At 44.9% G+C, this 138,527-nt stretch overlaps 2 protein-coding genes across 7 annotated transcripts; both read right to left on the bottom strand.

Annotated features, from left to right (window-relative positions):
• Positions 1-57,778: 57,778 nt before the first annotated feature.
• Positions 57,779-85,485, bottom strand: IL10RB (interleukin 10 receptor subunit beta). Of its 3 annotated transcripts, XM_043892858.1 has the most exons (7): positions 85,290-85,482; positions 82,734-82,857; positions 78,415-78,572; positions 76,737-76,903; positions 72,153-72,300; positions 64,354-64,514; positions 57,779-58,195 (listed from the first exon to the last, which is right to left on the bottom strand). In XM_043892858.1, exons 1-7 carry the CDS (start codon positions 85,336-85,338, stop codon positions 58,046-58,048), a joined length of 957 nt encoding a protein of 318 aa, XP_043748793.1. In that variant the 5' UTR covers positions 85,339-85,482; the 3' UTR covers positions 57,779-58,045. The 3 variants fall into 3 exon arrangements, with proteins under 3 accessions (XP_043748793.1, XP_043748795.1, XP_043748794.1); XM_043892860.1 differs by lacking the exons at positions 57,779-58,195; positions 64,354-64,514 and adding an exon at positions 70,294-71,994 and having other exon boundaries at positions 85,290-85,485; XM_043892859.1 differs by lacking the exons at positions 57,779-58,195; positions 64,354-64,514 and adding an exon at positions 70,294-72,018 and having other exon boundaries at positions 85,290-85,485.
• Positions 85,486-87,722: 2,237 nt separating this feature from the next.
• Positions 87,723-121,680, bottom strand: IFNAR2 (interferon alpha and beta receptor subunit 2). 4 transcript variants are annotated; one of them, XM_043892796.1, is made up of 9 exons: positions 121,425-121,680; positions 110,598-110,689; positions 107,113-107,154; positions 105,391-105,514; positions 103,488-103,660; positions 101,198-101,355; positions 99,593-99,761; positions 93,966-94,096; positions 87,723-89,258 (listed from the first exon to the last, which is right to left on the bottom strand). In XM_043892796.1, exons 2-9 carry the CDS (start codon positions 110,650-110,652, stop codon positions 88,530-88,532), a joined length of 1,581 nt encoding a protein of 526 aa, XP_043748731.1. In that variant the 5' UTR covers positions 110,653-110,689; positions 121,425-121,680; the 3' UTR covers positions 87,723-88,529. The 4 variants fall into 4 exon arrangements, with proteins under 4 accessions (XP_043748731.1, XP_043748732.1, XP_043748733.1 ...); XM_043892797.1 differs by lacking the exon at positions 107,113-107,154; XM_043892799.1 differs by lacking the exon at positions 93,966-94,096 and having other exon boundaries at positions 89,115-89,258.
• Between the last annotated feature and the right edge of the window lie 16,847 nt (positions 121,681-138,527).

Below are 138,527 nucleotides of genomic sequence, written 5' to 3' on the forward strand. Positions count from 1 at the left end.
GGCATGAAGTAGCTGAAATTAGAGTATTAGGATGGTGGAAGATAAAGGAAGGGGTAGTTAGAAGGGCCATGGGTGGGGTTCCTTTTGTAGGGAGATGCTAAGAACTATGAACTGTAAGGTAGAGGACACAGGGTGGGGAACAGAAATCTGCATTTGGGAGCCTCTTCTTAGAGTACTGGAGCTTCCCAGATGGCGCTAGTGGTAAAGAACCTGCCTGCCAACATAAGAGATGTAAGAGACACAGGTTTGATCCCTGGGTTGGGAAGATCCCGTGGAGGAGGGCATGGCAAGCTACTCCACTATTCTTGCCTGGAGAATTCCATGGACAGAGGAGCCTGGCGGGGTTAGAGTACTAGCTTTGTGAATCCAGGTGGCAGCTGTGCCCATGCATGTCAGCGTGGGGCCTTCCCTAATGCTACAGCGTCTATTTGGCATGAGAGATAAGCTACAGGACTCATCCAAGAGGCAAAGGGGTATCCTGTAATGCCTGTAGCAATTCCATTGATTTCATGGCAGCATGATGAAAAGGTCTGTCAAGAGGAGGTAAGCCAACAGCTGGAGGTGTAGCCACAGTCTATCTGGAGGCTGCCAGAGAAGTAGCAAAAGGCTTGCTGGTGAGGAGCTGGAAACTGGAAAGGCATGATGGGTGTTAAGAGGCCCTGCAGATATTAGGGTAAACTGAGATGTGGGCAATGAGACAATGCCTGCAGACTCCAGCTGCTGAACAGATTCAGAAGTGACAGGTGGAGAGAAGACCTTTGAGTGGATGGGAGAAAGTCTCACCAGTGTCAATTAAGAAATCCAATTAGGAGCCTCTATTTTAAGCTTAATGGTAGGCTTTTGGGATTGAACTGAGGATCAGCTGACACTGTCATTTGAGGGAATTTTTGTCCCTCAGGAGGAGAAAAATGAACCTGGGAGTACTGAGGCCTAGAGGGGTCTCAAACCTTCCTTCTTAAGTGCAGGACAATTTCTCTTCCAGTGTTTGGATTTCTTACAATATCTGCAATTCTCTGGAGGCAAATAGAAAGATCTCTGAGCAGTCTTGGAGTTGCTCTTAGAGTCATGCTTTTGTTTTTCTGGAGATTCCAGTTGCAAAGCAAGAACTGTTTCTTTTATTAATAACTCTTTTTTCCCCTGCAGCATTTATTCCTGGAGACTATTTTCAAAGAATTGGCTGCAGCTTCCATTATTAGCTTAGCAGTTTCCCAGACAAACCAATCATACCATTTTTTTTAGTGCCATGTGCTTTTTTTGTTTTTTTAAAAATATATTTTATTTATTTATTTGTTTGGCTGTGCTGGGTCTTAGATGTGGCATGCGGGATCTGCTATCTTCTTGGAGGCTTGTGTGATCTTTAGTTGTGGCATGTGAACCCTTAGTTGCAGAGTTCTCATTCCCTGACCAGGAATGGAACCTGGGCCCCCTGCATTGAGAAGGTGGCGTCTTAGCCAAAGGACCACCAGGGAAGTCCCTGGCCACACTATTTTTAATTTGCTTTTAATAATAGGTAAAAAATTTCCCACTAAAGCAGACATGAGGAGATTCCTGTATTCTAGGGCTTTCAGGTTCAGTGCTATGTGCCTTTGAAAAGTCTGTATAAAACATTTAACAAATGCTTTTGGATGCTCTCCATTCTTCTGAGTGTATAATTCCACCTCAGCCCAAGTAATTCTGGGGGAAAGGCCTCTATTATTGCTTGAACAGCAGACTTATGGGTCCTATGCATGTGTTCTGGCCTGTAGTTCTTCTTCCTTCTGACAAATGACACAACAGATAGAGACAAGGGAAAACAGTGACCATCTGGGAGGAAGGGATCAATGTAAAGCAAGAATACTCATTTACCAAATGGTGAAGGCTCTATGTCATAAGGAACTGGCTCCAAAACTTACCTCCTGCAAATCTAAACAGAAGAGAGAAAAGGGACTCCCACCACTTTCCCTTTAGCCAGGCCTTGTAGGCAGAGACCTGGGTGTGTGTGTGTTAGTTGCTCAGTCATATCTGACTCTTTGTGATCCCATAGGCTGTAGCCCACCAGGCTCCTCTGTCCATGGAATTCTCCAGGCAAGAATACTGGAGTGGGTTGCCATTTCCTCCCTCAGGGTATCTTCCCAACCCAGGAATTGAACCCAGGTCTCCTGCCTTTTGGGCAGATTCTTTACCCTCTGAGCCACTTAGCTGGTCTTTGTTATGTGTCCCAGGATTTCTCAGCTGTAGCCGTCTTAGGGTGGCAGCCTGGCCAGTCTCCTGGCTGGCTTACCAACTGTCAGAGAGGAGGAAACGACCTCTTGAGTTCTCGCAGGTGGATCATTATGAAATCGACAGACAGGTTAACAGGAGAAGAGAAACAAACGTTAATTCATGCACATGGAGTTCTCAGGGAAATGCACCCTAAGAAGTGGCCAAAGCAGGCATCTTCTGTACTTTTTCAATTAAGAAATAATAAATCTCTGAGGAATAACAGGACAAAGAAACTTAGTTTTAGGTGCTTAGTGACAAATCTGAACAGAATTTGGGCTTGGGTAGTAAATTAAGGAAATAACAAGGTTGGTTTGTATAGGTTTCTTGGATTCCCTGTCTTCTGAATTCCCTATCTCTCCTGATAAAGGTATCCTCCATCTGCTTTTCACATGGGAGACTTATTTCCTGCTTTCAAGGGGTCAGAGGAGGGTCAGTTTTTTCCTTGCATTGGCTACTTCTCTTTTGGCTCAGGGGAGCATCTCAGTCTGCTATTCTGAAGGATCACATAGCCCCAAAGATCAAAACTTCTTTGTCTAACCTCATCTGGGTTGAAATTGAAAACCTTCTGCCCTCACTGCAAATCTCTGCCCCACTGCTTTCCATTTTCAACAGATGTCCCACCCAACTCCTACCTTCTTGGAAAATTCAAGCAAGCAACAGATCAGACTGCAGTTTCTCACAACCAAAATCTCACACACACCTGAAACTGCAGCCCTTCTTTCTCTCTCTCTCTCTCTCTAAGTACTTTATTAAGTTGAGAGGTTTAATTTTTAGACTGAAGGCTTTGGAGATCATCTGAAAGGGGTTCTTCAAAAGGAGAAATAACTTGCTCCAACTTTCTACGTGGAAACATTCTGGCAGCAGGGTGGAGAGTGAGTTAGAATAGTGGGAGAATGAAAGGTTTCTTAAAGTATGACTGCATGCATTCTTTTGGACCACGGTCTTCTTCAGATATATGCCCAGGAGTGGGATTGCAGGATCATATGGTAGCTGTATTTGTGGTTTCTTAAGGGACCTCCATACTGCTCTCCATGTGTAACAACCTAAACGGGAATACAATTTGAAAAAGAATGGATACGTGTGTGTGTGTGTGTGTAACTAACTGAGTCATTTTGCTGTACGCCTGAAACTATCACAACATTGTTAAAAAGCTGAAAGATTTATAGGATCTGAAGAGAAACCAGAGTGTGTAGCTATCACAACATTGTAAGTCAGCTATGTGCCAATATAAAATAAAGAGTTAAAAAAATATAGTTACAGTGAGGCTGGAATGAAAGGGTTGGCCTCTAAAGGCAGGACTGGAGTCATGGATAAGGGAAAGAGCTAGTGAATATCATGGAGTAGCATCTATCTTTTGCTAATTAGCTGTCGAAGAGGTTGTAGTTGAGGATGATGGAAGAAATGTTCACATATGGAGGAATATGGAAGTCATTCTAGCTTACACATGATTTAACTTTATGATAATCAGAACAGCTTGTTTTGTGGCCTATTAAACATGCATTGTACACCTGCTTTAACCATTAAGGAAAAGAATGCATTTAAAACTCAATATGGAGTAGTTGTAGTTCAAGCATTGAAAATGGAACTGGGTAGTTCCTGTGGATGTGGTTTCAGACATGTTCCAGCATTACTGGGAACTTGAATTTTCTTAACTTGAAGATACCATCAGACCATTCTCAAAACAATTATCTGCCAGCAGCTGCCAGCTGGAGCCTTCTGGTCTCAAGTTCTTCTCTTGTAACTAGGCAACTGTTTCAGACCCCAGCCAATCCTTGCTTGACAAGCACCCATACTTCTTGCCAGTTTCAATTATAATTCTTGACAAACTTATATAATTTTGTGGGTTTTGCCTTTATAAGCTTCCCCTATCTTATCATCCAGCAGAGCACAATTCAAGTGCTTCTAGAATCTGTATCTCCCAGGCTATAGTCTTTAGTTTGGCTCAAATAAAACTATTTTCTATTCCAATTATAGATTGTTTATTGATTGTTTCTGTCAACAAGGATGACTCCTAAGTTTCCACCTTGATGAATGACTTGATGGCGAGCCCATAACCAAGACATAAAATAGAAAAGGAATAAAGAAAAAGGTGGAAAACTGCGGGGAGCGGCCTGAACCAAAAGGCTGACTCTGGGAGCTGCCTTGATCCTCAAGGGTCTGTTCGCAGACATAGCTCTCTGTCCCGCCACCCCTCTCTGGAATTTATTATCTAAGTTAAATCTTAACAGAACATTAGCAAGCCTTGAATGCACACATGACGCAGATGGATAAGCCTTTCACGACCACCCTTAAGATAAACGGGATGACCTTCTTATCCCTTGACGTTATCAGAGAGTTCTGGTGATTGTTATCTCAAAGTGATGTTTATGGAAAAATATTCTCTTCTTAAGATTCTCCTCTTGGTTTAGTATAAATGTAACCCTGAGAAATAAAGAATCATCGCTGACTGCAGCGATCCTCTCGACCCCATCTGGTCTGTGTCTTTATTTCTAAGCCTAAAGGAACGCGTCGTGTTGCTCGCTGAAATCTTCCGGCTGGCCCGGCAGAAAACATGAGTTTATGTTGAGACCTGTTAAAGCAGGTAATGGCTGTATATAGACGTCTGAGTTGGAAAAATGGATTTCATAGTCATCAACCTTATATTTTATTAAATGAGTCCATGCATGTGTATGAGGTCCCTAAGAGGGAATGTGCATAGAATGAGAATGACAGAAAACTGAGGAACATAGGCACGTAAAATCAGAAAGGAAAAGAAGAGTCTGCAAATGGTTCCCAGAAGGGCCATCCAGAGAAAAAAGAGAAACCAAGGGAGTGGCATAGTCTTTCTTTCTGTTTACTTATTTGTTAAATTTAAAAAAAAAATTGAGGTATATTTGATGTAGAATGTTATATGCTTCAGATGGACAATTTTCAAAAAAGTTTTATTGGAATGCAGTTGATTACCAACGTGTTAGTTTCAGGTGTACGGCAAAGTGATTCAGTTATACATAAACATATATTCATTCTTTTTCATATTCTTTTCCCATATAGGCTACCACAGAATATTGAGTAGGATTCCCTGTGCTGTACAGTGTCCTTGTTGGTTTTCTATCTTCTATATAGTAATGCGTGCACATTGATCCCAAGCTCCTGATTCACCCCTTCCTACCATGTCTCCATAAGTTTGTTTTCTACATCTGTAAGTCTTTCTGTTTTTGTAAATAAGTTCATTTGCATAATTTAAAAAAGTATACTTCACATATGAGCGATTTCATACAATATTTGTCTTCCTCTGACTTAGTTCACTTAGTGCGGTAATCTTTCGGTCCATCCACGTTACAGCAAATGGCATTATTTATTTATTTCTTATGGCCAAGTAATGTTCCATTGTATGTACATGCCACATCTTCTTTACCCATTCCTCTGTTGATGGACATTTAAACTGTTTTCATGTCTTAGCTATTGTAAACAGTGCTATTGAGACGAAATCCGAGTTCTTGTTTGAGGAGCTAAAGAATGGAATCCATGAACATGCAAACACTCACAGTAGCAAGTGAATAAGATTTATTAAAGAGGAGGAAAGTATAAAACTCTCAGCATAGACACTGAGAGGGGGTAAAGGGTCCCTCCATGGTGGGACTTAGAGCAGTTTTTATATCCTTCCTTAAATCACATTATTTCTAACCAATCAGTTTAAAGGTCAGGATACTTAATATCTTCTCTTGATCATTGGATTAAGTCACCACCCTTTTTCATGACCTCTGGCCATTTTACCATGGACCTGATGTATGGGCTTAAGGTTAATGATCACCAGTTGTTTTCCCTCAAGCATATGGAACAGAATTTAATTACTGCCCTTTCCTGGATCTGAGTGCTGATAATTTATCAGACTAAAGACACTTTCCAGGAATTCAGGAAAATGGAGCAGGATGCTTACTGAAAACAAGACTGAGGTCTCAGAGTTCTGCACTGACTGCCTAGTAATTTCTACCTCACTGTTATAAACATAGGGGCACATGAATCTTTTGGGATTATATTCAGTTCAGTTCAGTTGCTCAGTTGTGTCCCACTCTTTGCGACCCCATGGACTGTAGCACGCCAGGCCTCCCTGTCCGTCACCAACTCTTGAGCTTGCTCAAACTCATGTCCGTTGAGTCAGTGATGTCATCCAGCCATCTCATCCTCGGTTGTCCCCTTCTCCCCCTGCCTTCAGTCTTTCCCAACATCAGCCAAAATGTTTGTTCAGGTTTTTCCATAACATTAGTCTTAGTGAAAAATGAACTTTGTGACCAGCCCAATAGTTTTGTCTGGAAGTATACCCAGGAGTGGGATTGCTGGATCATATAATATTCTTATTTTTAGTTTTCTGAGGAAACCCATACTGTTTTCCATGCTGGCTGTACCAACTTAATCTCCACCAATACTGTAGGAAAATTCTCTTTTCTCCACATCTGCTCTAGCATTTTTCATTTGAAGAGCTTTAAATGATGGCCATTCTGACCGGTGTGAGGTGAAAAAACTCATTATAATTTCAATTTGCATTTTCCTAATATTAGCAACGTTGAGCATCTTTTCATGTCTGCACTGAGTATTAATCCAGCTTTATTTGCATGTATGGCCCAGAGACTAACTTGGATATGTTTTCAAGATTTATCTTTCTCAGATGAATTTAAATCAGGCTGAGTTTCTAGTAAGAAAAGTAAGAAATTTGGGGCTTATTTGAGAGGATGAGATGGTTAGATAGCATCACTGACTCAGTGGACATGAATTTGAACAAACTCCAGGAGATAGTGGAGGACAAAGGAGCCTAAAATGCTACCATCCATGAGGTCGCAGAGTCAGACACGACCTAACAACTGAACAACAGTGCCATGACTTCCGTTTTCTCTCTTTGACTCCTTCTCATCAACAATATAACATTCCCAAGTCTCTCCCATCCTCAAAAAGTATATGTTCATTACTCCCCCAGAAGTTGTTTTCTTTTCTGTCATTTACAGCCAAGTTTAGCTACCCATGAACAGTATGAAAAGGCAAAAAAATATGAAAGATGAATTCCCCAGATGGGTAGGTGCCCGATATGCTACGGGCATAAGCCAAAGTGAAAACAACGCCCAGTTATGGATGTGACTGGTGATAGAAGTAAAGTCTGATGCTGTAAAAAACAAAACTGCATAGAAATCTGGAATGATATGTCCATGAATCAAGGTAAATTGGAAGTGGTCAAACAGGAGATGGCAAGAGTGAATATCAACATTTTAGGGATCAGTGAGCTAAAATGGAATGGAATGGGTGAATTTAACTCAGATGACCATTATATCTACTATTGTAGGCAAGAATCACTTAGAAGAAATGGAGTAGCCCTCACAGGCAACAAAAAAGTCAGAAATAGAGTGCTTGGATGCAATCTCAAAAATGACAGAATGATCCCTGCTTGTTTTCAAGGCAAACCATTCAATATCACAGTAATCCAAGTATATGCCCCAACCACTAATGCTGAAGAAGCTGAAGTTGAATGGTTCTATGATGATTTACAAGGTCTTCTAGAACTAACACCCAAAAAAGATGTCATTTTCATCATAGGGGACTGGAATGCAAAAGTAGGAAGTCAAGAGACACTTGGAGTAACAGGAAAATTTGGCCTTGGAGTACCAAATGAAGCAGAGCAAAGGCTAACAGAGTTTTGCCAAGAGAACACACTGGTCATAGCAAACTCCCTCTTCCAACAATACAAAATATTCTACACATGGGTGTCACTAGATGGTCAATACTGAAGTCAGATTAATTGCATTATTTGCAACTGAAGATGGAGAAGCTCTGTAAAGCAAAAACAAGACTGGGAGCTGACTGTGGCTCAAATCATGAACTCCTTATTGCAAAATCCAGACTTATATTGAAGAAAGTAGGAAAAACCACTGGACCATCCAAGGATGACCTAAATCAAATTCCCTAAGATTATACAGTGGAAGTGACAGATACAAAGGATTAGATTTGATTGATAGAGTGCCTGAAAAACTATGGACAGAGGTTCGTGACACTGTACAGGAGGCAGGGATCAAGACCATCCCCAAGAAAAAGAAATGCAAAAAGGCAAAATGGTTGTCTGAGGAGGCCTTACAAATAGTTGAGAAAAGAAGAGAAGCTAAAGGCAAAGGAGAAAAGGAAAAATATACCCATTTGAATGCAGGGTTCCAAAGAATAGCAAGGAAAGATAAGAAAGCCTTCCTCAGTGATCAGTGCAAAGACGTAGAGGAAAACAATAGAATGTGAAAGACTAGAGATCTCTTCAAGAAAATTAGAGGTACCAAGGGAACATTTCATGCAAAGATGGGCACAATAAAGGACAGAAATGGTATGGACCTAACAGAAGAAGAAGATATTAAGAAGGAGTGGCAAGAATATACAGAAGAACTATACAAAAAAGTATCTTCATGACCCAGATAACCACAATGGTGTGATCACTCAGTCAGAGCCAGACATGCTGGAATGTGAAGTCAAGTGGGCCTTAGGAAGCACCACTATGAACAAAGCTGTTGGAGGTGATGGAATTCCAGTTGAGCTATTTCAAATCCTCAAAGCTCATGCTGTGAAAGTGCTGCACTCAATATGCCAGCAAATTTGGAAAACTCAGCCGTGGTCACAGGACTGGAAAAGGTCAGTTTTCATTCCAATCCCAAAGAAGGGCAATGTCAAAGAATGTTCAGACTACTGCACAATTACACTCATCTCACATGCAAGCTAAATGATGTTCAAAATTCTCCAAGCCAGGCTTCAACAGTATGTGAACTGAGAATTTCCAGATGTGCAAGCTGGATTTAGGAAAGGCAGAGGAACCAGAGATCAAATTGCCAGCATCCAATTGGATCATCAAAAAAAGCAAGAGAGTTCCAGAAAAACATCTATTTCTGCTTTATTGACTAAGCCAAAGCCTGTGACTGTGTGGATCACAACAAACTGTGGAAAATTCTTCAAAAGATGGGAATACCAGACTACCTTACCTGCTTCCTGAGAAATCTGTATGCAGGTCAAGAAGCAACAGTTAAAAGCAGGCATGGAACTATGGACTGGTTCCAAACTGGGAAAGGAGTATGTCAAGGCTGTATATTTTCACCCTGCTTGTTTAACATATATGCAAAGTACATCATGAGAAACGCTGAGCTGGATGAAGCACAAGGCAGAATCAAGATTGCTGGGAGAAATATCAATAACCTCAGATATGCAGATGACATCACACTTCTGGCAGAAAATGAAGAGGAATTGAATAGCTTCTTGATGAAAGTGAAAGAAGAGAGTAAAAAGGATGGCTTAAAACTCAGTGTTCAAAAACCAAAGATCATGGCATCCAATCCCATCGCAAATAGATGGGGAAACAATGGAAACAGTGACATACTTTGTTTTCTTGAACTCCAAAATCACTGCAGATGGTGACTGCAGCTATGAAATTAAAGGACGCTTACTCCTTGGAAGAAAAGTTATGACCAATCTAGATAGCATATTAAAAAGCAGAGACATTACTTTACCAACAAAGATCCATCTAGTCAAGGCTATGGTTTTTCCAGTATTCAAGTATGGATGTGAGAGTTGGACCATGAAGAAAGCTGAGTGCTGAAGAATTGATGCATTGTCTATCTTTCCCTGTTCCCTTCTTCTCAGGCCTCATTTCATTTCACATTCTTTTGCTGTTTCTTTCGTCCCTCTGGCCGCTCTCAAATCTCCATTGCAAACTCACACCACTGCTTTTTACTTAATATTAGTGTCCTCAACTGCTTTGTCCTGGGCCCTCTTTCTACTCATTTTAAATGACCTCCCCTCGTGATCTCTTCCCCCCCATGAGATTATTGACTGTCATATACATTGATAGCTCCCCAAATTGTCATCAGCTTTGATCTCTCTCCTGATTTCCAGATTTGATACCCAGCAGCATATCAGAACTATTTCTCAGTCATTCTGCGTCCCTTTTGAGTATTCTGCTTCCAGGTTAAAATCCTATGTGCGACTTTTCAGTCCAGACCACAGGCAAGAATATAGCTTTGCTTGGGTGAGGGTGGTGGGGAGCCTCAGTAAAAGGAAGCTGAGTTCCATACACCAGCCCCCCACCTCCAGCAAGCCTAGCTGAGTTCTTAGGCATATCTGCGTTCTAGGCATGTCTGTTCAGAGGTGTCAGCTGAGGTACTTTTGTCTACTTTTTTTGTTTGTTTGTTTGATTGATTTCGCTGTGCTGGGTCTTAGTTTCGACACACAGGATCTTTGACCTTTGTGTCGGTGTGCAGGTTCTTTAGTTACTGCACGTGGGGTCTTTTTAGTTGTGACATGCGTGATCTTTAGTTGCAGCACGGGAACTCTGAGTTGCGACATGTGGGATCTAGTTCCCTGACCAGGCATTGAAGCTGGGCCGCCTGCATTGGGAGCGTGGAGTCTTAGCCCCTGGACCACCAGGGAAGTCGCCTTTTCTCTGCTTTGATTCAATACCTTTTCTCTCCCAGACCTTCTCCCGCTCACCGACCTGCTTTGTTCAGGGGTCCTTGGCAGTGAGACATTCCTCCTGTTGGCGCTGTATCTGGGACTTCCCTGGTGGCTCAGATGGTAGAGAATCCGCCCGCTGTGCAGGAGACCTGGGTTCGATCCCTGGGTCGGGAACCTGGCTGGCCTGAGAACACAGGAGAGCCTCCACGGTGCCTCTTTGGCAGGCTCAATAGAATTAAATGAATTAAGGCTTGCTTGTTACTTTCAGTTTGGCTCTTGCCCTAATGGACTACCTGGACACTTTGATTGCTTGACATCATTCATTGGGCCCTTTCGATCTGAAAACTGTGTCTCTCTCTTCAGCGAAATAGAGTTTGTTGAGCTTCTAGATCTATGTGTGTTCATAGTTTTCGTCAAGACTGGGAAATTATTTGGCATGATTTTTTTCAAAGATTTTTTTTCTTTACTGCCCCCTCTTTCTAAACACACATGTATTAGCCGTGCCAGAGCGTACTGATATTCTTTTCACTTTTTTCCCCAATCTTCTCTCTCTCTCTCTCTCATTTTGGGTGATTTCTGTTGCTATGTCATCAAGTTCACCGATCTTTTTTTTTCTGCAGAGTCTAATCTGCTGTTAATGTTAATTTAGTATATTTTTCATCTCAGACACTGTATTTTTCATCATCAGGAGTCTGAATTTGTATAGCTCTCACATCTTGTTTTTTTAACATAAGAATGCTTCCTTCTTCCTTGAATGGTTTTAATGCTCCAACCTACTAACACTATTCATGCTTTTTTAAAAACTGATTTTCCTCCTCATCGTGGGTTATATTTTCCTGCTTCTTTGCATGCCTAGTCATTTTTGATCAGATGACATATATTGTAAATTTTATATTGTTTGGTGCTTGAAATTTCTGTGTTCCCATAAGTATGCTTGAGTTTTCTTCTGAGATGCAGTTAAGGCATTTTGGAAAAGCTGGGTTGTTTTGAGGCTTGGTTTTGTTAGGTGGGAGCGGGGAAGTGTTCGGTATGTCCTAAATTTGCCTGACTGCCTGAAGTCCCATGAGTCATCAGGTTTTCTGTTCTGGTGGGTGAACTATCCCTGCTCTGTGTGAGCCCTAGGTATTGACCTCACTGTTTCTTTGGGTGGGTCTTTCCATAGCCTCAAGTTTTCTGATAACACATGCTCTGATCAGTACTTAAGCAAACATTTGAGGGAGCCCCTTTGCAGATATCCGGAGCTTTTTCTCTGTTAGAATTCTCCTCCCTGTCATCCTGCCCTGTGAGATCTAGCTGCCTCAGTCTTTGTGGGCTCCTAGTTCCACCTCTTCAACCCACAGGGGCTTTGGGTTCCTATCCTCGTCTCTGTACTGATGCCTGGCAATTCTCTCTGGAAAATCAGCTTGGGCAATCACAGAGCTTATCTCAGTTGTTTCTCTCCTCTCAAGGATCGCTGTCCTCACTGTGTCTTGATAGATATCCAGAACCGGTAGTTTTTCAGCTACTTTCTCCTCTCCATTTTCTCTGTTTTCTTATTGTTAGGACATTTTACTTTCTTCATTGACCCTTGGTGTCTCTTAATCTGCTCATTCTGTCTTTTTAAAAAATTCTTTGTACTTCTGTGCTTGATTTTGGAGGACTTATTTGACTTCTAATGAAATTTTTATTTCTGCAATTGTGTGTTTAACTTTCAAAAGCACTTTATTATTCTGATTTTTTTTTTAAAGTAGCACCTTGTTCTTGTTTTATGGATCCACAAGCATCTCAAATCTTTTGAACTCGGGTTTTTGTGACATTCTTTTCTGTTCCGATAGTCTGTTTTGTCAAGAGTCAATTTGCTCTATTTGCTTATCTTTATACTTCTCTTTTATGCCACTAGCTTTTCTCATTGTCTGGTAATCTTTGGGAATATATTTAACTGGTCAAAAGTTGTTTTTTTTCCTTTCAAAATGCACTAAAAATGGTTCTTGAGCATCATAACTGATGTCTTATTGAATAGAGTACGTTGTGTCTGGGTTGGAGGTAATAAAAGGTTATGAATCCACAACAGTTGGCTCATCTCAGTGCAACTGCTGAGACCACAGAATTATGAAAGTGATTCATAAGGGAAGCCACTGAGAGCTATGTGTACCCACCTGTTTTTTATTTTGATCATTTGCAAAGCTTATTTTCTGCTTTAGGAATAAACTAAAATAGCACTCCATCCTAAGCAGGGACTGAGTCCTATTTTTCCATCTTAGAATTGGGGCCAGACATTATTTCCTGGCCTTGCATATGCCGATGCTGTTGGTAAAGCATGACCCTTCGGCATCCCTTTACCTGCCTGTGTATATCAGCCAGCATCTGCTAATGGCAAGAGCACCTATACCTTTGTTGGATTCAGCCTAGAAGTTGTCAGGAATGATGCGTGGGGGGTATAAATACCCCAGCTCCCTAACCCCTTAGACAGGATACTGCTGAAGAATGTGTGCTACATCATTTTCTTGAGCTTCTCCATGGCATTAAGATTTACTCATCCACTTTGAGAGCTGGTTTATTGGAAATCTTCATTTCCCTGTATCATGTTCTCACTGCTCTTGTCTTTTCACCTGTCAGGAAACTACATGCTCTCAATCATCACCTTAGGATCTTCTTCGGGGGGGAATCCAATTAAGATAGATCATAATGTGAACCAAAAGCTGACACCTTCTCCATTTCTACTTCTACCAAAAGCCCCACTCCTTTCTCTCTGGAGACTCATTAAGAGAGTTTGGTGAGGAGGGACAGATTTCTACTCTTGTGCTTCTGAGGGTGTATGTTGGAGAAGACTCTTGAGAGTCCCTTGGACTGCAAGGAGATCCAACCAGTCCATCCTAAAGGAGGTCAGTCCTGGGTGTTCGTTGGAAGGATTAATGCTGAAGCTGAAACTCCAGTACTTTGGCCACCTGATGTGAAGAGTTGACTCATTGGAAAAGACCCTGATGCTGGGAAAGATTGAAGGTGGGAGGAGAAGGGGATGACAGAGGATGAGATGGTTGGATGGCATCACCGACTGGATGGACATGGGTTTGAGCAAACTCCGGGAGTTGGTGATGGACAGGGAGACCTAGCGTGCTGCAATTCATAGGGTCGCAAAGAGTCGGACATGACTGAGCGACTGACCTGAACTGAACTGAACAGAAGGAAGAATGTCTGTGCTCAGAATGTGGCAGATCTGTCTCTAAGACTGTTAAACCACAAAGAACACAAACCTGCCAGACGGGCAGGGGAACAGACCTCAGCTGTCATAAAGAGTCTCTTCTGCTGATGCTGGTGTTTCACATCCACTTATCTCCACCACAATGGGTACTTTTTGAGTCCTGCAAAATAAGAAGTCACAACAATACAGAAATCTGCAAAGTTCATAATAAATTAATAATTGATGCATCACTTAAGGGAGAGGTCCTCCAACTTTTGTGTGCCTCAGAGTCACCCGAGGGCTTGTCAAAACACAGACTTAATTATAAGTCTCGCCCCTAGATCCAGTACTGTCGGGCTGGGACCAGAGAGTTTGCGTTTCTGATAGGTTTTTCAGGTGATTGCTGCTGTCCAACAAGCACACTTGGAGAATCATTGCTTTAAGAAATTTTGAGGCTCTTCCCAGCCTAGCTAAGGTGATTATATTTTTTTAGTCTCTATTGCTTTCATGGAATTTTCTAACACAATCTTTGTAGTTTTTCATGTGATTGTATTGTATTGGGTTGGGCAAAGAGTTTCCTTGTTTTTTTTTTTCCCTGTAAGATGTGATGGGAAATCTGAATGAACTTTTTGGCCAACCCAGCATCTAGTGGATTCAAAGTTTCTTATTAGGGACGATAGGATATACAGAATTTTCTACTATATCAGGCTAGCCTCTTCCACTAGCTGTTCTTTCGTCCCAGTAAAATATTAGCCTACTGCGTTGAATTTTAAATGCCATCAGAAATCTGTGACAATGAATATAGCCAAATATATTGCAAAGGCAATTCAGTTTCTGTCAAAGGTACAAAGTTTCCAATCTTTTAGGACACTCTTTACCTGCATAAAGTGATTGGCTTTGAAGGAAAAACTTTGATAGTCCTGAGTCTGAAGCATTTGTATTGTACTTCCCAGAATAAAGAACAAAAGTCCCCTAAGGAGTCTGTGGACTACAGTGTTTCCGGAAGGTGGAAAATTGGTACCAGGAATGGGGAGGAGAGAGGAAAGGGAAGACCTGTGCTGCAAGGCCTTGGCAAGTGTGGCCAGCAAACAGGAAGGCCACCAGCAGAGCTTAACTGTGCACTGTGGGAACCCAGATGGTCCAGCAGGTTGGAGAGGATGAGTAAGAGGAAAGGGACTAGGCAGCTCTGAGGAGGGAGGCGCAGAGCAAGGAACAGATGCTGGAGAGAGAAAAAAGTGGTCCTGGGAGTTGGGGTGGGAAACCAGAAGAACTCCCTGAGTTGGAAGCAGCAAGTAGCTGCTTGTAGCGTCACCAGTGTGACTTAAGCAGAAATTGTCTCTGAAGGGCCCTCATCAGGAAATAGGCTACAATTTTCTGTAATAAGAAACACTGTACGCTTCAACTGGTCTGTTGAAGAGCAAGATACAATAAAGGTTAGAGGCTATTTTATTTTTTTAAATGTTTCATTCTGTATTGCAGTAGGGCTGATTAATGATGTTGCGATAGTTTCAGGTGGACAGCAAAGGGACTCAGCCATGTGTACACGTGTATCCATTCTCCCACACCAACTCTTCTCAAGTTTATCAAGAGTTAAGATGAAAAAGGAAATGAGCCTTTCTGGAGAAATATAATGTATCTGATGACAAATACATGAGGTATGTTTGTTTTCGGAAATGGAATTTGCTTCAAATATGGTAAATACTTGTCATACTTAACCTACCGCTCTAATCTGTGCCCAAACTAACTGACCTGCTAAACCAGTGTTGTGTTATTTTAATTCTTCACTGTGGTCGAGATTCTTCCATTACTTAGAAAGCACTAAACTCCTGTCTTAGCTTTATCTTTACAGACCCCCTGCAAAAAACATTGCCTGAAACTGCCCAGATATTCATCAATGGGTGAATGAACAAATGCTGTGTATGTGTGTGTATATGAATATTATTCTTCACATTAAGTGAAAGAAGCCAGACATAAAAGGGCACATATTGTGTAACCCCACTTATACACATTTCAGTCAGAATAAGCCAATCTGTAGAGACAGAAAGCCGATTGGTGGTAGGTATGGGTGATGAAAGTGGTTTGGAGCTTGATATATCAGGGTGGTGATTGCTTCACACAGTGAATGTACTAAATGAAACTCAAGTGTACGCTTTCACAAGGTCAATTTTATGTTATGTGAATTTCACTTCAGTGGGGAGGAAAGAAAGAACATTGCCTGTGGTGCATCAGATTCAACTATAATGCTAAGCTTACTGTTTTAAGGGCTGGGGATCTAGCAGCGAACAAGACACACAGTCTCTGACCTCCCAGAGCCTGCAGTTTAATGTGGACACAAACAGCTCTGTGAACAAGTATTTGTTGAGCTGAACTGAAATAACGTAAAAGCTCCAGGAGGTGGTGATGGACAGGGAGGCCTGGCGTGCTACAGTCCATGGGGTCGCAAAGAGTCGGACATGACTGAGCGACTGAACTGAGCTGAAGGTCAAATGATGATGCCTGCTATGAGAAAGAAACAAGCAAGATAAGGGGCAGAGATAAGGAAGACCTCCCCAAAGAGGAGACATTGCTGAGAAATGCAAGGACACGAAGAGACGGCTGTGTAAACAGAGAATGTTCTGGGCATAAGGAGAAACATGTGTGAAGGCTCTGAGACATACGTGTGCTTGGCATGTCCCAGGCACAGCAAGGAGGATGAAGGAGCTGAAGTGCAGAGAAGGAGGCGTGCAGAAGAAAGGAACCAGACAAGTAATCTGTAGGGCCTGCAGGCTCTGGGGAGGGCTTGGGTTTTGTCTTGAGTGAGATGGATATTGTTCTAGAGATTTCAACAGAAGAATGAACTCGTGTCTCAAAAGGATCCCTCTGGTTTCTGTATGTTGATTACAGTTTTGAGTGGTGGGCTGGAGAAGAAGTAAAGAAACTTGTTGAGAGGGTCCTGTAGTAATCCAGGTGATTGGTTGAAGGAGGGCTGGTTGGGGTAGAAGCAATTATCGTGGACAGAACTGATGCACATTGCAGCAAAAAAAGGGAAAAACAAAAAAGCCTTTCCTGGTGGACCACTGGTCACTGGTTAAGATTCTACCTGCCGGTGCAGGGAACATGATTTCAATCCCTGGTCCGGGAAGATCCCACATGCCTCCAGGCAACTAAGCCCATGCATCATAGCTATTGAGCCTGTGCTCTGGAGTCACAATTACTGAGCCCATGTGCTGTAACTACTGAAAGGTGTAACTCCTGTGCACCCTAGAGCCTGTGCCCCCCAACAAGAGAAGCCATTATAAGGAGCCCAACAAGAGAAGTCACCTTAAGGAGAAGGCTGAGTACCACAACGAAGAGTAGCCCGCACTTGCTACAACATGAGAAAGCCCATGAGAGGCAACGAAGACCCTGCACAGCACCCTTCCCTCCTCCCAAAAAGCTACACATTGGACTAGTTTGGAGGTAAGCCATACAAGTCTTGGCGATGGATTGTATTTAAGAGTGAGAGACAACTAGAGGAGAAAAGGATGACTCCAACATTTTGGCCACGTCCTTGACTCTGTAAGTCTTTGGTTCTTCATATATAAAGCAAGGGGGATTTGACTAAGCCATGTCTAACACTCCTTCTAGCACCGAGAGCCCAAGATTCTAAGGAACACTAGCAATACACTAACAATACACAGAAATGGAAGGACCAAACCTCAGTTTACTCATCTGTGAAATGCACCCATCTGAGGCTGGTGGTGAGGAGCAAGTGAGGTCATAGATAACCCTAGCATACCCGGAGGGTCAACTACTAGCTGCCTTCCTTTTATTTTGAATAGCAAGAGTAAAAGTTTTATATTGGCACACATCTTCCTTTCTCTCGGGTATATCGCTAAAGGTGGAACTGCTGGGTCAAACGGTAATTCTGTTTAGGGAACAGCCGGACTCTTCTCTGAAGTGGCTGCACCGGTTTACAATCCTAACAGCAGGGAACAGGAGTTCTGATTTTTCCACATTCTTGCCAACACTTATTATTATCTGTCTTTTAAATTATGGCCATCCTATTGGATGTGAAGTGGTACCTCACTGTGGTTTGGATGGTATTGCTCTGATGGTTAATGATGTTGAGCAACTTTTCATGTGCATCTTGGCTATCTGTGTTTCTTCTTTGGAGGAATGTCTGTTCAGAATTTTTGCCCATGTTTAAATTGGATTATTTGTCTTTTTATTCCCTGTGAGGTTCTTGAAAGCCCCAGTGCTTCTACTTAGAACAACTTGTATAAGACCTCAGGTTAAAAAACTGGGCTCTGGAACTGGGCTCTGAAAGCCAACCCAGGACAGAATCAGCTGTGAACTTGGGAAAGGAGATTTTCAAGGTCACCTGACACTTACCTCCTTCTTGGCTTATAATGACATTGCACTTACCCAATTTAAAAATTTTAATGTCCTAGGGATTCTTGTATACTGATAAGAATGCACGTTAAATTATTTGTTTTTTAAAAGTTAACAATTATCTAAATAGTCACGTTCTCTCTAGATGATTATTATATCAAAAACATGAATTTCACAAACAAGAGTTCCCCAAACATTTCAACAGTGATCTTAATCAGTTAAACTATTCCAAATGAAAACTTGACAAAAATTATAAGCCAAATTATGAGATAGTATGCTGCTGCTCCTGCTTTAATTGCTAAATTTTGTGCAACTCTGCAACCTCTTGGACTGTAGCCCACTAGGCTTCTCTGTTCATGGGATTTCCCAGGCAAGAATACTGAAGTGGGTTGCCATCTCCTTTTCCGGGGGATCTTCCCAACCCAGGGATGGAACCTGGGTCTCCTGTGTTGGCAGGCTTTACTACTGAGTCACCAGGGAAGTCCCCATGAGATAGTATGACAGTTGCTCAGTCATGCCTGACTCTTTGCAACCCCATGGACTGTAGCCTGCCAGGCTCCTCTGTTCATCGAATTCTCCAGGCAAGATTACTGGAGTGGGTTGCCATTTCCTTCTCCAGGGGATCTTCCTGACCCAGGGATCCTGCATTGCAGGAGAGTCTTTACCATCTGAGCCACCAGGGAAGCCTACTATTAAGAGACATTTCTAAGTATAAAGACGGGTCAGCTTAAAAAGTATCAGTGGATACATGCTTGACTTTATCTTATAATCTATAAACAGTACATTAGAGATAGTATAAAATGCCTTAAATATTTTAAAAATCTGACATACATAAATGCAATGTGTACAAAATTTTCAATATACAGCACACATAACTTTGTTGCAAAAATGCCACTGTCATATATCTAAATTTTCACCTTTATTATCTCTGTTGTTATTCTTATTTTCCTTTTTAAAATTGGGGCATAGTTGCTTTACAGAGTTGTGCTAGTGTCTGCTGAACAACGAAGTGAATCAGCCACATGTATCCCTTGCCCCTCCCTCTTGGATCTCCTTCCCAGCCAACCCTCATCCCACCCATCTGGGCCACCACAGAGGACCAAGCTGAGCTCCCTTTTTCTCATTGCTTTTCTAGGGTACTGGAGCCCTCTACTTGCCCCTCCAGATCCACTCTCCCCCTGGTCTGCCCTGGGAGACACTTTGTATAAAATGCAGCCATGGAGTCCTTTACCTTATGACTCAGGTTGGGTCCCGCCAGGGGGAGGCATCGGCCGGAGATTGGAGGGTAGGGGACCCTGAAGTGGAATTCCTTCCTGGAGGGTCTCCGTGGGTTGGCTACAGACCCTGCTGCTGACCCCTTTACTCTTCTGGAATATGGTTCCTCCCATTCCCCTCCAGGCCTAGAGCTAGTAAGCTCTCCACCACCCTCATGTTATAGCATTCTTCCTGTTGGTTTCCCTTACCCCGTCCACCCCCCTACAGATAGTCCCTTCTTGTGATCCTCTTCAACTGCTCTGTTGGAGTGTGACGTCTCTTTCCTTTTAGACTCCTGATTGATAATCAGGTTACAATTTCAGTTGCCTAACTTGCAAAATTAGAGTGACCTTTGCTGACCAGTTAGGCTGATCAAAGCATTCATGTGTGCTAAGTCAATTCAGTCCTGTCCAACTCTTTGCAACCATATGGACCCTAGCCCACCAGGCTCCTCTGTCTGTGGGATTCTCCAGGCAAGAGTGGGTTGCTGTGCCCTCCTCCAGGGGATCTTCCTGACCCAGGGATTGAACCTGTGTCTCTTATGTCTCCTGCATTAGCAGGCAGGTTCTTTACCCTTAGTGCCACATAGGAAGCCCACGATGATCAATATAGCATTATCAGTTGATAGCTCAGAACCAGGGACAGGAGACTTGGATCTGCCATCCAAGAGAGGTGTCCAGGCAGAAGAGCCTCTTTATCTTTTTGCATGGACTTTGTTTATTACATGAGACCCTGCCCAGGTTACTGGCTCTAAATAGTTTCAGTTTGATTTTCTTTTAATGTCCTCAGTCTTGTAATTCCTTGGGAAACGATACTGTTTGAAGGTCTTATCTTGAAAGTAGAGGCTGATAATGGACTATGTCCTATTGCATAAGTCTTTATGATGTATCCAATAGAAGTCATTTTGCAATTGCTTGTTCCAAGAAGTGCCTGGTTAGGATTGACTAATTATGGTCAATTCAATGGACCTAGACAATGATATTTTTTTTAATTTTTAAAATTACAAAATTAAAAAAAAAATTTGTGCTATGATTAACATTAACAGGTTAACATTGTTAACTTGATTAACAATGTGATCCCTAGGTTGGGAAGATCCCCTGGAGAAGGGAATGGCTACCTACTCCAGTATTCTTGCTTGGAGAATTTCAAGAACAGAGGAGCCTGGTGGGATATAGTCCATGGGGTTGCAAAGAGTCGGACACGACTGAGCAACTAACCCTTGAACACTTGATAGCTGATTAACAATGTTGTGATAGTTTTAGGTGAACAGTGAAGGGACTCAGGCGAACATACATGTATCCATTTCCCCCCAAACTCCCCTCCCATCCAAGCCACCACATAAAGTTGAGCAGAGTTCCCTTTGCCTATACAGTAGGTCTTTGTTTCTTATGCATGTTAAATATAGCAGCCTGTGCATGTCCATTCCAAACTCCCTAAGAAGCCCTTTCCCCCATCCTTCCTCCCTGGTAACCATAAATTTGTTCTCTAAGTCTGTGAGTCTCTGTTGTGTGAGTTCATTTGTATCACTTCTTTTTAGACTCCACATGTAAGGGATAGACAATGATTTTTATTTCTCAGTAATCATTAAGACTGACAAGAAGAGGCCTTTCTACCTCTGGGTCTGCTCAGCACCTCAGGGGCACCTGAAGCCTGCAGGGCAGCGAGTACAGTCAAAATGACAGGGCCTTTTAGGGTAGCCTGCCTGGGGCAATTTCAGGCTTTCAAGAGAACAACCTTAGTGATGAGTCTCATTAGCTGCCTGGAGGTCAAGAACAGAAAGACCCCAAGATTCCACACTTGAGAACTTTCTGATACAAACTGTAAGGTGGGAGTAGGTGCAGCAGGACTTCTACTGCTTGGACTGTGAAAGCCAATTTGATATTTGAATTTCCCCACCTGTGGACATGGGCTCCTCAACTGGGTGCCTCTAAGTCACTTTCAGACACACTTTCTGCTACTTGCTGGATCATTTTCTCCCAGGACCGTTGTGGAAACAAGAAACACAGCAACAGGCCAGCATCACCCCCGGGAGGGCTCTTCTTCCAGCCCTTTTTCCATCTAATGAAACAAAGCTCCTGCTGTTTGCCCATTGTAGAGCCAGGCGCTTTGCAGACGGTCTGCTGCTGGTTTTCAAGTACACGTCCAACACTGCCCAGTTAGCCTGCTGCCTCGTTGAGTGAGTTCACTGTATCACTGTCCTGGAGAACCATTTCACATCTCCTTATTTCTCCCCCAAACTCCTCTGTTCCCTCCTTTAGCTGATGACATTTATTAGGAACGTAGGAGACGCCAGAGTTTCTGAATAGCCCTCCCCACTCCCCAGTCGGCTAGCCTGCCTGTGATGACCCATGTTGTCTTCTCTCTGTCCTGCCCAAGCCAGGACCAGGGCTCCGGGTCCTGCCACCCTCTCCTGTCCTTTCCAAGGGCATCCTCCCGGCTCCCATGGGTATCATCAGTGTTTGCATCCAGGGCTCAGCTGAGCTGGAGAGGGAGATCCTGGCTGCCAGGGATCAGAGTAGCTGATGAAGCAACAGCCCCGGACGAGAGTACCAGTGAGGTTTCCATCTCTCACGGCAACGGCATACACAGAGGCACCCCATTCCATATCCTCCCATGGAACATGCCCTGGTCCAGGTCAGATGGATCAGTGGGGGTTGTCTCGCTTCTGAGGGAGCCTGAATCAAAGGCTTCTGCAGTTTTGTGAACCTAGGCCTGGAGAGAGGGGAGGGTGACTGGGTGCAAGTCACAGTGGCCAACCGTGCCTCAAGGCTTTTTCCTCCTCCCTCATAAGGGGGCCTTAGCAGAGGCCCCTGAAGACCACAGATCAAGAGGCCTAGGCATGAAGGTGCCAGAGCTGCAAGCACAGTGTCAGAGTGTGGCCAGCCAGGGGCCCGAGTCCCAGCCTGAAGCTCCGGTCAGAGACTTCAGGCCTGGCTGTCACCAGTTCTCAGGCAGGGAAGGAGCTTCCCCCAGGTCCCGCCAATAAAGCCTTGTAATTGCCTATAGTTGGGGCTGAAAGTCACACAGCACGTTTTAGGGCAGGAGCTGGACTCCATGAGGCCACATGTGCCGTGGTGGTCCTGTCTACCGAGGCCATCCAACAGTCTACAATCGCGGTGGAATATCACTCATCCTAGGACCCCACCCCTGACTCTCTTACCCTCGTCCCGGTACTGACGCATTTCTCTGAGCCCTGAAGTCATACTTCTCAAAGGAGGTGCCTACACCTGTGGTCTCCACTTCCCCACACCCTCCCCTTCACTAAGCTCCTTGAAACCTAGATCTGAATCTCATCACTCCACCGGAGACGGGTCTTGTAAGGTTTCTGTGTTAGGCTGGCTTCCCTGGAAACAGACTGAACAGAAGGGGCCCGGAAGAGAAAGGCATCTGGAAATGATCTTGGGAACAACTTTCATAAAGGGTGAGGAATGGACGACTGGGCAGAGGGAGAAGCTGAACTCGGATTCGGTCACATCTCAGCCAAACCCTCAGGGAGCTCTGCTGTGCAGGGTTGTCTGGAGTCGAGGCAAGGACTGGATTTGCACTCCTGCTTGAAGCAGACATTGGACGTGGGCTGCCCCCAAGGGAGGTGGGAGCTTGCACAAAGCCCTTCCTTCAGCTCGTCTGTCCTATCAGAGGGACTGGGAGGCACCCCACCGTGTCCACCACATGGCCTCTGAGCCACTACATCTATTACACCTCCTGTCCTTATCTCACCCACTGTACCAGCTTTCAACACTGCTGACCAGTTCCTTCCTCAATTCCCAGAACACCACACTCTTGTGGGTTTTTTTCTTACTTGTTGACTGTTTCTGCTCAGGCCCTTTCATGAAGCTCCCTTTCTCCTCTTGGGCATTCCATTCTTCTGGTTCTTCTTCTCAAGTGTTCTTGTACCGTCTTATCTGTTTAAACAATACTACATCCTTGGGACTGCCCTGGGGGTCTAGTGGCCAGGACTCCATGCTCCCAATGCAGGGGGCCAATCCCTGGTCAGGGAACTAGGTCCCACATGCTGCAGCTAAGAGTTCACGTGCCACAACTAAGACCCAGCAGGCAAATTAAAAAAAAGAAAAAACAAACAGAAAAAAAATAGAAAAAACAAAACAGAATAGAAAACAACAACAAAAAACTATGTCTTTGATGCCAATGTTAATGTCTTTAGCCCAAAACTATTTCTGAACTTCTAGCTCTTACAACTAGCAACCGACCTGTCATCTTAACCTGATTATCTCACAGGCATCTCATACTCAGCATGGCCAGAACTGATGTCTTGGTTTCTCAGCTCACGCTATAGCTGCTCCTTCTCTGACTGACCTTTTCCATTGAGGAAAATGGCATCCCTTCTTTCCAGTTGTCCAGAGCTGGAAGCCTGGGATGTAGCCTAGATTTCTCCCTTTCAGTCGGTTGTTCCTGACTCCGAGAATCCCTCCACTGCTGTCTTGCCCCCACCTCCAGCAGACCCTGCCCTTATCTCTAGCCTGGCTGTAGTGAGGGCCTCCTGTTGCCTTTCCTACCCCGAGCCCTCCACTGGGCAGTCCCTGAGGGCAGCCCACAGAGTCTACTGTAGACTCAGGTGGAACCCCAGCTCCTCTGTGCTGGGCACAGGCTCTTTCCTGGATTCACATTTCCATCCTCCCTTCTTATCTGACCTCGGTCCCTGGAGCTCGTGGCTGCACCCTCTTGTATTTAAGGATGTGGAGTCCTGGAAGAGACCTGAGTGTGGTGTGTGGAGTTGCCTCCTCCTGATATCAGAGTGAACTTTGGTTCATTTCAAGAACATTCTTTGGAAGGAGGGCTTCCCTGGTGGCTCAGTGGTGTGGAATCTGCCTGCCAATGCAGGAAACATGGGCTCGATCCCTGGTCCAGGAAGATCACACGTGCCTTGGAACAGCTGAGCCTGTGCACCGCAACTGTTGGGCCTGTGCTCCAGAGCCTGGGAACCACAACTACGGAAGCGCATGTGCACCCTAGAGCCTCTGCTCTGCAACACGAGCAGCCACCGCAGTGAGAAGCCCGCACCCCGCAACTAGAGAGCAGCCCCTGCTCTCGCAACTAGAGAAAAGCCCACCCAGCCACAAAGACCCAGCCAGCCAAAAGTAAATAAATAAGATGACTTTTTTTAAAAAAGAGTATTTCATGGTGGGATTCACCTGCTTTTCCCAAAGGTAATCTGATTTTCATGGCTCAGTGCAAAAGGTGGGTCTGGGGTGCCCTTGGTAGGAAGGTACCAGAGGATGGTGGTCCTGGGCTGGTCTCTGCGCTGCACCACAGGAGAGAGTCTGACTACGGTCCCCTAGGGACCATGACAGCCCCCTGGGGAGCCTCCTTGCTGGCCTTTTCCTTTCTGTCTGGGACATTCCTGTGGTCAGCTTTTCTTGTTTCTCGCTGTGGCTCCTTGACAATTTATCACAGAGCTGCTGTTGGACATCACTGTTTTATCCTGTTCACCCAAGGAGTGAACAGCTGCACTCAAGTGGCACAATTTATCTTTTTTTAAGAGGGAAATACCACTGAGATCATCTCCACTTATACAGATAACACGGTTAGCAGTCAGAGGCTTGCCTTTTAGTTCGCCAAGAAAACCAAAGTCCACTCAGTGAACACCGAGGTTGTACACCAAACCACTCCTGGCCTGGCAGGTCCCTTTCCCAGGACAGCTTCTAAGAGGCACTTGAAGGATTGCAGGTGGCAGAGGATTTGCAAACTGTGTGTTCAGTTGCATTTGATTTCTCTGTGTTAGTAATTTGCCCTGCCACAGGGGCCTGGGGACAGCCACACATAGGCTGTCTCCTTCTTAAGGAATTTCTCCTCTTGACTGCCAAGTCCTGACTTCTGGAAATTCAAAGTAAGATGGCTTCTGATTACTGCTGCATTCACCAGAGTTCTCTGATAACGCCAGAATCTTGCAAAGGACAGGTGTTCTGGCTCTAGGAGATACCAAGGCCTCTATGTGTCTGTGGGTAATGCCAGCATGCATTAACCCATCCTTGGGTACTGCCAACCTCCCTCCACCCCCTTGGCAGTTTGCAGACTCATCTGCAGGTAATCTGTCATGAAATTAAAAGACGCTTACTCCTTGGAAGGAAAGTTATGACCAACCTAGACAGCATATTAAAAAGCAGAGACATTACTTTGCCAACAAAGGTCGGTCTAGTCAAGGCTATGGTTTTTCCAGTAGTTATGTATGGATGTGAGAGTTGGACTATAAAGAAAGCTGAGCGCTGAAGAATTGGTCCTTTTGAACTGTGGTGTTGGAGAAGACTCTTGAGAGTCCCTTGGACTGCAAGGAGATCCAACCAGTCCATCCTAAAGGAGATCAGTCCTGAGTGTACATTGGAAGGACTGATGTTGAAGCTGAAACTCCAGTACTTTGGCCACCTGATGCGAAGAACTGACTCATTTGAAAAGTCCCTGATGCTGGGCAAGATTGAAAGCAGGAGGAGAAGGGGACGACAGAGGATGAGATGGTTGGATGGCCTCACTGACTCAATGGACAAGAGGTTGGGTAAACTCCGGGAGTTGGTGATGGACAGAGAGGCCTGGCATGCAGCAGTCCATGGGGTCACAAAGAATCAGACATGACTGAGTGACTGAACTGAACTGAACTGAACTGAACTGCAGGTAACACACCCTTACTCCAAGTCTAAATGACAATCCAATGACTGGCTTTTTGACTCAAAGACATCCCCCAAATTCTCAACTTCCTCAGTTAAATGGGAGAAAGCAAACATTTATTGAGAGCCTTTAAATGATGAAATACAGTGATGAACAGGTTAGTCATTGCCACCAGTTGCCCTGATAATTAGAGCTCTGACTAAGCTCTATAATGGAGAAGGAAATGGCAACCCACTCCAGTACTCTTGCCTGGAAAATCCCATGGATGGAGAAGCCTGGTAGGCTACAGTCCATGGGATCACAAAGAGTCGGACACGACTGAGCGACTTCACTCACTCACTCACTCACTGGCAAGAATACGAGATGATTTAATAAGTTGTTGCTCAGTCTCTTAGTTGTGTCTGACTCTTTGAGACCCCAAGGACTGTAGCACACCAGGTTCCTCTGTCCTCCACTATCTCCCAGACTTTGCTCAAATTCATGTCCGTTAAGTTGGTGATGCTATCTAACCATCTCCGCATTTACCTTTTTCCCTTAAAGTCATTTCCCAATGTTCATTGATTCTTTTGAAAAATTGATGAACTTTAAAAAGTTGAAGTATAGTTGGTTTACAATGGTATGTTAATTTCTGCAGTATGAAATTTATGTTTAGAGCAGTAATAGATCCACATCAAAGCCGAGTGGAAAGGACCAAGTTCCTGTGTACCCTCTGACCCCACAGTTGCCCAGCGTCCCTCACTACCGACGTCCCACACCAGAGGGATCCATTTGAAACAATCGGTGAGCCTGCAAAGACGCAACATTATTACCCAAAGTTCATAGTTTACATTAGAGTTCACTCTCGGTATTGGGCACGTACAGGTTTTGGCAAATGTAGAGTGATAGGCATCCACCATCATCGTATCAGGTAGGATGGCTTCACTGCCCAAACCCTCTGGGCTCTGCTGTCCTCACGCCCTCCCCCAGCCCCCAGCCTCTGGCAACCACCAACCCATTTACTGTCTCCTTGGTTTTGTCTTTTCCAGAATGTCATATAGTTGGAATTATGCAGCCTGTAGCCTTTCAAACTGGCTTCTTTCACTAAGTAATATGTGGTTAAGTTTCCTCCACATCTTTTCATGGCTTGATGGCTCATTTCTTCAGTGCTGAATAAGATTTCATTGTCTGGTTTTGTTTGTTTGTCCTGTTTACCTACTGAAGGACATTTTATTTGCTTCTAGATTTGGGCAGTCCTGAATAAAGCTGCTATTAACATTGGGTGCACAGGGTCTTGTGTGGACGTAAGTTTTCAGCTCCTTTGGGTAAAAACCAAGGAGTGTGATTATTAGGTCATTGATTTTTAGTGATATTTCCCCTGTTCTAATCTCCACAGTTCCAGAAATTTCAACCTGGGAAAATGGATGGATCAAACACAATTGCTCCTCCTCCTTCCATCTCCTTTCTCTTCTTTCTCTCCTCGTTCCTGCCCTCTGCCTTCCCCCGACTCCTCTCCTTGTAGTTGGTTTGCCACTGTGCCCTGTTCCTTGGTCTGTAGCTGTTGGTTTGTTTTGGTCTCTGTATTTCAGCCCAAGGAGAAGGAATTTCATGAGAGCCAGGGTCAGGGAGCAGAGACCGCCAGAGAGGGGATACCCAGGTTCAAGAGCACCTCTGCACAGTGATGTATTCTCTCGATATACATTGAGCCAAGTTAAGTGCTGCAGGGAGAGAAAAGCTGTGATGGGGGAGGGGGGTTGGATGAAGGAGTTCTCTAAATATAGTATCTCACTCCCACTTCCCAGAATGGGATGTTCTCAGCTTCTCAATTTTTTTGAAGAGAATAAACCAGTGTGGGATTTGAAGAAGTGCAGCTGAGTGTGTGCAGGCTTCCCTGGTGGCTCAGTGGTAAAAAATCTACTGGCAAAGCAGGAGATGCGGGAAACACAAGTTCGATCCCTGGGTTGGGAAGCTCCCCTGGAGAGGGCATAGTAACCCACTCCAGTGTTCTTGCCTGGAGAATCCCATGGACAGAGGAGCCTGGCGGGCTACAATCCATGGGGTCACAAACTGAAGCCTCTGAGCATACACGCACACAGCTGACTGTGTAAAAGTTGGGAGGGGACTTGGAGGGACCAAAAACTGCTCGACACACCTCCACCTCCCCCATTTCCAACTTCGTCCTCTGGTCCTGCCTCCTGGGGCACTTGGCACATCTCTTTCCAGAGCCTTTCTGGGGGCTTCTCGCAGGCAGCCGCTTGCTTAGATACATGATTTCCAGGTTTTTCCAGTCTGCTAAGTGCTGTTCTTTTATTGAATTGTCAGGTTCCAAATACGTGTCAATATCTCTTGACCCTTCTTGCTCTTCTTCCACTATTGTACATGTGGGTTTCTGCTTTTTTATTCAGTTAATGTCACTTGGGTTGAAGTTTTCTGTACTTGGAGGCAGACTCGACACCTTAAGTCCTCAAGGTGGTTGTTTAGAAAATGATCCAGAATTAGAGTGGAGGTCTGTTTGCCCTCCTAGGGGAAGATTAGAGATAAATGGGTCCAGTGGGCTGAGTTTCATGACGAGGGGCTCAGGGCTTTCTATTGAATATGAAATTCTTGAGGGGAGTTTTACATTGTTATTCTTGCACAAACTCCCCATACTAGAAATCTCTTAAAAAAATATTTAGGGGCTTCCTTGGTGATCCAGTGGTTAAAAGTCTGCCTTGCAATGCAAGGGACACAGGTTTGATTCCTAGCTGGGGAAGATTCCGCATGCTGCGGGGCAACTGAGCCCAAGTGCCACAAGTACTAAAACCTGTGCTCTAGAGAGGCCACCGTGATGAGAAGCCTGTGCACCGCGAGGAAGAGTAGCCCCTTCTCACCACAGTTAGTGAGAGCCCACGCACAGGCAAAAACAAACATAGTTAAATAAATACTTTAAAAATAGTTATTTATTTGGCTGTGCTGGGTCTTAGTTGCGGCACGCGGGAGTTTTAGTTGTGGCATGTGGAGTCTAGCTCCCCGCATTGGGAGCTGGGAGTCTTAGACCTTGGGCAGCCAGGGAAGTCCCTAGGCATCACTTTTGATGGCCAGGTTTGTCTCTTTCAAATGGAGCAAAAACATCAAGGTACCTGTGAGGCAACTTGGCACCAAACAACTGACTCTTGTTTTAAAATTCAAGGTCCCCCCACTGGCTCTGAACTGGCCAGCAGACACTGCAAATAAGCTGTACATTGGACCTGGGCAAATCAGTTAACAGAGGCTTAAGTGGAGGGCAGAGAAGAGAGTGTCTGTGTATATGTGTAAAGAAAGACTGGAATCTTCCCCCACCCCTGCAGTATAATCATCACACACCTCTTATCTGCAGGGTATTGCAACAGAGGAGAAGCAGGGAACAGCAGTGATGAAGACAGTCTCTGGACTCAGGCTTGCCCAGTCTCAGTCCATTACCTGTTGGCTGTGGGACCTGGAGGACTTCCTGCGTCCCCTATCACTCCCTCCCTCCATTGTAGTCACACTGGCCCCCTTGCCCATCCTGGCTCAGCAAAAGGGAATACTTGCTGCTCCCTTTGATGCGAGTGCTCTTCCCCAGATAGCTGCAGCTCTTTTTCAAAAAAATTAATTCATTTATTTTAATTGGAGGCTAATTATTTTACAATATTGTGATGGTTTCTGCCCTACACTGACATGAATCAGCCACGGTGTACACGTGTCCCCCATCCCGGACCCACCCCCCCACCTTCCTCCCCATCCCATCCCTCCGGGTTGCCCCAGGGCACCGGCTTTCCCTGTCTCATGCATCGAACTTGGATTGGGCATCTATTTCACATATGGTAAAATACATGTTTCAATGCTATTCTCTCAAATCGTCCCACCTTCGCCTTCCGCTCTTGCGTCTTCACTGCCTTCAGGTCTCTTGTTCAGATGTCTTATCTTCACTGAGGCCGTCTGTGATCTCCCTCCTACCTCCCAGCATTCCTTATCCACAATCCTCAGTTTTATTCCCCCCCCAGAGCACTTCTTGCAACCTGCCATATGACTCATTTACGTGTCTGCCATTGCTGCTGCATTTCTCCAAAGAAACAGAACTCACAGGATGTGATATACACACACATACATCTATATACACACATGCATGTTTATGTGCATATACACACATGTATGTGTGTGTGTATATATATATATATAGTGCATATGTATTTTTATATGCGTATATGCTCAGTAAATAGCTGTCGGGTGGATGAATGAAACAAACCGTCACTCACTGAGATGAGGAGGAACTCGAGGCCTGGCATGGTGCATGGTCAGCGGGCTTGTGGCTGCGGTGGAAACACCAGGGGCCCATGTCAGTTATCTATGGCATACCGAGTAACCCCAATATAACAGCTTAAAACAACATTATGAGACTTCCCTGAAGGCCCAGTGGTTAAAATTCTGCCCTCCCAATGCAGGCGGCACGGGTTCCATTCCTGGCTGGAGAACGAAGATCCTGCATGCTGCACGGTAAGACCAAAAGCAAACAAACAAGCAGAAAGCAAAACCCTACTTTCTCAGTTCTGTGAGTCAGGAATCCAGGAAGAGCTTGGCTGGATCCTCAGTTCAGGGTCTCTCAATGTGCCAGCCAGGAAGAGGGTCCACTAGAGAACCCACTTTTCTTTGATTTACTTTATATTGAAGTATAGCTGATGTACAATATTATATATTATGTAAATTATTATATAATTATATAAAATGTATTTCATATAATTTAAAATTTTCTATTGAGATATAATCCATAAAATATATAATTATATATTAATTATATAAATGTATATATTATATAAACAATATTATTAATTATATACTATATAAATTACAAGTGTACAATACAATGATTCATAATTTTTAAAGGTTAGATGGCGCTTACAGTTATAAAATATTGGCTATATTCCCTCTGTGGTGGTGGTGGTTTAGTTGCTAAGTCGTGTCCCAGTCTTGCAGTCCCGTGGGTTGGGAACCTACCAGGCTCCTCTGTCCATGGAATTCTCCAGGCAAGAATACTGGAATGGGTTGCCATTTCCTTCTCCGGGTATCTTCCTGACCCAGGAATCAAACCCAGGTCTCCTACATTGCTGGCAGATTCTTTACCGACTGAGCTATAAGAGAAGCCCATATTCCCTGTGTAATACGGGAAAAGTCGACTTTTAAGATCACAGGTTGTTGGTGGAATTCAGTTTCTCTCAGTTCATTTGCTCGGTCGTGTCTGACTCTTTGTGACCCCATGAATCGCAGCACACTAGACCTCTCTGTCCATCACCAACTCCTGGAGTTTACCCAAACTCATGTCCATTGAGTTGGTGATGCCATCCAGCCATCTCATCCCCCGTCGTCCCCTTCTCCTCCTGCCCCCAATCCCTCCAAGCATCAGGATCTTTTCCAAGTCAACTCTTTGCATGAGGTGGCCAAAGTATTGGAGTTTCAGCTTCAGTATCAGTCCTTCCAATGAACACCCAGGACTGATTTCCTTTAGGATGGAGTGGTTGGATCTCCTTGCAGTCCAAGGGACTCTCAAGAGTCTTCTCCAACACCACAGTTCAAAAGCATCAATTCTTCAGCCCTCAGCTTTCTTCACCATCCAACTTTCACATCCATACCTGACCACTGGAAAAACCATAACCTTGACTAGACGGACATTGGTTTGCAAAGTAATGTCTCTGCTTTTTAATATGCTGTCTAGGTTGGTCATAACTTTCCTTCAAAGGAGTAAGCATCTTTTAATTTCATGGCTTCAGTCACCATCTGCAGTGATTTTGGAGCCCCCCAAAAATAAAGCCTGACACTGTTTCCACTGTCTCCCCATCTATTTCCCATGAAGTGATGGGACCAGAGGCCATGATCTTAGTTTTCTGAATGTTGAGCTTTAAGCCAACTTTTCACTCTCCTCTTTCACTATCATCAAGAGGCTTTTTAGTTCTTCTTCACTTTCTGCCAGAAGGGTGGTGTCATCTGCATATCTGAGGTTATTGATGTCTCTCCTGGCAATCTTGATTCCAGCTTGTGCTTCTTCCAGCCCAGCATTTCTCATGATATACTCTGCATATAAGTTAAATAAGCAGAGTGACAATATACAGCCTTGACGTACTCCTTTTCCTGTATGGAACCAGTCTGTTGGCCCATGTCCAGTTCTAACTGTTGCTTCCTGACCTGCATATAGGTTTCTCAAGAGGCAAGGCAGGTGGTCTGGTATTCCCATCTCTTTCAGAATTTTCCACAGTTTATTGTGATCCACACAGTCAAAGACTTTGGCATAGTCAATAAAGCAGAAATAGATGTTTTTCTGGAACTCTTTTGCTTTTTCAATGATCCAGTGGATGTTGACAATTTGATCTCTGGTTCCTCTGCCTTTTCTAAAACCAGCTTGAGCATCTGGAAGTTTACAGTTCATGTATTGCTGAAGCCTGGCTTGGAGAATTTTGATCATTACTTTACTAGCATGTGAGATGAGCGCAATTGTGCGGTAGTTCGAGCATTCTTCGGCATTGCCTTTCTTTGGGATTGGAATGAAAACTGACCTTTTCCAGTCCTGTGGCCACTGCAGAGTTTTCAAAATTTGCTGGCATATTGAGTGCAGCACTTTCACGCATCATCTTTCAGGATTTGAAATAGCTCAACTGGAATTCCATCACCTCCACTAGCTTTGTTCATAATGATGCTTTCTAAGGCCCACTTGACTTCACATTCCAGGATGTCTGGCTCTAGGTGAGTGATCACACCATCATGATTATCTGGGTTGTGAAGGTCTTTTTTGTACAGTTCTTCTGTGTATTCTTGCCACCTCTTCTTCATATCTTCTGCTTCTGTTATGTCCATACCATTTCTGTCCTTTATTGTGCCCATCTTTGCATGAAATGTTCCCTTGGTATCCCTGATTTTGTTGAAGAGATCTCTAGTCTTTTCCATTCTGTTGTTTTCCTCTATTTCTTTGCATTGATCTTTGAGGAAGGCTTTCTTCTCTCTCCTTGCTATTCTTTGGAACTCTGCATTCAAATGGGTATATTTTTCCTTTTCTCCTTTGCTTTTTGCTTCTCTTCTCTTCACAGCTATTTGTAAGGTCTCCTCAGACAACCATTTTGCCTATTTGCATTTCTTTTCTATGGGGATGGTCTTGATCCCTGTCTCCTGTACAGTGTCGTGAACCTCTGTCCATAGTTCATTAGGCACTCTGTCTATCAGATCTAGTCCCTTAAATCTATTTCTCACTTCCACTGTATAATCATAAGGGATTTGATTTAGGTCATACCTGAATGGTCTAGTGGTTTTCCCTACTTTCCTCAATTTAGGTCTGTATTTGGCAATAAGGAATTCATGATCTGAGCCACAGTCAGCTCCCAGTCTTGTTTTTGCTGACTGTATAGAGCTTCTCCATCTTTGGCTGCAAAGGATATAATCAATCTGATTTTGGTATTGACCATCTGGTGATGTCCATGTGTAGAATCTTCTCTTGTGTTGTTGGAAGAGGGTGTTTGCTAGGACCAGTGTGTTGTCTTGGCAAAACTCTATTAGCCTTTGCCCTGCTTCATTCTATACTCCAAGGCCAAATTTGCCTGTTATGCCAGGTGTTTCTTGACTTCCTACTTTTGCATTCCAGTCCCCTATAACGAAAAGGACATCTTTTTTGGGTGTTTGTTCTAAAAGGTCTTGTGGGTCTTCATAGAACTGTTCAACTTCAGCTTCTTCAGCATTACTGGTTGGGGCATACACTTGGATTACCGTGATATTGAATGGTTTGCCTTGGAAATGAACAGAGATCATTCTTCGTTTTTGAGATTGCATCCAAGTACTGCATTTCGGACTCTTTTGTTGACCATGATGGCTACTCCATTTCTTCTGAGGGATTCCTGCCCACAGTAGTAGATATAATGGTCATCTGAGTTAAATTCACCCATTCCAGTCCATTTTAGTTTGCTGATTCCTAGAATGTCGACATTCACTCTTGCCATCTCCTGTTTGACCACTTCCAATTTGCCTTGATTCATGGACCTAACATTCCAGGTTCCTATGCAATATTGCTCTTTACAGCATCAGACCTTGCTCCTATCAGCAGTCACATCCCCAACTGGGTGTTGTTTTTGCTTTGGCTCCATCCCTTCATTCTTTCTGGAGTTATTTCTCCACTGATCTCCAGTAGCATATTGGGCATCTACCTACCTGGGGAGTTCCTCTCCCACTATCCTATCATTTTGCCTTCTCATACTGTTCATGGGGTTCTCAAGGCAAGAATCCTGAAGTGGTTTGCCATTCCCTTCTCCAGTGGACCACATTCTGTCAGACCTCTCCACCATGACCTGTCCGTCTTGGGTGGCCCCACACGGCATGGCTTAGTTTCATTGAGTTAGACAAGGCTGTGGTCCTGTGATCAGATTGGCTAGTTTTCTGTGATTATGGTTTTAGTGTGTCTGCCCTCTGATGCCCTCTCGCAACACCTACCATCTTACTTGGGTTTCTCTTACCTTGGACGTGGGGTATCTCTTCACGGCTGCTCCAGCAAAGCAGTTTCTTTAGGACCATTTTTATCTCAGAGGGGCTTCGCTGGTGGCTCAGATGGTAAAGAACCTGCCTGAAATACAAGAGACCTGGGTTTGATCCCTGGGTTGGGAAGATCCCCTGGAGAAGGGCATGGCAGCCCACTGCAGTATTCTTGACTGGAGAATTCCATGGACAGAGGAGGCTGGTGAGCTACAGTCCATGTGGTCTCAAAGAGTTGGACATGAGTGAGCAACTAATATTTTCACTCTCATTATGTCAGAGAGACACAGTAAGTGGTCCTGAAGAGAGATTCTAGTTGCTGTCCAGGAGCTGAACCTGGGTGGCTTGGATGAAAAACCAAGAATCTTAGCTGCCAGACCACCAGGGACTAGAGGCTAGAAGCAAAATGGCCCTAGCTCTTGCCCCTGTTTGAAAGCAAGAATGTTTCAAGGAGGCAAAGACTGTAAAAACAGGTACAAAGTTTAGAGACAGCACTACATATGGGAGAGCACAAAGAGAAACCGTTTCCTTACTTAAGTCAGAAACAAGGCAGAACTACACCCCCGGAGAGAAAGGCTGTGGGTGTCTGGAACGAAGAACACTGGAGAGAGGAGGTTACACCGTTCATACAGGGTCAGAGCTTCCAGGTCTTCGTTTACCTTTGACCAATCATCTTGTTTCTTTTCCCACATCTGACTTGTCCTAAGGTCCTCCCCCATCTTCATGAGCATCTTTTCGCCAAGATGGATTCCAGTGCTGAGGCCTGTGGGAGGCTTGACATCACCTATTATGGGATGGCATCCCCTCCTTTTGGACCCCCCAGGAGCCTTCCTGTGTGTGTGCAGACAGGGAGGTTCTCCTTGACCTCAGGAATGGGTATCTTATCTCTGTGCTTTGGCAGAGCTCAGCTCTTGCCAGTAAACTTGTCCTTGGAGTGTCTAGGTGAGAACAAAGCTCCAGTTTTACTCTGTTTGACCAACACCAGCTGTCCAGTCCCGGGGCCCATCTACTTCCTACTGCACTTAAACCGAGGACCTCAATTCCTTACTGGTGAGTGGGGGTGGCCTCAGGTCCTCGCCGCATGGGCCCTTCCACCCTGGCAGCTTGCTTCCCCTAAGGAGGCGAGCTGAGCGCTTCCCTGGTGGTTCAGTGGATAAGAACCCGCCTGCCAAAGCAGGTGACACAGGTTCGATCCCTCATCCGGGAAGATTCCACATGCTGCGGGGCAACTAACTCCATGTGCCAAAAGTACTGAGCCTGCGCTCAAGAGCCAGGGAGCTGCAATACTTACGCTCATGCTCCACAACATAGAGTCTGTGCTCCACAACAAGGGAAGCCACTGCAATGAGAAGCCTGCATGCCTCAACAAGCAGCAGACCCCCCACTCCACCCCTGTGTTGCAACTAGAGAAAGCCACAGAAATAAATTTTTTTAAAAAGGGTGCAAGCTGAGAAGTCACTCGAGAGAGTCAGCCAGCAAGACAGGAACCACCATCATCTGTAACTTAAATACAGAAGCGGCATCCCTATGTTAGCTTCTGTCGAGTCACAGGTGCCATGCACGCTCAAGAAGAGTGGATTACGCAAAGGCGGGGATTCCTCTGAGGTGTGAGTACCAGGAGGTGGGGGATCAGCGGTGGCCATCCCAGAGTCTGCCTGTCACAGGTGGGTAAGAACACAGGCTCTGGAGCCAGACCACCCAGCTTCCCTTCCCTGCTGTATCACTTCTTTCCCAGGTGATCTTATGGACGTTACTTAGTCATACTGTGCTTGAGTCTCAACCTTTGAAAAATGAGGCAAACAATAGTATCCACTTCAGAGGGCTGTTGTGAGAATGAAATTAACATACGGAAGTGCTTGTTTATATAGCTGCACACAAGACTGGCTAACTCCTGCTTCATCCGGACGAGTACACAGTGCCGTCCTCAGAGGGAAAGATGTCTCGGCTGCCTTGGGTTTCCTGTTTTGGTAGAATTGCTCAATGCAGTCCAGAGCCTGTCCTGGCCCTGATTTGTCCTGCTCAGAGACTTTACTCTTGTAGCTGTAACCTTCTGGGCGTATTTCTAGTCACACACCCGGGGCAATCATCTAGCTCATCGAGTGCCAGCCTGTACGTTCCAGGCTGTTGAATGAAGAGCTCTGATGGTCATGGAAACTAAGGTGGTGTTCCCTGGTGGCGCAGAGGGTAAAGCCTCTGCCTGCAGTGCGGGAGACCTGGGTTCGATCCCTGGATGGGGAATATCTCCTGGAGAAGGAAATGGCAATCCACTCTGGTACTCTTGCCTGGAAAATCCCATGGATGGAGGAGCCTGGTAGCCACTGTCTATGGGGTCGCAAAGAGTCAGACAGGACTGAGCGACTTCACTCACTCACTCACTCACTTGGCTCAGATGTGAGGCGACCAGGAGACAGGAAGTGAACAGGACTCAGGGAGGAAAATCACATTGAGTCTTTGTTGCAGGAGGCAGACTTTTATGTTTTTTTCACCTGTTTTTTTACCCCCCAGGAAGTAGATTGGCTTGAGCGCTGTCTGAACTAGGCTTCAGGGTAGGAGACAGTTTGTAGTCACTCCTCTTGGCTGAGAAGAGGGTGGAATGGTGTTCCAGCTGCTCTCTCGCCCGCCCTCCTTCCCATTTTAAACATTAAAAAGAGGTTATAACTGGGCAGGTTAAAACAATGGAGCCGGTTTCCAAACACTACTCTGCTGGTTTCCTGTGGCTGCCTTGACAAATGACCATAAACTCATTGGTTTAAAAAGAACAGAAATTATTCTCCCACAGTTCTGGAGACCAGAAGCCTGAAATCCAGGTGTCGTCAAGGCTGCACTCCTCCAAAGACTCTCAAAGAGAACCAGTTCCTTCCGCCTCAGATGGTTCTGGACATGTCTCAACTTGTGGCCACATCACTCCAATCTCTGCCTCTGTGGTTACATCACCTCTTGCCTTCCTATCCACAGAATCCGCACCCCCCCCCCCCCCACCCCGCCTCTCATACAGGGACACTCATACAGGCATTTAAGGCCCACCTGGATAATCCAAGACAATGTGTATGTCAAGACCTTGAACTTAATCCCATCTGCAAAGATCCTTTTTTTCCAAATAGAGTCACATCCACAGAGTCCAGGAGTTATGACCTAGGTATCTTTTCAGGGGATTATTTTTCAGGACTTCCCATCCCGCTGCTTGAATAATTTCAAGACGGAATGAGTGAAGGATGGCCCTGTGGACAAAGTGGAGATGACGGCCCCGCTGTGTAACAGTGAGGCGTGCTGAAATCATGGGCTGGAGGAAGAGCATTTCCAGTTTTAGGACAAATCAAGGCTCTCCCCAGAGCACAGTAGGGGAGGAGGCAACCCAAGAAGATGAATAGAAGTGTAATTAAATGTTTACTCACTCATGTTTTTCGAGCTCAGACTTAGAGGATCCATTCTAAAGATTGAAGGCAGGCATACAGCTCTGGGCAAGTGTTTTAGAGCATCCAGAACCTTTTAGCGAGAGTGCCAGAGAGACTGCAGCGCCAGAATGAGCCAAGAATCTTCTAGAGAGGAACTTCTGAGAAGCCACATTTGCAGCAGGAAGAGCAAGGAAGGGCAGGCCCGCTCCCCTGGGTAGAAGGTGTTTTGTAAGTGAACCAAGAGGAAACAACTGTTCACTTGCTATTTTTGCTTCTGGCCTCACCATCAAAGCAGCTCAGACAGGAAAGGACAGATGGGGTGACAACATGCTGCTGGGCAAATCAGAGCCAGAGATAGGCGTGGTTAAGGGGTCCACTGGGAGGAACTCTGGCTTCTGAGGCTAGAAGACTTGGCAGACTTGACTATGGACCAGTGAGAAATACGATGGGGGTGCTGGAGAGGGGCCAGTAGAGTGAGGGTGAAGGAGGCTCCAGGCACCCAAGAGCAGATAGGGGTCCTCAGATCATGAAATTCTCCAGTCTGACCCGTATTGTAGAGAGTTCATTAACCATGGCCCAAAGGGTAATTTTGAGTCTAGGGAGACTTGTTGGGGATGGAGCTATTTGGTTGAAAAATCAATAATGCAATTTATCCAGTTCTGATACATAGAGTCAGCTAACCAGGCACCCCTCTGTCTGAATGTTTATTCTTCTGCTTTTTTCAAGGAGAATCAACAGTGTGCATCTCTCGAGTCCACTGGATTCAGTTCCTGGGAGTTCCCTCCTCCCTTCCCCTGCTCCATTCCCTAAACCAGTCTGGACATGGATTCTCTTTCTGACCCCCGCCTCCACCCCATCATTTTTCCACTTGAATATGAATGAGGCAGATGAAGACATGGAGCCCATGAAAGGAAATCCTGACAGCTCTGGACCCGCCAAAGGCTGGCAGCGGAAATTATAAATGGCCAGAGACCACTGAAAGAAGAGGTAAGGCCAAGTTAACTGGGAGAAGGGGAGTAAAAGCGTGTAAAGCTTTACCAAGAAATATTTCTTGGGACTCCCCTGCTGGTCCAGGCATTAAGATTTCACCTTTCAGTGCATGGGGTGTGGGTTTGATCGCTGGTCAGAGAGCTAGGATCCCACATGCCTTGTGGCCAAAAATCAAAATGTGTCACAGCAATGAACATCCCTTGCATTGCACCTAGAGAGTAGTTCCCACTTGCCACAACTACAGAAAAGCCCATGGAGTGATGAAGACCAGTATAGTTTAAAAAAAAACAAACCCATAATAAGATACTACCTCACACCTGTCACACACCATTATCAAAAAGACAAGAAAAAAAAAACACTGTTGATGAGGATGTGGCGGAAAGGGAACCCTTGTGTACTGTTGATGGGAATGTAAGTTGGTATAGGCACTATGGAAAACAGTCTGGAGTTTTTTCAAAAAATTACAAATAGAACTACCATACAATACAGGAATTTCACTTCTGGATATATTTCCAAAGAAAAGAAAAAGGCTAATTTGAAAAGATATACAGGCCTCTATGTTCACCACAGCATTATTTGTAGTTAAGATATGTAAACAATCAATAGATGAATGGATAAAGATGGTGTGGTAAATATGCAATGGAATATCACTTATCCATGAAAAAATGAAATCTTACTGTTTTTGACAACATGGATGGAACTAGAGGTTATTAGGCTAAGTGATTTAGGGATTTGATTAGGGTCATACCTGATTGGTCTAGTGGTTTTCCCTACTTTCTTCAATTTAAGTCTGAATTTGACAATAAGGAATTCATGATCTGAGCCACAGTCTGCTTCCAGTCTTTTTTTGCTGATTGTATAGAGCTTTTCCATCTTTGGCTACAAAGAATATAATCAATCTGAATTTGGTGTTAATCATCTGGTGATGTCCACGTATAGAGTCTTCTCTTGTGTTGTTGGAAGAGGGTGTTTGCTATGACCGGTGCGTTGTCTTGGCAAAACTCTATTAGCCTTTGCCCTGCTTCATTCTATACTCCAAGGCCAAATTTGCCTGTTATGCCAGGTGTTTCTTGACTTCCTACTTTTGCATTCCAGTCCCCTATAACGAAAAGGACATCATTTTTGGGTTTTAGTTCTAAAAGGTCTTGTAGGTCTTCATAGCACCATTCAACTTCAGCTTCTTCAGCATTGGGGCATAGGCTTGGATTACCATGATATTGAATGGTTTGCCTTGGAAACGAACAGAGATCATTCTTCATTTTTGAGATTGCATCCAAGTACTGCATTTCGGACTCTTTTGTTGACCATGATGGCTACTCCATTTCTTCTGAGGGATTCCTGCCCACAGTAGTAGATATAATGGTCATCTGAGTTAAATTCACCCATTCCAGTCCATTTTAAGGGACTAGATCTGATAGACAGAGTGCCTGATGAACTATGGACAGAGGTTCACGACACTGTACAGGAGACAGGGATCAAGACCATCCCCATAGAAAAGAAATGCAAATAGGCAAAATGGTTGTCTGAGGAGACCTTACAAATGGCTGTGAAGAGAAGAGAAGCAAAAAGCAAAGGAGAAAAGGAAAGATATGCCCATTTGAATGCAGAGTTCCAAAGAATAGCAAGGAGAGAGAAGAAAGCCTTCCTCAAAGATCAATGCAAAGAAATAGAGGAAAACAACAGAATGGAAAAGACTAGAGATCTCTTCAACAAAATCAGGGATACCAAGGGAACATTTCATGCAAAGATGGGCACAATAAAAGACAGAAATGGTATGGACATAACAGAAGCAGAAGATATGAAGAAGAGGTGGCAAGAATACACAGAAGAACTGTACAAAAAAGACCTTCACAACCCAGATAATCATGATGGTGTGATCACTCACCTAGAGCCAGACATCCTGGAATGTGAAGTCAAGTGGGCCTTAGAAAGCATCATTATGAACAAAGCTAGTGGAGGTGATGGAATTCCAGTTGAGCTATTTCAAATCCTGAAAGATGATGCGTGAAAGTGCTGCACTCAATATGCCAGCAAATTTGGAAAAGTCAGCAGTGGCCACAGGACTGGAAAAGGTCAGTTTTCATTCCAATCCCAAAGAAAGGCAACACTGAAGAATGCTCGAACTACCGCACAATTGGGCTCATCTCACATGCTAGTAAAGTAATGGTCAAAATTCTCCAAGCCAGGCTTCAGCAATACGTGAACTGTGAACTTCCAGATATTCAAGCTGGTTTTAGAAAAGGCAGAGGAACCAGAGATCAAATTGTCAACATCCGCTGGATCATCGAAAAAGCAAGAGTTCCAGAAAAACATCTACTTCTGCTTTATTGCCTATTCCAAAGCCTTTGACTGTGTGGATCACAATAAACTGTGGAAAATTCTGAAAGAGATGGGAATACCAGACCACCTGCCTTGCCTCTTGAGAAACCTATATGCAGATCAGGAAACAACAGTTAGAACTGGACATGGGCCAACAGACTGGTTCCAAATAGGAAAAGGAGTATATAGGAAAAGGCTGTATATTGTCACCCTGCTTATTTAACTTATATGCAGAGTACATCATGAGAAATGCTGGGCTGGAAGAAGCACAAGCTAGAATCAAGATTGCCAGGAGAGACATCAATAACCTCAGATATGCAGATGACACCACCCTTATGGCAGAAAGTGAAGAAGAACTAAAGAGCCCCTTGATGAAAGTAAAAGAGGAGAGTGAAAAAGTTGGCTTAAAGCTCAACATTCAGAAAACTAAGATCATGGCATCTGGTCCCATCACTTCATGGGAAATAGATGGGGAGACAGTGGAAACAGTGTCAGACTTTATTTTTCTGGTCTCCAAAATCATTGCAGATGGTGATTGCAGTCATGAAATTAAAAGATGCTTACTCCTTTGAAGGAAAGTTATGACCAACCTGAGTAGCATGTTAAAAAACAGAGACATTACTTTGCCAACAAATGTCCATGTAGTCAAGATTATGGTTTTTCCAGTGGTCACGTATAGATATGAGAGTTGGACGGTGAAGAAAGCTGAGCACTGAAGAATTGTTGCTTTTGAACTGTGGTGTTGGAGAAGACTCTTGAGAGTCCTTGGACTGAAAGGAGATCCAACCAGTCCATCCTAAAGGAGATCAGTCCTGGATGTTCATTGGAAGGACTGATACTGAAGCTGAAACTCCAATACTTTGGCCACCTCATGCAAAGAGTTGACTCATTGGAAAAGGCCCTGATGCCTGTAGGGATTGGGGGCAGGAGGAGAAGGGGACGACGGGGGATGAGATGGCTGGATGGCATCACCGACTCGATGGACATGAGTTTGGGTAAACTCCAGGAGTTGGTGATGGACAGGGAGGCCTGGTGTGCTGCGATTCATGGGGTCACAGAGTTGGACATGACTGAGCGACTGACCTGAACTGAACTGAAGGGTAAGTGAAATGAGTTAGACAAAGATAGACAAATATTGTATGATGTAGAATCTAAAAAACTTAACAAAAGAACAAACATAATAAAAACAGGAACAGGAACACACTCTCAGATGCAGAGAACAAAGAGATGGTTTGCAGAAGGGAGGGGCTGTGGGGATGAATAAAATACATAGGAGTAATTGAGAGATAAAAATTTCCAGCTACAAAATAAAAGAGTCTTGGGGATGAAATGCACAGCATGGGAAATACAGTCAATAATATTGTAATAACTTTGCATGGTCGTGGTAACTAGATCTGTCATGGTGATCACTTTGCAATGTATCAAAGTATTGAATCACTATTTTGTACACCTGGAACTAACATAGCATGGCAGGTCGTACTTCAGTTTTTTAAATTAGTATTTTCCCCTTCTTGTTCTAGCCTTCTAGAAATACTATGTAGAACTCGTGGCTAAGAAATACGACCTTAAGGACCGACAACAGACTGCATTTGCCAAACAAAACAAGTGGACGACACACAGATGGTTTCTATTTTCTGTAACCAGTGGAAGCTTTTGTGGCTGATCACAATGCCAGGCGGCTCCAGGAAGCTGTACAAAGAAGTGACTAGTGGTATCAGTACAAAGAACACAGGAAACTCTCAGGCAACCTTTAAGTCATGTAAGTGGCCCTCCTCGGCGCTGCCCCGGCATCCTGTGTGTACTACAAATTCAGCACTTAGCAACAAATAAATAACAGTTTTACCAAGATATAACTCAGATACCATACAATTCACCCATCTAAAATGTAGGATTCAAAAGTTTTTGTATATTCACAAATATATGATGGCCATCATCACTATCTTATTGCAGAACATTTTTATCACCCTCAAAGAGGTCCCCTATCCTTCTCCTATCCCCATTCTTCTCCTCTTCCCCGCCCCCCCCACCAACCCCAGCACTTTAGGTAACTTCCACTTTCTGTGTCAATGGATTTGCCTATTCTGGACAATTCATGGAAGTGGAAAGATATCAAATCTTTGTGACCCTTTATGACTGGCTTCTTTCACTTAGCATATTTTCAAGGTTTATGTGGCATGTAGGTCAAGTGGCATGTAGGGATGCTTCATTTCATTGCTGCATGCTGTTCCACCGTGTGGCTTTACCACACCGTGTGTCCAGTCATCATCTCAAGGACAACTGGGCTGTTTCCACTTTTTGACTAGTATGAATAATACTGCTATGCATATTTGTGGAGAGCAGGTTTTTGTGTAGATCTGTAGTTTCAGTTCCCTTGGTAGTATAACCAGGACTGGAATTGTTAGGTCATATGACAGTTTTATGTGTATTTGATGAACTGCCAGACTTTTCACAGCATTGGTTTTTCACAGTGTTCGTTATCAGAGTGGTGGGACCAGATCCTTGTCTTCCCTAGCACTTAGGATGACAAAGGGGCTACTAGATGCTTGTGGAGACTTCTGCTGATTTAAAGTCCTCTAATCTTCAGGGCCCATCAGTCCACTAAAGACCTTTACAGAGAAATATTTCTCTCTTTTTAAAGATTTTTATTTTTTGATGTGGACCATTTGTAAAATCTTTATTGAATTTGTTACAATGTTGGGTTTGTTTTCTGAATTTCTCTTTCTGATAGTTTGTTGTTAGTGTATAGAAACACAATAGATTTCTGTGTATTGATTTTGCATCATTTTACTGAATTCACTGATGAGGTCTAATAGTTTTTTTGGTGCCGGCCTGAGGATTTTCTATGTATGATATCATGTTGTCTGCAAACAGCCACAGTTTTACTCCTTCCTCTCCAACTGGATTCCTTCTATTTTTTTTCCCTTATCTGATTGCTGAGGCTAGGAATTTCATGTTGAATGAAAGTGGTGAGAGTCAGCATACTTTTCTTGTTCCTGATCATAGAGGAAATGATTTCAGCTTTTCACCATTAAATATGAAGTAGCTATGGGTTTACCATGTATGACCTTTATAACATTGAAGCATATTCCCTCTATAGCCACCCTGGTGGCTCAGCAGTAAGAATCCGCCTGCCAATGCAGGAGATGCAGGTTCGATCCCTGGGTCAGGAAGATCCCCTGGAGAAGGAAACGGCAACCCACTCCAGTATTCTTGCCTGGGAATTCCCATGGACAGAAGAGCCTGGCGGGCTACATTCCATAGGTTCGCAAAAGAGTCAGATGCAACTTAGTGGCTACACAACAACAATATTCTTTCTATACTCACTCTGTTGACAATTTTTTTATCATGAGTGGATGTTGAATTTTGTGAAAAGCTTTTTCTGCATCTATTGAAATGATATGATTATTATTCTTCAATTTGCTAATGTAGTGTATCATATTGATTGATTTGCAGATATTGAACCATCACTCCATCCCTGGCATAAACCCCACTTGGTCTTGGTGTAGAATCCTTTTAATATATTGCTGAATTCAGCTTGCTAATATTTTGTTGAGGATTTTTGCATTTATGTTCATCATGGACATTGACCTGTAATTTTTGTGTGTGTAGTGTCTTTGTCTGGTTTTGGTATCTATATGATGCTGGCCTCGGAGAATGAGTTTGGAAGTGTTCCTTCCTCTTCAATTTTATGGACTATTTTGAGAAAGCTAGGCATTAACACTTCTTTAAATGTTTGATAGAATTTACCTGTGAAGCCACCTGGTCCTGGACTTTTCTTTGTTGGAAGTTTATTGATTAGTGACTCAGTTTCATTACTGTAATCAGTTGGCTCATATTTTCCATTTCTTACTGATTCAGTCTTGGGACATGGTACATTTATAGGAATTTATGGATTCCTTCTAGGTTGTCCATTTTACTGCCATAAAATTGTCTGTAGCAATCTCTTATGATGCCTTGTATTTCTGTGGTGTTGGTCGTAACTTCTCTTCTTTCATGCCTGGGTTTACTGATTTTTGCCCTCTCTATTTTTCTTGATGAGTCTGCCTAAAAGTTGATCAATTTTATCTTAAAGAAAAACTTTTAAAATGTATCTGCTAGGATCTTTTTTATTTCTTTCCTCCTACTAAGGTTTCTTTGTTCTTTTTCTAGTTCCTTTAAGTGTAACTTTAAGCTGTTTATTTGAGATTTTTCTTGTTTCTTGAGGTAGGATTTAGTGCTGTAAACTTCCCTCTTAGAATGGATTTGCAGGGTCCCATCGATTTTTGGCCATTGGGTCTCCCTTTTCCTTTGTCTCCAAGTACCTTTTTTAAAAATTGGGATATAGTTGCTTTACAATATTGTGTTAGTTTCTGCTGGACAGTGAAATGGACCAGCTATATGCATATATATACCCCCTCCCTCTTGGACCTTCCGCCCACCTCCCTGCCATCCCACCCGTCTAGGTTGTCACAGAGCACTGAGCTGAGTTCCCTGAGCTACACAGCAGGTGGCCACTATCTGTCTTGCACAGGGCAGTGTACATACATCAATCCTAATCTCCCAATTCATCAACTCCCAGCCCGTGTCCACCCATCCATTCTCTACGTCCGCGTCTCTATTCCTGCCCTGCAAATAGGTTCATCTATACCATTTTTCTAGATTCTACATATACATGTTAATACACAAATTTGTTGTTCTCTTTCTGACGTACTTCACTCTGTATGACAGGCCCTAGATCCATCCATGTCTCTACAAATGACCTGATAGCTTTCCTTTTTCCATTCTATGTATGTACTGCATCTTCTTTACCCATTCATCTGTTGATGGACACTTAGGTTACTTCTGTGTCCTGGCTATTGTAAATAATGCTGCAATGAACATTGAGGTGTGTGTGTGTTTTTGAATTATGGTTTTCTCAGGGTATACACCCAGTGGTGGGATTTCTGGGTCATAGGTTGTTGTCATTGATAGTTGCTCTGTAAATAGTTGTAATTTGGGTGTGTCCATGGGAGGAGGTGAGCTCAGGGTCTTCTTACTTTACTATCTTCTCTCTCCTTTGAAACAGAACTTTAAAAAAACTTGTTTTGTTTTTTTTTTTTTAAATCCTTAAGTTTCTTCCATGGTACTTGGTCCATCCTTATTACATTTTTCCATTTCTTTCTTCTAAAGAGCTAAATTTTAAAAGCTCACTTGGTGAAAACATTCCATTATTTGTCCTTGTGCTTCAAAGATGGCTTTTGACATTAAAACAAAGCTTGCCACTGAGGGTTTGACTTCTAACCCACTCTTCTGCTGCTAACTAAAATAAAGGCTAATCTTATTTTGGCATAAGAAGCAAAAATTGACAAGAAGATTTGGCAACAAGAAGTAAAAATATTAAAAATGGGGAATAGAACTGAGATACTGTAAAATTGTGACTTCTGATGTGCAGTTGAAGGTGAAAAATAACTTCAACTCAATTTAAAAGTAGACAGAAGAGACTATAACCTTTTTCTTTACCTGGGAGATTTTCACTGATTTTATTTTTCTCTTGCCTATGTTTTGGTGTTTTGTTAACTTACTTAAACAGAATTCGCTCTATTTAATCTGCATGTGCTAATGAGTTTCTATTTGGTCTGCAGTGTAGTTGCCAGGTGCTCCAGAAGGCTTCAGTTTACATTTTTATTATCTATTATTTCAACAGACACTTCTTGGTACTAGGTCTGTGTCAGGCACCAGCAAAGAGAAAGGGGTAGCAGCAGGGAAATTACTTCCCAGATGACCAGTGGTGAGAAGCTCAGAAACCTGGATCAGTGCTGGGAGGAAAAATTTTTGGCCATGAACATATTTCCCCAAGATGTTCATAACTCCAAATAACTTCTGATCTTCTTGTAAAAGCAGAAGGTAATGAGTGGATCTTTTGTTGTTGTCTAGTCACTAAGTTGTGTCTGACTTTTTAGTGACCCCATGAACTGTAGCTTGCCAAGCTCCTCTGTCCATGGGATTTTTGGGGCAAGAATACCAGAGTGGGTTGCTGTTTCCTTCTCCAGGGGATCTTTCTGATCCAAGGATCTAACCTGCATCTCCTGCACTGGTAGGTAGAATTTTTACTGCTGAGCCACCTGGGACCCTTTAGCTGGGCATTAAAGCCGAGAGAACAGGAAAACAGACAGGAGTGCAGGGTAACATTTACTTACCAGCTCTCGCACCTTCTCTGGTAGAGCAGCGATCTGCACCTTGGTTGCACACTCCCTGGAAAAAACCTGGGAAAGCTTTAAAACCCAGGACACCTGAATCCCACCCTAGAGTGTTCTAATTTAGTGGTCAGAGCAAGGCCTGGCGTTGACACTTCTAAAGCTTGCCATGTGACTGCTATGGCAGTCATGGCTGAGAACCACAATGGTGAGGAGGAACAGGGTGAACAAGAGGCTGATCTGGTCTTGGAGAGCAGGATTGGAAGTGCCTGTAAGGAAGCACAGTGAACTCTTCTCTTCTTCCAGAAGAAGCTGGCAAGGGGAAGCCTGAGGTGGGGGGTGATGAGAAGTTGGCTCAAGCTGGCTTCCCTCAGGGGGTCTTTCAAACAAACCTGACATATATTTCTGCTACGGTGTCTTCATGGGGGCCCACAAGATGACCTGCTGAATCCCTTTCTGATCTCAGAATTCTTGTGAGGTTCTCCCCTCTTTCTTCACTTCCTAGCTGCAAAGCTTGCAGCCTCAGCAGTTAGATTGCCCACATCCTTCTCAAGAGAACTGGGCTCCAGACACTTGGCAAGGCCACAGAAACCACCTTCAGCCCTGGCAGGGCCTGGGCCACAGCCCTCACTACACCTGTGGATTGAACTCTCAGTGCAGCCCCCGCAGCCTGCCTCGGGCTTTCCTTCAGAGGGTCCTGTGGAGGGTTCAGTCTCAAAGAATAAGTAAGATAATCAATGTAAATATTTATCACAAAGCCTGGCTGCTACTCGCTTGATGTCAGTAGAGACAACCGGAAGTGTTCCCAGACATTGTCAAATGTCCTGTGGGAGACAAATCTGTGCCCTCCTATGAGGGAAATTAAAATAGAGGAAGTCTTGCAAGGTGGGGCCGGAAGTGCCTGTAAGGAAGTGCAGTGAGAAGCAGAAGCAGGAGAGCAGGCCTCTGTCCTTGCTTCTGACCTTCCTGGACACTGTCCGGATTCCATGCCTGCCCGCAAGCACAGCTAGTCAGGCAGCACTTTAGATAAGAAAGGAAGTAGGACTTGGAATTCTTGAACCCATGGAGGTTTGGCCAGTCATGCCTGGGGTTTAAAGAAATCCTGTGACTCACAAGATAAAACAAACGGCATTGTAAAAATGTTAAAGTCAATATTAATTGGACCTTGAAATGTTTCATCTTCAGTTGTTCTCCTCCCTATGTTTTAGTTTAAACCCAAGATAAATTATATGGAAAATAGTTGTTTAAATTTACTCATATATCTAGCAGTTTCTTTCCTGTATTTCTTTCTTTCTTTTTTTCCTTTCCTATATTTCTTCTTACATATCATAACTTCCATCTGGGAATGGTTTCTTTCTGCCTAAAATATATCCCAGAGATCTTTCTCTAAAAAGGTCTTTTGATGTCAAATGTTTTTGTTTGTCTGATTCTGTCTCTTTTCCTGAAAGATTGAAGTCGATATCAGTTTGTGACCTGGGATTATGAGTGGGAACCCCTGAAACTGCAATTTGCTGTCTCATCCACAGAGTGGATGCACTGCTGGGACCTTTTCCTGGTTGGGATTCTAGATTGCTGTTGACCAGGGACTTCCCAGTACTGTTTTTAAGTCTGGATGTGCTGCTGCTGCTGCTAAGTCACTTCAGTCGTGTCCAACTCCATGTGATCCCAAAGACGGCAACCCACCGGGCTCCCCTGTCCCTGGGATTCTCCAGGCAAGAACACTGGAGTGGGCAAGTCTGGATGTAGGTCAGCCCAATTTGGTGATGTGTATGCTATGACTCTCTCCTATTGCTTCCATTTCTCTTCTTTTAATGAGTGTATGTTGAAGTTAAGTCAAATAATCTTCTATAGAAAATTGAAATTGTTTGTGTGTTACAAGTGGTTTCTTTTGTTAACAAATCCTTTGAACCTAAAACAAAAGTAAACCTTTTGGTAAAACACCTCCTCAATTAAGAACCACTTCTCCAGAATTGAGGTGACTCTAGAAATTTTATGATAGTTAACTTACCCATATCTCAGATTCATCTTATTCTCCTCTGAAAAAAAACAGGATCTTAAAACATTTCATCTTCAGCTGTTTTCCTCCCTGTATTTTATTTTAAACCCAGGATATATTGCTATTGTTTTATACAGAAAACAGTTGTTTAGATTTGCTCATGTATTTACCAGTTTCTTTCCTGTATTTCTTCTTATGTATCATAATTTCCATCTGGGAATGGTTTCCTTCTGTCTGAAATATATCCCTTAGATCTTTATTTGATCTTTTAATGTCAAATATCATTGACTTTTGTTTGTCTGAGTCTTTATTTTATCCCTTTTCCTGAAAGATATTTTTGCAGTCTTATAATTCAAAGTTGACAAAAATGTTAGTGCACTTGAAAGGTATACTATCACTTTTTGGCTTCTTTACTGCTGAGATCATCATCCATAATTTAACTATCTTTTCTTTGAAGATAATATACTGTCTCTGTTTTTGAGGCCCTGCAGTTTCACCTTGAATTAAATTTGCCCATTCTCATTCATTTTAGTTCACTGATTCCTAAGATGTCGATGATCAATCTTGCCATCTCCTGCTTGACAGTCTCCAATTTACTTTGATTCATGGACCTAACATTCCAGGTTCCTATGCCATATTGTTCTTCATAGCATCGGACTTTACTTTCACCACCAAACACATCCACGACTGAGTGGATTTCACTTCTGTTTTGGCCCAGTTGCTTCATTCTTTCTGGAACTATTAGTAATTGCCCTTTGCTCTTCCCTAGTATCATGTTGGAAACCTTCCAACATAAGGGACTTATCTTCCGGTGTCATATCTTTTTACCTTTTCATACTGTTCACGGTGTTCTTGTGGCAGGAGTACTGGAGTGGGCTGCCATTTCCTCCTCCAGTGGACCACATTTCGTCAGACCTCTTCACTGGGACCTATCCATCTTCAGTGGGCCTGCACTGCGTAGCTCATAGCCTCATTGAGTTATGCAAGCCCCTTTGCCACGACAAGATGATGACTGCAGCCATGAAATTAAGAGACACTTGCTCCTCGGAAGGAAAGCCATGACAAGTCTGTGAAAGTCTCTCAGTCATGTCTGACTCTTTGCGACTCCATGGACTATATAGTCCATGGAATCCTCCAGGCCAGAATAATGGAATGGGTAGCTGTTCCTTTCTTCAGGGGATCTTCCCAACCCAGGGATCAAACCCAGTCTCCTGCATTGCAGGTGGATTCTTTACCAGCTGAGCCACCAGGGAAGCCAAAGCGTGGGTGTTAGTCACTCAGTTGTATCTGACTCTTTGGGACCCTATGGACTGTAGCCCACCAGGTTCCTCTATCCATGGGATTCTCCAGGCAAGAATACTGGAGTGGGGTGCTGTTCCCTTCTCCAGGGGATCTTCCTGACCCAGGGATCCAACCTGGGTCTTCAGCATTGCAGGCAGATTCTTTACCATCTGAGCCACCGAGGCAGCATATTAAAAAGCATCACTTTGCTGACAAAGGTCCGGATAGTGAAAGCTATGGTTTTTCCAGTAGTCATGTTCGGATATGAGAGTTGGACCATAAAGAAAGCTGAGTGCTAAAGAACTGATGCTTTTGAATTGTAGTACTGGAGAAGATTTTTGAGAGTTCCTTGGGCTGCAAGGAGATCAAGCCAGTCAATCCTCAAGAAAATCAATCCTGAATATTCATTGGAAGGAATGCTATTGAAGGTGAAGCTCCAATACTTTGATCATGTGATGCAAAGAGTCAATTGTTGGAAAAGACCTTGATGCAGGGAAAGACTGACGGCAAAAGGAGAAGGCGGCGGCAGAGGATGAGATGGTTAGATAGCATTAAAAACTCAATGAACATGAATTTGAGCAAACTCTGGGAGATAGTAGAGGACAGAGGAGCCTGGCATGCTGCAGTCCCTGGGTTGCAAAGAGTCAGACATGACTTAGTAACTGAACAACAGCAAGATTTGTCCTGATGTGATTTCTTCTTTGTCCAGCTAGGGATTTGTTGTCCTGAGCTTGTAGACTGGTGTCTTTCATCAGTCATTATCTTTTCAAAGATTCAAATACTGCTTTTGACTCATCCTTTCTCACCTCTCCGCCTGAGACTGTGATTCAGTTCAGTCAGTTCAGTCACTCAGTCGTGTCCGACTCTTTGTGACCATGGACTGCAGCATGCCAGGCTTCCCTGTCCATCACCAGCTCCTGGAGTCCACCCAAACTCATGTCCATTGAGTCAGTGAGGCCATCCAACCATCTCATCCTCTGAGGTCCCCTTCTCCTCCCACCTTCAATCTTTCCCAGCATCAGGGTCTTTTCAAATGAGTCAGCTCTTCATATCAGGTGGCCAAAGTGTTGGAGTTTCAGCTTCAACATCAGTCCTTCCAATGAATATTCAGGACTGATTTCCTTTAGGATGGACTGGTTGGATCTCCTTGCAGTCCAAGGGACTCTCAAGAGTCTTCTCCAACACCACAGTTCAAAAGCATCAATTCTTTGGCGCTCAGCTTTCTTTATAATCCAACTCTCACATCCATCCATGACCACTGGAAAAACCGTAGCCTTGACTAGACGGACCTTTGTCAGCAAAGTAATGTCTCTGCTTTTTAATATGCTGTCTAGGTTGGTCATAACTTTTCTTCCAAGGAGTGTCTTTTTATTTCATGGCTGCAGTCACCATCTGCAGTGATTTTGGAGTCCAAAAAAATAAAGAGACTGTGATTAGACACGTAATAGATCATCTCATTCTATTCTGTGCACGCGTGCTAAGTTGCTTCAGCTGTGTCCGACTCTTTGCAACCTTATGGATGGTAGCCTATCAGGCTCCTCTGTCCATGGGATTCTCCAGGCAAGAATACTGGGGTGGGTTGCCATGCCCTTCTCTAGGGGATCTTCCCACCCAGGGATTGAACCTGTGTCTCCTATGTCTCCTGCATTGGCAGGCAGGTTCTTTACCACTAGCGCCACCTGGGAAGTCCCTCTCATATTTCTCATCCTTATGTTAATGCATTCTTGATCACTTCAGATCTACGCTCCTGGTGGTGGTTAATTTTATTTGTCAACTTGACAAGACCATAGTACTCAAATATCTGATCAAATACCAGTCTGAATGTTGCTGTGAAGATGTTATTTTTAACATGAGATTGGCATTTAAATTAGAAGGCTTTGAGTAAAGCAGGTTACCCCTTTATCATGTGAGTGATCTCTTCCAATCAGTTGAAGGGCTTGAGAGAAAAAAAGGCTGAGGTCCCCAGAGGAAGGAGTAATTATGCCTCCATATTGCCTTTGGACCCAACTGAAATATCAATCCTTCCCTGGGTCTCTGGCTGTCAGTCTGCTGGACATATTTTAGACTTGCCAGCCTCCGCAATTCCATGAGTCAATTCCCTAACAGAAATATCTCGCTTCTCATTGGCTCTGTCTGAATCCTGACTCACATGCTCCCCTTTCTGCCCAATTTACTTCCTTTCATTTCAGTTTTCCTAATTTGCTATTAAGCCCATTCTCTGACTTTTAAATGTCAGTTACGGTTGACCCTTGAACAATGCGGCGATTAGGGGCACTGACCTCCTGCACTGTCAAAAATTCACATATAACTTTACAGTTTGCTCTCAAAGCTGTGGTTCCACAACCACCAATTATGTAACATTATGGTATGTATTTAATGAAAAAAAAAATCTGTGTATAAGTGGAACTGCACAATTCAAATCTGCATTGCTCAAGCAACTGTATCATAATTTTCATTTTCAGAGGTCTATTTAGCACCTCTTCTACCATGTCCCCACCCCGTCACCAAATCCATTTGAAACTTAGTCTGCAGCAGATTTCACTTATTGTTCCCAATTATTCTATCTCTTCCTTGTGAGGGAATCACACAGTCCTGACTGTTCCTACCTGACTTGCAGCTCTTCCCAGGGAAGGAGCACATGTGCCCATTCTACTAACATTGGACTTGGCCAAGGTTTTGGCCGTAGGAAGTGGAGAGCAGTGACATGCTCCATGTTCAGCAGAAGCTCTGAGGACAATTGTGGTCTGGTAGTTCTTTCCCCAGTTGGCAGGTCCTTCAGCCTAGATTCTAGAATAAAGACATCCCTTCAGCCTAGATTCTAGAATAAAGACATCACTGAGAAAAGAACAGACCCTCGGTTGATTGCCAGCCACAGACAAAATGAGCAAAAAAGAAGTCTTTGTTCTCCAAGCCACTGAGATTTGGGTTCCTGTGACTCACTCAGCCTCTTGTGCCATCCTGATGTGATCAACGGTTTCTTAGATTTATTTGACTGCACTCTGCATGCTCTCTTTCCTTGGACCGTTTATGTCGGCATCTGAGGTCTTGATGGGTCAGGCCCAGCTGCCTGCTGTTTCTGCTGGCTTTTCCTTGCGACGTTTTCCTTTGGGGTTTTGTGATTTCTAACAGTTAACCTCAAGTTTTATTTTGACCACCCAGGAAGAGGGATCGGGGGCTGCAAATCTACAGTTTTGAGATTATAACTTCTCAGGAAAGATACTACTTTGCCTCTCCAATCAGAAACAAAACTGAAACCAAAAAGGTTCACTTGCAGTCCCTGGGGCGGGAGTGTAGTAGGCTGAATAATGACACTCAAAAGTCCTAGTCTCTGGCATCTGTGAATGGGACCTATTTGGAAAAAGAGTCTTTGCAGATTTGATTAAATTAAGGATCTTGAGTTGGGTAAGTTATCCTGGATTATTACCTTTTCAGTTCAGTTCAGTCACTCAGTCGTGTCCGACTCTCTGCGAACCCATGGACTGCAGCACGCCAGGCCTCCCTGTTCATCACCAACTCCTGGAGTTTACCCAAACTCATGTCCATCGAGTTGGTGATGCCTGGGTGGGCCTTAAAATGCAACCACAGGTGTCTCTATAATAAAGAGACAGGCAGAGGGAGACAACCAAACAGAGGAAGAGAAAGTGATCTGAATGCAGGCAGAGATAGGAGTGATGCTGATGCAAGCCAAAGACTGCTGGCATTTGGAAAAGGCAGGAGCAGACTGTCCCCTAGAACCTCTGAAGACTTTTCTGGCACCTTGAATTCAGCCTAGTGATAACTGATTTTGGACTTCTGAAGTCAAGAGCTGTGAGAGAGTAAGTTTCTGTGGCTTTAAGTCACAAACTTGTGACACTTTCTTATGGCAGGACACTGATACGGGGGTGGGGTGGGATTCCTTTATTCCTAGTTCACCCTTACACAGGGGAGGGGACGCTCTTTGGGATTTCAGACTTAAGGGTAGGTGTCCTTTCCACGCCACCTTGGGTGAGCCCTCAGTCTTGTCTTCTGTTCCTGGAGTCCTTGCAAGGGGCTGAAATCCTACAAGGTTTGTCAAATGCCCTCCAGGGTGAAAGGTGGCATATTCTTTCCTTCCTCACTAGGGATCATTTGAAACGTTGTTTTTTAAACCTAACATCCAGCATTTTACTTGACTTCGTCTGAGGGTCAGGGATGTTGCCATACTATGGGACAGGGAAGCCTAGATGAGGTTCCCTAAGATTGCTGACATCTTGGGGGCCAAATGACAGACGTGTCCCCCTCCTATTCATCGTGCAGAGACACGAGCAGTATTTTCTCATGAAAGCGGCAGCCGAGAGCCACCCGGAGTCATGAGGAGGGTGGTGAATGCGGGGGCAACTTGGGCAAACATCCATCATCAGTAGTGGAAGACAGGGGTGTGTGTAGGGGGAGGTGTGCAAACAGTGCATCCCCCAGTGTGGCTAGAGACCCTGGTCTCTGAGATGTCTCTGATTCCACCCCAACAACACTGTACTGGGGGCAGGGCAGACAGTAGCTCAGGGGTCAGCTCCTGGCCCGGGAGGGCCTGTGCCCTTCTCTGCCCTCATCTTAGTGCACTGTGGTAGGAGGAGACGCGGGAGACGCAGGTTTGATTCCTGGGTCGGGAAGATCCCTTGGAGGAGGAAACGGCAACCCACTCCAGTGTTCTTGCCTGGAGAATCCCATGGAGAGGGGAGCCTGGCAGGCTATAGTCCATGGAATCACAAAGAGTCGACGGAACTGAGCAGCTGAGCACGCACGCACGGGCTTTGAATTCCCCCATTCTTGGTAGGAGGCTGTTACCCTTGTGGTCTGCAGCTAGTCAGTCTCAGGCTTCAGCTGGTCCCCTTGAAGCCCCTCAGGACCTCCCAGCCCTAAAGGATGAGTGCCGCTGTCAGGCCCTCTGCTGGGAAACCACACAGAGATGGCTCATTCCTGTTGTACCCCTAAGCCCACCTGGGTGGGCTTCTAGGACTGGAGAATCCATATCCACTCTGCTTTGCTTTGGGAAGCCTGCTCAGGGTTTGAGCTGCAACCATTAGAAACTGACCGGCTAAAACGAGTGTCTCAGCCTGATTTGGGGGAGCTCACAGAATCTCAGGAAGGATTGGAGGAACAGCCTTGGGAGGTGAAGGCAGGAACAATGTCCAAACCAAACCTAGAAGAGAATCTGCCTGTAGTGTCAGAGACCTGGGTTCAATCCCTGGGTCAGGAAGATCCCCTGGGAAAGGGAATGGCAACCTGCTCTAGTGTTCTTGCCTGGAGAATTCCATGGACAGAGGAGCCTGGTGGCCTACACAGTCCATAGGGTCGCACAGAGTTGAACACGACTGATCGACTAACCCTCTCACACTCACTGCTGGTGCCGAGTCTCCCAGGCTACTGGATGCTTCTACTGGAACCCTGGCCTCTACTGCTGCCCTGCATGCCCCTCCTTGTCCCCCAACTCAAAGCCCGGCAGCAGGGGGGCTGCAAAGGAGCAGGTGGCATTTTGAGCCCCTAAAAAGGGAGAAGGGTTCACACTTTCCAAGATGGAGACTCTTCAGACATGTGAAGGGCTTTAGGCAAGGACTGGATGAATAATGGGCAATAAAGTAATATTCCTTTCCTTCTCTCCCAAGTCAGACGCATTCATGTACACGCATTCCTGTCACGCTTCCTTCGGCGATGACAAGCTGAACTGGGGAAGGGAACTGACTTCTCCCCTGTTGTCAGACTACCTCCAAACCAGAATCAGGGGCTGAGAACCCAGGACATGGTGACCTCTCCCTCAGAACATCACTGAACGTAATTTAAAATACCGAACAGGTCAACAAACTTTTGATCTCGTCCCCCCATGTTGTTTCCATTAAAAACAGTGTCAAATTATTTTAAAAAGTGGGTTTTTAAAAAAAATTTTTCTATTTTGGGGAACTTCGATGAATCTACTTTATTGAGCAACCTGGCCCAGAGGAAGGGATATTTGTTGCTGACCTAGGTTTGTGAAGTCTGTCACACCCATGAGATGATGCAGTTGGTAAGATGAGCTACCATTTATTGAGTGACTGCTATGTGCTGGCACTGGGGTGGGCATTTTTCACCGAGTGTCACTAACCCTTAGGTTTTTTCATCCTCATGTACAGATGAACTGTTAAGCGTCCGAGGTGGAATTCAAAGCCCATGCGTGCGTGCTCAGCTGCTCAATTCTGTCTGACTCTTTGTGATCCCATGGACTGTAGCCTGCCAGACTCCCCTCTCCATGGGATTCTCCAGGCAAGAATACTGGAGTGGGTTGCCATTTTCTCCTCCAAGGCATCTTCCTGACCCAGGGATCGAACCTGTGTCTCCGGCATTGGCGGGCGGGTTCTTGACCACTGAGCCACCTGGGAAGCCTGGAATTCGAAGCTTGAGGGCCTTCTCTTTTCTGAAGCTTCCCAGTTGCTGTTTGGCCCCTGGGCCTGGCACAGTCCCTGGCTGACCGCCAAGCAGGGACTGAGGAATATCCACTGACTGACTGAACAGCAAAGACAGCACATGAGAACTGGCTCACTCCAACAGTCACACGGACGGGAGTGTCATTTAACGCGCATGGACTAAACAGAGAGTGACGCTTTAACTGAGCACCAGCGTTATACGAAACGTGTCCGCATAGAAGAATAAACCCGGTCCAGGTGTCCCTGAGAATCCAGAGTCTGTACTCTGTACAGAGCTTGGCGGCACCGACTTCCGCGTCGACGCCATTTCTCCCGTCAGATTCCACAGTGTCTTGGTCTTTCTTCCTCATTTTATACATTTTTGTTTCTAACCATTTAAAACTTTTTTTTTTGGTGGTTTTGTTTTTTGGCCACATGGCTTGTGAGGCCTGAGTTCCCTGACCAGGGATTGAACCTCGGCCCTCGGCTGTGAAATCGTGGAGTCCTAACCACTGGACCTGCTGGGGAATTCCCTAAAACCTTTTTATATTAGTGAATACACAAGACTGAGAATCATACCTCCAGTGGCCAACCTCAACTTTTTTTTCTGGCCACATCATGTGATATGTGGGATCTTAGTTATTCAGCTGAGGATGGAACCTGTGCCCCCTGCACTGGAAGCGAGAAATCTTTTAACCACTGGGACGGGCTATCAGGAAAATCACAGTGGCCAGCTTTTTTTGTTTAATCATTAAGGCCTTTAAAAAGTGGCAAGTTCCCAAGGTTTTGCCACATGAGCATGTAGAGTCCAGCTCCTTGGTGGTGTGGACGCTGTCCCAGCGTCTGTGTTTCTCCATCTGGGTTTATTCAGGTGGTCTTGGCCCACGCTGGCTGGCTGCTCTGACTGCCCTCGGGGGCAGCCAGGACAAGGAGGGGGTCACTGCGCCCGGCTGAGTGTGCTCCCTCCTCGGACACCACTGGAAGGACCCCTGCCCACGTCAGGTCCCGAGACCGCAGCCGGCCCCAGGGTTCGGCCTGCAGCTTTCAGACACTTCCGTGATGGCGCTCAGCTTGTCAAAGACTTCATTCTCATCAGACAGTGGGAAGGAGAATAAGAGAAGAGTGCTGTGATGAGGGTGGCTCATAAACTGCAGGGAGAAAAAAAAAAAAGTTAATTAACAAATTTTCCCATTTCTTTTTCTGGGCTCACAATTTTCTACAGAACTCCTGGCTGAAAAATGCTGTTTTAAAAAAAATGTAACAACAAGAGTATGACAGTTCCTCACAAAATTAAAAATAGAATTACTGTATGGGCCATTAAGTCCACTTCTGGTTATACACCTGAAAAGAACTGAAAGCGGTGTCTCAGAGACATACATTAATACGTACCCCGGTCTTCAGAGCATCATAATTCCTGACAGCCAAAGGTGGGAGCAGACCGTGTGCCCATCCACACATGCGTGCGTGCGTGCTCGGTCGCTCCGGCCGTGCCCGGCTCTGTGTGACCCCATGGACTGTGGCCCGCCAGCCTCCTCTGTCCCTGGGGTTCTCCAGGCAGGAACACTGGAGGGGATGTCTGCCCTCCAGGGGAGCTTCGCATGGGTCAGATTCTTCCCAGGGATCACACTCCTGTCTCCTGGGTCTCCCGCATTGGCAGGCAGATTCTTTACCACTAGCGCCACTTGGGAAACCCCGTTTACGCATGACTGGACAGATACTGTGTTGGCCAAACATTTGTTTGGGTTTTTGTTATAGCGTTCAGAAAAATCCAAACAAACCTTTTGGCCAACCCAATAGAATGTGGTCTATCCATATAATTCAATTTTTTTTTCAATCTCAAAATGTAATGATGTTCTGATACATACCACAATGTTGAGGAACCTTATGCTAGGTGAACTATGCCAGACACAAGAGGACAAATTGGGCACGATTCCACTTACATGAGGTACTTAGACTAGGCAAATTCACAGACAGAAAGTAACGGTGGTGGCCAGTGGCTGGGGGAGAAGGGAGGTGGGGAGTTCTATTTAATGGATCTATTAATTTATTTAATGGATCTGGTTTGTTTTGTGAGATGAAAGAGGTTCTGAGGATGGAAGGTGAGGAGGATTGCACAACAATGTCCATATACTCAATACCATTGAACTGTATGCTGAAAACTGGATATGGTGGCAAATTTTACATTATGCGTGTTTTACCACAATTTAAAAAATTCAACAATAAATCTGCACCTCCTTTGCTTAGCGATCACAGGTCCTCCTCTGACAGTTCCTCTTGTAAACCTGGAGGGAGACTCAGGGACGGTCCCAATGCCACCTGGGGCATCCTTACCTCGAAGAAGTTGGCATGGGATACATGTGTCTTGGAATAAGTCCCTCTCTTGTGCATCCTCAGGCTGAGTTGGAGGCCCTCTAGGGTGCTCCCCAGCACCCCGAGTGTCCCTTTGTCCAGCCTTCAGCCCTATGCCATCCTGTATGGCAGCCACCAGCCACGTGGAATGTGGCCCGTCTGACTCTATGTGTGTTGAGAGGTAAAACACACACCAGATTTTGAAGACTTTGTATGAAAAAAAGAATATAAATGTTTTGACAAATGAAAAAAATTCCATGTCAAAATGATATTTTGGATATACTGGGTTGCATAAAATGTATTACTAATATTAATTTCGCTTGTTATTTACTAATTGGAGTCTAATTGCTTTACAATGTGCTGTTAGTTTCTGCTGTACCGTGAAGCAAGTCAGCTATATGCATACATATGTGTACACATACACACATGCACACACACATGCGTGCACACACACGTGTGCACATTCACACATATGCGTTCACACACGTGCACATTCACACACACGTGTACACATGTACACACATGCATACATACACGTACATATTCATACATACACGTACACATTCATACATACAAGTACACACACATACATATGCGTACACATACATACATATACCTATGCTCCCTCTTGGGCCTCCCTCCCCTCCCCATCCTCCCCACCAACGTCATCGCAGAGCCTGAGTTGCGCTCCCTGCGCTGCATGGCTGGTTCCTACGAGCTATCCGTTGTTGCTCTGTGCTTTGTTTTGTTTTTCTTGGCCATGCTTCATGGCACGCAGGGTCTCAGTTCCCTGACCAAGGATGGAATCTGTGCCCCCTGCAGGAGAAGTATAGAGTCCTAATCACTGGACTATCAAGGAAGTGCCCTGTTCCTTTTCACTTTTGAAAAAACTGTGCATGCATCTTAGTCGCTCAGTTCAGCTCAGTCGCTCAGTCGTGTCTTTGCGACTCTTTTCGAAGCCATGGACTGCAGCATGGCCTTCCTATCCATCACCAACCTCTGGAGTTTACTCAAACTCATGTCCATTGAGTCAGTGAGGCCATCCAACCATCTCATCCTCTGTCATCCCCTTCTCCTCCCACCTTCAATCTTTCCCAGCATCAGGGTCTTTTCCAATGAGTCAGTTCTTCAAATCAGGTGGCCAAAGTATTGGGCTTTCAGCTTCAGCATCAGTCATTCCAATGAATATTCAGGACTGATTTCCTTTAGGATGGACTGGTTGGATCTCCTTGCAGTCCAAGGGCCTCTCAAGAGCCTTCTCCAACACCACAGTTCAAAAGCATCAATTCTTTGGTGCTCAGCTTTCTTTATAGTCCAACTCTCACACCCATACATAACTACTGGAAAAACCATAGCTTTGATTACATGAACCTTTGTCAGCAAAGTAATGTCTCTGCTTTTTAATATGCTGTCTAGGTTGGTCAAAACTTTTCTTCCAAGGAGCAAGTGTCTTTTAATTTTTTGGCTGCAGTAACCATCTGCAGTGATTTTGGAGTCCCCCAAAATAAAGTCTGTCACTGTTTCCACTGTTTCCCCATCTATTTGCCATGAAGTGATGGGACCAGATGCCATGATCTTTGTTTTCTGAATGTTGAGTTTTACTTTTTCCACTCTTCTCTTTCACTTTCATCAAGAGGCTCTTTCATTCTTCACTTTCTGCCATGAGGGTGGTATCATCTGCATATCTGAGGTTATTGATATTTCTCCCAGGAATCTTGATTCCAGCCTGTGCTTCAGCCAGCCCAGCGTTTCTCATGATGTACTCTGCATATAAGTTAAATAAGCAGGGTGACAATAAACAGCCTTGATGTACTCCTTTCCCAATTTGGAACCAGTCTGTTGTTCCATGTCCAGTTCTAACTGTTGCTTCCTGACCCGCGTACAGATTTCTCAAGAGGCAGGTCAGGTGGTCTGGTATTCCCATCTCTTGAAGAATTTTCCAGTTTGTTGTGATCCACAGTCAAAGGCTTTGGCATAGTCAATAAAGCAGATGTTTTTCTGGAACTCTTGCTTTTTCGATGATACAATGGATGTTGGCAATTTGATCTCTGGCTCCTCTGCCTTTTCTAAATCCAGCTTGAACATCTGGAAGTTCATGGTTCACGTACTGTTGAAGCCTGGCTTGGAGAATTTTGAGCATTACTTTACTAGTGTGTGAGATGAGTGCAATTGTGCAGTAGTTTGAGCATTCTTTGGCATTGCCTTTCTTTGGGATTGGAATGAAAACTGACCTTTTCCAGTCCTGTGGCCACTGTTGACTTTTCCAAATTTGCTGGCATATTGAATGCAGCACTTTCACAGCATCACCTTTTAGGATTTGAAACAACTCAGCTGGAATTCCATCATCTCCACTAGCTCTGTTCATAGTGATGCTTCTTAAGGCCCACTTGACTTCGCATTCCAGCATGTCTGGCTCTAGGTGAGTGATTACACCATTGTGGTTATCTGAGTCATGAAGATCTTTTTTGTATAGTTCTTCTGTGTATTCTTGCCACTTGTTCTTAATATCTTCTGCTTCTGTTAGCTCCATACCATTTCTGCCCTTTATTGTGCCCATCTTTGCATGAAATATTCCCTTGGTATCTCTAATTTTCTTGAAGAGATCTCTAGTCTTTCCCATTTATTGTTTTCCCCTATTTCTTTGCATTGATCGCTGAGGAAGGCTTTCTTCTCTCTCCTTGCTATTCTTTGGAACTCTGCATTCAAATGGGTATATCTTTCCTTTACACCTTTGCCTTTAGCTTCTCTTCTTTTCTCCTTATTGCCAAATTCAGACTTAAATTGAAGAAAGTAGGGAAAACCACTAGACCATCAGATATAACCTAAATCAAACCCCTTACGATTATACAGTGGAAGTGACAAATAGATTCAAGGGATTAGATCTGATAGAGTGTCTGAAGAACTATGGATGGAGGTTCATGACATTGTACAGGAAGCAGTGATCAAGACCATCCCCAAGAAAAAGAAATGCAAAAAGGCAAAATGGCTGTCTGAGGAGGCCTTACAAATAGCTGAGAAAAGAAGAGTAGCTACAGGCAAACGTTATATAAGTATCTATGTAATATCTCGCAGCTTCCCTGGTGGCTCAGGGGTAAAGAATCTGCTTGCCAATACAGGAGACAGAGGTTTGATCTCTGGGTTGGGAAGATCCCCTGGAGAAGGAAATAGCAACCTCCTCCAGTATTCTTGCCTAGAAAATCCCATGGACAGAGGCACCTGGCAGGCTACAGTCCATGGGGTTGCAAAAGAGTTGGACACGACTTAGTGACTAAAGAACAACAACCGCATAATACCTCAATCTTTGTTACAAAGCCTAAAGCAGTTATTATCCCAGAGGGGGACGTTTCCACGAGGGGACGCGGGAGGGATTCCATCAAACTATAAGTTATAGCTGCCACCTTTTCATGTCAGGATCCTTGTGCCAAAAAACTAGCCGCAGGAAAGGAGTCAGGAGTCACTACCTGGGTCATCATGGGGAGAAGAGGCTGCTGCTACATGATGGGGCCCGGGGGAGGGGGGACTCCTGCCCAATTCTGATGGCACATGGAGAAGCACAAGAGCCGGGGTCTCTGGTGTCCTGTGACCAGCTCAGGCCTCGCAGAGCGGAAGGTCTGAGTCGCTCCCGCCAGGTCAGCAGTGGCTGGTCTGGGGAGGAGAGAGCAGAGCAGTGAGGTCAGGGGCGTCACTTGTGCCCTTGGACCGGCTGCAGGGGCGGGGCTGGCCCTTGTTCCCTTAACCTTTCTCTTGTAACCTTCCCTGGGGGAGCAGCTCGACTCGGCTCTTAAGAGAAGCTGCACCCCTGGGTCCTAATGGTTTACGTGTAGGCTGGAGTGGATGCTGTGATGTGCCACCCTCACCCCAGTCTTCTTTAGGAAGCAGGGGCCTGCTCCCTCAGCTGCTGGGAGTGGGGCTCCCCCAACCCCACCACGGGAGGTTCCCTGAGCTGAAGGAACTTCTCCATCCCAACTGCGCCTCCTTCCTGGGGGAGCCCACACCCAGCCCAGGGGAGACGCGGGCTTCACTTCACATTTCCTTTCACTTCATTTCTAACTGAAACGAAAGTGAGAATATAACCAAGATTTCATTTCTTAAAGCAGCTTCTGTCCTACAGGTTCCATCCAGGTACATTCTTTCTTCCACCCAAACGTTCTAAAAGTAGCTTTCCTATAACCCAGTTAGTAAAGAATCCGCCTGCAATGCAGGAGACCCCAGTTCCATTCCTGGGTCAGGAAGATCCCCTGGAGAAGGGATAAGGTTACCTACTCCAGTATTCTTGGGTTTCCCTGGTGCCTCAGCTGGTAAAGAATCCGCCTGCAATGTGGAAGGCCTGGGTTCTATCCCTGGGTTGGGAAGATCCCCTGGAGAAGGGAAAGGCCACCCACTCCAGTATTCTGGCCTGGAGAATTCCACGGACCGTATAGTCCATGGGGTCACAAAGAGTTGGACACGACTGAGTGACTTTCACGTTTTTTTAAATTTTCTGGAGGAAAAAAAAAAGAACTGCTTTCCTAAAGCCTGGGACACACGTCCCGTAATTTCAGTCGCTCTCAGATGTTCCCCGCTCTGACGCCGCTCCTGCCCCTCCTCTGTCCCTGGCTGTTCGCGGCACTCAGCCCAGAGCGCTCTCTTTCCCGTCTTCTCTGCTCTGAGCTTGGCTTGGTCCCTTCCTGCTCCGGGACCATCAGCTTGGCTCTCTGACAACTTGGGCCTCTGGGCAGGGACGGTCAGAGAAGGAACAAACATCCAGGCTGGAGGGGGGCTTTTAGGAACAAAACCTCTGCCCCCTTCCCATAGGGCTGTTCCCCGAGCTCAGACTTCTCCGAAAGGGCACCAGGAACGGGACCTGCACGCAAGGTGTGTGTCGTCCTCCGAGAAACCATGCCAGGCTGACTCAGGCAGCTCTGACTCCGAAGGTCAGCGTCTTCTTACCCACATCTGGCTCCGTGCCACTACCTACCTCTTTCAGGTGCTGCGGAAGAGAATTCCTCGGGGGGAAGGCGTGCCTGGCCTTCCTGTAACCGCACCGCAGCAGGAAGAAGCAGCCGAGCAGCAGCAGGACAGCGGCGCACACAGAGGCCACCAGGACGCCGCTGGCCACGATCCAGGACGGGGTGGTTTCTGCAGGGGTGAAGGGCTGGGTCATATTCGCGTCATGCCCGGCTTGGGGGATGGCGACCTTAACTCACCACCATGATCTAATGGTGACCCCTTACCACTGGGGCGGAGGAGGGGGCACAGGTGTGTCTCAGAAGGAAACACAGCAGCAGCTATTCAAGGATCTGGAGGTTTTCAAGTCTCACCCTTTCCTACCATCTTCCAAGTTGGGTTTCTGGGGCATGATTGCTGATACGCCCCAAAAAGCAGCAGCTGCATGAACTCTGATCCCTGTTATCTACCCACGGGGGAGCCATCAGCTCCCTGTTCTGCTGTTCCATCAGCAGATAGCGGGGCTCCCCGGGCCCCAGAGCCGCAGTGACACACACATGCTACAGCGTTTTGTCCTGAGAACTGCACAGGGGACCCCACCTGACCCCCTGTGTGCAGAGACCTCCCCAAATGCTAGTGCCCAGCAGCATAAAGCTGATCTCTGGGTGCCCCCTCCCTTCCCCAGCACCTCTGTGAGCTCCTGTCTGGAAAAACCCGAGGCTACCAAAAGAATTCACCTCTGTTCTACCAACTCTTGACGTTCCTTTCTTAGTGCACTTTCCCAAACAGCTCAGGACTGTAAATCCTTCCTCTCTCCCTGTGAGACCTAAATTAACTCCTACAATCCAGGAGTGTCTTTCCCAAGGATCTGGAAACCAATCCTTTGACATGTCATCATCAGGATGGAGCATCACGACAGAGGAAGAGTCTCTGTCTCAGAGTCCCAGTGGGATGAATACCGCAGGTGATAAAATCCAGTTAGCAGCAGACGCAGAAGACAGCCTAAGTGCGTTAATATCACCCCATGTGCCCACCCAGTTTTGGTCATTTGTCACTTCCGTGACCCCGATCTCTTTTTGTCCCAATTCCCAATTCTGTCTTTAAAATGCCCCATCAGCTCTTTCCTCTTCTCCAGTCATGAATGAATCAAATCTGTTGTTACCACCTTAACTGATGCCCAGCTTTATCTTGGACCGTCTCCAGGGGGTCACCCTTAGTGGCCGGGCTCCCCTCATCTAGCACCAGGCCCCTCTGCCAGCTGCCCGCCTGGCCTCCCTGTGGCCAGCCCTGTCAGCAGCACCACCCTCCTGATGCAAACTGAAAGCCTCTGGTGCTGGGAGAGGCCAGGAGAACGAACCTTGCCCTGGAAGAGCAGGTCCCTCCATGGGGATTGCGGCAGTGTCAACTCTTACTTCCCCAGGCCAGATCAAAGAGCTCTGATTGGCACAGAGTCCTGGAGCCGCCTGGACGGCCGCCCCCGGCTGACCTCTCCCAGCACTTGGCACAGTGTGTGGCCATAGACACTCCTTAAACATCCAGTGACCGGTGAGGGCACCCAGCAGCGGGGAGAGGCTGGACGGGCCTGCTGCCCCCTCTTGCACTGTGATTAACACTGGCAGTGACCTTGCAGCCTGTCCAGCTCGTGCCCTGGCCGAGTTCAGGGAACTCACTCCTTACCCCTGCGCCCCATGAATTATCGTTTCAGTTACTAGGATCGAGCGGTGGTGCCTTTAGCAGGTTCAACTCAGATGGGTCTTCTGGGTGGATACAGGGTCGTGGGGCAAGGGAACTGGTGGGGGTGGCCCCCAGGCTTCACGAGAGCTGATGATGGTAGGTCAACTTGGGATCTGACGTCCCAGCTCTGGAGGAAGTTCCAGGACCCATCTACTCATCTCCCTATCTTTCCACTTAATATTTCTGTAGCTCTCTAATGTGCCAGGCATCGGAATCACTCATTAAATATTCATTAAACGTTGACTGCTGGGCCCGAGCCTGCAGTTGGTGGCACTGTGATGACCCCCCCGGGGCAGCTCCTGGGCCTCCAACCCAGACGTGTCAGCGTCTTACACAAGGGATTATCCCACAGGCACACCTGGTTCATGGTGACAAAATTCAAAAGATGCTTTTGTGACCTACCAAGAAGGGGAAATGGGGAAGGAGAGGGGATACTGCTTTACATAGGCTGTGAATTGTGGGAGAACCTAGTAATCAACTGAACTGAACTGAACTAGTAATCAACACTCTCTGTGTAAAGCTCCCTAACTTGCTTCAGTCTATCTGACCATGCCGTCAGGTCAACTCCCTTTTCCTGTTGGCAAGTCATGCCTTTGCTTATGTATGGGATCAGTCTGTAGGTATGGGTGGAGACGTTACTTCCTGTTATTTACCGGCTGAGCTGACTTCAGGCGAATTACTTCATCTCTCTGAACCTTCACCTCCCTTCTGGGAAAGGGGAGAAGAACCTTTCCACACTTTCACTGAAAACTTGTGAGGTTTAAACAGGAGAACTACATTTAAACAAACAAACAAACAAACTCTAAACTGGTGTTTGACAAAAGCAGGTTTTCAGTGGGCTGTTCTCTTCTTTTATGAAATGTCTGGATTTTGTTAGTTAACGAGTGATCATTTAGAGTCACAAGATATTCGAAATACTTTTCTTTTTGGTCCAAGTGTGTGCCTCAAGCCATGTTTCGTGACATAAGCCCTAAGTAATATTTGAAGGCGTGATTTCATTTTTTAAAAAATATGTATTTATTTGGCTGTCAGGTCTTAGCTGCAGGGCTCTAGAGCACATGGGCTCAGTAGTTGAAGGGCTAAGCTGCCCTATAGCACGTGGGATCCTAGTTCCCCGACCAGGGATCAAACCTGCATTGCCTGAAATGGAAGGTGGATTTTTAACCACTGGAGCATCAGGGAAGTCCCTAAAAGTATGATTTGAATAATAACAGTAATGACACCTAACTCATATTGCAGGCTGACCCCGTGCCTGGCACTGTCCTGGGTGACACCTTTGATTACTCTCCTCTTGTAGGTGAGGTGGCTGAAGCACTGGGCGTCCAGGACCTGCCCCACATCACTCATTGTGCTGGACTCACAGCAGGGAAGGATGGGACACGGGACAACCAGGCATACTCAGGCCTGGAGAAAGCAGTCGGCAGGTGTTCAGAGGAAAGAGTGATGACCCCAAAGTCAGGATTCTAGTGATTTAAACAGGATGGGTGCTCGCAGGGCACAGAATTCTCATTCAACTACAGATGATTCACGAACAGAATAAAAAGGCAGGCTTTTGGAAGTTCCCTGGCGGTCCAGTGGGCAGGACTCTGCGCTTTCACTGCCAAGGGCCTGGGTTCAATCCCTGGTTGGGGAACGAAGATCCCACAAGCCTTGCTGGGCAGCCAAAAAAAAAAAAGGTTTTTGGTTTTTTATTAAGGCAGGCTTTTGTTATTTAGAGGCCCTTGTTGGGAGGCTCAGCCATAAGGTGGAACACAGGCAGGCAGACTGAGCCTTGGACAGCCAAGGCTCGGCGCTAGCTGGGGGCTACAGAAAAGAGAGAGAGGCAGAGAATTCCCTCCAGAGAGACAGCAACACTCCATCTTCCACGTGGCTCTGCATTCCTGAGAAACCATGCTTAATATTATTGCAGAATACTTTTGGATGACACTGGAAAGATCACGTGACCGGGTGAGATGAGAGATTCCTGGATTTGGGCAAGTAACTTGTGCAATAACAAAAAGCAAAAGAAACCTCAACAAGATTCAGGAAACTCCAGGCTGGTAAGCCTGATTCCATGTCCAGAAAACAATACAAAAATTCTAAAATGGATCGTTAAATGGCTACTTGTTTAGTTACTAAGTCGTGTCCGACTCTTTTGTGACCCTCTGGACTGTGGCCCACCAGACTCCTCTGTTCATGGGATGTCCCAGGCAAGAATAACTGGACCAGATTGCCATTTCCTTCTCCCAGGATCTTCCCAGCCCAGGGATCAAACGTGTGTCTCTTGCACTGGCAGGCTGATTCTTTACCACTGAGTCACTAGGGAAGGCGGAAATTACGGCAAAGCTGCGTTTTTTCTCAGCAGCTCTGAGACTCTATGGACTGCAGCATGCTAGGTTTCCCTGTCCTTCACGGTCTCCCAGAATGTGCTCAAATTCATGTTCACTGACTTGGGGATGTTATCTAATCATCTCATCCTCTGCAGCCCCTTTTCCTCCTGCCCTTAATCTTTCCCACCATCAGGGTCTTTTCCAATGAGTCAGCTCTTGGCATCAGGTGGCCAAAGCACTGGAGTTTTGGCTTCAGCATCAGTCCTTCTAATGAATATTCAGGGTTAATTTCCTTTAGGATGGACTGGTTGGATCTCCTTGCAGTCCAAGGGACTCCCAAGAGTCTTCTCCAACACCACAGTTGAAAAGCATCAATTCTTCAGCACTCAGCTTTCTTCATGGTCCAACTCTCACATCCATACACGACCAATGGAAAAACCACAGCTTTGACTATCCAGACCTTAGTCGGCAAGCTGATCTTCCTGCTTTTTAATGTGCTGTCTAGGTTGGTCACAGCTTTTCTTCCGAGGAGCTGTGCTGCGTTGTGCTTAGATGCTCAGTCGTGTCTGGCTCTGTGCGACCCCACGGACTGTAGCTGGATAGGCTCCTCTGTCCACAGGGATTCTCCAGGCGAAAATACTGGAGTGGGTTGCCATGCCCTCCTCCAGGGGATCTTTCCAGCCCAGGTCTCTTGCATTGCAGGCGGATTCTTTACCATCTAAGCCACCAGGGAGACGTCTTTTAATTTCATGGCTGCAGTCACCATCCACAGTGATTTTGGAGCCCAAGAAAATAAAATCTGCCACAGTTTCCACTTTTTCCCCATCCATTTGCCATGAAGTGATGGGACTGGATGCCATGATCTTAGTTTTTTGAAGGTTGAGTTTCAAGCCAGATTTTTCCATTTTCCTCTTTCACCCTCAGCAAGAGACTCTGTAGTTTCTCTTCACTTTCTGCTATTAGAGTGATATCATCTGCATATCTGAGGTTGTTGATATTTCTCCCAGAAATCTTGATTTCTGCTTGTGACTCATCCAGCCCAGCATTTCATATGATATACTCTGAATATAAATTAAAGAAGCTGGGTGACAATATATAGCCTTGACATACTTCTTTCCCAATTTTGAACCAGTTAGTTGTTCCATGTCTGGTTCAAACTGGTGCTTCTTGATCAGCATACACGTTTCTCAGGAGACAGGTAAGGTGGTCTGGTATTCCCATCTCTTGAAGAATTTTCCACAGTTTGTTGTGATCCATACAGTCAAAGGCTTTGCATAGTCAATGAAGCAATAGGAGACGTTTTTCTGAAATTCCCTTCCTTTCTCTATGATCCAATGTATGCTGACAATTTGATCTCTGGTTCCTCTGCTTTATCTAAACCCAGCTTGTACATCTGGAAATTCTTGGTTCACATACTGCTGAAGTCTAGCTTGAAGGATTTTGAGCATAACCTTACTGAGGTGTGAAATGAACACAACTGCACAGTAGCTGAAGCATTCTTTGGCACTGTCCTTCTTTGGGATTGGAATGAAAACTCACCTTTTCCAATCCTGTGGCCACTGCTGACTTTTCCAAATTTGCTGACATATTGAGTGCAGCACTTTCACAGCATCATCTTTTAGGATTTGAAACAGCTGAGCTGGAATTCCATCACCTCCACTAGCTTTGTTCATAGTGATGCTTCCTAAGGCCCACTTGACTTCACACTCCAGGATGTCTGGCTCTAGGTGAGCGATCATACCATCGTGGTTATCCCAGTCATGAACATCTTTTTTGTATAGTTCTGTGTATTCTTGCCACCTCTTCTTCATCTCTTCTGCTTCTGTGCGGTCCTTGCTGTTTCTGTCCTTTACTGTGCCCATCCTTGCATGAAATAGTCCCTTGATATCTCCATTTTCTTAAATATATATCTAGTCTTTCCCATTCTATTGTGGGCTGTTTTTTTCAAGCTGTGTTCTTGGAAATGTTCCATCTCAAAAAAGGTGTTGAAAGATCAAATATGCTAAAAATGCTCATATATAGGGTGTTTTTTTCTGAGAGGGAGAAGCGGTGAACCTTCATTTCCAGGCACATCTGACTACAGGGCTCTTGTTTTGAGAAATATCCCATAAACACTCACTGGGACAACACAACTGTGTGTCCCCTGTTTGGGGAACACAATTGGGACACCCAACTGTGTTGGGTCCCAACAAAGTTGGGACAATAATGCACTTGGCACTGGGTGTTGATTTCAGCTGATATTTGCCAAAGTCTTTCATGGTGACTTTGCGGACAGTCAAACACAATAGCTTACAAAATAGTCCACTGTGTTCATATGGATTGGTGACCATTAGGTAGTTAAGCGGTCTAGAGAAAGGCATATCCTGGACACACCAACGGTTTAAACAACAAACTGTTAAAGATCCTGAAGCTCTTTCTAGCAAATCAGTTTTTCTTTGATAAGACAACACAAAATTGGGTGAGAAATACATCCAATGACAAAAACCAACATTCAGGAAGAACTTGATAAGCTGAAATGACGATGCACCATGATGGCAGCAACAGCGGCCTCAGGATTGCAGTGACACAGAAGATGCAAAGTTTTCCCCTCTATCTGGAGGAAATTTTTTTTTTTTTCATATGGATACACAGTTGCTGGGCATCATTCTTGTTGCTTTTTGTTTCTAGACCTTTTATTTTATGTTGGAGTATAGCCAATTAACAATGTTGTGACAGTTTCAGGTGTACAAATACATGCTTCCAGTCTCCCTCAAACTCTAGACGTAATTCTTTTCTTACAATTGCTCTCCTTTGTATTTCTGTAATCCCCAGATCATGGCTTTGCTTTCCAAAGGCACTCCATAAATGAAAAGAGCCAGGATCAGACCTGCTTGTGTGCATCTGAGCTGGTGGATCCTCTGGACAACGTCTTTAAATAACAAAAGGCCCCTCATGTGTGTGCCGACTACAAGATTTTATCATCTCGGATGATAATACACCCCTACATAACTACTCAGTGTCTAGGCCAACTGGTACCCTCCTCTCCCCTCTTTTCCTCCTTCCCTTCCTCCCTCCCTGTGTTTTAAGAAACACCAAGTGTGGAGGCACTAAGCTAGATACTGGGGTACACGCACCTCATATGTGGGGGACTGTGTGGAGGTTCTGGTGCTATAATTCATGAGGAACCCTAAGACTATCTTGCTGAGGACAGTGGTGGGGTTTCCAAACTCTTCCTATGATGTGGGAAGGAACTGGAGGTGTACAGCCTGGGAAGGAAAGGTGTCTAGTAGAGGGCATCTGGGCTCGACCGTTGCTGGGTGGTCTTGGGAGGACTAAGACTTCCTCAGGGAGCCCAAGAGGAGAGAACAAGCATGCTGGAGGTGGGTGTGTGGGGGGAGACCTTAGTTCCCTGGACGGAAGGACTGTCCATCAATCCCTTGGGTCCAGGAGTGAACAAGCTGCCTCAGAAGGTGGTGGTCTCCTTCCCAGCAAGAGGCTCAGTCAGTCAGGGATGAACTGGAGCTTGAGCTGGGTGATGATCTCTAAGGAGCCTTTCAGCCGGCACACTCGCTGGGAGCCTCTAAAGCCACTTAAGATGCTCAGAGGAGGGAATTCCCTGGCGGTCCAGGGGTTAGGACTCTGTGCTTCCACTGCAAGAGACACGGGTTCAGTCCCTGTTTGGGGAACACAGATCTCACAAGCCTTGCAGCATGGCCCCCACCACCACCACCACCCACATCCAAAAAAAAAAAAAAAAAGAGGGTGCTCAGAGGACACAGAACTGCAGACGGTGCATCTCAAGACTCACCGTCAATGGTTGTTTGCTCACAGACAGGCTCACTCCATTCTCCAGCTTTGTTCCGATCAGGAAGAAACCCTCGAACTTGAACACAGTAAGTTGTCTGTGACTCAAGATTTCGGAGGAACTCGAAGTCATACTGACCAGAAATTGAAAACTAGTAACAGAGAAAAAAATCAGAACATGCCTCAGCAGTGAAGGGACATCACTTCCCATCACCCCACCCACCCCGCCACCTGCCACTTACTGGTTATAATCTTTACTTCAGGCTCAAAATAGGAGGATAAAGGAAGCAGATGCTCCTCCCAGGTCATCTCAGGTGACCTGAGATCATTCTAAGTGGGAAGGAGGGGGAAGGGCAAGGACTGACCATGGTCCTGGCACACTGCCTTATTCCCTGAATTTCCTAGTCTAAATGATATGCAAACCATCCCACTTTCTTTTTTTCTTTTTTTAAAGATAAGCCAGTTGTATGGGTTGAATTTTGTCCTCCCAAATTCTTACATCAAAATCCTAACCCTAGTACTTTCAAAAGTGACTTGTTGGACAGGTTTTTATAGATGTAATCAACATAAATGAGGTTATTAGCGTGGGCCCCAGTCCAATATGACTGGTGTCCTTAAAAAGAGGACATTTAGACACAGACGGGTACACAGAATGCCACTTAAAGATGAAGGCGGGGATTGGGGTGATGCCTCTATATACTAAAGGATTCAAAATTGGCCAGCTCCCACCAGAAGCTGGGTGGGAGGCCTGGAACGGATCCTTCCTCTTGGTCCTTAGAAGGAACCAATCCCGCTGACACCTTGATCTTGGACTTCCAGCCTTTAGAACCTTGAGACGATACATTTCTGTTGTTTCATCTGTCCAGTTTATGGTACTTTGTTACTGCAGCCCTGGCAAATGAACACACCAGTCATCTACAGTAAGACCCAATGTTATTTCTGGCCCTAGCTGCCTGGGGTTCTCCTCTGAATCACTTCTCTGTTCATGCACCTGGGCTGCCCTCCCCGAGCGGCTCATCTCACCTCAAGGATATACACCATAGCCTGCCTCTGGTGGGGCCATCCCAGACTTATCTTAGTTTAATTTGAACATAAGATATCGTAATTGATGGTATATTTCTGAATTTGAGAAACCAAAATAGTGTTGCAGGGAAGAACAAAATCTGACTCCATATTGGATCTGTTTCCTTTACTTTAGCCTTTGCTTCCTACGAGGATGCTATTTTGTTGTTCACTACGAGGATACTATTTATATGTTATAGCCTGCCTGGGGGTACCCTGCCCCTCTCCTTTACTATTAGACCAAAGTGCCATTGTTCAGGATCCTGTCCACCTGTGAATGGCTACAGGAAGGAAGAAAGGAACACAGCCGCAGCACCCCCCACCCACCACCCCTGAGGTTGGCCATTCCAGAAGATACTTGCAAGATTAATGGCCTTTTTACTTCCTCACTTCCTCCCCCTCTCTATTCTATAAAAGAACCTGGCACCCAGAGCCCGATAAGAAGGTTATTTTGAGACATTAGTCTGCCATCTTCTCAGTTTTCTGTTTTTTCAAATAAAGTCATTATTCCTTGGCTCAATACCTCCTCTCTGATTTATTGGCTTATTGTGTGGTGAGCAGAGTGAGCCTGGATTTGGTAACAATAGTTTTCAGCAAAATAAAGGGAATTAAAAGAGTACACATGGCCTGTATTTCCAGCATGGTTACAAACTCCTTATAACAGGGCCTTATGAAGAATTTGCCATGTGAATAGGAGTTTCAATAGAAACTGAGCACAGACTGTTTTCACTTTAGTAATTGGTTACTTTTCTTTGGGTGCTGGGCTTGCTGACAGCTTGTCTCTATTCTTTTATTGTATGAGAAGCTGAGCTCCCTGAAGGCAAGAACTGGATTGTACCAAGTGAAACATGACAAGTATAGTCCCTTGCATTGCAAGGCCAATTCTTCACCACTGGACCACCAGGGAAGCCCCAACTTCTGGTTTTATCTCCTCACTTTCTCCTTCCAGGAAGAAAGAATTTCTAGAAGCTTTTAATATTTTTAGGTCAGGGACTTGAACTGGTGGCACTCTCTCAGAGACACCTGCATTCTAAAAGAGAACCATTTAATCTTATTTCTTTCAGGCTGCTGTAAACAGAATGTCAAAGACTGGGTGGCTTATTGACACATATTTCTTTCCCACAGCTCTGGATACTGGGAAGTCCAAGATTAAAGCACCAGCAGATCTGGCCTCTCAGGAGGGCCTGCTTCCTGGTTCATAACTGGGTTTTCCTGCTGAGTCCTCCCCAAGGGGTGGAAGGGGTGAGGAAGCTCTCTGGGGCCTCCTCTAAAAGGGCGCTAAGACCATTCACAAGGGCTCCACCTTTATGATCTACCTCCTAATACTGTCACACTGGGGACTGGATTTGCAGAAGGGTGAGGGCTGGGCAGGGGTAAAGCGGCACAATCACTGAACTGCTAGCATGATAAACTGGCGGAGGCGGCCCCGCGGGCACCAGTGAGGCACACGCTGGGGAGCACGCAGCCTTTCCCACACTCCGCGTGTTCACACCAAAGTCTTCCCACCACAGGCGGAAGGAAGGGCAAATGTGCGACCAGATGCCAGGCCTGAGGGCATATTCTAGATAAGAAGCTAAAGATAGACTGAATTTTGCATTTCATGCCTGGGGCAGGAGGCACTCAGGCCCTGGGTAACTGTGGAATCTGATTCTTAATCAGATCCTTAATCTCTTGCTCGCTCCAGAGTTATCTTTGTATCTCAGAGTTTAGCAGGGACCCCTGCATTCGACAAGTAATCATAAAACTTATTGCTCTGTACTGCTTCCTAGACACACGTAATCTCGGGTCTTGATTATAAGCAAAATCATCTTTCCTATGAAGATGGCAGATATCCTACATCATTTAATGAAACATTTAAAAAAACTGAAGTGTAGTTGATACACAATATCTTAGTAGTTTCAGGTGTACAACAGTGTGATCTGATATTTGTATACATTATGAATTGATCACAATGGAGCATTTTTTGGGGGAAATTAACTTGAGATTTTGGGACTCTACACAGTATGTAGATATAAATTTAATTACATCATTCCTCAGATAATACAGGATTCACTGGTAGCTCAGCTGGTAAAGAATCTGCCTGCACTGCAGGAGACCCCGGTTTGATTCCTGGGTCAGGAAGATCCGCTGGATAAAGAATAGGCTGCCCACACCAGTATTCTTGGGCTTCCCTTGTGGCTCAGCTGGTAAAGAATCCTCCTGTAAGGCCTGAGACCTGGGTTTGATCCCTGGGTTGGGAAGATCCCCTGGAGAAGGGAAAGGCTACCCACTCCAGTATTCTGGCCTGGAGAATTCCATGGACTGTATAGTCATGGGGTTGCAAAGTGTCAGACCCGACTGAGCGACTTTCACTTCACTTCACTTCAGACAATACAAACGGGTGACCTGTTCTTGCCAAATGCATGAGCAGTAGTGATTTCATGTAGCGGAGATAACATATATGTAACATAACTTACATAACATATATGTAAGTCAGTTTAGGACCAGAAATGACATTTGACTCAGAAGCACTAAAAGAATTAAAGGTAACCAAAGATGAATGAAAATAGTATTTTAACCTGTCTACACAAGGGGAAGGGACTCTCACATATTGACCCATACACATTGTTCAGGCGATGGGACAAGTTTACCTTTCTTTTTACTTTTTTCACTATGTCATTAAATTGCTCAACAATCCTGTGAAGTAAGTTATTTCTGCTGCTTAGACGTGTCAGTTGTGTCCGACTCTGTGCGACCCTATGGACTGCAGCCTGCCAGGCCCTTCTGTCAATGGGATTCTCCAGGCAAGGGTACTAAGAACGGGTTGCCGTGGCCTCCTCCAGTGGAGCTTGTGACCCAGGGATCGAACCCAGGTCTCCTGCACTGCAGGCAGATTCTGCACTACTGGGCCACCAGGGAAGCCCCAAAGTAGGTTATTCTCTCCACTTTATTAATGAACTGGGTTACATGCCCATTTTGCACACCTGAGAAGCTGAGGTCAAGACTGTGACCAGAGTCACACAGGGGCAGAGGCAACAGGCCAGCAGGGCCTTCCCACTCCCAGCTCATGTTTTGAAAGGCATTGCTCCTGAAAGAGGAAGAAAGCAATGGGGAGAGGCGGGGTCAGTCCTATAGAACATGACACCCAGCATGCATCCAGGGCTGGGGCTGCCCTGACCACGGGCTTGACTATCCTGTGGAGTATGTGGGGCCTCATGCACCGGAGTCCAGTTACCCCCACCCTCCCCCAGCCAGCGGCTGAGTCAGCTTGGCCTTCTCCAGCAATCTCCCTCTGGGGAGAGAAAGGCTTGTTCTCCTGCACCAGCACCCAGGAAGTCTGCCCTTGAAGCCTGGGAAGTGCGACCAGACACACCAGCCAGCCCCAGAATGGGTACCTTCTGGAGCTCAGAGGACCAGGCCTGAGCTCCTCTGGACCATAAGGTGCTGCCACCTGTCAAAGCTTTTCTCCATCATTGTGGCCTCCAGCCAGCACTGCGCAGAGGACAGGAAGCTGACATCGGCAACGCGCGTGATTCACTGCACTTACCTTTTCATCAGAGCCGTTTCTCCAATACTGCACATGGTAAGTCCATGAGTTATAAATGTTCCTCATGGTCCATGGTTCAGGTTCATTCTCGATTCTTGGGGCAAAGAAACGCATATGTAAAGAATTAGCAAGTGCTTCTACTTGCATTCTGGGAGGTCCGATAATGGCTGAGGACGAGAACAAAGCAAAATGACAACCAAGATTCACATGTTAGAAACATCAACACTTACTTTTTGTAACTGGGCAGACCAACTGGGCTACTGAAGTACTCTGCCCTTTGATACACCACTGTGGTGATGTTGACTGATGTGGCTAAGGACAGTTAGATTTTGTTTCCTAAAAAAAAAAAAAAAATCTTTTTACCTTTGCCTTTATTAATCAGGTTTGGTCCTTTTATATTTATTGTGATTTCTGATATATTTGCAATTACTCCAACTACATTACTTTGTGTTTTCTGTAAAGACTGCTTTTTTTGTTTTTAATGGCTTATTCCTCTCCACCCCCCTCCCTTTTATTTTTTTTTGGTTGGGTTGAGTTTTCTTTATTTCCATTGCTGGGTTGGAAGCAAGAGATGGTATTTCTATTTTTAGTGTTTAACCTATATAACCTATATATTTAAACCACTTTCCAACAAATACATTTTGCAACAAAGTCTGAAACCACTCCCCCCTCCCCAAAGCTCTTTTACTAGACATTCACGTGATGGGTTCCTTCAACTCATTTGGGTGGGTCTCTGGCCAACTGCCGCCACCTCAGAGAGAACTGTCTCACTATGCTATGTAAAGAGCAGCTCCCACCACTCCCTGTCCTGGCACCTTACTTTATTTTCTTTAGAGCCCCGGTCACTATCTGTCATAAAATATGTATCTGTTTATTTATCGCCTGTCTTCCCGATCAGAATGTACATTTCACCAGGGCAGGGGTTTTTGTCTTGTTCACTGCTGTAGCTTCAGCACACAGTAGGTGCTCAATAAGAACTGTGGAATGAATCACGAATGGCCCCGGGCAAGCATGCTGTTTGAGTTATACCCGGTATTCTTGTCTGCTGACTGTTACATCTGGGGGGCTGCAAATAGGCCTGGGTTAGCATTCTACCCTGTTTCTACCCTGCTAGAAGCTGAAGACCAGATAAGCACATTCATCATGTGTTTTCCGAAGCAAGTATAAATAGGTCCACATGACATTCTGAAGCACTCTCCCATCACATAAACTTCAAGAGGCAAATAGCGGATGTGGGGTGGTCACCGCTGAGAGCCCTGGCACAGAGGAGGCCCGGGTGAGCTCCTGTGCTGCCTGCTCACTACCCCTGTGACCTTGGGGCAAACTGCATATCTATTGATATTTGGCATCAGTTTCTAAAGAGAACTTCCATAAATGGGCCCTAAGATAGGATTTGGAACCAGTCAGGAACTGGTAAGTCTGTTCAGTTAAGGAGCTGTACAGATAATAATAAATAATAAACCTGTACTATGTTTATTGCCTTATGCTGATCCTGTTCTGTCTCTCCCACAAACTTCCTTAAGGTTACAGCTCTCTTTATTACAACCCCTTTGCTCCTTATCCAAGGCCATCCACTTGGTGGGCACTCAAAAGAATTTTTGCCCATGGGCCAACCAAGGGGGAAATAATCAAGGCAGGGTGATGACATTACAATGAGATGAAAACTAAGGTGGCTTACTGTCATCCACAGGACAGAAGGTGATGTTTATCCAGTCTGAACTCTCATCAGCAAATTCAGCCCTGACTCTCAAGGTGTGGTCACCATACTTGGAAAGACTTGAGAAATCGCATTCCGTCAACAAAATACGGGTGCATGTATCTTGGAATTTCCTGTAACTACAAAATCAGAAAAAAAAAAAAAAAATCATGAGAATTCTATTTGGGAAATTAAAATGGAGGAAGTCTTGTTCAGGCTTCAGAAGCAGGAAAGCAGGCCCTTGACCTTGCTTCTGACCTGCCTGGACACTGCCTAGATTCCAGGCCTGCCCATAAGCACAGCTAGTCAGGCAGCACTTTAGATAAGAAAGGGATCGGATCTTGGAATTCTTGAGCTTCTGGTGAAAGTGAAAGTCACTCAGTTGTGTCTGACTCTTTGCATCCCATGGACTATACAGTCCATGGAATTCTCCAGCCAGAATACTGGAGTGGGTAGCTGTTCCTTTCTCCAGGGGATCTTCCCAACCCAGGGATAGAACCCAGGTCTCCCGCATGGCAGGCGGATTTTTTACCAGCTGGGCCACCAGGGAGCTCCTGGAGGTCTGGCCAACCACTCCTGGGGTTTAACAAAATCCTATGATTCACAAGATAAAACAAACAGCACCATAAAAATATTAAAGTAAAATGAGAGCTGCATTTTGGGGTGCAAATTGATGACATCAGTTTTTGGCCTGGGATTATAGGCAGGAGCCTCCGAAACTGCAATTTGAAGTCTAACCCATGGAGTGAACACACTACCCAGGACCTTTTCCCAATTGGGACTCCAGATTACTATTAACCAGGGACTTCCCGGCTCTGTTTAATTGGGATGTCAGCTGGCCCAATTTGGTGATGCATGTGCTGTTACTCTTTCCTACCGTTTCTATTTCTCTTCTTTTAATGACTGTATATAGAAATTAAGTTAAATAATCCTCTATTAAGGATTGAAATTGTTTAATTGTATGTAATGAGTGGTTTCTTTTGTTAACAAATCCTTTGAACCTGAAATGAAAGTAAAACTTTCAGCAAAACAAGGTCAAACCTCTGTCTCTCTGAGGTTGTCATTGCATATGTGCATTTTCTAAACTGTGCTCCATGGGACCTTAATGATCCTTGATGTATCATTAAGACATTTCAAAAACAATCCATCCCATGGTCAAACAACCTGGGGCAAAAACGAGGTGAAACATGAATAGATGTCTCTTCTCAACAGAACTTCTCAGAGCACATGTCTTTCCAAAAAGGGGTTGACTATTCAACATATTTGACCAAGAAAGCTTCCCTTTTTGCTTATGTATCTCTGAAAGTTGTGGGGCATAGTCTGTGAAATGTCAATATACATACATTAGCCAAAATAGGTACATCACAATGACTTCAAATAATGTCCTATATGCGACTATGGCTCAATCATGCTAGAAAAATTATAAAAAAAACTCATTGGCCTCAGATCTCCAGGCCAACACCCAGAGGGAGGGTGGCAGAAACATGGCGTGGAAGGAAAGGGATGTAACTTAACCTCACAATAGCCTCAGGAACTATAATCAGCGCCACCTGATGTAAGGAAGATCCTGATCCAGGATCTTGTCTTGCAAAAAGTAAGAATTTTGTCTGATTGGCACCTTTCTGCTTTGGTGCCAAAAACAATCTAGCTGCCCTCAGAGGTGACAATGAAGGTGATAAAAATAATAACAACCAACATTTGTCAAGCATGCAGGTGTCCAGCAGTGTGCTATTTCAACAGTATTACCTCACCAAATTTTCACAACTGCAGGAGGGCAGAAATGACATCACCCTTATTCTACAGACAAGGCACAGGGGTGGAAAGTCTAGAAACTCGCTCACGGAACTCAGGTCTGCTTGACTTCAGAGCGCCACCCCCACACTCCACCCCACTCTTAGGAGGCAGAGATAAGTGGGCTTATGCTTTTTTACCGTCTGCTTTTTTCACTTAATAGGCCACAAACACTTTCTCAATCAATCAACTTTTCATGGCTGCTTAACATCCCATCATTGGGAAAATCCAGGGGTCATTCCCTTGAAGGGGGTCTTCCCACATGTGGCCATTTCTTCCATGCATTTAAACTAATGCATCAACTGACCGGAACACAGAGTATTTCAACAGTTATTTTGCAGTGACTTCCCTTTCATTAGGTCATTTTTTAATAGCATCTACACATATTTTTATTTCCATTAAGTAGTTAACACGGTTTGTTCTCTGTATTTACACCTAGTTGTTTTAGATGGTTCCATATTAAAATCACCAGTACATTCTTTGAAGCCCCACCCTTGGCCACCCCTATCCAACGCATACAGACAATGAGTCTGTGCTGTGTGACCACTCAGGCTGAATTCTAATCAAATGTTTTCTAGAGCCATAGAAGGGTAAACACATTTTTCAGGGTCAAGTTTCCTCCACACCCAGCGTAGGTTTTGTTTTCCCCAGCAGAGGCCTGCACATCCTTGTTCAGGAGACTGGAATCCAGGTATCCACTCTTGGTTATTGGCAGCTCTCATCTAAAAGACAAACATCTAAAACCAAACACTTCTACTCCAATGGCAAAGAAACAAAAAACAGAACAATAAGAAATACACTACAGGGAGACAGAGAGACAGAGAGGGAAGTTAATTTTCCACAATGAAATCCCCAGAGCTATCAAGACAGAATGGGGAAAACACAGAGATGAAATTAACCAATCAAGGCTAGAAAATACATGGCAGGAGAAAAAAATCAAGTCTCTGGCTGACCCTTCTTAAGTCCTCGGGGAAACTGACAAAACTGGAACATGGACTGAGATAGCAGGACTGTATCACTGGTTAAACTGCCAAATCTTAGATGCTGCTGCTGCAGTGATGTAAAAGGTTATCCTTGCTCTTATGAAACACACAATGAAATATCAAGGGGCAGAAAGCATTATGTAGGACAGACACACTGTGGCAGACCTTAAAAACTGGTGAATGTGGATAAAGGCTATTTGGAAGTTTTCTGCATTACACTTGATTTGCTACTTGGGAATTATTTTGAACTAAAAAGTTGAAAAAGCAAGTAAACAAAGGTGATCTTATTTATCTTTCTCCTCCTCTGACTCAGCAAGCTCTGGACATGTTGGGAAAGCAAGGAGTGCAGGACCAAAGCGCCTGCATCTCGCATCTCCTCCCGGCTCACTGAGGGAGCGTACCTGCCTCTGGCCGTTTCTGAGTCAGTCGCTCGGGGAGCAGGCGCGCAACTCTCTGCCCCTGGCCTCCTGTTGCTGCTCTGCGCCCCCCACAAAGACGCGTCACCTGCAGCCCAGCCTGTGACATGCGGCAGCAGGCCCGACACAGCGAGAAACTGACAGGGAGGGCAACCCTGGGAGCTCGGGGCATCACTGAGGTAACAGCGGGGGTGACACTGACCCTTCCTTCTTAAGCCTCTGCTGGCTTCAGAGGAGACGGCTTTCAACAGCCAGCAGCTCTCTTACAATTCAGTTTCGGGACACAACCTCAGAGTAGCTGAGCACCCACCATGCACATGATCTGTAGCCCCCAGCACATGATCTGTAGCCCCCAGCACATGATCTGTAGCCCCTAGCACTGAGGTATGCAGTTTACAACCTAGGCGGGTGGGTGGTAAGCCAGCAAGGGGCTTCCTGCGTGCTGTGCATACCTCGGTTTTCTTGGATAGCTCCCACTTACAAACTGTTGACTTCGAGCAATACTACTCTGGGCCTCCTTGGTGGCTCAGAGCTAAAGAATCTGCCTGCAATGTAGGCGACCTGGGTTTGATCCCTGGGTCAGGAAGATCCATTGAAGAAGGGAATGGCTACTCACTCCAGTATTCTTGCCTGGAGAATTCCATGGACAGAGGAGCCTGGTGGGCTATAGTCCATGGAGTGGCATAGAGTCGTTCACGACTAAGCAACTAACACTCTCACTTTCAGCAATATTACTCTAATAACTGGAAGATGGTCTCATCACTGGCATTTTTCTCTTAAAAAACATCAACAGTGACAGCCTGATAAGTTCACATTGCAGCAAGCTGCCATGGTGGCTGATGATAGTCACGATCTATAGGCTAAAATGTCTGTCACACCATGAACCATCACAAGAAACAGGAGAAAGGATTTTACTGTCTGTTTTCAGGGAACAGAGCTTTCATAAGAATTCTGGGACAGAATGAAAAAGGCCAGGGGAAATGCTGTCCCTGGGCTGTTACGGTCACTTGGGTGATAGCAGTCAGGCTCTCCCCTCGGTCCAGTCCAGTGACTAGCCCTGCCAAAGCCACCATCCTCTGGTGCCTTCCTGCCAAGAGCGCCCCACACTTACCTTTGGTACTGAGCTGTGAACGTCAGATTCCCCTTGGGAAAAGCAGGTGACTCCCACCGCAGAATATTTTTGAAATTAACTGAATTCATTCTGACATTTTCAGGAGGTGGCACCATTCCTAATGCTGTAAACATAAAGGGAAAAAAGTTGGCAACTCTCTTTCTCAAAACGGTTGTCCAAGAAAATAACCATGTCCAATACCCAGGTCATGTACTCTATGGCTCAACGTCTTCACATGGGCCTGTGGGAGAGGGAGACATACTTTAGTGGTGCTGAGGAGTCTGGACTCTATTTGAAGAGAAGAAATTGCTAAGGGGAGAAGGAAAGCAATAGAGAAGCAGGGATGGATGAGGGTGACCTGGAATTTGGGTGGTGGCAGAAAGGTGTTGAGGGCTTCCCAAATGGCTCAGTGGTAAGGAATCCGCCTGCCAATGCAGGAAACGTGGGTTTGATCCCTGGATTGAGAAGATCCCCTGGAGAAATGGTAATCCACTCCAGTATTCTTGCCTGGGAGATCCCATGGACAGAAGGAGCCTGGTAGGTTACAGTCCATGGGGTCACAAAAGAATAGGACATGACTTAGTCACTAAACAACAATAGAATGGTGTGAGAGGGTAGATTTTAAATCTATTTCCACAGGTATAAACTTTAGACTTCCTGATACATTCGGTATGAAGAAGTAGATATTAATATCCACTCCCTGCTTAAGCACCTAGTGCTCTGACTGGGGCTGGGGATAGAAATCAAACAACACTAAATATTCATTGGCAGGATTGTTGCTGAAGCTGAAGCTCCAATACTTTGGCCATCTGATTTGAAGAACTGACTCACTGGAAAAGACCCTGATGCTGGGAAAGATTGAAGACAGGAGGAGAAGGGGACGACAGAGGATGAGATGGTTGGATGGCATCACTGACTCAATGGACATGAGTTTGAGCAAACTCCGGGAGATAGCAAAGGACAGGGAAGCCTGGCGTGCCGCAGTCCATGGAGTCGAAAAGAGTCAGACACGACTGAACAACTGAATAAAAACAACAATTTTAGGATTTGCATTAGGTTTGAGATACTGAAGGATACATAAGTAGGAATGTCAGAGACAGCTGGATGAATAAGCCTGGGGCACAGAGGGTAGATTTGAGCTAGAGATAGAAATAGTTGTTAAACTTTTTAACAGAAAATGCCAAACATACACAGAAGTACAGAGAAGAGTATAATAACGGCCACCAGACCATCACCCAACTAGCGCCAACAGACAGAAACTTGAAAGTCACAAGCCCGTGTTGTCGTCGTTCAGTTGTTAAGTAGTGTCCGACTCTTCTGCAAGCCCATGGACTGTAGCCCACCAGGCTCCTTCTAACCATGGGATTTCCCAGGCAAGATTACTGGAGTGGGTTGCCATTTACTACGCCAGGGGATCTTCCCTGACCAGGGATTGAACCTACATATCCTGCACTGGCAGATAGATTCTTTACCATTGAGCCAACAGGGAAGTCCAATGTTAGTGTTAGTTCCTCCACAGTGTTAGACTCCTTGGGATCCCATGGACTGCAGCTGGCAGGCTCCTTTGTCCGTGGAATTCTCCAGGTAAGAATACTGGAGTGGGTTGCGATTTCCTTCTCCAGGGGATCTTCCTCACCCAGGGATCTAACCTGGATCTCCTGCATTGCAGGCAGGTTCTGTATACTATACAGAATCTATACAGATTCTATACTGCCTGGGCCACCAGGGAAGCCCAGAGCTGGTATTTAATGCCAAAGTTCTGCTGGTAGCCCCCAGAGGAGTAGTGTAGGAGGAGAGAAGAGGGCTGGGTATGAACTTGGCTGCATGGAGGTCTGACAGAGGTGGAGAATCCCAGGGAGAAACAGCCTGAAATAGGTGGGAGGGAAACCGGAGAATGAGGGATCCTGGGAGACCCAGGATGAATTCATCAGAAAGGAAGGAGGGATCCATAGTGTTATTTGAACCTGGGCAGGCAGTTTAGACGACTTCCCTATAGCTCAAGTGGTAAAGAATCTGCCTAGGATGCAGGAGACCAGGGTTCAATTCCTGGGTCGGGAAGATCCCCTGGAGAAGGGAATGGCCACCCACTCCAGTATTCATGCCTGGAGAATCCCATGGACCTCTAGAGAAGCCTGGCGCGCCCCAGTTCATGGGGTCGCAAAGAGTCGGACACGACTCAGTGACTAACACACACACATACACACACACAGGCAATTTGGAGTAGGACAGGAAAGGTTTCACTGGATTTAGAGCTCAGAAGCCCTAGAGCTGTAGGGGTTGAGGGGCAGAATTAGATTTTGGGGTGCTGGGCTTGACGGCCCGCCCAGAAACTTTAGACACTTTGAGTGAGCCTCTGGGGGCCCCCTCGCGGGGGATGGGGTTCGTCTTTGGGGGTCAACTGCCTGGGGTCGTAGCCACGCCTCCCGCGTCCCGGGCGCACTTCCTCCAGTCGGGACGCAGCGCCACAGGCAAGTCGGGGTTCCCGCGCGGGCAGCCCCGGCGGTCGAGCCGACGCCCCGGAGACTACCCGGGGTCCCCTCCCCGCAGACCCCTCACCTGATATCAGGAGGCAGCCGCCCAGCCAGCTCCGGAGGCTGCGCGCCATGGTCGCGCCGGGAGCCCAGGAGGGCGCTCGGGGGGGAGCCCCGCGGACAGCCGCCGGGCACCGGGGCACACCCCCCACCCCCTACGCCGGGGTCCCACGTACGAGCGCCAGCCTGCCGGCTCCGAGGCTGCTTCCGGGAACCGGAGGGGCGGGGCGATAGAGGCCTCGCCCCGCCTGGGCCACGCCCCGCCCCGGCCCCGCCCCGGCCCCGCCCCGGCCCCGCCCCTCCTGGGCCCCGCCCCCTCGCGCCCGGCTCCAGAGGCCGCAGTCACCGGCTTGACTGTGGCAGAAACAGAGGTGAAAGGGGACTTTTCGCCTGCGGGTGAGCGGAAAACACCGTTAGTAAAACAGGGTACGAAACTGTACATGCAGTGGCCCCGATTACAGTAAATGCGTGCTTTGGAAGGAGCCCTCAAGTTAAATGAAAGCACTCCAGATAGTAAAGAATCTGCCTGCAACGCAGGAGACCCAGGTTTGCTTCCTGGGTCAGGAAGATCCCTTTGGAGAAGGGCATGGCCTCCCACCCACTCCAGTATTCTTGCCTGGAGAATTCCATGGCCAGAGGAGCCTAGGGGGCTGCAGTCCGCAGGGTCTCAAAAGAGTCGGAGACGGCTGACAGACTAACACAGAACCAACCCAGAGTTGATATCTTGATGGTGGGATTAAGGGTGGTGATGGTTTTTCTTAACACTATTCAGCTCAGTTCAGTTCAGTTGCTCAGTCATGTCCGACTCCTTGCGACCCCATGGACCGCAGCACGCCAGGCCTCCCTGTCCATCATCAACACCCCGAGTCCACCCAAACCCATGTCCATCGAGTCGGTGATGCCATCCAACCATCTCATCCTCTGTCATCCCCTTCTCCTCCTGCCCTCAATCTTCCCCAGCATCAGGGTCTTTTCAAATGAGTCAGCTCTTCTCATCTGGTGGCCAAAGTATTGGAGCTTCAGCTTCAACATCAATCCTTCCAATGAACACCCAGGACTGATCTCCTTTAGGATGGACTGGTTGGATCTCCTTGCAGTCCAAGGGACTCTCAAGAGTCTTCTCCAACACCACAGTTGAAAAGCATCAATTCTTCAGGGCTCAGCTTTCTTTATAGTTCAACTCTCACATCCATACATGACTACTGGAAAAACCATAGCCTTGACTAGATGGACCTATGTTGGCAAAGTAATGTCTCTGCTTTTTAATATGCTGTCTAGGTTGGTCATAACTTTCTTTCCAAGGAGTAAGCGTCTTTTAATTTCATGGCTTCAGTCACCATTTGCAGTGATTTTGGAGCCTAGAAAAATAAAGTCAGCCACTATTTCCACTGTTTCCCCATCTATTTGCCATGAAGTGATGGGACCAGATGCCATGATCTTAGTTTTCTGAATGTTGACCTTTAAGCCAACTTTTTCACTCTCCTCTTTTACTTTCATCAAGAGGCTCTTTAGTTCTTCTTCACTTTCTGCCAGAAGGGTGGTGTCATCTGCATATCTGAGGTTATTGATATTTCTCCTGGCAGTCTTGATTCCAGCTTGTGCTTCTTCCAGCCCAGCGTTTCTCATGATGTACTCTGCATAGAAGTTAAATAAGCAGGGTGACAATATACAGCCTTGACATACTCCTTTTCCTATTTGGAACCAGTCTGTTGGTTCATGTCCAGTTCTAACTGTTGCTTCCTGACCTGCATATAGATTTCTCAAGAGGCAAGGCAGGTGGTCTGGTATTCCCATTTCTTTCAGAATTTTCCACAGTTTATTGTGATCCACATAGTCAAAGGCTTTGGCATAGTCAATAAAGCAGAAATAGATGTTTTTCTGGAACTCTCTTGCTTTTTCAGTGATCCAGTGGATGTTGGCAATTTGATCTCTGGTTCCTCTGCCTTTTCTAAAAGCAGCTTGAACATCTGGAATCCCCAAATTTTCTCCAGTGAACAGGTGCGGTCTCTATGATCTCCTCTCCCCCGCAAATAAGCTGATTTTAAAGCACTCCATTAGCAAATCTAGCTTGAGAAGATCTTCTTTATGGTAACTCCCCTCTCCCCACAGGGATAAGCAGCAACAGAGAACCAAGTCATTTATGTGACCGGGATCACTTCTCTCAAAGACTGCTGACAAAGGCTTAATTTCCTCTTTTTCAATGTGTTATTTAATAGCAGTGGTGAGGTTGGAAAACCCAGGGCAGGGTAAGTACTAGGTGATGTAAGATGCTGGCTGACTTCTGTTGCTAGAACATTCCACATGAACACTGCTCAGGGAGGCAGAAGGTCCCTTTGGCTCCCAAAGGCCACGAAGTAGTTAGAGGGAGTTTTGTGTAACCCAGAGATGCCAGCAGAACTACACATCTGCCGCATATATCTCCTGTCTAATAAGAAACAAATGTGGAGACATTTCCAAGTTTATATTAAAAAGTAAAAACTTTATTTTTTACCAACCACTGTACAAAATTATACCTTAAAACATGACACAGACCCTCTCCCTCATGCAAATGTTTCTCTGTTAGTCACCCGTCTGGCACCAGAGTTATTACGTGTGTGTCTGTCTTCCTCACTAGATTGAGGAGGGCTGGACCAGGGGCTGAGAGTTGAACTCTCAAGGGTGTAGGTGACACAATATTGTCCGGGGGTGCCCCAGACTTGGTTGGGGCTTCCCTTCTTCCAGTCCCAACCCAGAGCATGTGCTTGCGTCGTGCATGTCCTTGCTTTGTAACTGCCTGCCCTCCCTCCTCTTTTTCTGTGTCTTTTCTGGTATTTCCTCAAGCCTGTGGGGGGAAAAAAACCCACTGCTGACTGCCCCTGCTATGAACTCTGCTGAATGTCTTCCTTTTCTCTCCCTACTCCACACTGACCCGATTTAATAATTTCCCAGAAATCTTACAGGGCCCTGGAACATCCCCTGAAAACCACAGGGAGCCTTGTTCTTTACTCTGGGAAGCATGATGCAGAAACGTTAGACATCCATGAGAGGAAAGGGAATGGGCAGGGCATTTTTCCCATCAAGGCAAATTGCCTTGAACAGGTAAACAACACATTGAATAATATCAGAATACTCTGTTTCCCACCTCCCCTTCCCCCAGAGTGAGACTTTGCATAGATGATGTCACCAGTCTCCTACTCCTCCCCAGGGAGAACACTTGGAGACCCCAAAGGAGCAAGTGCAGGTGCTGGGGGTGGGGGGTGAGGCCTGGAGGCAGCGTGTGTCCAAGTTAATTAAATTTTTTTAGATTCACTTGTCTTACTATATATCCATCCCCCATGTCAACATCTGACTCGGAAGTGTCACTTTGATCAGAAGGAGCATCTTGGGGCCTCAGGTACTCCATAGAGGGCTTGGTGAAGGGCAGCTGTGTCCTATCTTCACTGGCCACCAAAAGGCTAGATTCTGTCTCGTTGAGGTCCTCCAGCATGACTGTCTCTTCTGGACGAGACGGGGACATTAAAGTGACTTCTGAGTCCTTGTCGTCCTCGAGGGCTCTCACACACACAGAGTTCAGATTCACGTTGAAGACAATTCTGCCCTCAGATCTCTCCGTGGAGTCACTGTCCTCCTCGGAAGTGGGGTCCTGCTGCAGAGTCCCTCTCGTCTGGTAGCCCCCACTTGTGCCTTCCGACTGCCAGGGGCCGGGCCCTGGTGCCATGGGGGTCTCAGCGTCCCCCTTGGGCTCAGGTAGGTACGGCTCCTCGGCGCTGGGGTCGCTGCAGTCCTCCAAGCTGGCGGAAGTGGTGGAAGCTGGACACAGCTTGCCCGTTAGTCCATGCTTGGTGTAACCGCCTGAATTTACGCAGGGAGCTGCCTCATTTTCAACATCACTTTCATCGTCATAATTATAATTCCACACTTTCTTTTTTCTGTTGATGTGAATGACCTCCACGGTAGCCACTTTTTCCAACGAAGGCAGCTCGGGAAAGACCCAGACTGACAGTTTACGAAAATTCTTTAAAGAAAAAAAAGAGAGGGAGAGAATGATCAATCCTTACTGTTTGTTCTCCATCTTTTTGACATCATAAAACTTAATGGCGTTAACTAACTGCACAGAGACGGAAAAGGTGGTCATGAAGACGAGGACAGCAGCTACGACCATAGCGGACAGCTACACAGGGTTTACTGATTGCAGAGTACTGCTTTTAGTAAGCTACCCGTTAGAGTCCATTGCATCCTCACGACTTCTCTATGAAGTAGGCTTACTAGTCTTGCTCCCACTTTACAATGCAGAGAGGTTAAGAAACTTGCCCAAGTTTCATGGAATACTCAGTGGTGGAGGCTGGCTTTCAAACTGGGAGGCTGCCTGCAGTAGAGACTGGTCCACTCCTTCTCACTGCTGACCCCTTGCTGCTTCTTGCTTGTCAGGGGAATCTATCCATTGATAGATTTGATAGATGGATAGATTTCAACTGGATAGATTTCACCTCCGGATTGCTGACATTCTTATGGGTGTCAGGGAACTGTGAGTAAGGAGAGATTCTAGGGAGCTGATTCCACTGGGGTCAGAGCTCCCTGGACTGGAGGACCTTAGAGACGCAGGTGACCCCTAAAGCGTCAGAGATGAGAAGAAGCAGGGAGACTGGAGGTTGTATCCAGCACCTCCAGGATACAACAGGTGAGGTGGGCTAAGGAGACTGGCTACAATGGGGTCACGTTGAGGAGGGTGGTCACGAGATTCCCTTCACAGACCTTGCATCGTCATCGACATCCTCCTCCTTTCCATTGTCTTGCTCAGACTGCGCAATGTGACAAGCCTACTTTTCCCTGACTCTATTCAGATGCAGCATTAGGATGAATTGTTCCATTGGGTTGTTTCGTCATTTTTCTTATTTATTTATAGAGGCTGTTTGTATAACTTTGGGGCTTCCCAGGTGGCCCTAGTAGTAAAGAACCCGCCTGCCAGTGCAAGAGACAGAAGAGATGCGGGTTCGATCCCTGGGTTGGGAAGATCCCCTGGAGTAGGAAATGGTAACCTGCTCCAGTATTCTTGCCAGGACAGATTCCAGGACAAATTCCAAGGACAGAGGAGCCTGGCAGGCTATAGTCCATGGGACCACAAAGAGCTGGACATGACTGAGTGACTGAGAACTTACATAACCTAGATGCTCATTATTTGTTGATTGTTTATGCTACACGTATTTTCCCCTAGTCTGTGGTTTAACGTTTTACTCTTGTTATGATGACATTTAATTTCCATCTTAATTTAAGAAGGTATATCAATTTTCTTTCTCCCTGGTTTCTGCTGAATCTTCCTTACCTTTAAGTGTGACTCCTATATGGCCTTCTAAAACTTTCAATAGTTTTGCTGCTCATATGACAGTCTTTAATGTGCCTGAAATTGATGTTTGTGTATGGTGTGAGGTAGGAATCTGATTTCATTTTTCTCCACATAGGTAGCATTTATTGACCTCAATCCTTTCCCCACAGCAATTCCTACAAAACCCTAAGCCTAACCGTGTTTCCACATATGTGAGTCTATCTCTGGGTTCCCCATTTAACTAGATCTTTGTTAATGCCTTTCAACAGGGTTTGATAATTTTCCCCACAATGGGCTTGTGACATCTTCTGTTAGATTTCTTCCTTAAATACTTTAAAAAATATTTTTATTACTATTGTAATGATGTTTTAAAAACTTTATGATTTCACTTAAATTGCATGATTCCATTGAACTGTATGATTCTAAAGTTCAAAACCAGGTAAAACTAATCTATGCTGTTAGAGTGTAGACAGTGGTTATCCTGGGCACGGGCAGTGACTGAAAGGTGGAAGAGAGACTTCTGGAGTGGGTTGGTCATGTTTTCTTTCTTGATCTGGATGTGACTTATGTAGGTATGTTGAGTTTGTGAAAATTCAGTTTTTTGCTATGACTTGTGCACTCAATTTCTAGGATGTTGAAAAGCAACTTATAGAAAAACATATTTTTTTAAAGTGACTATTGCTAGGGTATAAAAAGCAGCATTTTTATATTGATTACTTTGTGTGTAACAAACTTATTAGTCTAAATAAGTGGCTACTGCTGCTGCTAAATCACGTCAGTCATGTCCGACTCTGTGCAACCCCATAGACGGCAGCCCACCAGGCTCCTCCGTCCCTGGGATTCTCCAGGCAAGAACACTAGAGTGGGTTGCCATTTCCTTCTCCATGCATGAAAGTGAAAAGGGACAGTGAAGTCGCTCAGTCGTGTCCGACTCTTCACAACCCCATGGACTGCAGCCTACCAGGCTCCTCCTTCCATGGGCTTTTCCAGGCAAGAGTACTGGAGTGGGTTGCCATTGCTGTCTCCGAAATAAGTGGCTAATGTGGCTAAACTTATTAGTCCTAATATTTCATCTCTAGATTCTGAATTTCTTACTTAGCCAGTCATATCATCTATTAATGATCATTGTCTCTACCCCCCATTTTTCAAACTTTAACCTCCATAAGGGCATCTTTTTTGTTTGTTTTATTCACATCTAGATCCCCAGCACCCAGCTCATGTGGATATACAGTAAATACACAACACATATTTGTTAAATGCAAAAGAGGAGGTGTAGGAGGAAAAGAAGAGAAGGGGGAAAGTGGTGGGGGGAGAGGAGGAGAAAAGAAAAGACAGTTTAAAATTTTTAACTTCTGTTCTTGATTAGACATACATGTATAAACATAATAGACCTAGGGTGTTCTGTTTTACTATTCCTAGAGTTTGTACTTAAACACAGAGCAACAATTTTTCCTGGAGAAATAGCGGACAGACACAAGATAACAATACTTGCTGTCATTACTTGGAGATAACATAATAACTGGTATAAATATAATTGGCATATAATTTTGGGTTCATTTTAAGGACAGGAAAAACCCAGGGAGACCTGGGATAAGGGTTAGTAATGAGTTTAGGTAATTCAGGCAGAAAATTATCCAGGAAGTGATGGGTGTGGTGCTAGGGGGTTTTATATCTCAAGGCTGCATGAGAAACATCAGTTGAAGTGGTATTTACCTAAGAGTTCAAAGCCAAAGCTATACATGGCCAACGGAAGAGTTGGAGTGGAGGCTGAGAGTAAGCCTGCAACTGAACACTAACATAAAAAACTCAAAAAGATATACTGTTAAAGCTACAAAAGATTAAGTTATACTGATAGATAAAAACCACGACAGGGATCACAGTATGGATAAAATCCAACACAGAGCCATTTACTTCTCATGAGCCACAGCCAAATGCCACCTAGGTTCCAATACTAATTGTAATTAAAAACTCCACAAGCACCCCTCCTCCCAAATAGTCCACCCCCAACTCAACCTAAACAAACAAGAACAAGAAAAAGAAGAGAATAGCTGTCATAACAGAGAATGAAAGAATGCCATTTGCAAAGACTGGATGGACCTAGAGATTATCATATTAAGTGGAGAAAGACATGTTAAGTCAGAGAGAAAGACAGATATCATACACTATCACTTATTTGTGGAATCTGACCAAAAAAAATGATACAAATGAACTTACAGTTCATGGGGTTGCAAAGAGTCAGACATGACTGAGGGACTAACACTTTCACTTTACTTTTTCATTACTATATAAAAGTAGGTAAACAATAAGGGCCTATTGTAGAGCACAGGGAACTATATTCAGTATCTTGTAATAAGTTATAATGGAAAAGAATCTGAAAAAGAAATTATATATATTCTTTTTCAAATTTTTTTGTATATATATTTTTAAACTGAATCAGTTTCTGAACACTTGAACACAACATTGCAAATAAACTATACTTCAATTAAAAACATTTAAAGAAACAAAAGAATAAAAAAAAGAGACTATACTTTTACCACCTGTAGAAGAATATCTATTTGTGGCTATTTAAAAAATTAGAAGATGAATGAGTTCAAACATAGAATATCTTCTAATGTAGAAGGAAATATCTGAATATCTTCTAATGTAGAAGGAAAGTGACAGGATAAGGAAAACGAAAAATGATGGACAAAGTGGTTGAATCAAAACATGTGAGGAGGCTTTAGAAATATGTAAGATCAATACCTAGACTTGGTTGAGTGCCAAAGATTCTGAGGAAGAATATGCCTTATGAAATACAGAGAAAACACGAAGACAAAGTGGCTGGTTCCACTTACAATTAACACAAGTAAGAGACCTCTGGGGGACCGTTGTACTATGATAAATGAATACAAGTAGAAAAAAAAGATTAATCAATGTTGGCAAAGCTTTGGAGAAAGGTGTACACCATGATGTTGACACTAGCATTATGAATTAGTTCTTTATATTTTCATATAAGATATATTCACTTTGTGTATATATTCCACGTAAGTAATCCAAACTAAAAAGACAACCTGTATTAAAATGTTCATTGTGTTACTCCTAATGGCCAAAGAAATGAAAGGAAAAGAAATAATGAAAAGGAAATCAATCCAAATGCCAGACAGCTAAGAAATGATTAAGGAAAAAGGAGACATTAATAACAAGGGAACACTGTGACGATGGAAAATCATATGTGGACAAAGTATGAAAAGAAAGCAGAAAATGCAATATATAGGTTTATAGGAATGGTAAAGAACCCAGAGTGATAAAACACCTTGATGTTTTGAGAAAATGGGGTTTCTTCTATGAAGATATTTAAGTGTATAATAAAAATTCTTAAGTCAAAATGAAAAATAAAGGTAGAAATGAAAAAAAAATACATACCAAAACTTTGGGGAAATCATTTCTTAAGCATATATAACCAATCCGTTTCAGTATCATTACAGTGCTTATGAAGACAGCAGTTATTAAAAACAGAGTAATTATTCCTCCTATTGTAGCAGATTCTGATGACTCTGTTGATGAAAAATTAAATGACTTTATTTCAAAGTAAATCCAGTGAACAGTCACAGTTGGGAACAAATGTATATTAACCTGGTGGTAAAAGGGTTTATTATGGGGGCAAAAGTTGGAAAAACTACTGTTAAATATCAAAGAATGGAAAGTAATCCAAGTATACATTTAAAAAAATGTTAAAATTCAGTTTCTAAAAGTAAAATTTCTTCCAGTTGATAATTATGCTTTATGACTGCATTGTCCAATAATGTGGCGGTCAGCCACATGTGACCATTTAAACGTAAATTGTCAAAATAAAAAAAACCAAACTGTTTCTGAGTCACACTAGCCAGGTCTCCAGAAGGAGTTGAAAAAAGGAGTTTGTCTGAAGATGACAATTGGGTTACTTGGAAGCTGGACTTTGGCCATGCCAGAACCCAGAACTGGGGTGTGGTAGATCTTGTTTTGCCCAGTTATGAGTTTTCCTTTAGCTTCTTGTCAAAATGACTTTTGGAAAATTTCAATTTTCTGAATGTAAACAGCTTTTTCCTATAAGTCCAACTAGGCTGAGAAGAAATCAATACTTATAGAATTAAGGTTGTCTTTAATATCCAGAAAAGCTTTTATTAATATTAATCCTATAACCATAGCCTCAAGCAAAACAATACAGGAGAAAAAAAACTAACAATGGCTCATATCTTTCTAATGTCTTTTAAAAGGTTAAAGAATGGACAGAAAGAAACTTGGTGAAGATCTGAGCCCTTAGACGGCAGAAGACTCATGAATCCCTTTCATTCCCATTAGGAATGAATGGACCATCATCAAGAAAATTTACAAATAATAAATGCTGCAGAGGGTGTGGAGAGAAGGGAACCTTCCTACACTGTCAGTGAGAATGCAGACTGGTACAAACTTATGGAGAACAGTATGGAGGTTCCTTACAAAACTAAAAATAGAGCTACTATATGATCCAACAATCCCGCTCCTGGGCATGTATACAGAGATATATGCACCAATGTTCACTGCAGCACTATTTACAATTGCCGGGACATGGTGGCAACCTAAATGTCCATCCACCAGGGAATGGATAAAGAAGACTGTGGTACATATATACAATGGAATATTACCCAGCCATAAAAAAGAATGAAATAATGTCATTTGTAGCAACACAGATGGATCTAAAGATTGTCATACTGAGTGAAGTAAGCAATATAGAAAAAGACAAATATATGGTATGGCTTATATGTGGAATCTAAAAAAATAGTACAAATAAAACTTATTCACAGAACAGAATAGATTCACAGATGAAAAAACCAAACTTATGGTTGCCAAGGGGGAAGCGGGCGAGGGGTGAACTGGGACTGACGTGTACACACTGCTACGTATAAAGCAGATGGCTAATAAGGACCTGCTGTCACGCACGGGGAACTCTTCTCAGCACGCGGTAGAGACCTATATGGGGAAGGAATCTGAAAAAGAGTGTATATACATATGCACAATCGATTCACTTTGCTCTACACCTGAAACTAACGTAATATGATAAATCAACTATATTCCAATAAGGAGAAGGAAATGGCAACCTACTCCAGTATTCTTGCCTGGAAAATCCCATGGACCGAGGAACCTGGTAGGCTACAGTCCATGGGGTTGCAAAGAGTCGGACATGACTGAGTGACTTCACATATTCCAATAAAAATTAAAAAAAAACAGGATGAATGAAGATGTGTTGTATCAATGGCAGTTCTCTAATCAGATCTAGTCATAAAGGCACACTTTTATAATGCAAAATCCTTACATGTATAGAGCTTACATTCCTGAAGAGGATTCTGTGAACCTACGTGATTTCTTTGGAGGAGCAATATGATGTCATGGGATCTCGACCCACGTGTCCCACCCCTCTGAGTCACTTGTACTAGAATTCTGATTTTGGCTCTGCTTCCAGAGAATGTAAACATGACACCACCCTATTTAAAAGAGACCTGGGACTTCCCTGGTGGCCCAGTGGTAAAGAATCTGCCTTGCCATGCAGGGGATGTAGATTCAGTCCTTGGTGTGGGAAGATTCCACATGCCATGGGGCAACCATGCACTGCAACTAAGACTCGATACAGTCAAATTATATACATATATATTTAAATTAAAGAGACCTACCATCCTTTACCAGACATTACCCTTCCCCTGCCCTTTCTGCTTAATTTTTCTCCAGAGTATTATAGTATTATACTTAACCATCCCTTAACACAATACATATTTTATTTTTTTGAATCTTGTTCTTTTGTCTCCCAATGTAAGCTCTATAAACTAAGGAATTTTTATCTGTTTTGTTCACTGCTGTATCCCCAGTATTCTCTTCTAAGAGAATCTGGCCCATAGTGGGCCCCAGTAAACATTTGTCAAATGGATGAGGACACTGTTCCCTGGGGAACTTACTGAAAAAAGTCAGCCAATTAGTTTAAGCTTTGACAAAAAGGGAGGCATTTCTCCATTTCTCTGGAATAAATCCCCCTTTATCAACACTGCTTTAAGATATCAGTGTTTCACCACTGATATCCCAGTAACTTAACTCTGGTTCCAGGTCATCCTTCAAGAATCCCCCACCATCCAAACCTGCCTGGTCCCTGAGTTTAGCTAGTTGAGGGTGGCTCACATGGCCAGCTTATACAGTGAGAGGGGTCACATGACCTGAACCTACTTGGTTCCTGAAGTTTCAGACAAGAATTGTGACATGAAATATTTGGATAGCAAGGCATACCTGTACCTTAACTGTCTCATGTATGATAAAAGAACAGAGGCTGAAATAGACCAAGTGATGTGTTCGCACCAAGGAAACATGAAGTGATGGGCCAGCGTGTGGCTGTATGACCACTCTTAGCAGGTGAAACAGAGAAGAGTCGGGGAGGCACTGAGTCATCACAGGGCAAGGACATCACCTTCCAGTGCCTTCGGTCAGGCTTAGGTTCACCTGAGGGCAGCCTGAGTTTCAGCCAACCACCGTCCATCATGTCCTATTACTAGTCTGAGTTTTTATTGCTGTGATATTCTGATTTATAATAAGAAGTACCTATTTGGTCTTTGTCCTCAATTCTGAAACCCTTAGAAATTCCTAAATAATAAGAGCAAAGAAAGTGAAAGGAGATTTTTTTGTTATTCAGAACAAGCCCCTCTGAACCTCACTTAGTTTATGTGAAACCCAGAATGAATGAACATAATTTGTGTCCTGACACCAGTTCTCAACATCCACCAGGTGTCCAGAGATCTGACTCATTTCTGATTGTACCAGGAGTTAGTCAGAACCCACAGGTCTATCTGTCAGCTTTGATAATTTGCTAGAATGGCTCACAGAACTCATGAAAACAGTTTGCTCCCTAGATTCCTGGCATATTATAAAAGATTATAACTCAGGAACAGGCAAAAGGAAGAGATACACAGGGCCAGGTATGGGGGATGGAGCTTGGACTTCTGTGCCATCTCTGGGCACGCCATCCTCCCAGCATCTCAGTATGTTCACCAACTTGGAAGTTCTCTGAACTCCATCATTTACAGTTTTTAAGGAGGACTCGTTATATAGACATGACCAATTAATTCTTGGCCATTGGTGGTCACTTCAACCTCCAGCCCTTCTCCCCTCCACAGAAGTCAAGGGGTGGGGCTGATAGTTCCAACCCTCCACCTCACAGGGTTGATTGCCAGGGGAACTTTCCAAATGTCAACAGATATGAACATCCACTGTTCATTATTTTCTCAGGAAGCCAACTGTTTTGTCCTGTGTATCTCTTCCTTCTGCCTGTTCCGGAGTTATAATCTTTTATAGAATACCAAGAATTGGTGTTAGGACACAAATTATGTTCATTTATTTTGGGTTTACATTTTTATAAGCACCACAGGCATGAAGAGACTATATGCAGTTTTAGGTTTGTTCAGTTGCTAAGTCGTGTCCAACTCTTTGCGACCTCATGAACTATGGTGCGCCAGGCTTCCCTGTCCTTCACTGTCTCCCACAGTCTGCTCAAACTCATGTCCATTGAGTTGGTGATGCCATCAACCATCTCATCCTCTATTGTCCCCTTCTCTTTCCCTCAATCTTTTCCAGCATCAAGGTCTTTTCCAATGAGTTGGCTCTTCAAGTCAGGTGGCCAAAGGATTGGAACTTCTGTTTCAGCATCAGTCCTTCCAATGAATATTCAGGGTTGATTTCCTTTAGGATTGACTGGTTTGATCCCCTTGCTGTCCAAGGTACTCTCAAGAGTCTTCTCCAGCACCATAATTCGAAAGCATCAATTCTTCAGCACACAGTCTTCTTAATGGTCCAACTGTCATATCCATACATGACTACTGGAGAAACCACAGCTTTGACTAATGGACCTCTGTCGGCTGCTAGGTTGATCATAGCTTTTCTTTCAAGGAGCAAGCATCTTTTAATTTCATGGCTGCAGTCACCATCCAAAGTGATTTTGGAGCCCAAGAAAATAAAGTCTGTCACTGTTTCCACTGTTTCCCCATCAATTTACCATGAAGTGATGGGACTGAATGCCACAATCTTAGTTTTTTGAATGTTGAGTTAAATATGGGCAGTTTTGCTCATATGTAACTGACATTATAAACATGATTTAAGTTAAAGCTGTGAAATAGTTTTTCCTTTAACATTGATTTGTGTATGATTTGATTCTGAGTAACATTTGTAAATAAACTCACATTTCCTGGAGTTATAGCAAACACCAGGTACCTTGACATGTCAGCTGCTCATTAGTGGAGCTCACTTCATCTGCAAAGAAGCCATCACACTTGGAGTCACTGCCTTCTAAATCTCATCTTATTCTGACTCTGGTTAATCAGAGCACTAAAGAAACTCTGGAGTTGGGAAATTCAGAAAGGCTTCTTTGGGGGAGATTGTCATAGATTTTCACTCTGGGCAAAACAGTTGGCTTCCTGAGAAAATAACGAGCAGTGGATGTTCCTAAGGCTGACTGTTCTCCCTGCAAATTCCTCCATTCCAAGGAAGGTTTGGGGAGGAGGCTGTATACTGTTTTGATGCCTTGACCACAGAAGGGCTTTCAGCCTTCATCTGTGACCAGCTCATCCACACGGGCAAGTTTCCTTGTCATCCGTGAGTTACAGCCAAACTTCTGGAGAGCCAGGCCATGTCTATGGACCTCACTGTGACTGTCGTCCTACCCTTTGGCACCTCTGCATGCAGTTGCTTCAGGAACCAAGTCTCCTCCAACACTTGACTTGAATAACAGCCAAACCAAGGCCACACAGAACTGAACCTGATCCTGCCCCGGAAGTAAATCATTTCCCCTTCAGCCTCCTGCAGCGGAAGTTACCTGATTGTCCCCAGGGGATGGCAGCATAAAAGCACCTCTACCACATGGTAGAGACTGACCAACAGAAGACACCTCTGTGATGTGCCTTGTTGGAATAAATATCTTTAGTGCTTCAGGATTTTCAGGTTCTTTTCCTTAAATAGGGTTTCCCTCAGAGGAAAAACAAACCATGAATTTTCAAAAACTGTCATACCTGATTCTCGTCTGGGTTGAAAGAGAGTACATTTTAAGGGAGATCTGTTAATTTTTCTTGGATCTTTAGGCTCAAAATAAACAGATACACAGTAGTTTGTGTTTGGAATTAACTTGTCGATGATATAATTGAAATTTTCAGTGATGTTTCCAGTTATTTGGGGTGGATACTGTAAAAATGTGCAAAAAAGAAAAAAAGTCAGTAAGACATTAAGTGAGAATTTCGTTTAGAGGCAAGCCCTAAGAGAGTCTTTGAGAATTGGTCTTCAAATCTTAAAAACATGATATGATAGAAATATCATAGGCTTGGCAAGAAAATGTTATTTATAAGTTACTCAGGCAAATGATTTATTCAAAATTACATGCACATGTATAAACACACATGTCTTTAAACCATGAAATCTAGTCTAGCAGCTTCCTTTTACAAATGAGGAGAAAAAGACCCAGTGAGGAACAAAGGTCTCCAGGATGTCATTTTTGTAAGGTGATGTTACTCAAGATCACCTTGCAAAAATAAGAAAATAAGATTATCCTACTTCATTAATGATACGTATCTACACTTCAGAAACTGCTTTCATACATATTAATTCATCTGATTATCAAAAGAGTCTGCAAAGTAGGCATTATTCCCATTCTCCAGATGAGGAAACTGTAGCTCAGAGTGGTTTAGTAACCTCCTCAAGGCCACGCAGCTTATCTGTGGCAAAACTGAGGCTGAGGTCTAATTTCCCTGTCTTTTCCCTAAAAACAGCCTGCCTCTTCTTCCCTGGCTACTTCTGTTCCATCTTAGAATTAAAGAGATGATCTGAAGAGGTTCTTTCATGAAAAATAACTTTTGCAGAATGTTTTATAGTTTTCAAAGTACATTCTTACCAATGGTTTGATAAATGAAGCTTTCCACCAGCTCAAGTACAGCCTTCTATAATATTTTTCTGCAAGTTTCAATTGGGAAGGAAAAGGAATTTTTTTTCCTCACGCCCACCCCACAATAAACTAAAAGGTCATGCATGGCAAATAAACAATGAGGAGGAAAAGGGAAGGAGCAGAAGTGCCCTGGTGGGAGTGCTCTGGCCTTGAAGGGAAACCGCAAAAGCATAGCTGGGTGCCAGAACTCTGGGTTCCACACCTGGCATGATCATTGTGGTCATCATGTGATCTGCAGTCTGCAATACTTGCTTCCTGTTTCACTGGAAGCTCCTTCCCCCTTGGTGGCCACGGACTGCGCCTCCCCCACGATGACTCAGATGGATAGTTCCTGCTCAGAGCCAAGGTCAACCCCTTCCCATGCTCACGAAAGTCTGTCCACTCTCATCTTCTCCAGAACATCACTCCCCTCCTCCACTCCCCCCATCCAACCCTGGAACATTCCCTCTGCATAGAAATCTGCTGTCATTTCTTCCATCTAAAAAGTCCCTCCATAGACCCCACTTCCCCTTCCAGCTATCATAGCATCTCTGTACTCCCCTTTATAGAAAACCCTGGAGACGTCTTTCCTGAAATCAAACAGCAATGAAGCCCAGACCCTTAGGTTTTAATTGTCCAAATCATTATAGGTGTCTTTTAGCAATGTATTCATTGCCAAGTCAGAACTGTTTTGACCACTTACCCTCTTAACACTGTTCCCTGCATGCTCTTCGATAAATGCTAAGTAAAACTGTAATTCTTCTTCACTTAGTATCCTGGGATCGACGGATTGAAATTTCACATTCACACTGATGTGGTTTGTAAAACTAACAATCTCAAACTCTGGTGGGTCCAAAGGCCCTGTTTAGAAAATGAAATAAACCCTAAGGTTAATCAATAAATAGCATAATCGTAATGATAACCACTGTCCTGATACAACCATACCTCTTTACAGCTCTCTTTCTGATTACCTGTGGCCCTCGAGGCATGGGTTTTATATATATATATATATATATATATATATATATTTTTTTTTTATTGGTCAAAAATGGAGAACAATAAAAGTGAAGTGATTTGTTTACTATTACCACAAGAAATGGAGGACAGATTTTGGGGTGAAAGTCAGTATTTCACAATTTTCAGGTTGTATTTGAAGCATAAGAGTGAAAATGACTTCTCATGTAATAACATAGTAATAATAATACATAACCACTGCAGAAATATCAGAAAATACAGACAGGCAATTGTGTTTGAATGTGGTTAATCCTCTTTTGCGTATGCAGTGTGTGGATAAATACATATTCACGTATAAAAACTGAACTAGTGTACACACACACACCTAAACTAAAATTAAATCATTCTTATACTGTTTTACACAGTGTATGTCTTCACTTATTTCATAAGCATATTAAATGCATGTTTACCTATGAGCTGGCAAACTAGGGCCTGTGGGTTGGATTTTGCACAGCCTGAAAGTTGAGAATGGTGTTTATTTTTGAAAGGGTTGTGAACAAATTAAGGCTATGTGACAGAGACCATATATGGCCCGAAAAGGGCAAAGTTTTTTTCTCAGTCTTCAAAAGATTGATTCACTCTTTTAAACAGTTAGATTGGCTCTAATTTTTCTGAATGGAATCTGCATATCAGTGAGTATTAGCAGAGCTCAGTCTTTGCATTTGGCTGTAATCATTTCTTTAGGACAAATTCTTAGAGGAATTCTGGATTAAAGCAGGCCCAGGTTAAGGTTTTCAACACATACTGACAAATACCTTCGGAAAGACTGTGTCAAGCTATATTCCCTGCATTTCTTCTAAGTCGGGTATTTACCTACTTTTTATATTTACCATTTGAGTCTTGAAAAATGATATCTCATAACTATGTTAATATACATTCTTTAATGGTCTGAGTGGTCCAAGTACCATGTTCTATAAGTTGGGCTTTTCTTTCTTTTCTACGAGGACACAGACCCAAACACGTAATTCCGTAATTCTGAGGGTCTCTAAGTATCCAAGTCTGCTCCATGGGATTCAGCCATCCTCACTTTGCTAAGCACGGGTGTGCGTGCGTGCATGCCCTCGAAGCCTTTAACACAGCTCCTCATGCTGCTGAGTCACTCAGGCACGTCTGACTCTTTGGAACCCCATGGACTGTAGCCCACCAGGGTCCTCTGCCCATGGGATTCTCCAGGCAAGAATACGGGAGTGGGCTGCCATTTTCTTCCCCAGGGCATCTTCCTGAGCCAGGGATCAAACCCATGTCTCCTTCTTGGCAGGCAGATGCTTTACCACCGAGCTGCCTGCAGAGCCCTTTGCACGATCAGGATACCAGAGATGTGATGGCGTCTGGCGGAGAGCCCCTGCCAGCTGCTCCGGAGCTGTTAACACAAGCGCCAGAAGGAGCCGCCTCCTGTGGTAGGGAAAGGCAGAGCGGGCACACCCCTCCTGGGATCCAGGCTTTTCTGTCTGGGCCCCGCGTGCACACACACCTGGGCGCTCACACAGGCCAGAGCTACGGGGATCTGATCTGGAGAGGGGCCGCAGTGTTAAGGAACACACAGACCCCCCAAAGTTATGACAGCTCAGACACAGGCCTTTCTGAACCCCGTTCCCCACTTCCTGTCATGCCGTGAAACAAAGCCAAAAGTAGCAGCTACTATATATCAAGTGAACACAGCCTTGTAAATCAACTATACTTTAATGAAAAATAGCTTCAAAAAAAAGCAGCAGCTGCTACTGCCTGAGTGACTGCCTTATACAGGCACAGAGCCCTTATCTTCAAAGAGCAGGTTATCATCCCACTTTTTTGGAGAAGAAAACGGAGGCTCAGAGAAGCCAAGTAAGCACTCCAGGGTGACGGAGATAGGAGGTAGCAGGGCCAGGAGGCGAACCCAGCCCTGCATCTAAAACACCTTTACAGAACTTCCTGCTTTCTGGCAAAGCAAGTAACGATGAACTGAGCGGTGATGGTGAAGATAATAAACAAGACGAACTCACTGTCTGACTCCAGGAAGAAAGAGCCCATGCAACTGACCAGCTCCGCCTTCTCTCTGAATCCAACCACTCGGGAGATGTACATGTCCGTCGTGTTTACCCACACGCGTGTCAGGTCACAGAACGATCTTGTGATGTTTATGCAGTCCTTGACGACCTTCATGTCTTCTGGTTTACTTTGAAAGGCAAAGAGACGGTCAAAGAAAACGTCAGCCTGTGTGTGATGAGGGTCCCCTAACCTGAAGCCCTGCTTGCATATTCCTGTATGGCTCTGCTCAAAGGTCCCTTGTGGGTTTTCTTACTTTTGATTTTGAAATTTCTTTTTAAACGTTTTATTTTGTATGGGAGCACAGCTGATTGACAATGCTGTGACAGTTTCACGTGGAAAGCAAAGGGCAACGGCTCCATGTTGTCACCGGCTCTCACCCCCTTATTTCAAGTGGAGCACCTTGATCCCAATTTCCTGTCTTTATTCTTCTTCATACCATTTGCCCCCACCTGGCTTGTTATATCTTTGCTGACTGAGACCTCTGCTTACTTTTGGAATGTCTGCCCCAAGAAAACAGGGGTCTGGGTTCCGAGTTGCACCCCTGGCACATGGTAGGTGCTCAGTAAATACTTGCTGGGTGAATGAATAAGCAAATGTTGGGTGTTCATGGCAGAGGCCCCAGATCTCTCTAATTCTACAGGACAATCATGACTGCCTCTCCCTGAGACCCCTTTCTCAGGCTGAGGATCGCGTGGTCTGGTCCTAAGTCAGCCTGTATGGGACCAACACAGACATTTGCTCTCTTGAGCTTCAGAGAGGCAGGTGGCTGATACACGTGACTGCCTAAGGCAGGGAGAAACTTATGTTAGTAGGTAACAAAGAGAAACCCTATCCTAAAGGAAATCAACCCTGAATATTCACTGGAAGGACTAAGGCCTAAACTCTAGGACTTTGGTCACCTGATGCGAGGAGCCAACTCGTTGGGATAGACCCTGAAGCTGGCAAAGAGTGAGGGCTAAAGGAGAAGAGGGCGGCAGAGGATGAGCTGGTTAGATAGCATCCCGGACTCAAAGGATTGAGCAAGCTCCGGAAGATAGTGAGGGACAGGAAAGCGTGGCATGTTGCAATCCATGGGGTGGCAGAGTCGGACATGACCTAGCGATGGAACAACAACAAAGAGACACCCACCAGAGGACCTTCAGCAGGTCAGAGAGCAGCAGTAAGAGCAGTGAAGCGGACAGCCAACCAGAGGACCCTCCGAGGGGTAACTGGATCAGAGTGAGGCTTAGGAGGGCGATTGTTGGATGTGGGAAAAGAGAGCCGAGGAGGACACTGTCCGTTAGGCCGTGACTGCCTGCAGCCACCCCGGGCGGGAGGCTCAGCATAGAGAACTGAGCTCTGTGCCCCGGGGCCACCGCTGGGTAGTGACCAGGCCAGACTTTGGACCTGGGCCTGGCCTCGTCGGGACCAGGTGTGTTTCTGATGCCCCGTGTGCCTCCCTGAGTAGAGAAAAGTAAATATAACCCATCAATACGGTCACCAGGTCTTTGGACTTCGGTCCTCAGGACGATGCAGCACTTTTGATGCCCAGGCTTACTGAACTAGGGAAGTGATTGTGAATAATGGTGATAATTATTTTCCTTCTGAGACATTGACCTGTAGAAAATGGCTTTGGTTATAAGTACAGGTGTGTCAAAAATAACTTTGTGGTGTTCAAGAATTCAGTGTAATTAAAAATGGAGGAGTCTTTTGTCTTGGACTTTTAAAGCTCTGAATAAAACACTGAAATTGAGAGGGGCTAAGTGAGGGAGAGAGAGAAGGAAAAGCTCTATCACAAGTAAGGTCACCTCTTCCCCACTTCCCACATAATAGAAACATGATATAATTAGCAAGAGAAAAACAGAATGTCAAACCCACCTCATGATTGTGTACCATAATGTATAGTGAGTTGGTACAACTGAATGGTTTTTTAATTCCCATGATAAGATTGACTGGAAATTTCGGAATCTCATCTTTAAAGTGCAAGGTTCATCTGAAAAATCTAAAGGGAACAGAAGTTAAAAAAAAAAAGATTGAAATCTGGAACCCAGTGTTGTTATCTTGGCCACAGTTCATACTGTCCCTTGGGATCTGAACTTCCACACTTCTAGCAGAGAAGCCCCCACTGGGATCTTGGAAACCCAAAGGAAATGGTTTTGTTGAACACTAGAAATGAGCTAATACAAGTAATATACAGGAACTCAGCACGGTATAAACAGAATTTGGTGGTAGTGGTTTAAGTGGTTAAGTCACGTCCAACTCTTGCAACCCCATGGACTGTAGTCCACCAGGCTCCTCTGTCCATGGGATTCTCCAGACAAGAATACTGGAGTGGGTTGCCATCTCCAGGGGATCTTCCCAATCCAGGGATCGAACCTGGGACTTCTGCATTGCAGGCAGATTCTTTACTGACTGAGCTACAAGGGAAACCAGAATTTGGGCTCACCCAGTTATCACAGGCTCGCAGCAGCAATTTGTATCAAAATGATCCATGTTATCCTGGGCCACCTCATGCTCTCAAGTCAATCCTCAACCCCTCCTCTGGTCCCCCCCAACGTAGTTCGGCCCATGGAAAGCTTTCCTTCCTCTGAATTTCCCACTGCGCTTGTTCTCCATCACAGAGGGGAGATGGAGAATGTGTGCCCAGATTGGATCTTTCCAGGCATTTCATCCCCATGCCTATGCTGGAGTAGATTTGATTCACAGACCCATTTTACAGACTGTGAAACTGAGAAGTTGAGTTATGCAACTCAGCTGGGATGTGGCAGTGGCAAAGGAGACCTTACAGTTATACTTGTCAGACTCTGCCTTATACGGTTAATATTTCAGAGCATTTTAGTTTCCTGTGGTTAGGACCTTTGCTTCCTGGTGGCCAAGTCTTCATCCCCCAGTGCTCATCACAAGGCTGGATACATATTTAACCCACAGTGAAGTTTTGTGGGAAGATTTATGTGTAGACAAGAAATTTAGTTTAAAAAAATGTATTTTCTCTTATCTGGTACCAGGTACCAGATAACAGGTGGGAAAACATAATTTAAAGAGAAATGATTTCTGGAAGATTTTTCTTGTTTGGCACAGTCTCCTCATTCTTCTATTAGTGAGAATATTAAGAGCTGGATATTTTTTTAAGGGGCTTCCCTGGTGGCTCAATGAGAAAGAACCCACCTGCCAATGTAGGAGGCCCTGGTTCAATCCCTGGGTTGGGAAGATCCCCTGGGGGAGGAAGTGGCAACCCACTCCAGGATTCTTGCCTGGAGAATCCCATAGACAGAGGAGTTTGGTGGGCTACAGTCCGTGGGTCACAAAAGAGTCGAACGGCTGAGTGACTAAACAATAACAACCACAACAACAATTCCTTTAAGGGGTTTAAAAATTAACTCTAGTGTTAATTTCTTATAATAGTTTTATGAGACAAATGTGAAAATCAGAATTGGCTAAATTCTCCTTCTACAGAGAAAGTATTTGAGGAAAAAGGCTCAAACAAAATGGCAACAGATCTGGAGTCAGAAATCCAACTTCCCACATTTTTTGACTTCTAAATGGTTGCTCCCCCACTCTCAGCCTTACACAAAATTTTGTTAAGTCAAGAAAATCTCTTACCAGACACAACATACGAAATGCCAAACACGAGGCTGATGTGCACTGGGAAGAAGAAACACATGTTAGAAAAGCAAACAACACTTTCTCCAGGCTCATTTTATAATCACCGCTCTGAGTCTGGCATTCTTCCACACATGTGTATTACTATTGGACTAAGACTTTCTTGTGCTAAAGAAAAAGGGTTAAGTAAATGGTTCTGAGCTTCCCAGGTGGTAAAGAATCTGCCTGCCAATGCAAGAGGCATAGGAGATGTGGGTTTGATCACTGGGTTGGGAAGACCCCCTGGAGTAGGAAATGGCACCCCACTCCAGTATTCTTGCCTAAAAAAATCCATGGACAGAGGAGCCTGGAGGGTTACAGTCTGTGGGGGTCACAGAGTTGGATACGACTGAATGACTGAGCACGTAAAATGATCTTAAAGAGTTGATGGTATCAGCAGTGCATCTTCCGAGGATGTTTTGTCCTGAGTGGATCCAAAACAAGCTGTTTGGGAACTGATACTAGTAAAGAGGGTTGTCTGGCTGGTTGGGGAACCATCCTGAGAAGCAGTCATCCATCTGGAACAATTCTCAGAATGTGAATAAGCATGTTGCTAATTTAAAACTTCCAAGGCAAAGATATTTACTGAGGTCGGTGGAGGGAGAAAGGTCTTGGTGATGGGAAGTGGGGATTCTCATTTGTTTTCTGAGTGTGAGGGTAGGGTTGGCATTTTTCAGTAGGTGAGGCCCTATTGTCCTCACATACTCCCCAATGCTTGATACTTCTTGGGGGAGAAGTGTCCCAACCATGGATCCTTTACTGATAAACTATAGAACAGATGACACAGTGATACTGAAACAGAACCAAAAGAAAGGTAAAGAGAAGGCACAAATGAATAGGACGATGGAAAAAAAATGATAAATGAAATGTGGAAACCAAAGTTTAGGGGTGACATTTTGGTTTTGTGATGAGGAGGGAGACAGGAGTTTTTTATTATTTAGTCATTAAGTCATGTCCGACTTTTTGTGACCCCATGGGCAGTAGCCTGCCAGGCTCCTCTGTCCATGGGATCTTCCAGGCAAGAATACTGGAGTGGGTTGCTATATCCTTCTCCAGGGGATCTATTCTAGGTGGAATTTTTTAGAGGGTTTGAGATATCTGAGGTTATTGATATTTCTCCCAGCAATCTTGATTCCAGCCTGTGCTTCCTCCAGCCCAGCGTTTCTCATGATGTACTCTGCATATAAGTTAAATAAGCAGGGTGACAATATACAGCCTTGATGTACTCCTTTCCCAATTTGGAATCAGTCTGTTGTTCCATGTCCAGTTCTAACTGTTGCTTCCTGACTTGCATACAGGTTTCGCAAGAGGCAGCTCAGGTGGTCTGGTATTCCCATTTCTTTCAGAATTTTCCACAGTTTATTGTGACCTACACAGTCAAAGGCTTTGGCATAGTCCATAAAGAAGAAATAGATGTTTTTCTGGAACTCTCTTGCTTTTTTGATGATCCAGTGGATGTTGACAATTTGATCTCTGGTTCCTCTGCCTTTTCTAAAACCAGCTTGAACATCTGGAAGTTCACAGTTCATGTATTGCTGAAGCCTGGCTTGGAGAATTTTGAGCATTACTTTACTAGCGTGTGAGATGAGTGCAATTGTGCGGTAGTTTGAGCATTCTTTGGCATTGCCTTTCTTAGGGATTGGAATGAAAACTGACCTTTTCCAGTCCTGTGGCCACTGCTGACTTTTCCAAATTTGCTGGCATATTGAGTGCAGCACTTTCACGGCATTGTCTTTCAGGATTTGAAATAGCTCAACTGGAATTCCATCACCTCCACTAGCTTTGTTCGTAGTGATGCTTCCTAATGCCCATTTGACTTCACATTCCAGGATGTCTGGCTCTAGGTGAGTGATCACACCATCGTGATTATCTGGATCGTGAAGATCTTTTTTGTACAGTTCTTCTGTGTATTCTTGCCACCTCTTCTTAATATCTTCTGCTTCTGTTAGGTCCATACCATTTCTGTCCTTTATTGAGCCCATCTTTGCATGAAATGTTCCCTTGGTATCTAATTTTCCTGAAGAGATCTCTAGTCTTTCCCATTTAGCACAGGCTGGAATCAAGATTGGCGGGAGAAATATCAATAACCTCAGATATGCAGATGACATACCCTTATGGCAGAAAGTGAAGAAGAACTAAAGACCCTCTTGATGAAGGTGAAAGAGGTGAGTGAAAAAGTTGCCTTAAAGCTCAACATTCAGAAAACTAAGATCATGGCATCCAGTCCCATCACTTCATGGCAAATAGTTGCGGAAACAGTGGAAACAGTGGCTGACTTTATTTTTATGGGCTCTAAAATCACTTCAGATGGTGATTGCAGCCATGAAATTAAAAGACACTTACTCCTTGGAAGGAAAGTTATGACCAACCTAGACAGCATATTAAAAAGCAGAGACATTACTTTGTCAACAAAGGTCCGTCTAGTCAAGGCTATGGTTTTTCCAGTAGTCATGTATGGATGTGAGAGTTGGACTATAAAGAAAGCTGAGCGCCAAAGAATTGATGCTTTTGAAATATGGTGTTGGAGAAGACTCTTGAGAGTCCCTTGGATTGCAAGGAGATCCAACCGGTCCATCCTAAAGGAGATCAGTCCTGGGTGTTCATTGGAAGGACTGATGTTGAAGCTGAAACTCCAATACTTTGGCCACCTGATGCAAACAGCTGACTCATTTGAAAAGACCCTGATGCTGGGAAAGATTGAAGGCAGGCGGAGAAGGGGATGACAGAGGATGAGATGGTTGGATGGCATCACCGACTCAATGGAAATGAGTTTGAGTAAACTCCATGAGCTGGTGATGGACAGGGAGGCCTGGTGTGCTGCGGTTCATGGGGTCACAAAGAGTCGGATACGACTGAGTGACTGAACTGACTGAACTGAACTGAAATATATTCTCCTGATCTGTTATCTCATTATTACCCTTTGTTGAATAGAAAAACATTTAATTTTCATAGAAGACTTTTTTTGGTTTTGATGTGTGCTTTATAAGCTTTAAGAAATCTTTCTTTACACTTAGGATACATAGATACTCTCCTACAGTTTGCCCGACCCAGGGATCGAACCAGCTCTCCTGCATTTGCAGGCAGATTCTTAACCACTGAGCTGCCAGGGAAGTCCCAGGGGTCTGGCCTCTTTCCAAATGTAGGAATGGAGTGATAAACTCCACCCTGGATTAGAATGAAAGTATTAAGGGAAATTCCTCTTCACATCACAATGAAGCTAGCTCCCTTCATTATTGAGCCTCACATCTATGATTGGTTGTTTTCCTAAAATACCAGCAGAACAGAAACCCATTGTAAATCAAACCATCAACACAGAATTCCTATCTACGTTCCACTCGGCTCTCGACATTGGGCAGCTCATACTGTGTCCTCAGGACTGGGAAATCAATTGGCTACTTCCTAACAGGGTCCCTGCACATGGAGCTGTGAGAAAAAGTAACACTCACCCACGGGATACAAATTCAGTGGTCCAGTCACCGACACATTCTGGCTCAAGAGCATTTTTATTATTTTATGCGTCCTTTTGTTACTTTCACATCTGAAAAGAAATCAACATTAGGGATCAGAATTGTGAAGTATCTAATTAAACTGCAAAGACAACAGACAAAGACAATCTGTATGCAGGTCAGGAAGCAAGAGTCAGAACTGGACATGGAACAACAGACTGGTTTCAAAATTGGGAAAGGAGTACGTCAAAGCTGTATATTGTCACCCTGCTTATTTAACTTATATGCAGAGTACATCATGAGAAACGCTGGGCGGGAGGAAGCACAAGCTGGAATCAAGATTGCCGGGAGAAGTATCAATAACCTCAGATATGCAGATGACACCACCTTTATGGCAGAAAGCGAAGAACTAAAGAGCCTCTTGATGAAGGTGAAAGAGGAGAGTGAAAAAGTTGGCTTAAAACTCAACATTCAGAAAACTAAGATCATGGCATCTGATCCCATCACTTCATGGCAAATAGATGGGGGAAACAACGGAAACAGTGACAGACTTTATATTTTTTTGGCTCCAAAATCACTGCAGATGGTCACTGAAGCCATGAAATTAAATGACGGTTGCTTCTTGGAAGAAAAGCTATGACCAACCTAGACAGCATATTAAAAAGCAGAGATATTACTTTGCTAACAAAGTTCTGTCTGGTCAAAGCTTTGGTTTTCCCATTAGTTGTGTATGGATGTAAGAGCTGGACCACGAAGAAAGCTGAGCACCAAAGAATTGATGCTTTTGAACTGTCGTGTTGGAGAAGACTCTTGAGAGTCCCTTCGACTGCAAGGAGATCCAATCAGTCCATCCTAAAGGAAACCAGTCCTGAATATTCATTGGAAGGACTGATGCTGAAGCTGAAACTCCAATGCTTTGGCCACCTCATGCGAAGAACACATATGAGTGACTGAACTGAACTGGGTCTTAGCTGTGGCATCTACTTTGTTGCAGCAGAGACTCTCTCGTTGTGTCCGTTGGGTTCAGTAATTGAGGTGTGTGGCTTAGTTGCCCTGTGCCATGTGGGATCTTAGTTCCCTGACCAGGGATTGAAACTGTGTCCCCTGAATTGCAAGGTGGATTCTTAACCACTGAGCCACCAGGGAAGTCCCCAGCAGGAAATTCCTGATTCCAGGTTTCCTCTCTGCCCTTCTGGGAGCTGGATCATTCACCCCATTTACACAAGGAGCTTTATCTCAGCTTGTGGGACCCATAGTCATTTGGTTCCAAAAATTTAAATATACGAAAAATCAAATTGTGAAGTGTCTTGCTCCCTTTGGAAAACTATTTTTATTTTTTTGGGTTAGTCCTTCAGAATATCTTCATATATGTTGTTGTTCAGTCGCCTGGTCATGTCCAACTCTTTGAGACCCTGTGGACGGCAGCACGTCAGGCCTCCCTGCCCCTCGCTGTCTCCCGGAGTTTGCCCAAGTTCATGTTCACCTTCATGCATAAGCAAATACAAAAATGTATTCTTATTCTCCCCACCCCTATTTTTCCAAACACAGAGATAGCGGGTGACGCTAGTGGTAGAGAACCTGCTTGCCAATGTAGGAGACACAAGAGAGATCTTCTCGACCCAAGGGTAGAGGAGGACATGGAAACCCACTCCAGTATTCTTGCCTGGAAAACCCCAGGGATAGAGGAGCCTGGTGGGCTACTGTCCATGGGGTCAGAGTTGGACACAACTGAAGCAACTTAGTACACACATGGCATATACATTCCCTGTTTAACTCCTGCTGTTTTCCACTTAAAAATAAATTTGGGAGCTCTCTCTATATCAACACCAAAGAGAATTTCTTTTTTTTTTAAATAGTTACATATAGTCTACTCTGTGGACATACCATGATTTATATGACCAGTCGCCACAAAGAACATTTGAGTGACTTCCAACTGTTTCTGCAATGGATTTTCTTGAAATGCTTCATTCTGAGCATGTCAAGTCTAAGTGTGAGAAAGCTTCCCAGAAATAGGACTGCTAGGCTAAAGTGGGGTTCAGTCAGGGTCCCAGCAGGTAAGAGCACATTCAACTCTGGCTAACTGGAAGAAGATTTTCATCAAGGGACTATTTAATACAAATGTGTGAGCTGGCTCCAGGCCAACCATAAGGACGAGCGTAGCATCTCAAAATAACAGCAGCGAGGGCTATTATCATTGTGGGCTTGAGGTACAGAGGGAACGTCCCAAGCCTGGAATTAGAAAGGAGAGAGGAACACAGATATTCCTCACTGTCTTCCTTCTCCTCTCCTGGGGCTCCCCATTGGCTGATTCCAGTCAAAGCCACAGGACAAGGCAGTTGATGGCCGTACCCATGCAAGACAGGACCCCAGGGCACAGTAAAAGATGGGGAAGGTGGAGGCTTGTTTGCAGGGGCAGACAGAAGAGACCAGGCCCAAAGTGACCATGCATGTGTTTTGTGTTTTTTTTTTTGGCTTCACTAAATGTGAGGCTTGTGAGACCTTAGTTCCCCGACTAGGGATAGAACCCTGGCCCTCTGCAATGAAAGCCTCTCTGCAATGAAATCACGGAGTCTTAACCACTGGACCACCAGGGACATCCTTGCATTTGCAGTTTTGATAGAGACAGCTACACTCTCGCCCTTGTGGCTGTAGTGGTTTACACAACCTGTTGCAGTGTGTGAGAATTTCTGCTTCCCCACAAAGGAAGAGCTTGTAGGGAATGACAATGATAACTAATGATTATGATAATGATAACCATCAAGCTCTTGGATTTCTGAAAATCAAATTCATAAATGCAAAGTTGTCTTCAGGTTTATAGCAATTCTGTACTTCTCTTATTCTAAGTAAGACCGAGCATATATGGCAGAGGTGTTCCCTTTCGAATTAACTGTCTATCTTTGAGTCATTGCTTTTTTTTTTTTTTTTTAATATTGGTTCTTAAAATTTTTTTTTTTGGAATATAGTTGCTTTACAGTGCTGTGTTAGTTTCTGTTGTACAGTAAAGTGAGTCAGTTATACGTATATATCCCCTCTTTTTAAGATTTCATTCTTCACATCGGTTAGAAGGAGCTTTTTAAGTGTGAGGCAAACTGGCCCTTTGTGATATGAGTCACATCTTTTTTATTTTCCTCTGCCGTTGTCACTTGTCCTTTCATTTGCCTGTGCGGCTTTTTTTCTTTTTTAACGGAAACTTCTGAGCTTTTAGACTTAAAGGTATTTTCTCTCTTAGCATCTGCATTTTGAGTTAGTTAGAAAGTCTTCTTCATTCCAAGGTGAGAAAGGAAGTCTTGAAACATTTTATGGAGCCCCCAGTCGGTCTCATTCCTTCGCTCCCTCGGATCTCTGTCTCCATCCAAACTACTGGGTGTCCTCCTGTCCCCGCAAACACTGGGGTAGCCCCAAGTCCCAAGTCAAAGTGAAAAATGACCACCACGTGGCAGACATGAATTCAAGCCCCCTTGACTATCATGCTATCAAGCCAAAAGATTCCAAGTCAAAATTGCCACCTACCACCCATGAGCTATCTGGGCACCTCAACTTTTCCCATAACAAGTGCATGCTCAGTCGTGTCTGACTCTTCACAACCTCCTGGACTGTAGCCCACCAGGCTCCTGGGTCCATGGGATTTTCTAGGCATGATACTGGGGTGGGTTGCCATTTCCTCCTCTGGGGAATCATCCACACCCAGGGATGGAACCCACGACCCCTGCATCTCCTGCATTGGTGGGCAGATTCTTTACCACTGGGCCACCTGGGAAGTGTACCATCATTAGCACATCCACAGAGGTGTCTTTATGACATGCGATGTTATCTGCCATCATCACGGCTCAGCAGAGGGTTTGCCTGGTCGTGGACGTTCTCTAGATGCTGGGAGCACCAAGACTGTGGAATGCCACCTTGGGGGTGACTCCCTCCTACCTGACCACTTGTCCTGTGGCCTCTGGTCTCTCTGTTGTGCTCTGATGACAGCCTGTGCAGAACCTTCCCTCTCCTCCGCGGCTGAAGGTACACACACCCAGCTACACAACTAGAGCCCCTCTCTCCTGCTCCGGGCCACAGGATGTGGCCTCCCTTTCTTTGTTCCTGGTGAGTCATACTCCGCTTCCAATTAGATTTCTGATAGCAGATTCTTGCTTGCTTGGAAAATCTAATTTACCATCTTGGCATCCCGCCTGGAACTGTTCATGAAGCTCTTTAAAACTCTCCCTGACTCCAAGCAGCTCAACCTCCCTAAAGGTTACTCCTCTGGTAACCTCCCTCTGGTCACTCTTCTCTCTGCAGCTGGGGCCAGCTTCAGTCACCCCAGGGGCCCTGCACACCAGAAGGGGCCTACTCTTGGTTTATTGCTCTCCTGTGGCCATCTTGAAATTCTTAATCGTTTTATCTTTGAACTTGTGTTTTGTTAGTGAAGTCTGATGGGACAAAATAGGAGATCAATTCGCACTTGGGTCTTGCTCCTCCAACCCCTGCAGGATGGGGGCCTGACCTGGCCCCTCTCTCTATGCCCCATGACTGCTTGATGTTCTTTTCGTGGGGGCAACAGCTGGGTCACAGGGTGGGAGAGCGATCATGGTGCATTGATGCCCTCCTGGCGTGTGTGCAGGGAGGCTGGAAGCTATCCCTGGCCCACCTTGCCACCCACTGGTGGCTACCTGGTCTGGCGGGAGTTAAATGTCAAGGTCAGTCTGGATCGGGGTGTACAGCAGGGCCAGGAGCAGAGGTTTAAGGACTCTTCACTGTCTGCCAGCATGCTATGGGTTGGGATGGCAGATCCTTGGAAAAGGGAGACTCAGGGTTTGCCTTTTCCAGAGTCCATCTCAGGCTGGTGGCTAGCAGTTGAGGGTTCAAGTGCATGTATGCCCAGGGTTGCCAGGGCAGAAGAGCCCCCGGCGCCTGTGGGCAGTGGCCCTGGCCCTGGCTGTTGGCCCTTGGGAATCCTCTCTTCCTCTTTGCTCCCCTCCTGAGTCTGGGCTTGAGTTTACTGCTTTACCTACTTCCAGGAATTATCCCAAGATGTGCTGCTGCTGCTGCTAAGTCACGTCAGTCATGTCCAATCTGTGTGACCCCATAGACGGCAGCCCACCGGGCTCCCGTCCCTGGGATTCTCCAGGCGAGAATACTGGAGTGGGCTGCCATTTCCTTCTCCAGTGCATGAAAGTGAAAAGTGAAAGTGAAGTCGCTCAGTTGTGTCCGACTCTTCGCGACCCCATGGACTGCAACCTACCAGGCTCCTCCGTCCATGGGATTTTCCAGGCAAGAGTACTGGAGTGGGGTGCTAGGAAATGCCAACTCTGTATTATAATTTGGTGATTCACCATCGGGCTTAAATGCTCTTATATTTGCATTTAGATCTGGTTTCAGTTCAGTCACTCAGTCGTGTCCGACTCTTTGTGACCCCATGGACTGCAGCAAGCCAGGCCTCCCTGTCCATCACCAACTCCCGGAGTTTACTCAAACTCATGTCCATCGAGTCGGTGATGCCATTCAACCATCTCATCCTCTGTCATCCCCTTCTCCTCCCACCTTCAATCCTTCCCAGCATCAGGATCTTTTCCAATGAGTCAGCTCTTTGAATCAGGTGGCCAAAGTATTGGAGTTTCAGCTTCAACATCAACTCCTTCCAATGAACACCCAGGACTGATCTCCTTTAGGATGGACTGGTTGGATCTCCTTGCAGTCCAAGGGACTCTCAAGAGTCTTCTCCAACACCACAGTTCAAGTGGCCCACACAAGTGTCTCGCTCTGAACTCTGAGCCACAAGTCACACCTGCTCTGAATCTCCTATCACCACCATCCCCTCTCCCTTCCTCCCTCCCCCAACAATCCTTGTCACTGATACCCAGACAAATACCACACATTTTCAAGGCCCAGCTCAAACGGATGCTACTGTGGCAAAGTGACTCTTCTCTGAGTTTCAGCTCCTCCTAACAAAGACAGACAGACAACCCTCACAGAACTCACTGCCCCCTGTTCTCCTGGGAGAGAGAAGAACTGTGTCGTTTCTTCTATTCGGTACAGCCTGACACCTGGCATATCTTTGCTCATCAGTGAATGAATGGATTCAGAAAAACTCTACAAGTAAAATGACATATACTTCCACCCCACCCCCCCCCGGAAATTTTAAAAAATACAGAAAAGCACAAAGAAGAAAGTAACAAGCATCTTTATTTTTACTACCGGGCATCAAGCATTGTTAATGTCTTGGCATATTTGTTTCTGGTTTATTTCTTGCTTTGGTAAGAATAGTTCAACTCACTCATTTAAAAAAATTTAAAAATAAGGCATAAAAGTAAAATCTCAGCATCCAGATAGTTCCATAATTAACATTAATGAACAACATAATCCCAGAGATCTTTCTATGCACACACACAGCACACACACACACAGGGTATTTTTGTCTAAATTTAATTTTACTTGGAAAAAAACTGAATCAAAGGCAGAAAAATTGTTGACATTTCAATTATTTCCATAAGAAAGAATAACTCCCTAAAATATCCCTCCAAAGTTAAAAAAATTACAAAGACATTGGAAGTTGGAATACGATAGTCACAGCACTAACTGTTCATCTCTGTTTACTGATCCACGCCTTCAAAGGTGAGAACTATAGGGCCTACTCTCATATTTCCTTCCATCTTCCTCTTCCGCCCCTACCTGATTACTTTTTCTTTTTCTGTGTGTGCCCAGAGTTATATAATAATCACATTTTATTGCATAATTTCCAAAGATGTTTTATATTAATTCCACATTTAAATAAATAGTCACCAACAGTCCTTTTCTTTTCTTTTTCCTTTTTTTTTGGCTATGCTGGGTCTTCATTATGGCACTTGGACTCTCTATTGTGGCCAACAGTCCTTTATATCATGAGTTCTTGATGCTTGAGTTCTTTACTTTGACTTCTCTCTTTATTTACTATGCGCTGAATTTTATTCTCCAGCAGTTTTTTTTTTTTTTTTTCCATAAGGGCTCATGGGTGCTGCATTTCCTTTGTTCTTTCATATTTGAAGAAGCCCCTTTCTGTTGACTTTCAACCTGAATGACATCTTCTAGCTGGATGACACATCCTCTTGGGAAAAAGTTTCTTTCCTAAAACTTTTCCCTTGGAACCACTGTCCTCTGGCATCTAGCACAGCCCTGGAGACGTCTGAGAGCAACTTGATGTGATTTTCCTCTCCTTTATTTACTCTTTTTTCAATTCCTAAATAATGATAATTCTTTTCCTTTGAATTTAAACTACTGAAGATATCGTGGTACTAAGCATTCCTATATGAAAATTTCCTGGAAAATGTCAAGCTCTTTCGGCCTACAGACCATTTTTCTTCATTTCAATAAAATTTATCTTATTTTTATTTGCATTTTCTGTCCCATTTGTTGGCTTCACTTCAGGAAATTCAAGTATCCTAATGCCTGACTGTGCTTTATCTGTCTCCCACATCTAATTCTTAATAAATGACTTCATCTTTGTCTCTGAATTTTTGGGGCTTAAGAGTCTTTCCTCTGTTAAAATATTTTTACTTTCAGCAGGATCTGTTCTAGTCTTTCCTCTTGTTTCTTCTGTAATTATGTTTCAATGATCTTCAGTGTATTCCTGTAAGTCTGCAATCTTCCTTTTCATCCCAATTAAATTTTTTTCTTACCTTTGAGTTTGTTTTATTGACAATAAACAGTTATTGATAATAACAATTTGTTAATTCATATTTTTAAGTCAATTTTTGAAGGATCTAAAGCTATTGTGGTCGTTCAGATGGTAAAGAATTTATCTGCAAAGCAGGAGACCTGGGTTTGATCCCTGTGTTGGGAAGATTCCCCTGGAGTAGGACATGGCAACCCACTCTAGTATTCTTTCCTGGAGAATCCCATGGACAGAGGAGCCTGGCAGGCTTTAGTCCGTGGGGTTGCAGAAGAGTCAGACACAACTAAGCAACTAAACAACAACAACAACAAAAAGCATGGCTTGTTGTTGTTGTTTGTAAAGAATGGGCTTCTGTCCCAAGAGTAATGTTTTCTTTTTAGTAAGATTCCTGCAAGCTATCACTGGTGGCTCAGGTGGTAAAGAATCTGCCTTCAGTGCATGAGACCGGGGTTCGATCCCTGGGTCAGGAAGATCTCCCGGAGAAGGGAATGGCTACCCACTTCAGTATTCTTGCCTGGAAAATTCCATGGACAGAGGAGCCTAGTGGGCTAGAGTCACATGGGGTCACAAAGAGTTGGACACAACTGAGTAACTAATCCTGCAAGCTATCATGTTCTTTCCTTTCTTTTTCTTCCGCACCATTTCTGCTTACCTCATTCATACTTCGATTCCTTTGTCTCCTGCAATTGTGATAAAGTGAAGTGAAATCCTGACCTCCTTTTAAAAACTGTGCCTGATTCCAGTTTGTTCTGTGAAGACTGGGCAGTTTCTCTAGCGCAAAGCTTTGGTGCTGGGATGTGGGTGCGCCTATCAGGGAAGTGTAGTCTGGGCTCTGCTTCTTCCTGGAACACCCGGGGTAAGTGTCCTGCAGGCAGGGTCAAGGAGGGGTGGGTCAACCGTGGGACTTTTGTGGGGTCCCCTGACTCTGGTGCTGGCTTCTCCAGTCCTGCACCCCCCCTCCCCCGCCCAGTATATTTCCCTCCCACCCAGAGCAGGAAGCGCCAGCTGCTCTTTGTCTGAAAAGGAAACAGCTAAGTCATGCTAAAACTCATCGTTTCATTCTTTCTTATTTATTAGGAAGCACTTTTAGGATTTTTGTGGATCCCTACCATTTTTTTCTGGTGGTCGGATACACTCAAATTTTAAATATATTTTTTTAAAAACCTCAGAATTAAAACAACAGTGTTTCAGAAAAACAGGGTTTAAGAATAACTCTCCCATGTACCAGTTTGTTAAACCCTGGCTCGTGGGGATACCCAATGAATTCATTTTCTTGCTGGTTCTTGAAAAGATTCTCAATGGTTCTGAACTACTCCCTACCCAACATCCATCCATGTCTCTCTCTCCCTCTCTCTTTCCCTTTTTCGTATTCTCCTTACTCCACTACCCTTACGTCGGCCAACTGCTCTCCCAGCAAGCTGTTTTCATTTATTCTTCCTGAACTGCACACCACCAGTTTAATTCTTTGAAGCAATGAAAAGTCCTCAGGGAAAAGTATCATCAAGCTCTGCCAAGAGATTCTATCTCACAAATTATAAAACATACACTTCCTTCTGACATCTGAACATCTGTGAAATCAGGGTGCCCTGTCTGGTGGCATGACATACCATAATTGACAGTGGTTTTTCCTACCCAGTGACATAAAAGTTTTTAAAGTACACCTTATATCCATCATTGTGTCTTACTTTTGGTAAAATATGATTGACCATCAAAGAATACATATGCTTCAGACTACAATAATTTGAAGATTTGTAAATGTCACAGGAAGTCCAACCTGCTCTGTGTATGCAAGTGGAGGAGGATGGAAAATACATTTTAATAAAAGTTTCACTTTCAAGACAGTACCTCCAGGCAATGATTCTTCCTCTATTTTTTTTTTTTTTAAGATAAATTACCGGTGTCAAATTTCAGGAACCAAATCTCAGGCAGATTGTCTTTAAGTTTGAAATAAATACATGAGAAACATTAGAAGAAACACAGGTAAGGATAAAAGAGTCACACAGATTTTTGATGATCCAACGTTGAAAAGCAACTCATGAACTAGAGAACTCAGAAGTTCACTTTCTGCCACAAAGTGGTCAAATCGTATCAACTAAGGACACACTGATAGATGTTTTCTTTAGAGCAAATTTTACTACAGTCTTGCTTTCACCCCTGTCCTCTCCAAGTCAGGACAGCAGGAGGCGGGTACTTTGAAACCTGGCCAAGATGCCGGGCAGGTGGCAGCCCAGTTGGTCTCGGGGTCAGTTTGCTCGAGGCCAGGAGCGGGTGGTGGGGCTGTGACCCCCGCGACTCTTGCGGCACCTGCCTCCGCAACTGCTACCTCCTTCCACTCAGTTTCTAAGACTTTTTGCCAAACAAAAGCAAGGAGATCAAACAAATATTAAAAGAGAAAGACACAAAGAGAGACGGGATAGCTAGAGTTCCTCAAAGCTACCCTTCGCTAGGTTAAGTGGGTTGATGGATCCAACTCGTAACTGGGTTTAACTGGCTCCATCGGTCAGAGCCGAACGTGAAGCGTCGACTGGCACCCGGTTCCTCGCTCCCTCCAGACCCCGGACGCGGGTCCACTCCTGTCTCCGCCACGCTGTCCCATCGCCCTGTCCCCACTCCAGCTCCCAAGCGATGGGTCTGTAAGGACGTAGGACCATCCAGCTCCGATGGCCCCTCGGTACCCCTCTCCGGCACGGGGACAAACTATGCCTAACCTTGTGTTCTGCTGGAGGGCGGACGGAAGACCCGAGCCGGAGACCCGAGCCGGTAACCCAGTTTTGCAGGGCGCTGTGGACCCTAAGGAATTTGACTCTCACCTCGAAGCGGCCAGGGCCCTTGGGGGGTCAGCTGCAGGGCTGAATGTACAAACAAGGGGTCCCCGGGAGTGTGCGTGGGGGGCGATGAACGGAGGACGCCTGGACAGGGCCGAGGGCAGCGCGGCCGCAGGGGACAGTCAGTGGATGCCCCCCAAGGACCCTCCAGGGCCGCGGGGAGCTTGGAGAGGGGGTGCCCCGGGGCAAGGGTGAGGCGGCGCGCGCGGCGAAACCCTGCGATCCCAGGAGTAGGCGGGAGGAGGAGTTCCAGGCAGAGACAGGCTCCTGGAGAGGGATTCCGGGAAACGGCGGCGCAGAGGCGGCGTCGCCCGGTGCCCTCCCCACCCTCCCCCGCGCCGCGATCCCCGCCGCCCCCCCGGCCCGCGTTACCTTGGCAGTGTGGCCTCGCCGCTGCCCTCGGGGTGCCAGCCTCGGGCCCACCCGCTCTAGCCCGACTCCGCCGCCGCCCCTCCGCACCCTGGCTCGGCGCTCGCGACCCGGATGCCGGCTGCTGTTGGTCCCTTCGGCAGGGACCGCCGGCGCCGGGCAAAGGCGAGCAGAGGGGGAGTGGTGGTGGCCCGCAGCCTTCGCTCCCGGGGCGCCCCGGATGAATCTCGGGGTCTCCGCCCAGAGAGGTGGAGCAAGTCTCCTCCGCTGGTGCGCGCGCCCGGCTGCTTTCGGATAGCGCGCGGGCGGGGCCACCAATTTACCCACGTGTACACCCTGGGGACAGAATGATCTTAGTTCCTTTCCAAGGAAAACCATTCAACATCACAGTAACCCAAGTCTATGCCCCGACCAGTAATGCTAAAGAAGCTGAAGTTGAACGGTCCTATGAAGACCTACTAGACCTTCTAGAACTAACACCCCAAAATGATGTCCTTTTCATCATAGGGGACTAGAATGTAAAGTAGGAAGTCAAGAGATACCTGGAGTGACAGGCATTTTTGGCCTTGCAGTACAAAATGAAGCAGGGCAAAGGCTAACAGAGTTTTCCCAAGAGAATGCGCTGGTCATAGCAAACACCCTCTTCCAACAACACAAGAGAAGACGCTACACACGGACATCACCAATGGTTAATACCAAAATCAGATTGATTAGATTCTTTGTAACCAAAGATGGGGAAGCTCTATACAGTCAGCAAAAACAAGACCAGGAGCTGAGGTTGGCTCAGATCATGAACTCTTTATTGCCAAATTCAGACTTACATTGAAGAAAGTAGGGAAAACCACTGGACCATTCAGGTATGACCTAAATCAAATCCCTTATGATTATACAGTGGAAGTGACAAATAGATTCAAGGGATTAGATCTGATAGAATGCCTGAAGAACTATGGATGGAGGTTCATGACATTGTACAGGAGGCAGGGATCAAGACCATCCCCAAGAAAAAGATATGCAAAAAAGCAAAATGACTGTCTGAAGAGGCCTTACAAATAGCTGAGAAAAGAAGAGTAACTAAAGGCAAAGGAGAAATTTGAATGCAGAGTTCCAAAGGAGAGAGAAGAAAGCCTTCCTCAGTGATCAATGCAAAGAAATAGAAGAAAACAATAGAATGGGAAAGACTAGATATCTCTTCAGGAAAATTAGAGATACCAAGGGAATATTTCATGCAAAGATGGGCACAATAAAGGACAGAAATGGTATGGACCTAACAGAAGCAGAAGATATTAAGAAGAGGTGGCAAAAATACATAGAAGAACTCTACAAAAAATATCTTTATGACCCAGATAACCACAATGGTGTGATCACTCACCTAGAGCCAGACATCCTGGAATGTGAAGTCAAGTGGGCCTTAGGAGGCATCACTCCGGACAAAGCTAGTGGAGGTGCGATGGAATTCCAGTTGAGCTATTTCAAATCCTGAAAGACGATGCTGTGAAAGTGCCGCACTCAATATGCCAGCAAATTTGGAAAAGTCAGCAGTGGCCACAGGACTGGAAAAGGTCAGTTTTCAGTCTAATCCCAAAGAAAGGCAATGCCAAAGAATGCTCAACCTACCGTACAATTGCACTCATCTCACATGCTAGCAAAGTAATGCTCAAAATTCTCCAAGCCAGGCTTCAACAGTACGTGAACTTCCTGAACTGAACTGAACACTCTGGGATGGCTTAGCCATAAAGAATCTGCCTGAAATGCAGGAGCCACAGGAGACTTTCAATCCCTTCATCTGAAAGATCCCTTGGAGGAGGAAATGGCAACTCACTCCAGTATTCTCACCTGGAGAATCCAATGGACAGAAGAGCCTGTCAGGCTATCATCCAGAAGGTCGCAAAGTGTCCGACATGAATGAGGCAACTTAGCATTCAGGCACACTTTACTAAGACCATGCCTTCCACCACCCTCCCCCATCATGTACCACACTGGTGCAGGACGTTAAAGATGGGGAAACTGTGTGGTGGGGAAGGGGACTGTGGGACATCTCTGTCCTATATGATCTGTGGACCAACGTTTTCTCCCATTTTTCTTTAAAGAGACAGCCTTCCCTGGGTATTTTGTTCGTTATTTCTGCTAACATGTCTGCGCTCAATTGCTCAGTCGTGTCTGACTCTTTGTGACCCCATGGAGCCTGGCTCCTCTGTCCCTGGGATTCTCCAGGCAAGGATGCTGGAGTAGGTTGCCATTTCCTCCTCCAGAGGATCTTCCTAACCCAGGGATTGAACCCAAGTCTCCTGTGTCTCCTGCACTGGCAGGCAGATTCTTTACCTCTGAGACACCTGGGAATTCCAACTATATGCTCTATATTCCCATAAAGTCTACTATATGTTTAAAAATACACATTTGTTCATTTATTCAGGAATATTCATTGATGCCAAGCACTGTTGTAGGTTTCCGAGACAGCACACAACAGTCAGTCCCCTACATACGAACCTTCAAGCTGTGAACTTTCAAAGACTCAGACGTGTGTTCACATGTCCAGTCACGTGTCTGGTATATGTTGCTGCATGACTGTTCTTTTGTGTGCTTTACTCTACAGTACTGCATAGACTATAGTAATACACTATGTTTATGTCAAGCCCAGGATGTCTGGAAGCAATTGTGAAAGCAGTGGGGATATAGCCAGCACTTCTGTAGTTTTCAAGGTACTGTCAGTTCAGTTCAGTCACTCACTCATGTCCAACTCTTCGGAGTTGCTGCGACCCCATGGACTGCAGCATGCCAGGCCTCCCTGTTCACCAACTCCCGGAGCTTACTCAAACTCATGTCCATTGAGTCGGTGATGCCATGCAACCATCTCACCTTCTGTCATCCCCTTCTCTTCCTGCCTTCAATCTTTCCCAGCATCATGGTCTTTTCAAATGAGTCAGCTTTTCACATCAGGTGGCCAAAGGATTGGAGCTTTGGCTTCAGCATCAGTCCTTCCAATGAATATTCAGTACTGATTTCCTTTAGGATGGACTGGTGGGATCTCCTTGCAGTCCAAGGGATTCTCAAGAGTCTTCTCCAACACCACAGTTCAAAAGCACCAATTCTTCTGTGCTCAGCTTTCTTTAGTCCAAGTCTCACGTCCATCCATGGCCACTGGAAAAACCATAGCCTTGACTAGACTGACCTGTGTTGGCAAAGTGATGTACTGTGAGATTACAAACATTTTCTTTGTTTTTCTGTGTGTGTATTTTTTGTTTTTATGTACCTAGGCTAACTTTGCTGGACTTACCCAAGCAAGCTGACTTACGTATGTACTCTCAGAACAGGAGTCATCCCTATGTAGGGGACTTACTGTATATGACACGGGCCAAGTTCCTGCTGTCCTCTGGGCTTATGTTCCAGTGGGTGGGGAAGTTGGTGGTACAAACTATGAACAAAGAAAATAACTGCAGTTCTAGACTTACAATAAGTCTCCTTCAAGCTGCAAGCTTTCGAAGATGTGAATGTGCGTCGCCACCTCCGATCGCATGTTCGTTCACGTGTCTGGTGTGCATCCTCACACGTGTGCACCTCCTACAATGATTGTGCTTTTGTGTACTTTCCTGCACAGTATTGTGGAGAGCGGGCTTCCCTGGTGGCCCAGTGGTAAAGAATCCTGCCCAAGCAGGAGACACGGTTTGCATCCCTGGTCTGGGAAGATCCCCTGGAGAAGGTAATGGCAACCCACCTCATTATTCTTGCTGGGAAAACCCCACGGACAGAGGAGCCTGGCGGGCGGTGGTGCATGGCCTTGCAGAGTCAGATCCGACTGACGACTGAACAACAGCAGCGACTGTATGCAGAGTCTTTATTTCCAGCCCAGGATGTCCAGAAGCAAGTGTAGAAGCCATGGTGATGTATCGGGCACTACTGTACTTTTCAGGGTACCATACTGTAAGATTAAAATTTTTTCTTTATTTTTTGTGTTTGTTTTTTTATGTGTTATTTATGTGAAAAGCATCACAAACCTCTTATAGTACAGTACCTTAGAGCCAATGGTGTTAGTTGACTTCTGAACAAATTGGACTTAGGACCACACTCTGCAGAATGGAGCCTCTTATTTCCCTTCCCTCCAGTCTCCTCTGGTAACACCTTGTAACAATGTGGTACATGTGTTGTAACTGGTGAGCCTATCATACATTGGTTGATACATTGTTATCAACTAAAGTCCCTGGTTTACATTAGGACTCACTGTTCACACTGTACATTTTTTCCCTGCTGCAGTTCTGTAGAGTTGTAACAAAGGTATGATATGTATTCACCATTACAGTATCACACAGAGTGGTTTCTAAAAGTGCCCTGTGTTCCATCTATCTGTTCATCATTTTTTCCTCCTTAGTCCCTGGCAACTGCTGATCTTTTTACTGTCTCCATAGTTTTGCTTTTTCTGGTATGACAGAATTGGGATCACATAGTTCATAGCATTTTCCGACTGGCTTCTTTCACTTAACAATATCCATTTAAGGTTTCTCCATATCTTTTTGTGACTTGATAGTACCTTTTTTAGAGCTGAGTAATATTCCACAGTTTGTACCACAATTTGTTTATCCATTCACCTATTCAAAGACATATTGATTGCTTCCAGATTTTGGCAATTATGAATACAGCTGCTATTAACATGTGTAGGTTTTGGTATGAAGATTTCCAACTCATGGGTAAATGTCAAAAGATTGCAATCGCTGGATCATATTTTAAGAGTTATGTTTAGTTTTGTAAGAAACTACCAAACGGTCTTCCAAGGTGGCCATACCATTTTGCATTCCCATCAGCAATGATGAGAGTTTTCACTTCTGCACATCCTCACGTCTTCACCAGCATTTGCTGCTGTCGGTGTTCCACATGTTAGCCATTCTAGTGGGTGTGTAGTGGTATCTCATTGTTGTTTTACGGGGTGGGTATTTTTAAGATGGGGCTTCCCTTGTGGCTCAGCTGGTAAAGAATCTGCCTGCAGTGCAGGAGACCTGGGTTTGATCCCTGGGTTGAGAAGATCCCCCTGGAGAAGGGAAAGGATACCCACTCCAGTATTCTGGCCTGGAGAATTTCATGGACTGTATAGTCCATGGGGTCACAAAGAGTTGGACACAACTGAGCAACTTTCACTAGAGTTCACTTTGTTTTTAAGACAGGAGAATACTATGTGTGTCCCCAGTTTATTGAAAATGGTCCCATAGAGAGTGGTAAACCGATCATGGGGAAGAGATAAAGAGTGAAATTGTTGAGATAGGAGGAACACTGGAGGTGGGAGAGGCCTATCTTAGGTAGAAGGGACTTTCTGTCTTTTGTAACAGGAGAAAGGAAGGCAGAGTGGGTAGACTTGGTGGCAAAGGTGACAGAGAGTCTGACAACTTCTGCTTTTTATAGGAAGTTTATGCAGCAAAGTCATCTGCTGAAAACAAGATGTGTGAACAGGGTCATGAAGGTAGTTTGGAGAGAGAGAATTTCTAAACATGAAATACTCATAATGTATCAAAGGCTTCCGGATGGGAGGGGATCTGTGAAGAAATTCCTCTGGACTGAAAAGAATACTGATGTGGGTTTGATCCTTCCCTTCATAAAACCCCACAGCCCTACACCTCTCTGCTCTCCTCAGTGTGGGGAGGAGTTCAGTGGAGAGAATGGCAAATCAGGGCGTCAGAGAATGGGATTCTGGTTTCAACCTTGGTCAAGTTGACTTGTGAGGTCAAATGCTGAGTTCTAGCTTCTGCTTGGTGACTCCGGACTGTGAGTCTAGATGCTGTGCCCACAGCGCACTGCGAGTACTCCCTCAAAGTTGCACCTGTGAAGGCGTTGGGGGTCAGTTCCTCCCCTGGGTCTCTGACCCAGAAACCCCAAGCCCGGGTAGTTTGACCACATTTAGCCTCTCTGTGCAGCTGCCCACTTTGCCCAGGCAGGTGGGGGAAGTGGGGTAGCAAGGGGCTTGCTTCTTTCAACTCAGCTGCAAGTTGCCTCTGCTAATCGTTCAGAGCACTGCAGCCTTGACACCTTGGGGCCCTGTGTGACCCATGCAGAGTGGGTGGCCTCCGTCACCCAACCTCAGCTAGGGGACTAGACCATAAGCACGTGACCCTCTTTCCCCATGTCTGATTCTCAGAATGAGTCATTTCCTTCCTCCTTCACCCTCTTCTTAAGCCAGCATGACCCTCTAGGGCTTGGCTCTCCTCACGCGCATGCCCTTACACACCTGCGTGTGGTAGCATACCAGGGCCCTGTGGCCACTGCAGTTGAGTGGGGTCGAGATCGTCCCCCAGGCTTGCTTGGGAAATGGGAGCCACCAAGACTGGAAAGGAAAGAAAAAAAGAAAGATGGGAATTTGAGACAACATGCTCATCTAGAACATGCTGATAGACCACGTGATTCCTAAAGTCTCCTGAGACTTTGTATTGTGGCAATGAATTAATTTTGCATATGAATTACTAAATGTATCATTTAGTGAATTACTACATAAATGAAATGCAGATTGATTTTTTTTTTAAGAGCCTAAACCTCATTGTTTTCTCATGTACCCTAACTCTCCCAGTGGCTCCTGACCATGTGTTGGGATAACTCTGCACAGGAAGCTGATGGATATCCAGGAGACCCTGCCTTTCCAGGGGAGAAGCCCAGGAAGTCAGGGTGTTCATATGAGGCTGGCAGGTCAAGGTGCCTGGACTCAATCCTAGGTCTTGGTAGGTCATTGGGAAGCAACGACTCTGGGGAGAATTCCATCAGTGTTCACAGAGGGAAGCTATAAGAAACTCCAAGATAGGGACCTCTTCCCTGGTGGTCCAGTGGCTAAGACTCTGCTCCCAAAATAGGGGGCCCAGGATCGATCCCTGATCAACAAGCTAGATCCCATGTGCTGCAACTAAGAGTTTCCATGCTGCAACAAAGACGAAAGATCCCAAGTACCAAAACTAAGACCTGGCACAGCTAAATAAATAAATAAGTAAATAGTAAAAAAGAAAAAAAGAGAAAGAAACTCCAAGACAAATGCTATGAGCCCTCTTGATGGGCTTAGTATCTTCTTGGGAAGAGGGAGGGGCTTCACTGGTGACTCAGTGGTAAAGAATTCGCCTGTCAAAGCAGGAGACGTGGGTTTGATCCCTGGGTTGGGAAGATCCCCTGGAGAAGGGAATGGCATCCCACTCCAGTATTCTTGCCTGCGGAATCCCATGGACAGAGGGGCCTGCGGGCAGACATGGGGTTGCAAAAGAACTGGGCCTGACTTAGAGACTAAACAACAACAAGAGGAGGAAAAGACTTTCCCCAGCAACTGTACTGATCAGAACCTCGATCTTAGGCTGCCAGCTTCCAGAGCCATGAGAGATAAATACATGTTGTTTAAACCATTCAATCTGTGGCATATTGTTATATCAGCCTGAGCAGACTTAGATGTATGGTTTTAATATAATTGAATTTCCCAGAAATGTAACTGCTGTGTAAATTGAGAGAAGCTTGGGCTTTGTTTTGTTCAGAACTTTACCATGAGTTCTTCTCCACTCTGGAAACTCACACACCAATAACACCACCCGTGATGTCTGAGTCAGTGAGAGATCACACCTGTTTCAACTTGTGTGACAGCCGTGGCCTTCGTGGTGAGTCCAGAGCAGGAAATTAGCACAATCCAGTTTCCAGACTAACAAGTTCTCTCCTTGCTGTGTCTACGACAGATGTGAAGAAGGAGAGGCTGGATGCAGAGTGCAGTGCAGAGGTTCTTGCTGGACCAGGATTTTGGCAGTAGGGATGGATTAGAAATATTTAGGAAGAAGAATAAATAGAACTGGGTGCTGTGTGGAGTGAAGGTTACATTAGAAGTCAAGGCAAACCCCCAGCATCCTGGGTTAAACATCTCTTGGATGGTGGTACCATTTTCTTTTCCTTTTTAAAAATTTATATTGGAGTATAGTTGATTTACAGTGTTGAATTAGTTTCAGGTATACAGTAAAGTGAATCAGTTAAACATATACACATATTCCCTCTTATTTACATATTTTCCCATATAGGTCATTACGGAATATTGAGCAGAATTCCCTGTGTTAAGTCGTGTCTGACTTTTTGTGACCCCATGGACTATAGCTGGCTAGGCTCCTCTGTCCGTGGGATTCTCCAGGCAAGAATAGTGGAGTGGGTTAAAATGCCCTCCTCCAGTCTTCCCAACCTGAGGGGTTGAACCCAGGTCTCCCACTTTGCAGGCAGATTCTTTACCGTCTGAGCCCCAGGGAAGCCCTTGGGCTCTACAGCACATTCTTATTAGCTACCTATTCTGTATGGAGTAGTGAGTATATGTCAGTCTCCAACTTCCAGTCCATCCCTCCCCTCACGTGCCACCCTTAGGAACCATAGGTTTGTTTTCTGCATCTGTGATGTTGTTTCTGTTTTGTAAGTTCATTCATTTGTGCCATTTTTTAGATTCTACTTATATGCAGTATCACATGGCATTCATCTTTCTCTGACTTACTTCACTCGGTATGACAATCTCTAGACTAGATCCATCCATGTTGGTGCAAATGACATTATTATTTTGTTCTTTTTTATGGTTGAGTAGTATTCCATTGTATGTATGGACCACATGTTCTTTATCTGTCCCTCTGTCAGTGGACATTTAGATTGCTTCCATGTTCTGGCTACTGTCATTAGTGCTTCAGTGGATATTGGAGTGGGTATATTTTTTCAAATTATGGTTCTCCCTGGATATGTGCCCAGGAGTGGGACTGCAGCATCATATGATAACTCTATTCTTAGTTTTGTAAGGAACTTCCAATACTCTTCTCCATAGCCACTGTACCAATTTACATTCGGTGGTAACATTTTCTAAGATGGTATGTGTGATGGTTAAGGTACCCAGGCTATGGTAGGTGATAAATAAATGTTCATGTATTGAGATATAGGGAGGTCATTCTGGCTTATTCATGAGTTAACTTGAATTTTATGCTGACCTAAACAATGTGTTTGTGGCCTATCAAACATACATTGTACATATACTTTAATTATTAGAGAAAAGGCCATCAGAAGTTAAAAAAAAAAAAACATCGATGTTAAGAATAAAGATGAAGTGCATCTCATCCTGGGACACCAGTGCTGATGCTCCTTTGACGCTAAGACTCCCTTCCCAGGTGCCAAGGCCAGGCTGACTTGCCATGTGTGTGCTGATCTGTGTGTGTGTGTGTGTGTGTGTGTTTACCTTCAATAAATATATCCCTAATTTGTTTAATCTCCTTTGCTCAGACAAGATACAAAACTGTGCTGAAAAACCAGGCTTCTCTGGAGCAGCTTCTCAGATTAATCTGGGAAGATGGCTTCTGGGCTAGTCTTTGGTTTGACTCAGAAAACTCTTTTCTATTCTTATTGTAGATTGTTTTTTGATTATTCACATAGGCCATGGTACCTAGCTTTTCATTAAATCTCAGTCTAGATACAGTGTGAGGGTATTTTTTGAGATGTGATTAATATTTAAATCAATAGACTTTGAGTAAAGCAGTCACCCTCCATCACGAGGGTGGTCCAATCCAGTCATTTGAAAGCCTTAAGAGAAAAGACTAAAAGTCCTTTGGGGGAAGAAGGGACTCCGCCTTCAGAATGCTTTCAGACTCAAGTGGCAGCATCATCTCTTCCCTAGATGTCCAGGACACCAGCCTCCACCATTGCTAGAACTAAATCAAAACAGTCCATACAAAAGGAAACCAATCCTGAATATTGATTGGAAGGACTGATGCTGAAGTTGAAGCTCCAGTACTTGGGCCACATGATGCGAAGAGCTGACTCATTGGAAAAGACCCTGATGCTGGGAAAGATTGAGGGCAGGAGGAGAAGGGGACGACAGAGGATGAGATGGTTGCATGGCATCATTAAGTCAACAGACAGGAGATTGAGCAAACTCTGGGAGACAGTGGAGGACAGAGGAGCCTGGTGTGCTATAGTCCATGGAGTCTTAAAGAGTCAAACACGACTTATTGACTGAACAATAGCAACAGCAATGGTGTGCAAAAGGCAACTGATGCTCTGAGAGCAAATGAGCTACTCTAGAGAGCTGAGGGAGGAGGACCCGGGGACATGAAGACAGAGCCACAAGCAACATTTAACATGTAGGGGACAGCGGAGAAAGTTGAGCCTGTGGATGAGACAGGAGAGGAGACTCAGGGAGATGACAAAAAAAGAAAAAAAGCAGGGTGCTGTCCCAGCTGCCGGGGGAACAGGATCCAGAGTCAAAGGGCACCGAAGTGTCAGGAGAGTCAGGCGCTGAGCAGTCGGCTGTGACCTGCTGGAAGCACACGTGTTGCCCAGCGGAGGGTGAGAGTGTGGGCTGAGAACCGAGACCGAGAATGGAGGGGACTGGCTTGCAAGAAGTTTTGCTGGGAAGGCGTGGGATGGAGCTAGCGCTGCACATGTTGGGTGTAGGGAGGAGAGAGGTCCGGCTTCACTCTTAGCCTTTCTGTCCACCAGATGGGAGAGCCATAAGTGTATTTGAAGGTTGATGGAAAGGACCCAGAGGCAATGGAGAGGTGGAGGCAATACAAAACCAGGGAGCCTGAGGTCTGAGTGCGTGGAAGTGACAGCCAATCTCCCCAGATATGTTCAGACTAGGGGTTCCTATGCTGCTGGTAAAGAGCCCGCCTGCCAATGCTGTAGACTCAAGAGACTCAGGTTCAATCATTGGGTCGGGAAGATCCCTTGGAGGAGAGCATGGCAACCCACTCCAGTATTCTTAGCCTGGAGAATGCCATGGACAGAGCAGCTTTTCTAAGAACCAATGCTAATTTCCTCTTACATTTTGGAAGTTTTCCAGGGTGATGAGTTTGTCCTGAAGAAATCAGTCACTGCCTCTTTGGTGCTATCTGGAAACCAAGGGCTTCCCTGCCCTGCTTTTTGATTCTGCATGTTCTTTCATTTAAAAAGTTTTCTTTCTTTCTTTTCTGCTTCATTTTTTATTAGATCCCAGGCACATTGAATGGGAATAAATAATCATAATCCTTCAGTTCAATTCAGTCGCTCAGTCGTGTCCGACTCTTTGCGACCCTATGGAATATAGGCCGCCAGGCTCCTCTGTCCGTGGGATTCTCCAGGCAAGAATACTGGACTGGGTTGCCATTTCTTTCTCCAGGGGATCTTCCTGACCCAGGGATTGAACCCAAGTCTCCTGCATTGGCAGACAGATTTTTTACCACTAGCACCATCTGGGAAGTCCCAAAGTGAAAGTGAAAGTCGCTCAGTCCTGTCTGACTCTTTGAGATCACATGGATTAGTTCTCCAGGCCAAAATACTGAAGTGGGTAGCTTTTTCCCTTCTCCAGCAGATCTTCCCAACCCAGGAATCAAACCGGGGTCTCCTGCATTGTAGGTGGATTCAATCTGCCTTCTCCTCCTGCCTTCAATCATTCCCAGCATCAGGGCATTTTCCAGTGAGTTGGCTCCTCGCATTAGGTGGCCAAAATATTGGAGCTTCAGCTTCAGTATCAGTCCAGTCCTTCTAATGAATATTCAGGGTTGATTTCCTTTAGGATTGACTGGCTTGATTTCTTTGCAGTCGAAGGGACTCCTGAGAGTCTTCTCCAGCACCATAATTCAAAAGCATCAATTCTTTGGTGCTTAATCTTCTTTATGATACAACTCTGATATCCATATGTGACTACTGGAAAAAGCATAGCTTTGACTAGATGGACCTTTGTGAGCAAGGTGATGTCACTGCTTTTTAACACACTGTCTAGGTTTGTCATAGCTTATCTTCCAAGGAGTAAGCATCTTTTAATTTCATGACTGCAGTCACAATCCACAGCGATTTTAGAGTCCAAGAAAACAAAATCTGCCACTGTTTTCACTTTACCCCGTCTATTTGCCAAGAAGTGATGAGATCAAATGCCATGATCTTAATTTTTTGAATGTTGAGTTTTAAGCCAGCTTTTTCACTCTCTTCTTTCACCTTCATCAAGAGGCTGTTTAGTTTCTTTTGCTTTCTGCCATAAGGGTGGTATCATCTGCATATCTGAGATTATTGATATTTCTCCCATCAATCTTGATTACAGCTGGTGAATCATCCAGCCCAGCATTTGGCATAATGTACTCTTGCATATAAGTTAAATAAGCAGGGTAACAACATTCAGTCTTGATTTACTCCTTTCCCATTTTAGAGTCAATCAGTTGTTCCATGTACGATTCTAACTGTTGCTTTTTGATCGACATACAGGTTTCTCAGGAGGCAGGTAAAGTGGTCTGATACTCACATCTCTTTAAGAATTTTCCACAGTTTGTTGTGATCCACACAATCAAAGGCTTTGGTGTAGTCAATGAATCAGAGGAAGATGTTTTCCAGGAATTTCTTTGCTTTCTCTATGATCCAATGAATGTTGGCAATTTGATCTCTGGTTCCTCTGTCTCTTCTAAATTCAAGTTGTACACCTGGAAATTCTTGGTTCACATACTGTTGAAGCCTAGCTTGAAGGATTTTGAGCAATACCTTGCTAACATGTGAAATGAGCGCAATTGTGTGGTAGTTTGAACATTCTTTGGCATTGTCTTTCTTTGGGATTGGAATGAAAACTGACCTTTTCCAGTCCTGTGGCCACTGCTGAGTTTTCCAAATTTGCTGACATATTGCAGCAAATTGTAGCATTTGTACATATTGTAGCAGTTTAACAGGTTCATATTTTAGGATTTGAAACAGCTCAGCTGGAATTCCATCACTTCCACTAGCTTTGTTAGTTGTAATGCTTCCTAAGGCCCCCTCGATTTCAAGTTCCAGGATGTCTGGCTCTAGGTAAGTGATAACACCATTGTGGTTGTTCAGGTCATTAAGACCTTTTTTGTACAGTTCTTCTGTGTATTCTTGCCACCTCTTCTTAATCTCTTCTGTTCCTGTTAGGTCCTTACTGTTTCTGACCTTTACTGTGCCCATCCTTGCATGAAATGTTCCCATGGTCTCTCCAAATTTCTTGAAGCAATCCCTTGTCTTTCTATTGTTTTCTTCTATTTCTTTGCATTGTTCACTTGAGCAGGCTTTCTTATCTCTCCTTGATATTCTCTGGAACTCTGCATTCAGATGGATGTGTATCTTTCCCTTTCTCCCTTGCCTTTCACTTCTCTTGTTTTCTCAGTTATTTGTAAAGCCTCCTCAGACAACCACTTTGCCATCTTGCTTTTCTTTTTCTTTGGGATGGTTTTGGTCACAGTCTCCTGTACAATGTTATGAACCTCTGTCCATAGTTCTGTAGGCACTGTGTCTATCAGATCTAATCCCTTGAATCTATTTGTCACTTCCACTGGATAATCAGAAGGGATTTGCTTTAGGTCATACCTGAAGATCTAGTGGTTTTCCCTGACAAAACATGGTCCACTGGAGAAGGGAATGGTCGACCATTCCAGTATTCTTACTTTGAGAACCCCATGAACAGTATGAAAAAGTAAAATGAGGCTAGCAGGACAATTGAGAGAGGAGGCTGGGCCCTGCCCAGACCACATATTTCTCATTCTTGAAGCAGAAGACCTCTCTGACCACACATGCGCAGAAGGGCTCCTTGGAGGTCAAAAAGGAAGGGATGTAAAGTGATGCTAAGCTATCCACAGGCTTTTGCAGTAGTATCCACTTTGGCTAAGAGAGGACTGCACACATCGATCATCTTGAGATAGCCCAAATATGGACTGTGAACAGGGCAAATAAAAAATGACTCGCCAAAGGAAATCTGGACGAAATGCCCCATAAAATAGTTCAAACGGCCACGAGGGTGCAATTCAGTGACTCTCTCTTCGAGTCTGCCTGTGTGTCTATCCACACATACTGTAGTCTTTTTCCTGCTAATATTTACTTGCTTCCCTACTTTCTGTCATTGTAGACTTTTTCTCCTGCAGAACTGAGGGACAAAGGCCCTTGTCATTGACCACAGGTTTCGGGGCTCTAACCACCAAGACTAGGCCTCAGTCTCTGGCTGGGAACCCAAGCCTGCTGCAAGCTATTTTGGACCGAGACAACTGGAGATCAGTCCCAGAGGTCAGGGTGCCTGATGTGGGTAGGGACACTTCCCTCCCCAGGGAGAAGCTCTGTTATTTGTGAGATGCCATCCTGATGTGGGTCTCCTCACCGAGGGTGGGGACTTTGGTGAGACCATATCCTTGCCTCTCCCAGCTTCTTGATGTGCCTGGTTTACCCTTTGTTGCGGAGGAGTTGTTCAGCCAGTTTTCAGATTTTCTCTAAAGGGAATTGATTCATCTTCATCTGTAAATTTCTTGTGTCTGTGGAATGTGGGAAGTTTAGTATTTTCTTACACCTCCATCTTTAACTTCTCCTCATCCCTTATTTCTTGATAATTTATTTGTACTTGTTCAGTTGTTCAGTCATGTCCAACTCCTTGTGACCCCACGGACAGCGGCACGCCAGGCTCCTTCTTGTCCTTCACTATCTCCCTGAGTTTGCTCAAACTGATGTCCATTTGAGTCAGTGATGCCTTCCAAACCTAACTTCTTGGATTTTAACAACATCTTTGTTTCTGATGGAATCTGTAATCCAGTGTTTGTTTTGGAAATTGTTATGCTTATCAGATGTCTTTGGTTATTTTGACCTGTGAGCTCATTTTTCCATCGTGAGAGTGGAGGTTGGGGGGAGAGGGCTTGACAATTTTTGTTAGGCATCATCTACAGAAGAAAGCTGGACTCTAGTCCACTTGCCCCAGGGCGATAGGTAGAAACACATCGGTCCCAGAAACCATGTCAACCCAGTCAGAGTATCAGGAGTTCTCTAAGCATTGAGGGAAATTCCAGAGGTGGAATTCCTACGTGTTTTGAGCAGTGGCTGGCTGCCCGCACAGGCATTGAAGAGGAGCAAAGAATGACCTTGGCCTGTGGGCTTTTGAAGTGGCTCTGTGAAGCATGAATCATCCCATTGCTGTGAGCCCAGTTCTACTTAGGTCGGTTGGAAACAAGAGGAATTGAAACCATTTACCTCAGATTGGGACTTCAACTCATGTGCGGGGACTCAAACCTAGCCAGAATTCAGTTTAGGACTCAAACCCACATGGTGAGGACCTGAAATCAGCCAAAACCCACAGTCTTCCAACTGAGATCACACACCAGGTTTCAGGGCTTAATGAAGCTCGGGTGCTTGATGTCTTACTACAGAAAGAATCCAGTGAGAGACAATGAGATAGGCAAGAAGTGGATTTGTTTAGAGAGATGCACACCCTGCAGACGGGGTGGGGGACATCTCAGAAGGCAAGAGCGGCCTTGAAATATGGTGTGGTTAGCGTTTACAGGCTGGGTAACCTCAGAGGCTCAGTGCTTCCCCCTCAGGGCTTCCCTGGTGGCTCAGTGGGAAAGAATTTACCTGCAATGCAGGAGACCTGCTTTTGACCCCTGGGTTGGAAGGATCCCCTGAAGAAGGGAATGGCAACCCACTCCAGTATTCCTGGGGAATCCATGGACAGAGGAGCCTGGCCTCCATGGGGGTCACAAAAGGTCAAACACTTCTGAGCGACTTGCACTACTTGCAACTTCATAGGCTAATGAGTGGGAGGATTATTCCAGCTCTTTTGGGGAAGTGGTGGGGATTTCCAGGAATTGGGTCACTGCCCATTTTTTGGTCTTTGATGGCTGACCTTGGAACGGTCGCGGTGCCTGTGGGTCTGTCATCCAGCTTGCTGATGTGTTACAGGGAGCATATACTGAGGCTCACGGTCTAGTGGAAGTTGACTCATCGGCCGTCTTGGACGCATTTGGTTCTAATTAGTTTATGTTAAGTCCTAAGGCTGTGTCGCTCTTTCAAAGGTTGTGCCTTGCCCAGTTCCCTCCTGTTTCAGAATCATCTGTTGGACTGAATATTTTCTAAGAAAAAAAATCATCCCAAGACCAGACTACTGTGGCCTTGCTGAGTCATCATCTGGCAGATTTAGTTCCAGCTGTGGCTGTTGGATATTCCCTTTACTTTTCAGGCCGTAGTTTCCAGAGTTGCTCCACTCCATGTTTCTATGTCTGAATCACTGGATGTGAATGAATCTGTCTGTTTTGCATTTATAGCTTCACTTATTTAATAGCTGGCTTGAAGAAAAGTTATATTAATAGTAGAAACACCTCAAACCAGTCAGAACTTATCCTTACTATGTGGCAAATGTGCTATTCTGTTTCTTCTTTCTTACCGCCTGAGACTCACTAAAGTGATTTCATGATCCACTAATTGACTCCAGGCTGTAATGTGTAAAACATTGATTTGGAGGAAGGCAAAGGAAACCCACAGGCGTGCGTGCTAAGTCCCTCAGTCGTGTCCGACCCTTGCGACCCCATGGACTGTAGCCCGCCAGGCTCCTCTGTCCATGGGATTCTCCAGGCAGGAATACTGGAGTGGGTTGCCATTTTCCTCCTCCAGGGGATCTTCCCACCCAGGGATTGAACCCATGTCTCCTATGTCGTCCACACTGCAGGCAGATTCTTTAATTGCTGAGCCATAGGGGAACCCCCAAAGGAAACCCGCAGGCCGCTTCATGTGAGGGGGTGATTAAAAACAAAAATAGGAAAAAAAATAGGGGAGTTTACAGCTTAGGTTAAAATTAGCTGGTGAACATGATGAATGACCCCCCACCAGCTGTCCTCAGCTGGGAGGCTCTGCCCCTGCCCGTTCTCGGCGGGGGCAGCCACGATGGGAATGGGGGTACCCCTGTGCCACAGCCGTGTCCCAGGCTGCGCTGGGAGCCCAGCCAGCCAGCAGATCGACGTTCACCTCACAGCAACCTGTGGGTTTCCTCTGCTTCCTTCCAAGTTTGTTTTTCTAAAGTCAGGTTCAGGACCTATTCGTGGGTTGTGAAATCAATTTAGTGAGTCTCAGATAACATCAGGAAAAAAAAAAAAGAAATGGAGTGGAAAACAGCAGAGTACATTGTACGTAGTAAGGATAAGTATTGACCTGTTTGAAGTGTGCAGTGTATGCGTACATGCAGTGAATGGTGTGTGTGTGTGTGTGTGTGGTACATGGCATGTGGGAATATGTGTGTATGTGTATGTGGTGAATGTTGTGTGTGGTGTGTGTATTTTATGTGTGGTATGGTGTGTGTGTATGTGGTGAATGGTGTGTGGTATGTGAGTATCTGTGGTGTATGTGGTAAATGGTGTGTGGGAGTATGTGTGTGTATGTATGTGT

Source organism: Cervus elaphus, chromosome 31 (assembly GCF_910594005.1).
Source record: "Cervus elaphus chromosome 31, mCerEla1.1, whole genome shotgun sequence".
Classification (NCBI taxonomy): Eukaryota; Metazoa; Chordata; class Mammalia; order Artiodactyla; family Cervidae; genus Cervus; species Cervus elaphus.

What these genes read in the sequence shown, in the direction of transcription:
- IFNAR2 (XM_043892796.1), bottom strand. Translation starts at nt 110,652, where the DNA reads ATGCTCTTGAGCCAGAATGTGTCGGTGACTGGACCACTGAATTTGTAT. An exon ending in CATTTCGTATGTTGTGTCTG is followed by an intron (nt 105,515 to 107,112) that starts GTAAGAGATTTT and finishes TGTTCCCTTTAG; the next exon opens with ATTTTTCAGATGAACCTTGC. An exon ending in ATGATTTCCCCAAAGTTTTG is followed by an intron (nt 89,259 to 93,965) that starts GTATGTATTTTT and finishes TTTTCTTTAAAG; the next exon opens with AATTTTCGTAAACTGTCAGT.
- IL10RB (XM_043892858.1), bottom strand. Translation starts at nt 85,338, where the DNA reads ATGGCGCGCAGCCTCCGGAGCTGGCTGGGCGGCTGCCTCCTGATATCA. An exon ending in TTCACAGCTCAGTACCAAAG is followed by an intron (nt 78,573 to 82,733) that starts GTAAGTGTGGGG and finishes CTGATTTTGTAG; the next exon opens with TTACAGGAAATTCCAAGATA. An exon ending in CTTCTGTCCTGTGGATGACA is followed by an intron (nt 76,904 to 78,414) that starts GTAAGCCACCTT and finishes TCTCGTCCTCAG; the next exon opens with CCATTATCGGACCTCCCAGA.